Source organism: Coregonus clupeaformis, chromosome 29 (assembly GCF_020615455.1).
Source record: "Coregonus clupeaformis isolate EN_2021a chromosome 29, ASM2061545v1, whole genome shotgun sequence".
Lineage (NCBI taxonomy): Eukaryota > Metazoa > Chordata > Actinopteri > Salmoniformes > Salmonidae > Coregonus > Coregonus clupeaformis.
Window position 1 is genome coordinate 21,915,712 of NC_059220.1, and position 144,179 is coordinate 22,059,890.

The 144,179-nt window shown below is 43.5% G+C and overlaps 6 protein-coding genes across 7 annotated transcripts in view; 3 read left to right on the forward strand and 3 right to left on the reverse strand.

Annotated features, from left to right (window-relative positions):
* LOC121544837 (protein kinase C eta type) overlaps positions 1–963 on the reverse strand; it is a 51,439-nt gene extending 50,476 nt beyond the window's left edge. The window contains exons 1-2 of the mRNA XM_041855030.2: positions 577–963; positions 105–464 (exon numbers count right to left, since the gene is read on the reverse strand). Of these exons, the coding sequence (XP_041710964.2) occupies positions 105–464; positions 577–639 (423 nt within the window). The 5' untranslated portion in view covers positions 640–963. The remainder of the gene's footprint in view (positions 1–104; positions 465–576) is intronic.
* A 13,446-nt stretch (positions 964–14,409) lies between these two features.
* slc38a6 (solute carrier family 38 member 6) lies at positions 14,410–26,972 on the reverse strand. Its single transcript, XM_041855031.2, has 16 exons — positions 26,665–26,972; positions 25,305–25,435; positions 23,941–24,014; positions 23,529–23,581; positions 23,291–23,330; positions 20,679–20,757; positions 18,605–18,690; positions 18,455–18,513; positions 18,306–18,371; positions 17,748–17,804; positions 17,192–17,271; positions 16,530–16,630; positions 16,117–16,241; positions 15,755–15,899; positions 15,391–15,485; positions 14,410–15,160 (listed from the first exon to the last, which is right to left on the reverse strand). Exons 1-16 carry the CDS (start codon positions 26,755–26,757, stop codon positions 15,077–15,079), a joined length of 1,368 nt encoding a protein of 455 aa, XP_041710965.1. The 5' UTR covers positions 26,758–26,972; the 3' UTR covers positions 14,410–15,076.
* Positions 26,973–27,274: 302 nt separating this feature from the next.
* On the forward strand, positions 27,275–29,302 carry LOC121544458 (tRNA (guanine(37)-N1)-methyltransferase-like). Its single transcript, XM_045209057.1, is given in 6 exon segments — positions 27,275–27,287; positions 27,467–27,946; positions 28,235–28,359; positions 28,464–28,786; positions 28,788–29,077; positions 29,183–29,302. Coding segments are annotated over 6 exon segments (1,287 nt in total). The 3' UTR covers positions 29,239–29,302.
* Positions 29,303–29,390: 88 nt separating this feature from the next.
* Positions 29,391–75,434, reverse strand: mnat1 (MNAT1 component of CDK activating kinase). Of its 2 annotated transcripts, none has more exons than XM_041855034.2 (9): positions 75,353–75,434; positions 74,536–74,626; positions 70,024–70,176; positions 69,656–69,729; positions 69,065–69,168; positions 68,696–68,836; positions 67,443–67,571; positions 53,414–53,535; positions 29,391–29,843 (listed from the first exon to the last, which is right to left on the reverse strand). In XM_041855034.2, exons 2-9 carry the CDS (start codon positions 74,622–74,624, stop codon positions 29,723–29,725), a joined length of 933 nt encoding a protein of 310 aa, XP_041710968.1. In that variant the 5' UTR covers positions 74,625–74,626; positions 75,353–75,434; the 3' UTR covers positions 29,391–29,722. The 2 variants fall into 2 exon arrangements, with proteins under 2 accessions (XP_041710968.1, XP_041710967.1); XM_041855033.2 differs by lacking the exon at positions 75,353–75,434 and adding an exon at positions 74,736–74,986.
* A 221-nt stretch (positions 75,435–75,655) lies between these two features.
* On the forward strand, positions 75,656–82,435 carry LOC121544839 (homeobox protein SIX4-like). Its single transcript, XM_041855032.2, has 3 exons — positions 75,656–76,402; positions 78,437–79,116; positions 80,215–82,435. Exons 1-3 carry the CDS (start codon positions 75,675–75,677, stop codon positions 80,841–80,843), a joined length of 2,037 nt encoding a protein of 678 aa, XP_041710966.1. The 5' UTR covers positions 75,656–75,674; the 3' UTR covers positions 80,844–82,435.
* A 6,324-nt stretch (positions 82,436–88,759) lies between these two features.
* Positions 88,760–91,384, forward strand: LOC121544841 (homeobox protein six1b). The gene is made up of 2 exons (XM_041855035.2): positions 88,760–89,995; positions 90,717–91,384. Exons 1-2 carry the CDS (start codon positions 89,436–89,438, stop codon positions 91,009–91,011), a joined length of 855 nt encoding a protein of 284 aa, XP_041710969.1. The 5' UTR covers positions 88,760–89,435; the 3' UTR covers positions 91,012–91,384.
* The last annotated feature ends 52,795 nt before the right edge of the window (positions 91,385–144,179 follow it).

Consider the following 144,179-nt stretch of genomic DNA (forward strand, 5'->3'; position numbering starts at 1 on the left):
AGTTACATTTTTCCAGCCCCATCTCTCAGCTTTTTACAGAAACAGGGCAGGGAGTCAGCTTTATTATTGTTTTAACTAATGATTGTCCCTATAAAGCTACTCACCCATCCTTCAAAAGTATCTTCTGTGTTCGAGGTTTTGATCAGGTCCTCAAATTGAATGATGCAGTTGGCAACAAAGTCGTCATACCCTATGGGTGCATCATGAAATACACCCAACTCTATATGCTTGCCGTCGTTGACATTGAGGCAAAATTCCTCGTTGTAAGTTGGCATGTTGGTTTTCTGCTTTGTATGTGTTTGTCCAATTTTGTACTCGTCCACCTTTATCACAATGTAAGGGTCCAGAGTGGGAACCGTTTTGTTGAACATTACAGAGTGGCGAAGGGAAAAAGTAGTTGGTTTGAGGTCCAACGCCTCACCAATTCTAAGCTTCAGATACCCGTTGAACTTCATGTTGATCCTCTAAAGAAAGAAAAAAACATCTACAACAAATTCAAAGTTACAAAAAAAAAAAGACTTAAAATCAAGTTAAAACTACCCTGTTGCGTTAGGCATGCAAATCATTCCTACTTACTGATCTAATTTCAAACGAATATAAATCAAGTCCAATGTTGACCCTAGAGCAATTCGAAGACATTGCTCTTGTCAATAGGCATTTTCAGGTGACGCGTTCGCACGGTGCTCTTGATCCTCGGTCGTGAGCGGTTCCCTGGACCAGCGCGTGTGACCTTGTCTCCCAAAACACCAGGCTATACAGAAAGCGCGCACATTCTGAGAACGACCTAGGTCTACTTCGAGGAAGCACAAGGCAAGTTCCGTAAAATGGAACTAACAGAAGTACCGACCATGCACGATAATGCTTTCTATAGAGTTTATTCTTTCTCAATGCACTTGTGTTTACATTTTGTTCCAACTAATCGGCATGCTACCTGCAACTGTAAAAGGTCTTGTCAATATGTGTCAAGATTGGTCTCCTCGGTTACTATCAAGGATTGATATAATACTGTGAGAAAGTAGCATTAAGACTATAACTACCGTGGTGCACCGCAGTGCTTAGGGTGCCACAGAGCATGGAGGTAGGCTATCGAAATGACTCACATGTCCTCGGCAGATAAATAAGGAAATAGCACCCCCTTGTGATGTACAGAGAATGTGACTAGAGCTACAAATTATTTTGGCCTATTACCTTGCAGGTTCCATTCTGAGTCTTTTAACCCTCCCGTTGTCCTAGGGTCAAAATGACCCGCCACTGTGTTGAACCAACTTTATTTAATTTTTATATTTTTGGGATCATTTGTGAGAAGGAGGCAGTGAGACTTCAACGGGAGGGTTATTAAACAACCGTTGGCTATTTAGCCTTAGTAGTTCATCCCATATTCCAGAGGTCTCTTGTACAGTTCTTGTGTGAAAAATATCCTACCTCACCTGGCACAGCTGTGAAGATGCAATTAAAGGCACATGGCCATGAGCTGCAAGATATGGGAGAAACAAGTGGGCTTTTAATCTGAGTTGAAAGGATGAGCGCTGTGGAGTTGATTTATGCTGAATGCTAATGACACTTCAGAATCAAAAGGGCAAGAGAGTTTTCTGAAAGAGAGCCTCAGAGGACCTATAAAAGTAACCAGCATGCACAAATGATGACCTTGAAACTCATGGGTTAGTCCTAACTCCCCTCCAGTCTTAACCACTCTTTGGTTAATCTTTCTCTCTCTCTCTCTCACGATCAAAGTCTGGCCGTTATTAGTGTTAGACTTGACCTCTCTGCCTTCTCTGTCAAATGTCGGCGACCCACATCTCTCTCTTCCAGCTGCTTCCAATAAAGAGGCCACATCCCAGGGAACAGAGGTGGTCTTAAAAAACTAAGCTTTTAACACGACTCTTACACATCTCAGGGATAGAGCCTGTCTTATAAACAACAGCTTTTACCTTTATAAAAAGAGGAGAGTGGTGAGATAAAAGTGACAGATAGATAGGATAGTGTGGTTTCATATGTGTTTCACAATTATCACACCAGAATGACTAACCTGAATACTACAGATGTATGTGTATACTGTATGTGTCAGTGTGTTCAGAGTCAGACATGGAGTCATTACTGACAGGGATTTGACCTCATACAATAGCATTCCGAGACAAACATGTGCCAGTAATACATCAAAGTGGTCTAAGACAACCTCCTGAGAAAACTTTCATTACCGGTAAAACACATTCAGTTGATCCTTCATCCATGGTCTGTGAGTAACCATTCCTCACTTTGAATATTCCCAAGGAATACATTGGTTTTCGTTGCCTGGTTTGTGGAGCATTACACCATACTGTCCAGCAGGGGGCAGGCTGAGACTTCTGTTGAACTCAAGGAAGTTAATTTGATAGCCATCTTCCTCTTTCATACCTCATCATCAATCTTTTGTTTTTTTCTGTCTTTACATTTTTTTACTTTTACATGCCCTACTTCCTCATCTTGACAGTGGTCTTTTTTTCTTAGGCTACTGCACACATTTTTATCCACAGCAGTCGTTTCACTGGCTGGCGTTTATACGATCATGGAGTGTGATTTGTTTGGTCTCTGTTTTCCCAACTGTCCCCATCTCTCTATCTCTCCAACTCTCTCCTGTTTTTCATCCCTTTTTATACTCTCCTCTCTACAGCTGTTGCCATGCCCAAATCAAGAGTTATGATCACACACTTACACACATCTGAACTCAAACGCGTGTTCTGGTGTGTACTCCACAAACACACATGACCACACTTTCTCATACATATAATCACACATTTCTTTGCAAGGACACACCTCTGGTGTAAACTCTAAAACAGCATGTTAACGTTCTTGTACACATTAACACAGAAGCAGCTACCTCACCAGGCTGTAACACAGTCCAGGGCATTCATTGGTACGATTAAAGTAACTGCCACCTGTAGTGTTTCCACATTCCCTTCACCGTCCACATTCCGATTTATGCTCCTGTAACCTGGGACTGCTCTATTCTCTGGCTCCCTGCCCAGGTACACTCTATAGCTGCAGCTAATGAACCATAGCATTGGTGCCAAATGGGACAACAGGGAATATGGGTAATATGGGCCAGGTATGGTGAGCTCCATTCCCTGCCCTCTGTGTGTGAGTGTTGACCGGGGTAAGGGAAGGCTGATGGGGCTAGTATACAAACACCATGCCTCCCACATCAACCCCCTCCCCATCACCCCCCTCAGCCCAAACCCAATTACCTCCATCCCTCATAGGGGCAGTACCCCAACACTATCCCCCTTACCTAATGCCACATTGGACCTCTCGTCCCCGTCAGGATGGGTACGACTAGAGACTTCTGCACACTGAATACTGAACTAGGCCAAATTAGCTGATTATGTGTAATCCACCAGTATCTTACTCTCTTTCCTACTCACTGTCCTCACAGGGCTATAAACAGAGATATCAAAGGTACACGTTAGACCAGAGTAAACCCTTCAAAAGAGATCTGTAGGCTATATGTGTCATCATTACCAGTGGCATTATGCCAAACAATTGCAAAATGATAAGCCAAAATGGTTGAATGCAATTTGGGGCAGGTCAATGTTGGACGACAGTAACCACTTATTTTGGGGATCATTTGTTATTGTGAGAACGTACTATTTATTCTTTGCAGAACTAAGTCAATGTATGTTTGCCCTCCAATAGCTTTTGAGCCCCTCAGTTTACCTCTCCCCCAGCAAAATAAAAACAGCAGTCCTTTAGATGAAATGAGGGGAGAACCAGCAGGCCATAAATCACAGTCATAAAAGCTGATTTGGTGCTAAGTGTCCCTTTATTCACACGTCCATATTTCATACCAGCACTCTGCCGCTGGGAAACGTGACACCATAATTGGTACAGGTTGAGGGCAAGGGAGAAAGGCATGGAGAGATGGAGACAGAGAGAAAGAGAACGTTTGTGCCAGTCAGGGTGCATGAGACCTCACTAGCCCAATTTACCACTCCTTCCACCATTTTTGGAGTAGGGACAGAGAGTGAGTTCTGATTTTCCTATTTCAAGTTTAATATGGAGAGACAAGCAGATTGTGTGTGAATGGTACTATAGTAGATGTAAAAAGATAAGTTATGGGGTGAGAGAAGACAGCATATGGAAATATAGACTGGGAGACAGAGAGAGACTTAGAGGAAGGGAAAGAAGGGAAAAAAGAGAGCGAGTGAGAGAATAAGGTTGTGAAAAGCAGAGGAATGTGTGTGTGAGACTGGGCCATCCAGTGTGGGAGGGTGGGGGGCTATGTCACAGCCCCTCCTGAGTAATTGGCTCCAGATGTGGGGCAGCATGGCTTCTGCCAGTGAGGCGCCAATTCTACTGCCAAGGCTTCACAAATATATTCTGTTGACATTTGGTTGGTGTTGAGCAGTGAACTCGACATTGTCTATCTGTTGCAGGGATTGATAAAGCACCTGAGAGGACAACTAGGGGAAGTGGAACTGGAAGGCCCTGCTACAATATTGTCTGTATAATAAGGGTGAAGACCACTACACACAGCCCTTCAGCCACAAAGACAAAGACAATACAATGGTGTGTTTTCAAGATCTTTACACAATCTTTACAAGAAACTGCCTGTTGCAATTTGAAAAAGTAATGTTAGCTTCTTTCAGCTTAACCTTCCACGAATGCTTTTGTGATCAGTGTATGTCACCCACTTGACAAAGAGGCTGTTTTGAAAAGCTCTGTGGTCCTGAATCTTCCGTCAATTACACTGCGGGAGCCTGCTGCCAGCTTTACATATATTTAACTGAGTGTCAACTCTTCAACCCAGAGAGAGAGAGAGAGAGAGTGTGTGTGTACACATTTTACTATACTTGTGAGTACCAGAAGTCCTCACAAGAATAGTAAAACAACACAAATTCAGAGAATTGAGGACATTTTGCAGATCCTCATTTGTAAAAAGGCTATTTTAGGCTTAGGGGTTAGGTTTAGGGTTAGAATTAAGGTTAGTGGTTAGGGTTAGGGGTTAGGTTTAGGGTTAGGGGTTAAGGTTAGGGTTAGGGAAAATAGGATTTTGAATGGGAATTAATTGATGGTCCCCAAAAAGTTCTCACAAGTATAGTAAGACATATTGTTTGTGTGTGTGTGTGTGTGTGTGTGTGTGTGTGTGTGTGTGTGTGTGTGTGTGTGTGTGTGTGTGTGTGTGTGTGTGTGTGTGTGTGTGTGTGTGTGGTGGTTAAAGGGTGATTCCACGGTAACAGAATGATGCTGAGACTCTTTTTCACTTTAAATTGTATACCCAACAAAAATCATTGATTGCTAGGTTAAATAAACCATACAACTATATGCACAAGGACTACTTTTTGCAATTTCCACTGAACATTTTACTAAAACACGTTTGCTTGAAGTACAGTGTACTGTAGATGCGAAGGTTGGTAACCGAATGATGGTAAAATCTTCCTCAGTTTTCCAAAAACTCTGTTAAATTTCTACTCCAAATCAAAGATGTGTGCAGAAAGATAGGTATGACACTGAGTAAAAAATATATATATTTGGGTTATTGAACTATGGTAAGTGAAGTGGATTATAACTCCCAGTAACAAAATGATGGTAACAGAATGACATCATGAGTCCCTGATCTGTACTACACAGAAATGCATAATGAATATGATTATCTTCATGGTGATATATCCTGAACAGTACACAAAAGTAGATACAGTTGAAGTCGGAAGTTTACATACACCTTAGCCAAATACATTTAAACTCAGTTTTAATCCTAGTAAAAATTCCCTGTCTTAGGTCAGTTAGGATCATCACTTTATTTTAAGAATGTGAAATGTCAGAATAATAGTAGAGAGAATGATTTATTTCAGCTTTTATTTCAACCATCACATTCCCAGTGGGTCAGAAGTTTACATACACTCAATTAGTATTTGGTAGCATTGCCTTTAAATGGTTTAACTTGGGTCAAACGTTTCGGGTAGCCTTCTACAAGCTTCCCACAATAAGTTGGGTGAATTTTGGCCCATTCCTCCTGACAGAGCTGGTGTAACTGAGTCAGGTTTGTAGGCCTCCTTGCTCGCACACGCCTTTTCAGTTCTGCCCACACATTTTCTATAGGATTGAGGTCAGGGCTTCGTGATGGCCACTCCAATACCTTGACTTTGTTTTCCACAACTTTAGAAGTATGCTTGGGGTCATTGTCCATTTGGAAGACCCATTTGCAACCAAGCTTTAACTTCCTGACTGATGTCTTGAGATGTTCCTTCAGTATATCCACTTAATTTTCCTTCCTCATGATGGCATCTATTTTGTGAAGTGCACCAGTCCCTCCTGCAGCAAAGAACCCCCACAGCATGATGCTGCCACCCCCGTGATTCACGTTTGGGATGGTGTACTTCGGCTTGCAAGCCTTCCCTTTTTCCTCCAAACATAACGATGGTCATTATGGCCAAACAGTTCTATTTTTGTTTCATCAGACCAGAGGACATTTCTCCAAAAAGTACGATCTTTGTCCCCATGTGCAGTTGCAAACCGTAGTCTGACTTTTTTATGGTGGTTTTGGAGAAGTGGCTTCTTCCTAGCTGAGCGGCTTTTCAGGTTATGTCGATATAGGACTCGTTTTACTGTGGATATAGATGCTTTTGTGCCTGTTTCCTCCAGCATCTTCACAGGGTCCTTTGCTGTTGTTCTGGGATTGATTTGCACTTTTCACAGCAAAGTACGTTCATCTCTAGGAGACAGAACGCGTCTTTTGTAGATTCTTGTCTGATTTCTTTTGATTTTCCCATGATGTCAAGCAAAGAGGCAAGGAGCTTGAAGGTAGGCCTTGAAATACATCCACAGGTACACCTCCAATTGACTCAAAATATGTCAATTAGCCTAACAGAAGCTTCTAAAGCCATGACATCATTTTCTGGAATTTTCCAAGCTGTTTAAAGGCACAGTCAACTTAGTGTATGTAAACTTTTGACCCACTGGAATTGTGATACAGTGAATTATAAGTGAAATAATCTGTCTGTAAACAATTGTTGGAAAAATTACTTGTGTGACGCACAAAGTAGATGTCCTAACCGACTTGCCAAAACTATAGTTTGTTAACAAGACATTTGTGGAGTGGTTGAAAAATGGGTTTTAATGATTCCAACGTAAGTGTATGTAAACTTCAGACTTCAACTGTATATGCAATATCATCCTTTGCATATTTAGGTATCTTTCTACATACTGGCTAATGAGCTTCGCCCCCAAACAAGACCAAATTTGGTTGGTCTACAACCAAAATTCAACGTCCATGGGCGTCCGGTGTCGGTCAGTGCTCAGTGGGTGAGAGGGCTGTTGACAGTATATGAAAAGAGAGGGAGCTCATAGGTAGGTGTCAGTAAGAGCCAGATAGGTGACGTTAACTGGAGAGAGGATAGAGAAAGTGGCAGAGAGAGAGAGAGAGAGGGGTTGTCCAGACTGTTTTCACACTTGCTTTGACCACCAGACAATAGAACGAGAAAGAGAAAAGTTATGAGCTGAACTTAACAGTATGACAATGGAAGGGAGGACAGTAGCAGGTGACCCAACTGTGGTTTGTGACTACTATGAATTGCCATAGCCAATTAAATTGCAGTCATTCTGTTCCAGATTTTTTGGTCATTCTGTTACTGATTTGGTAAAAGAATGATGAGTTTTAATCACTTAAAGGTGCACTATGCAGAAATCCCTCCGCCATTTCCTGGTTGCAAAAATGTGAATAGTTCGCCTAATTTCAGTTTATGTGACAAAACAAGCAAGTATAGTGTAGAGAATAATTGTACCATCTAAACCGCTGTTTGAAGCTGGTGTACAAAACCAAAAGTAAAAGACGCAAAAACAAAACTTAAGACCGGTATGCATAGAAATAGCGCACATAGAACATATCTACCACTTCTTAGACTTGCTTTAACGAGAATGACAGATCTATAACTGACGTTTCTATGTGAATTTGGTCGGTCTCGCAAAAACGTACATATTGTAGCTTTAATAATTAATAAACAAAATTGTAATCAAGGAAAACACTATAACTAATTGGTAGGTCTACCTTCAATTGTTACTTCTGTGAACTTTCATTATCCTACTTAAATGTGGGTTTTTGGTAACAGAATGACGAGACACTAGGCAATTTTCTTAACTTACAAAAGGCAATTCATTTCTTCAAAACAAAATATCGTTCGTAGGGGTTTTTACTTCAATATTATTGTGTTTTGGTGTATTCTTAATACCTTTTAAGACTTTTACTGGTAGATGTTTTCTTAGACCCCTTTTCTATCTGTTTGAAAATAAATCAAAGCCTTTGCTTATTTAAAAAACAAAACGGATGGAAAATGGTTGAAACATTTATACATTGTTGTGTTACACCCTGAATTTAAAATGGATGAAAACAGTTAAATAGTTTAATGAAAACTTGAACTAGACTGACAACCTGTTCTGATTCTCCGCACCTTAGCACACATGCACTCACTCACACACACATGCACAATTGCTGCTACCAGACTTTTATTGTGATTGCTAAATACTGCACAATTTAAACACTTGTCGCCCAATTCCCTATTCCCCAAAACACGTGTAAATATTGGACTATAAGTTGTTCCTTCCTGTATTATACTTATGCTCAAATGTTTATTCTACAGAGCCATTTACTTTATGTCATATTCTTATCTTTTCATATTTATTATTGTTGTTGCATTGTTGAGAAGGAACCTGCAATTAAGCATTTCGGTGTATACCATGTGTATCCCGTACATATGACTAATAAAACTTGAAACTTAATGGCTGTTATAGGATAAAACTGAGGATGGATCAACATATTGTAGTTACTCCACAAAACTAACCTAAATGACAGTGAAAAAAAGGAAGCATGTACAGAATGAAATATTCAAAAACATGCAACCTGTTTGCAATAAGGCACTAAAATAATAATGCAAAAAATGTGGCAAAGAAATGAACTTTTGTCCTGATTAGCCTACAAAGTGTTATGTTTTGTGTAAATCCAACACAACAATACATCACTGAGTACCAGGAGTGTAAATCGGATATGTCAGAGTATGGCAGTCGCCATACCCTAGCTCAACACTAACGATTTAAAATAGGCTACTAAAATCATTCCAATCCCAATTTAAAAGGCAATTGCAGTTTAGTGGGATTAGGCGCTGGTTTTAGGACCATGCGGGTGGCGAAGAGCTGACTGGCAGGCTTCAGTGCATTCGGAAAGTATGCAGACCCCATTACTTTTTCCACATTTTGTTACGTTACAGCCTTATTTTAAAATTGATTAAATAAACAAAAATCCTTATCAACCTACACACAATACCCCATAATGACAAAGCAAAAACAGATTTTTAGAAACTAAGCCATGAGGTCGAAGGAATTGTCCGTAGAACTCCAAGACAGGATTGTGTAGAGGCACAGACCTGGGGAAGGGTACCAAAACATTTCTGCAGCATTGAAGGTCCCCAAGAACACAGTGGCCTCCATCATTCTTAAATGGAAGAAGTTTGGAACCACCAAGACTCTTCCTAGAGCTGAGAGCACCAAGGTATGGCTGACACACACTGGCGTAGCATGCACCCCCGCAGCCCACGCGCTCCCAAAAGTTGTGGTCCCCCTGGAGGTCGGGCCCCCCAGTTAGCATATGAACACCTCATAAACCAATTAATATTTTTTTGAATGACAGGAAATTAGCTTAAAACTGCCAAATGTTCTCTCAGCCTCATGGCAATATATGTAGAATAGCAGGAAATTAGCTCAGGGATTCTTGAAAAGTTGGGACAATCCTCATCCAGCAGGGAAACTTAATTTGTATTATTTGAGCTTAAAATTTAAATTGAGGGGAATTTTATAAGGGAAAATATTGGAATTTTCTAAATACTTTCAAGAATATTTCTCTCAAAACTTTGATTCCTGAAAGATGTGTCAGGAGATTTGGTCAACTCCATCCGATTTTGTCTAAAATCCTAAATTAATCAGGAAAAAGCAGTGTCAGCTATACCATAAGGACCCCTTATTCATGTCCTCATTACATGCAGTGCAACAAGACCAATCATGGTCTGTAAAGTTCTCTACTTTTGATAGATATAAACAAACAATATTGGAATCACCATGGTCACAAGCCTAAACTGTCAACTCAATCTGCCTGATAGATTAAAATATAATATTAATTTTGGTTAAAATATGTTACATTTAATAAGGTTTTAGAGTCATAAAGCAACTGAGGAAAAATGAAATTGCTACTGTGAAGAAAAATGTAATTCAAATTGCTGAAAGATCTGACAGAATGGTTGTTTTTATTGGGGATTTTCAAATGAATCATTCTCCATATTTTACAAATGTTTGTATTGAACTTTGATTTTTGGAGGCAAAAATATGTCTGTTTTGAGTATGTTGTCAACTCCGTCAGTGGCTTGTCAACACCACGTCTGATGGCTAACCCTTAAGAAAAACGTATTGTAATCACTGTTCTGCAACATATGCTTAAACAATTGAAGTATTTGCTGTGCTAGACCTAAGGGATCATGTTTGCTTTATAAATGTTGTTTAATGTTGTAAATCAAAAAAAAAAACATGGCAAAATGTTAGCAAAATTCAACCTGGACCATTTAATAGTGCTATAAAACAAAACAAAAAGAAGTTTGGAGATTTGTATTACATATTTGAATAATCTAATGTTAGAATTAAACAATCAAGACCTTTAAACACTTGATAAACAATAATTGTACAAATGAAATGCCTTTTATGGTGTCTGATGGAGTTGACATAAAACCACTTATTTTTCATAAAATGCAACTGTTGTTCCTTTACATGGTGTGATAGCTGATACTTTGGTCTATCAAAATATATATTTAAAATGTTGTTAATATTAAGACAAATATTTGAGATTGTCCAGTCTTTCAAGAATGCCCTAATATGACTGGAGTGGTGTGAATGAGGGGACATCTGGGGTCTTAAAAGAGTCCTCAGAGTGAGGAATGTTCTTAGTTTGACGTGAAAAGCATGGTTAGTGATAGACCATGTAAATCGATTGGGGTTGAAGGTGGTCTGGGGGATGGAGAGAAGCAAGGAGGAGGGGTTAGAGGGAGCAGGCTGACACAGTGGTTACAAAAACACTTTATCTGTGGTGACACTGTCAAATTACATTATGTAGAGGTCTATTATAGTATTTACACGTAGATTCAGACTGTTCTCATGTCTGCGTGACATTCCACAACCATAATATTAGAATAATTAAAACTCACACCGCCACTAGGAGAAAGTATAATATCAGAAAATATTACAAGGCTTCTTCTCAGTGCTGACTTTGAATAGGTTGCAAAGGTAAACAGTAAGCAGATGTCTTACAGTGCCAGATGGCGCCTGTAGTGAGCCTATAGTGACCGCTACTCATCTGTTGCACTGAGACAGGACCAGGAAGTGTGGCACTCAAGCAGAGGTTCTGCTCTCCCTCATGGCCATGCTCTCAGAGCCAACCACTGATCATCCTGGCTACTACCACACACCCAGTTACACCAGGACCACCTAAGGAAACCTGGACTGTCTGACCATTCATTTGTCTGGCCAGGACCTGTCTCTTTCTACTGGGAGGACTACAGGCCATTATACTGTGTCCCTGTGGGTTTACTCTGTATCGTTACTCAGTTCTGAGAATAGGAATACATTGAACTGGAATTCTTAGACTTTAGAACATATTTTTATAAAATGTGCACGCACACATGCACACACACACGTACACACAAACAGAAGGGTTAGAGTAGGCACATGGAATAAGAACTGGTGGTGGTACCCCGCGTCCTGATCTCCAATAACAGAAAACTATTTTTAAAGAATACAACTGACAGCTTTAAGAATTATGGGGCAAGCTGCGGCTGCCAACAGTGTCCTCTCCTCCCCACTCCATCTCTCCTCCCTGGGAGACGGTGTTGTCATTCTGCTAGACACAGGCCCAGGGAGGGAGCCAGTTAAGCAAAACAAAAACACTCTAAGGACACATGCCCCAACCCTCCATTAAAACATCTCTGGTCTGCATTAACATACAGCTCAAACTCAGGGAAAAGCTTGGAGAAAACTGCTGCATTTGGTTACATCTCTCTACCAAAGTTTACGTAAACGAAGCACGCCATGTCAACAAGTGGTGGTAGAGAGGTAGTGGAGTTGAGGCTGCTGTGAGCTTGGTCAAACACTAGATGGTGCTTTTGTTCAGTGATTGAGAAATATTGGCAATTTACTCTATACGGGTTCCTTTGGGAACATAAGACATGGCCATCAGTGTAGTGATGTTCCTGATTATCACCATTTCAGTGGAAACCTGTGTGCTGACCAACAGACAACAGTGGTGACAGATAGCTATGATCTGTACAACTCATGATATCTGTTACTGTTTAACAAGCCTGTGTTTCTGCTGCAATGCGTTACAGAAAAGCCTCTCTTTGCAACCAAAGTCATCAGAGGGAAATCACACAAAGGATTACTTTTCTGTTTGATCAGTTCACTGTGGAAATATACCTGTGTAGTTATGGGGCAGATTAGAGGAGATGAGAGGGTGTAGCGTCTATGGGAAGATCTCTCCCCTCTGACCTTCTCACCCAATGAGTTTTGAGAAGGAGGCAAGGAAAGAGGATTGAGGAGTATGCAATTGAGATTCTCCCCTTGGGTTCTATAAAGCCAAACTAGGAGATCCTCCCTCTGGGGATTAAAGCCTGTCATAGGAAAGAGCACTGGACTCCTCACTGCTGAGGTAGACGAGAACTAAACCACATACAGTATGTGAGCTAAACTAGCAAATCTCTACCAGAATACTCCAGCAATGACACCACGTCCTCCCTCCCCTGACAATAGCAGATCTCCCATATTATTATTTTTATAGTCAGTAAACTGTCTCCCTGGATTAGGGAGCCTCCTAACCCATGGTTGGGGGTGTGAGGAATGGGCGGTCTCCTGCTAGGCCTGGGGAGGGTAATGGGGACCAGTTTACCTAAATCCTCAGATTAGAAGCAGCAGTACAGCGGCCAGAGGTTCCAGAGGGTGCCGAGAGACAATCTAAAACAGCATCATGATTGGAAACGTACTGGGCATTTGGCCTTCATTATCTACAGACAGGACCCCATACTCTACACTGCAGAGTTTGTCCCAACGTCAATACAATGCATGCACATACAACATGCTAGAGTGATTCCCATTCCACAGTAAAGCAGATCACAGCAGTACTCAATTAAAATCCCAAAGTCAGTTATACAAATCACAATGTTTCCCTTTTATTTAACTTCAAACATTGACAATTTCATATTTTACAGTACAATAAATGTATCATGTAATACAATAGCTCATAAACCATAAGCATTTTAATGTTTTACAACCAGGTCGATGTAAGACACAGTAGGAGAACTTTGGCTATGACTTTTATACGATTGATACCAGAGGTGCAGTCTAGGACTGTATAGTATATTCACTCAATACATCAGAGTAACATTCAGTAACTGAAAACTACATGATTGTCAGAGAGATCATGTAAACTACAAATATATGTATTTTATATAGCACTTTCATTTAGAAACAAGAATCTGTCTCTTTGAATGCAAAAACTAATTTAGGGATCTGGCAGTTCATGGTCTTCCACAGCTTGAAGTGATGCTACTAGTGATTTAGAGTTAAAAAGGGCCAGTGGCGTCATGCACCCATCATTTTAGAGGGGGCACAAAGTACATGAGGATATGCCTATTTTTCTGTATGGGTTATCTAAGTATACCTCTTTAACTGTTCAATTCTCATTTTAATTACTGTCATTCTGACTTTTGTTAATCACACCTCAATATGCTGCACTAACATGCCTAGGATATTACATCCACATTACAACACAGTACATAGGATCATATAGGCACATATCACAGCATCATAATTAATACACAAATATCATGATATTATCATAAGGTGCCAGATTACATTAAACCAAGTATTTTTCTACGTCTTGAGCTGTCTGTATCCTCCTGACTGGTGGTTCTTTTTTTAAAAGAAACTAAATATGCTTCTCTGCATCTTTGCCAAAATCTGGGTAAAAGATTGAAAGGAATGTGAATTATTTAGTACATTTAGTAATTGCTTGCTTTTCTAAAGTCTACCAACCTTGCCAGCAGGTATGCCAGCTAAGATACTTAGATAAGCTACTCTAACTTGATTGATAGCCTGAAATGGCTTTGTAGCTAGTTATGAGGTTGGGAACCTATCTAGCTGGCTAGTTAAAGCTAACTTCATAAAATTGTTAGGTGGCTAGTATTACAGCAGAAACAAAACATTTGTTTTATTTATTCACCAAGGAGTCAATAGGCTACATAGCTTGATTAACTTAATTTACAAACACACCGCCTGCAAGTCCTACCCATCACCCGCTCTATACTTTGCTCCATGGTGCACCTTGGAAGGAACCACTTACTAGGGAGAATTGGGGGGGGCTCTTTGCCTGGTCCAGTCAGTGTGCCCCCTCTGCCAAATACTGCTGACAGATCTTTTTTTTTAAAAATAATTATGATCAAACATGGGCTTAAAAATGAAGTTGTCATTAAATTAACATCTGAATTTTTTTTTTTTAAAACAGGACAAATCTGAGGGGGCACATGCCCTCTGTTGGGGTTTGGTAATTGGTCAGTCTTCAGCATGGTCAGCACCAATAAAAGAGCTTGGCTTTCTAAAGCATTATGAACGATTTCTTAATCATGTCAATAATGAGGGAGTTTAAAAGCAGTTAAAAATAACAGTATGAATAAAAAAAAAATATCTATTCACTGACTCCGATACTAATATGTCATCCACATTCAAGATGTATTGTCATGAGTGTACACATTGTCCATAAGTAAGAAAGGCAACTGAAGATTTAGAAGCACTATAGCTAAAAGGTACAGTTCACATAAAAACACAAGAGCAGCATTGATTGTATGGGGGTATTGGGCAGTCGAATGCTTTCAGAGTCTGTGTGAAGTGATGCAGTGATCTTGTGGTCATACAGTCCTGTTTTGTGGTCATAGAGTTCTGTTGTGCTGCCTAATAGTATTTCTTTGGCATCATTTTCCCTTTAGGCTCTATGGAGCGAGCTGTGGGTGGTCTAGTTCTGTGGTCCTGTTCAGGGGTTCTGTGCCCAGGTGACCACAATGACACACAGACTGAGCAGTCCCACAAACAGGCCGAAGATCAGCAGACATACAGCCTGGGGTGGGGCACAGGGAGATGACATCATCTTAGTATTGAAGTATATACAACCACAGATAGTCATGATCATTACATTGACAGATGATACTGTAGAATAACAATGAAGTGTTGGCTATAGAAATTCAATAGTGGTGTTGTTTTCTTCAGTTTTCAGCCATTACAAATTCATATGAGTTATGAGGCTAAACAACTCCAGTATGAGGATGAATTTGGGAAATGTGCACGTACCCCGACAGACTCCAGAGACTTGAGCGGCTGGTTGCTGAGCCGGAGGTAGAAGATACCCGGGAACACAAACAACAGGCAGGTCGACGTGGTCGAGCCTGGAGGATGCACAGACACAGGCGGTAAAACATCTCAACAGCTCAGAACATACAGTGTATACAGTACACACAATATCCCATGCTATACTTAACACCTAAATCAAACTACAGATGAATGACCCCGTCACCCTAAACATGAGAACATTAACCAACCATTTGAAACCCATTTAGCTGATAAGGTCCTCACGTAGGAATGCAAATGGCACAATAAATAATCCCCCCCTCCCCCGATCAAAGGAACCCCATTAGTTAAATGACTTAACACCTACCCACAACCCCGAACAAATTCCTGATGTCAGGGACGAGGATGGCCAGTAGCATCACCACAGTCAGGATCAGGAGAGTAGAGAAGATGTGATAGACCCAGGAGAAAGGCCTATCTCCACAAAACAGCACTGACATTGCCTTCCGGGCCTTTAGGACAGACAGCACCGGTTTAGAGCAGTCATACAACTGGACTCATTCATATATGGTACTGTGATAGGAGGCAACTCAAATAACTTCCTATGGGACTAACATGTCAATGTTTGGTCATTTAGCAGATAGAAAGCCCCAACTACTCATATGGAAGTATGAGAGTGTGCAGACAAGCAGACACAGAGCAGTAGTCTTAGAGGGGTCCAGTACTTACAGGGAAATGGATGAGGGGTACAGTGAGCAGCACAGCCAGCAGGATGGCCAGACGCACAGCCATCACCAAGACATCATGCGGCAGGTACGTGTCGTAGCCTAGCAAGAGCTGCGAGTCCACGTGGCCTGTCAGAGATATAGCAGAGCTCGTCCTAATATTTATATATTTCTTAATTCCATTATTTTCCTTTTTAGATGTGTGTATTGTTAGATATTACTGCACTGTTGGAGTTAGGAACACAAGCATTTCGCTACACCCGAAATAACATCTGCTAAATAAGTGTATGCGACCAATAACATTTGATTTGAGTGAAGGACTGGTCCAATGTAACATTTTGGAAGGAGGGGGAGACACCATGGATTTAATAGTTTCAACCAGCTCTCTCTCTGAGAGGTGTGTCACTGCCCGCTTACCGTAGAAGGTGAGGTAGCCGAACAGAGCAGAGATCAGGTAGAGCAGGAAGCTCAGAGAGATGCTAACATTGGTCACATTCTGCATCCTCTTCTTACTGGGACTAAACACACGTTAGGAGAGGGATTTATTATTTCAGGATACATACATTTAAAAAGGCCCCACAATATATACATGATAACTGTAGAGGCCATGATAGTTTCCATAGCAATATGCTGTGAAAGTAAACAGGAAATGACTGCCCCCTCAGCCTTGTAGTTTTTCGGAAATGCTCTTCAATAGACAGAAATGTAGCACAATGGTCTTCAAGTGCAAAAACTTCATAAAATGCATCTTGTAGAAATAAATTAATCCACAAACAAATATAATTTCATATATATTTTAAAATGCCTGCATTTTCATGAATATGAATAATCGTAAAGCCTGTTCAAAAAAGCATGAGAGAAGATACGGAAGTAAAGCGGAAGTGGCCGTCACTTTCACATCGTCTTGGTCCAGAAATATATATATTTAGAGAGGGAGGATGAGGATAAATGGCGGCTAAGGTTATTGGTTAACAACTAGACAGAGCGACCCCATGCAGGCCGAGGGTTGAAGTAAGGACGTCGAATACACAGGTATGTACAGTATGATGTGTATGGGCTGTGTCAGGCAGGGTACTGACCGGTCCATCTCACTGTAGATGGGCAACACAGCAGTGTGGCAGAGGAAGGAGAAGGCCAGGGTGGGGATGGCGTAAGCGCTCTGAAACACACATCAATCATTCACCACACTGCCGTCATTTACGCCTTAGCAGTTTATACGGTTACCCAGGGAGGGGGAGCGGCAGTGTGTGTACGGATCTAGTAGTTGGAGTAATAATAGTAATTACCAGCAAAACTGAAATGTGTGGTGATGCGTCTCTCTCTCTCACACACACACACACACACACTCTCTCTCACACACACGTGAGTGTTATTCCATACACCACATAATCCTGCACTCTTAATTATTGGGAAATGTCACCAGTGACCAAGTAAGAACTAGAGACAGACAGTGCCTATTTACTAAAGTGTCAAAAGATCCATAAGACTGCTTCTGCAACTGTAATCACTGTACTGCACTACTTATTGCAGCTTACCAATTATTATAAATCATATATTATTATATAGCTTCTGTCTGTTTTACAGACTACATATCCAGGGTTGATGGAGACAACTTTTGAACCAATGCATACATACCTTACTGGAGATGACAAAGAGTTTGGGTGTACATTCCGATTCCGAGGAATTTGATATCTGGGAAAAATGTATGAACAGAGAAAATGCAGTAAGGTTAAAGCTATTCCATTATTATTCTTAATTTTAAATTTTTCAGAAATGAGACAAGTTGTAAAAGGTGGCTGAAAATGTGAGCGTTGTTGGGGTAGACTGAATTCCAGTCTTGGCTGTGGAGGAACGTAAACAACGGACCCAAAGCTGTGACTGTGTACAAGGAAGCAATAGTGCTGCACTTATATCCAACAAGGTCAAAGGTCACTCCCTTGCACTGGTGAGATCGTAGGTACTTCCTCCCCTCAAGGACTGGCACCAATCACAGTGCAGCGTTCCCTGGTCTTCGTCATACATAACTGGCTCAGTCAGCCACCAAAGCCTCCCATTCAGAAACTCAATCTCCAGGATTCCTGCCTAATCCTATGGCCCTGAACCAGGCCTGAAGTAAAGCTCATAACCTTCAGGTCAATGTGACCAACAGTATTTAGTGTGTGTGACCAGGGCAGTTTGTAATGTGGTTGTTACCTGGTTGATGCTCAGGGTCACATTGCTTGGGAGGGGACAAGGGATGGCCCACTTCTTGACCACAACCTGGGAAAGAGGCAACAGGTCAGGTGGACTATGGAGGAAAAGAAACAAGTCCTTTACAAGCATAAGATTTTAACTGAACTTACCACAACTGTGAAGAAGAGAATGAAGAGGAATGCAAGGCTACTGGTGTAGCCCAGGAAACCTGGAGGGTGGAAGGAGAGAGATGGTGATACAGACATCCATCAAAGATTCAGGGGCAAGAGTGCCAGATGGGACCAAACTGGGCCACTCACCAATCTTGGGCAGCAGAGCCAGAGGTAGAACCACACATACAGTCACCAGAATCAGCAACGTATTTCCATCTTCATACCAGGCCCCCCTACAGAGAGATGGTCAGAGAGGATGAAGGGAGAGAGGGAAAGAGAGAATATTTGCTGTTTTCATAGATGAAAGTTGATATCTTTAGATCCCCTTGACCCTCCCCCCCAGTCTGATGATGATGAAGACAATGATGGGGAATCGCCCTCTCCCCTGGACCCCTCTAAAAAAATTGACTAGCCCTGGAAATGTGTCTCCATTTCGTGCTTAAATACAGCGAGACAGTCTCATCATGTGGAATAAATTAAAGGCTTTAGCTCTCACAAACCATAACAATTATGTAATTCACATGCAAACGTTCTGTCGCTCTGTCAGATGGGGCCAGATTTCAATCGCTGGCTTTTTTCTGAGGGCGAATAATATTTTCCTTTGCTGAGGGATAGCCTTGGCAGTTTATTCGGGGGCTCCGTTGGGGTCGGTCGGGATGGGGGTGAGCGGTGGCGAGTGTGCGCTGGCTGCTGTGTGTTGGGAGGAAAGGGACGCAGTGTTGAGTCATGGGGGTCTGGCTCCAGGGCTGTTTATGGGGCTCCCAGTATCAGCAGCACCTGCTCTGACCACATCAACACCAAGTGACTCGTTTGGCAGTTTCACAGCTCCAGGGTTACTATAGTGGCCCAAAGTCTCGTCTCTGTCTGCACATTCCTTAACAGGATGCCATGTAAACAACCACTCTGACCCAAATGCCTGCCTCAGCTCAAACCTAAACCCTTCCCTTACCTAGGACAATCAGGTTACACTACTGTTCAGTTCAGAACCTTTCCTCTGGTTCTACCCACACTGCTGCTGACAAAGGGACTGGCTATCTCGAGGATATGGATCAACCCTGGTTAGAATACTCAATGGAGAGGGGAAAAGATAAGACACTTGAAATACCCGTGAAATGTGGTATAACAAGCTGCAGGATGGGACTGAGTTTTGACTAGCTCTGCCAATGAGTCGATCTCCACCAAGTGTTGGAGATTAGCATAAATCTGGTCATTGCAGCAGAAACCTATCCCAGCTGTCCATGACCCTGCCCGGCTCTGTCAGTGGCCTTTAACAAGGGCCCATTGACTTACTGTAGGCAGTACATAAATCACTACAGACACGGCTCGAAGGCTACAAAATAGACTACAACTGGCTGCCTTTCACTCTGGGATACCAAGATAAATGAGGCTGCAAAGGGGTAATGCTTTTTAATATAAATCAACTGGATTATTTAGCATTTAATGGGCTTCAATATGAGTGTGTTAACATCCCAAAGCCACTCATCAACAGCACTGTTTTGTTTCCCTCAGCACGGGACGTAATTAGAATGGCAAAACTGATATCCCGTTGTATCGCTCTGATTCCAGGGAACATGTGCGAGAGATTTGGGGCGAGGGAGAGCCTTTAATACAAAGCAGATGTGAGGGGAAGAGTCAGATGTTGACGGATTGGGCCGAGACCAGCCACAGCTATCGCTCAGCTCAGTGTGGCTGGTAATAAAGTGATAGAAGTTACATTCTTGGACTTCTGTGGGCTGTTCTCAGGGGGTAGGGAGGGGAAGGGGTATGTCTACCAGGCAGCCAGGCCCAAATGAAGGACAGGACACTGATGGGGTCTGAGGAATGGTTCTCAGTCAGTCAGAGGTACATTTCCTCCACGTGATACAACACCACTGAGGCTTTCCTCCAAGCCCTGCTAGACAGTGTATTGTGGTTTGGTGACATATGTCCTCCACATTCTTCATGTGATCTTAGCTGAATCTGATGCCTGGCTATGTATGAGGAGTTCATTCCAGGTTTTGCTGCCTTGTGGGTAGAATTCTCTTAGCCTTATGTCAAATCTGCTCTAATGGCGTTTTACCTGTGTCAGTCAGTTCATGTGATTAATGCACCATATAGACAGAAATAACTGTTAGTGATAAGGCAGCTAAACCACAGGAGTAATGTCTTGGTAACTAGGCTCTTGTTTGTTTGAATAAAGGTCAACTCATTTGAATTGTAAATGCAGGAAGTGTATGCATACCCAGAGGTCTCAGGGCTCTGGAAGCTGGCTATAGCTGCAGGAAGCTCTGTTTTCAAGATGAACATGTATGACGACATGGCTGGGGAGGAATATCAACAGAGACTGTCATTAAAGAGAGAGTTGGAACCACATTGTCACACACAAGAGCAAATAGTCAAATATGCTGTTCCAACCAAACACAGACAGGTCAGACACAGGTTTAGAATATTAGTCCCTGTCTCTTCCAAGCTGACAGAGGTGGGGCAGCAGACTCTGGGGATCACCCAGCTAAGCCTACATTGCAGACGCTATGCAGATGTTCCCACTGCAGAAGCCCTGTCAGGGCGGCCAGAATGGAGAGGGAAGAAATGCTAACAATAATGATCCCTGACACTAATCCAGGTATTTCTCCTCCTCCCACCCGCTTCCTAGGAAACAGGAAATCGTATGAGTCTCGTGGGCCCCCCCTCCCACCCAAACTCTTCTGACAGCCAATCAGAGGCCCGGCTTTAGGTCACTTCCTGTGGGTCAGACTGCCCACCCCTAATATGAGAGAGGGGCAAAGGGACAGAGGGAGCAAACGACGTGAGGCGAGAAGTGTTTAGGTCAGGGTAAGTGCAAGAGAGAGTCAGTTGCTATGGTAAAGGGAGGCAGTGTTATGGGGATTAGGTTGGGGAAAGAGGGAGGGCCAGAGCTAGCTGCCTGGACCAGACTGCCCTGGGGCTGGTCTTCCTGTCTCCTTTAAACTAACCTGGACCCTTTTCCCTACTGATCCACTAATTGTTTTCATTAGAAAATTATTCCCTTCTTCCAATACTACTGCCCACACAGACAGACACACACACAGATACTCATTAGGCCCCTATCATGGACTCATACAGATTAAATGAAGAATGTGCCTTTAACAGTGTCTTTTCTCACAGGATGTGAGGGAACCCCAGTTTCACATGCCAACTGTTGTCTCTGGCCTGGCATTGATGAGGTGCAGTTACAGCTTTGGCATGCTTTATTTTGAGCCGTTACTATGGGGGTGCCAGTAATCTCCCTTCCTCAGACATAATAGCCTAGTGGTATGGCTACAGTGTGTGATTTTCCTGGCTCACACATTCTCTCAGAGCTCAGTTCAGTTCACAGACACTATGGTAAATACAGTACATGACAACACCTAGTTTGGAGTTTAGTCTGAAGTCTGTCATGTGGACCACAGAGACCTGACCTTCCTTTTCGACGATGGATAAAATAGATTCACATGTCCATACAGACTTTGACATAGGGCACATGACAGAATCGCTTAGAGTCATGCAGTCATTTACGGTAAGTATACAACGTCTTCCACAAGCCAGACACATTGGTAGTGGGGAAAATACTAACATCTCTAAACATAAGGCCTTGAGCATAAAAATGATATTGTTTAAATCAAAAGCTGTTGAAATATGGTCATTATCAAAAAATAATAAAGGATAATTGGTGTACTGTATATTGTCTGTGTATGTACAGTATGCACCCTGTGGACACAGTGGGAAGGTGTATTTAGCACAAGACAGAGGCACTTTCACTTCATTAAGAGAGTGGGCGGGGGTCTGTGAGAGCCCTAAGCCAGTGGTTCCCAACCCTTTTCAGTTATTGTATCACCAACTGAATTTTGCTCTGCCCGGAGTACCCCTGAAGTACCCCCTCATGTGCATTTTACCAGTAGGCCTATGGTCTCATGAGTCTTCAAGTACTCCCTGTGGATAGGCCAAGTACCCCTGGTTGGGAACCACTGCCCTAGGCCATGCAGTAATTAAGGTTAATTGGCCCATCAGCTTTTGGCAGGGTAGATAAGTATTTACCCAGAGTGGGCTAATTGCACCCCTTATAAAAGGGGAACAGGGGTGTGGACTGACACAGGGGGGCATGGCAGTGCGTAGGCCCTCTCTCACACACTGCCCCATGCTGGGACAACCACAAACATTCCACAGGGCACGGCAATAATAATCCACTCAGCCCTGCTGCTAATGACTGGGCAAGAGAGATCAGTAGGGCTGAGGAAGGGAGGAGGGGGGCTCCCAGTAGGTCTCTCATCACTGTGAGGGTCATCATCTGAGATCAATTAGTGTGTTCCAGCCCCATATGGAAGGGGTCAGAGGGGACAGTCCCTTGAGGTTAAAGGTTATCAGGGACTCTGGCCAATGGCCACACAAAATAATAATAATAATAATATGCCATTTAGCAGACGCTTTTATCCAAAGCGACTTACAGTCATGCGTGCATACATTTTTGTGTATGGGTGGTCCCGGGGATCGAACCCACTACGTTGGCGTTACAAGCGCCGTGCTCTACCAGCTGAGCTACAGAGGGAAGGGTTGTGGTGCAGGGCCCTTTGGTTTCCAGCAGGAGGCCCAGTATATGACTGCAGTAAACACTAGAGTCAAATGAGCAGTTACAGGAAACATATCCAGCTTTACCCCCTCCCCACTCCCGCCCGAGACACATCTGATACTCTGAGGCTGTGACATCATTGAGACTAAACAGAGTCAGGTCCGCCTCATCGTGAGATGTTACTTCTCAATGGTGCTACTTCATTTCAAATGTTACAACAGCAGGATGCAGAATTGAGGAACATACGAGCAAAGAAACAAAGCTGACCTTACCGCCAATGTTTTGGATGAGAATAGTGACTCCAACAAGAACCTACAAAAAATTGAAAAGGGGGTTACTTGTATGATAGATCATTTCCTACGCAGATACAAAATAGTGAAACATCAGGGTTCATAATGTTCCATAACTGTAGTACTGTACTAGGCACACAAGCTTTATGTCTTCCTTCCTCCTTGATGGAAACAGCAAATATGATTTATTCATGACTTATGATTTGTTATTTGGACTCACCTTGCCTGGCTTCTGCAAGGCTCTGCCTCCTAGGTCTTCATATGAGGTGATACCTATGGGAGACAGATAAACACATCAACCCACCATGAACAGACACTGTAAATTCTCTACAGTTCACAACTAATCTGAAACCTTTATCATCAGACAGAGGGCAGGAACTATACGGAGGTGTACTGTAATTCTAATTCCCATTGACATCTTATCTAAACCAACTCTCTGGAGACAATATTGGTAGTAACCTACTCAAGATGATTGAATTAGAGGTGTGCTATCACCTGACTCATCATGTGGGTTTATTTTAGCTTGACTAAGAGATATGTCGGAATGAGCTAGATTGACATTATTACACTGTGTCAACCTAATCATGCTGTGTGATACTGATGTTTGAGATAAGATCTGAAGGCCAGCTCACCTGTTTGATCACACAGCTTCAGTAGGAGGTGTATAGAGTAAGCTGCCAGACTGGACACTAGCAGCAAGAGGATACTGCAGACAGGGTGGACATGGAGCCACATTCACATCACAGTGACATACAGTGGGGGAAAAAAGTATTTAGTCAGCCACCAATTGTGCAAGTTCTCCCACTTAAAAAGATGAGAGAGGCCTGTAATTTTCCAAAAATCCAGAAAATCACATTGTAGGATTTTTAATGAATTTATTTGCAAATTATGGTGGAAAATAAGTATTTGGTCAATAACAAAAGTTTCTCAATACTTTGTTATATACCCTTTGTTGGCAATGACACAGGTCAAACGTTTTCTGTAAGTCTTCACAAGGTTTTCACACACTGTTGCTGGTATTTTGGCCCATTCCTCCATGCAGATCTCCTCTAGAGCAGTGATGTTTTGGGGCTGTCGCTGGGCAACACGGACTTTCAACTCCCTCCAAAGATTTTCTATGGGGTTGAGATCTGGAGACTGGCTAGGCCACTCCTGGACCTTGAAATGCTTCTTACGAAGCCACTCCTTCGTTGCCCGGGCGGTGTGTTTGGGATCATTGTCATGCTGAAAGACCCAGCCACGTTTCATCTTCAATGTCCTTGCTGATGGAAGGAGGCTTTCACTCAAAATCTCAAGATACATGGCCCCATTCATTCTTTCCTTTACACGGATCAATCGTCCTGGTCCCTTTGCAGAAAAACAGCCCCAAAGCATGATGTTTCCACCCCCATGCTTCACAGTAGGTATGGTGTTCTTTGGATGCAACTCAGCATTCTTTGTCCTCCAAACACAACGAGTTGAGTTTTTACCAAAAAGTTCTATTTTGGTTTCATCTGACCATATGACATTCTCCCAATCCTCTTCTGGGTCATCCAAATGCACTCTAGCAAACTTCAGACGGGCCTGGACATGTACTGGCTTAAGCAGGTGCCATTAATACAGGTAACGAGTGGAGGACAGAGGAGCCTCTTAAAGAAGAAGTTACAGGTCTGTGAGAGCCAGAAATCTTGCTTGTTTGTAGGTGACCAAATACTTATTTTCCACCATAATTTGCAAATAAATTCATAAAAAATCCTACAATGTGATTTTCTGGAATTTTTTTTCTCAATTTGTCTGTCATAGTTGACGTGTACCTATGATGAAAATTATAGGCCTCTCATCTTTTTAAGTGGGAGAACTTGCACAATTGGTGGCTGACTAAATACTTTTTTCCCCCACTTTACATATAGAGAGACTGGTATGGAGCTTGTATGGGAAAGCTGAGCACAAAACAAAGGATTTAAGAGGCAGCTCTATATTTTTTTCTTTATAATATGCTTGGATGTGTTCTACTCACCAAAATCCCACTATGCCTGTGTTGGCCATAGCGTAGGCCAGTCCCAGGATGCCACTGCCCATGATGGCATTCATCAGGTTGAAGACAGATGAAGTAAAGGAGGCCCCTTTAGCCCTTGGCTCCTCTGCTCTCTGGAGAGATAGAGGAAGAGCGAGAGGGGGGGGGTTAGGGTTGCATAAGGAGAGCTCAGTCAATCACAAATCAAACAGCTCACTATCCAATACATTTACTTTCACTTGAAAGCACAATTTCATATACAAAACATAATCAAGAAAAGGAAAATCTGTCAATCAAGAAAGGAACACACTTGGACCACTGCAGCAGAATGAAATGTAGGATGTGGGAACGGAATGAGCGATGAGGAGAGTGGATTTGAGCCATAGCCTGCAGGACAGCTGCCTGGGCTGGGTATATTAAGGGTGATGCCTGGCTCGGCTTGGCCTCTCTAATAGGGGATATCCTGGAGTGATCCAGCCATAACCCTGGTGTCAATGTCACAGCAAACAGGAGTATAAGAGTCTGGATTAACCTATGAGTTATTGGATCTGATATAGCCAAGGTTCCAGCAGTGGTGGATAGGAAGTGCACTATAATTACATCAAGAGGGCTACACAAGAGGCGATATGGGAACTTGCAGAGGCTCCCTCTGTGCTGTACTAAAATGTCTGAGGTGCTCCAATTCCCTTGATTGTTTCACTACAATCAATCACCATAATGAGTAACCAGCCCATCAATCATGTTAAAGACTAGTGTTGCAATGCTTGACCTTATTAGGGGCCATTATCTTTCCTTGTCATGACCTCTAAGGTTCACTTTACAGTGGGATGTGTGAAAACAACAAACTTAACAAAAAAAATGCCAAAGAAATATGTAGCCTACCAGTCACTATCTGCTGACTCAAGAATAATAACTTTTTAAAAATAATGATAATGGTTGCGTGCAGTACCTCCCTGGGGACAAATCATTGTGAAATGTGGACTTTGCAATGCCAAACAGCCTGAGATCAGAATGTGCATGATTTGTGCTGAGAGAGACAATGCAAGTGGAACTAAAGTGTCATGTGAGATAGAATTGCACAGATTGAGCATGTGATTCATGTCACTAGCTGGGTCCTGCCTTCTTTTTGACCATTTCACTTTCATCATAATAGCTAGGTGGCAATTACACATTTCTAATATAATAGACTGCCTACTAGAGACCAGTTGTAGTAGGCTAGATTGGAGAGTTGAAATACATAAGGGATTCTAAACCTGTTGCAAAAAGTAACGTTAATGAAACCCAGACTGCCATTCTCTGAGTGAGCACAAAGTTATTCAACTTATGCCTCTTAATTCCGGCCTAGAGATAAGTGCTTACTTACATTTCCCAGGAGACGGGTAGTCTCGCTTCCCATGTCCTCCTCAGCGGCCCAATGGTCAGTGTGGACGGTGGTGCCTTCTCCATTGATACTCATGTCTCCAGGTGATTTACCCACGAGCAAGGCGTTAGTAGTATGTTACTTACAACAACCAATACAATAGATACCTCATCTGTACAGTTTGTGGTGCCTGGTGACGGCAAACGTTTCCTTTAACCAACAAACCTGCTCCACAATGAGAAACTCTACGTTCTAGCTGTGCTTGCAACTTCTCACAGCTGATTTGAGGTGGTCATATGACATGAAAACGCTTCTGCTTGTATTCGTCGCCTTTATACGTCGCACAACATTTCTATCAAATCAGAGATCGACAGTTCCATCTGACGAATCATGTGGCTGCAAACAAGTCCACTAATGATGACATAGAAACGTGTGCGCTCTGCAGAGGCGATGTTGAGGTGAGGAATACGTTTCAATGTTTATGTTTTTACTGAATAAAGTAACGATCTTTCCATGCAATAATAACAAACAGTAATCGTTCAGTGTTGTGTGCCAATAATCCGTTTTATATTTGACATATATTATCTGTTAGTTTTTCATTTTCCTAAGGTTGATGCTTAGGACGGGTAATATTTCAAGGAGACCTCTTCTACGATTAGTCATTGCAGGATTATTCCAAGAATCTTCTCACTACTACAAATTCAAAACTGCTTGCAATCGATACCGGACCCAGTGTTCTGCGGTCCTGCAGCCGGACCGAGCATCAACTTGTCCTGTGAGTGTTCTGAAGCAGATGCCTGAGCAGCAACAATACAGCGCGATGTGCCCAGCCTATACACAGCTCCTCCAGAGGTCCGAGGTATGACTTGTTTGGATAAAGAAGCCTTCGCCCAGACAGTTGTTGTCCCAGCCCTGCGTGTGCCAAAAGAAGTCCTGAATAAATTGGTGAAGAGCCTGAAAAAAGTAGCCCTCCAGCGCCCAGGCATGCGAAGAGTTGTTGGGGTCGAAGGCAGCGATGATGACAGGCTCTTGCTGCTGGACCCTGCCATTGTCTCCTCACCCAACTCATTCAGCGACGCAGAGGCCAAGGCGTTGCGGTCATTTGGAGTACCTCAAGAGCTCCAGCACTACGAGCTGAGGCTGACCTACGACAACCTGAAGAGTGAGGAGGTTCTGCGCGCTGTACTGCCAGAGGGACAGGATGTCACCTCAGGGTTTAGTCGAGTGGGTCACATTGCACATATGAACCTGAGGGAGCACCAGCTGCCATACAGAAACCTCATAGGTGAGAGTGCTACAAACATACTGTACTGTTCTGCATCACAATGTAAGTAGTACTATCTGTCAGAAGACAGACACAGGCATGGGTATCAGTGATGCTGTTGACAGGTCATTGTGTATTTTACATGTGATGCTCTCTTCAATCCCTGACCACTCTCCCAAGATTGTGTTTCCAGAGTGGTCAATTAGCTACAGATGAAATACATTATGTGTGTGTGTGAGGAAAACGATAGTGCCGATTCATTTTGTTTTACTGACATGATGCTGTCTGCTGTTGCGAATCCATTTCCAGGCCAAGTCATAATGGATAAGAACCCTGGGGTGACCTGTGTGGTCAATAAGACCAACACCATCGACTCCACCTACCGCTTCTTCAAGATGGAGGTGATGGCTGGAGAGGAAAATATGGTGGCCAAAGTAAGTACTTAGAAATTGTGATTTTTGATTAAGCATAGTTTGTCATGAAATCAGAGGCATGGGCATTGCATTCATTCCTTATCTTCTCTCTACCTCTGCTGTAGGTGCGTGAGAACGGCGTGACATACGAGTTAGATTTCTCGTGTGTGTATTGGAACCCTCGTCTTAGCACGGAGCATGAGCGTGTGGTGGCTCTTCTGAAACGCGGTGACACTGTGCTGGATGTGTTCGCTGGTGTGGGTCCCTTTGCCATCCCCGCTGCCCGGCGTGGCTGCACTGTGCTGGCCAATGACCTCAACCCTGAGTCCCACCGCTGGCTGCAGCACAACTGCAAGCTGAACAAGGTGGAGCGTAAGGTCACAACCTTTAACCTGGACGGCAGGGCCTTCATCCAGGGGCCACTGAAGCAGAAGCTGCCTGCCCTGCTTCATGAACCTGCCTGCCTTGGCCCTGGAGTTCCTGGATGCCTTCAGAGGCCTCCTGGACCAGGGACTTTCCTGCGATGTGAACCTGCCGCAGGTGCACTGCTATGGGTTCTCTAAGGAGAACGACCCTCAGAGAGACGTGGTGGAAAGGGCCTCAGCCAGCCTGGGGTTATCCCTAGAGGGGTGGTGCTCTGTGCATCTGGTGAGGAATGTGGCCCCAAACAAGGAGATGATGTGTGTGAGTTTCACCATCCCCAAAGAGGTGCTCTTCAGCAGTAAGAGCACAGAGACAGGTGAGCTTTCATTCACAGTACTCAACACACATGCATGATTCATTCATTCACTCTCTGAAAGACTATAGACTGATAAAATACTAATACCCTTTGTCCTCTCCTCAGGAACCATAGAAGAACCAGCCCCAAAGAGACATAAGTGTGGGAAGACAACAGATTGAATATATTTCACAAAGGTCATCATTCTGAGACATTAAATTGTACATTTTATTTTTTATCTCTGAATTGTGTTCATGTTTTTATTTTAAAGTGTCAATGAGGCGGTCATGATCTAAATCATGGTGACGTCTTCACCTAAAAACAACATCCAAACTGGTATGTGTTGTTGACTATTTCAAATACTGGTCCATTATCCAGGTCCAACAATAAGGCATTGTTTCAATAGTTTTATTATCCAACAAACAGGACAAGGGTCAGACCACAACTGGCTTAATGTGTTTTTATATTTATTTTAATAAAAATGAAAAGATAATTTAAAAAAATAGCAACATATACATTCTGGTCTGACTTCAGACTATAGTCCACCATCCATAGCGGTCTATGGCTCCCTCCACAATGTAGAGCAGGGTGGTGATTTGAGTCCTGAGAAAAGAGTTCATATTGACAGCCTCATATTTCTGAGCTCCTCTCTCAGTTTTAGAGGGGTCAGCCCAGTGGAGGGAAGAGCCCACTAAAGGCATCCTGGATGGCTCGATGACACGCCAGTCCTGAGTTGTATCCTCCAGCCATGTCCTGGGGCTGGGCAGTACGCACGTGGTTCAGATACCTGTCAACAGAAAGAGAGAAGAACCATGATGTCAGTTAAAAATATTATTTTGTAACAAAGCAGTTACAGTATCATAATGTCAGCACCTATATTAGTCTACTATCCCCTCTCCATCATCCCTATATTAGCATCACTGCTACTAGCTACTACTGTATATGTGATGTAAAGATCAAATCTACACAGTCTCAGGCTTTAGAGGTGGTGAGGCCTTTAAAAACCATCACCCAGTCTACACATCAAAAGCTTGGATGCAAGGGCATTGATGCAGTTGATGTGAAGCGTTTCTTGAGCATCAGTTGATTTTTCCTCAGACAAGGTTTTTCTAGCCCTCCAGAATTCCCTCAGCCCCATATGAAGGCAGGAGTAAACCGCCCGTCAACCCCACACAGTGCACACTCACAAACACCTTGTGCCTAGGAGCCCCTCCACCCTTAGTATTATAGGTGTCTTTTATTTAAGTGCTTACAGATGTAGCCCTAGCCCACCAGAAGATGGCGAGTCACTGTATATTTTCACTCTGAGCTATAGATGGAAAAAACAGCTGAGCTGTCTACTGCATCTTAGACCCTGGTCTCTGTGGTGATGGGTGCTCTTCCACTAGGGAGGGGATGTAGGGCTGACTACCTCCCCTCTTCTCTAATCCTTCCTCCTCACACATTCAGTCCTGGGCTGTCAGTCAGCTCAGTGGGCACCAGGGGAGTGACCTCCCACCCCCACACTACTGGGCCTCCCTCACTGGGTTCTACAGTCTCTGACTACTAAGCTAACATAGTCCTCAAGCCACTGAGACCAAAAGCAACAGACAGCACACACTCACCCCTCTCCTCTCCCACACTCACAGCCCAAGCACAGAGGGCTAAAGCCCCCCACACGAGTTAGGCTTTATGCCTCCTGTCCCTGAGAGCCAGGAAATCTTCAAAGTGAAATAGGAAGCGAGCACACAGACAGCCCTCTGATTTCTGCTCCGGTTCGGTCTGCTTTACAGAGTAACCCAACACGTGGGGAGGCTCGGAGAGAGAATAGGAGTGGGAGGGAGGAGGAGGTGTGTGTGTGGAATACTTGTGTTGGAGTATGTGTTTATGGAGCATTTCTTTTTGGCAGTTTGCATGTGTACCTGTGTGTCAGTGTGTCTTTAATGTTTGACATGATATACACAGTATATGAAAAAAATACTAATATCTAAAAACCAACTGCTGAGCATAACGTATGCATGGTCATTAATATGGCATTTACTCATGTGTTATGCATTGACATGAACAGAAAATGAATTCTAGCCATCAGTGGTTAAGTTCCAGACGTAAGAAGAGAAGGACGGATCAGGTTTTGTACATAAAGACCACTCTTCACCCACTAGAGAAACAACACACAAGTCCAAAACAGGCGTCCCAGTGATTAATAATAACTTCATTAAGCCTGAGCTCCTGTAGCCTGTCCTTCACGGAGCACTTGAGGCCTTCTCCGATGGCTTCCTGCTCCTCTCCCCACAGCAGATGAGTGCTGACTATTGATTATATTGTACTGGGCCCTTTTAACAGTGAAAAAGTGGTCTATTTCCAGCCCGGCTAAGTCTGTTCTTCCTGCTAATCTAATCCCCAAGCTACTCGTGTGGTCATTCCTTCCAAGAAAGCTGAGAGCTCTGTGTAACTTTATACCAGCCTGCCCCTAAGGAGGGAGAGGAGAGAAAGAGAGAGGGAGGGAGAGAGAATAATGGTGGTAGGAGAGAGAGAGCGGGAGGATGTAGAGTGAAATCACCTTTGGGTATCATCATCACCAGCCAGTCCTCTAGTCTACAGCCGTTAAACTAACCAAGTCGGTCTGCTTTCTGCTCCCCCCTAACGCCACACGTTAGTTCAGTTCTGCTCCATTAACTCTGCTCCTGTAAGTGCATGTCCTCCCAAAGCTCTACTTTATACACACACGTGCATAGACGCTTCCAAACAGACAGACAAATATTTTACACAGACGCTTTATAAAACATTTGCAAACAGACAATGAAGTTTGGTAATTGGTACACACAGCAATAGACAGTGACTACTACACATACTGAATGAGACACTTAACAGTATACAAGGTGCACTGAGCCAGCTTTGCTGCTACTATTTCACTATACTATGTATGTACTGTACCTTCTAAGACAAAGTTAGGCTTACAACTCTCTCCCCCCTCCCTCCCTCACCCCTCATTCTCTTTCTCCCAGAGGACTGGCTGCCTTTTGTTCACAGGCCCCTGAAACCCAAGCCGTTTCGGCCGGTAACATCTTTCACTCTCCGGGCCCCACTGGAGCATTAGCTGCAACTCGATCTGGGCCTTTTCAAAGCCTCCTGTTATTGGGTAAATATGGGTCACTTTGGACTGGTCCATTATGTCGCTTAGGGGGGCGGGAATAGACTAATGCAGGCGAGAGAGATGACTGAATGACATTTGTCAGCGTGATTTTAGTCCATACAAAAACCCATGATAACGTGTAGGCCCTATGGATCCTATAGAATGTCCAGCTCTTCATTATACTACACAAAAAAATATATAAACACAACATGTCAAGTGTTGGTCCCATGTTTCATGAGCTGAAATAAAAGATCCCAGAAATATTCCATATGCACAAAAAGCTTGTCTCTCAAATTTGTTTACATTTACATCATTTAGCAGACGATCTTATCCAGAGCGACTTACAGTTAGTGAGTGTATACATTTTTCATACTGTATACAACCACTGCCAAGATAATCCATCCACCTGACAGGTGTGGCATATCAACAAGCTGATTTAACAGCATGATCATCACACAGGTGCACCTTGTGCTGGGGACAATAAAAGGCCACTAAAATGTGCAGTTTTGTCACACAACACAATGCCACAGATGTCTCAAGTTGAGGGAGCATGCATTTGGCATGCTGACTGCAGGAATGTCCACCAGAGCTGTTGTTAGAGAATCTAATGTTAATTTCTCTACCATAAGCCTTCTCCAACATCGTTTTAGAGAATTTGCCAGTACGTCCAACCGGCCTCACAACCGCAGACCATGTGTATGGCGTCGTGTGAACAGAGTGCCCCATGGTGGCGGTGGGGTTATGGAATGGGCAGGCATAAGCTACGGACAACAAACCCAATTGCCTTTTATCGATGGCAATTTGAATGCACAAAAATACTGTGACGAGATCCTGAGGCCCATTTTCTTTTTATTATCTGTGACCAACAGCATGTATTTCAATTGACTGATTTCCTCATATGAACTGTAACTCAGTAAAATCTATTAAATTGTTGCATGTTACGTTTATATTTTTGCTCAGTATACAGTGGGGAAAAATAGTATTTAGTCAGCCACCAATTGTGCAAGTTCTCCCACTTAAAAAGATGAGAGAGGCCTGTAATTTTCATCATAGGTACATGTCAACTATGACAGACAAAATGAGAAAAGAAATTCCAGAAAATCACATTGTAGGATTTTTTATGAATTTATTTGCAAATTATGGTGGAAAATAAGTATTTGGTCAATAACAAAAGTTTCTCAATACTTTGTTATATACCCCTTGTTGGCAATGACACAGGTCAAATGTTTTCTTTAAGTCTTCACAAGGTTTTCACACACTGTTGCTGGTATTTTGGCCCATTCCTCCATGCAGATCTCCTCTAGAGCAGTGATGTTTTGGGGCTTTCGCTGGGCAACACGGACTTTCAACTCCCTCCAAAGATTTTCTATGGGGTTGAGATCTGGAGACTGGCTAGGCCACTCCAGGACCTTGAAATGCTTCTTACGAAGCCACTCCTTCGTTGCCCGGGAGGTGTGTTTGGGATCATTGTCATGCTAAAAAGACCCAGCCACGTTTCATCTTCAATGCCCTTGCTGATGGAAGGAGGTTTTCACTCAAAATCTCACGATACATGGCCCCATTCATTCTTTCCTTTACACGGATCAGTCGTCCTGGTCCCTTTGCAGAAAAACAGCCCCAAAGCATGAAGTTTCCACCCCCATGCTTCACAGTAGGTATGGTGTTCTTTGGATGCAACTCAGCATTCTTTGTCCTCCAAACACGATGAGTTGAGTTTTTACCAAAAAGTTATATTTTGGTTTCATCTGACCATATTACATTCTCCCAATCCTCTTCTGGATCATCCAAATGCACTCTAGCAAACTTCAGACGGGCCTGGACATGTACTGGCTTAAGCAGGGGGACACGTCTGGCAATGCAGGATTTGAGTCCCTGGCGGAGTAGTGTGTTACTGATGGTAGGCTTTGTTACTTTGGTCCCAGCTCTCTGCAGGTCATTCACTAGGTCCCCCCATGTGGTTCTGCGATTTTTGCTCACCGTTCTTGTGATCATTTTGACCCCACGGGGTGAGATCTTGCGTGGAGCCCCAGATCGAGGGAGATTATCAGTGGTCTTGTATGTCTTCCATTTCCTAATAATTGCTCCCACAGTTGATTTCTTCAAACCAAGCTGCTTACCTATTGCAGATTCAGTCTTCCCAGCCTGGTGCAGGTCTACAATTTTGTTTCTGGTGTCCATTGACAGCTCTTTGGTCTTGACCATAGTGGAGTTTGGAGTGTGACTGTTTGAGGTTGTGGACAGGTGTCTTTTATACTGATAACAAGTTCAAACAGGTGCCATTAATACAGGTAACGAGTGGAGGACAGAGGAGCCTCTTAAAGAAGAAGTTACAGGTCTGTGAGAGCCAGAAATCTTGCTTGTTTGTAGGTGACCAAATACTTATTTTCCACCATAATTTGCAAATAAATAAATTAAAAATCCTACAATGTGATTTTCTGGATTATTTTTTCTCAATTTGTCTGTCATAGTTGACGTGTACCTATGATGATGAAAATGACAGGCCTCTCTCATCTTTTTAGTGGGAGAACTTGCACAATTGGTGGCTGACTAAATACATTTTTTCCCCACTGTACATTGTCCTACACGGCATGGAAATAGCAAACTGTAATGACCCTACTGTTAAATCTAAAAACATGGGCGCCTTGGATCAGTGCATTACCACAATGATGGAGTAATAACAATATTATTCTAGAATCCGTTTCTCAGTATTCATGCTACCATCCACCCCTTTCCGAGAGCCAAATGCCTCCAAACTGTTGGAGCTAACAGCATTTTTCCTCTCTGGCTTGGAACGGTGAATACCTGGGCAATGTCTCCTGCTAACGCTAATAATCATCTTGGATTTCCCGTTGGGACCCCAAAAGTATTCCCTGCTCCCGTTGCCTGGAAAACTACACAGAGGCCCATCTCTAATTCAAAGTGAAAAGAAAAGTGCCGAAATGTTCCGGAAGGTTCTGTGTGGTTTTCATCTGAAAATGTGTGGCTTCTCTTTGTGTTGTGATAGTGTGTGTGTGGAAGGCAGGGAGGGTGTTAGACTTCTTCAGTGAAATAACTGCAGGACTGAGGCAGAGTGAAAACAGCCTGCTTTGGAGCAGCTACATTATGTGAGGGACTGGCAGGCTGGCTGGATCGAGGCCCCAGTCTAGACTCCACGTGCTGGCTGTGGGGAAACCCAGCCATGATGTAAAGAAAAGAGGCCCAGATATAATGCTGCCATGCCCACACTTGCCTATAGATGGCCAACAGTTGGTGGTGCTCTCTTAAACCACATACAGACACGAGAGACAATGTATTAATTCATTTGGACCAGCCTTTTAAACATTGCTGATCGACACTGTGGGATTATGGCAGGTTGCTTTGTTGCATTCCCGTAATAAAACATCCCTGTATGTAGGTCTGAGTGGGTTGTGCTCATATACAATAGCGTATCAGTATAAATTACCTCCACTGTGAGTGAGTGTATAATAGAGGCTCCTTCCTATCAGAAAACCATGAATCACTGAAGCAATGCCGTCTAGTAGCGATAGCCAGCTGCTGTTACAGTACGTCTCCGTCTCCCTCCCTCTGCTACTGCACTTTACTTTCACAACGGTCTGGCCACTGACCCCAGACCAGGCTGCAGCTCAGCACCTGTCTGCTCCCAGACCACACTCTCTGATCCTGGGAATGCAGTTGCTTTTGCAGCATAAAGGATCAAAGAGAAGTGTTACTTCCCATAACTCATGGCCATGGCAGAGACGGAGCATCTTAACTCCTGTCACTACCGCACTACGGGACAAAACTTGGACAATTCTACTCTGTACATGGTGAGAGAAACAATATTTAGCAATGTCAAAACTCAATCAATTAACTTTCACCTATCCGAGACTCCATGGCCTTCTGGTTGAAGGTGGAGCTACTGTAAGATATCAGGGCTGAAGTGTGTGGTGAGAGTAAAGGGTTATTAAGGTCAGTGGTTGGGAGGTCCTGGCTGGAGCTCTCCACAGAGACCTGTTTCATACTTCTGAAAGGCCAGTCATGAGTCTCTTGGACAGCAGGCCTCATGTCCGGAAGTCTTCCTTTAGCGCTCCGATCCAGCAGAGGTTGGGAATCCTGGCCTGGGAATGAGGGGGTGGGGGTGCAGAGCCACACACCTGCCGGATGATTTGTCATTATAGAGGGGTCAGCACTCAGCTGTCACCCCCTAATCACCCTCCCCACCCCAACCGCTCCTCCAAAAACACTCCTGCATTCCTTAGCCAGCTCCAGTTACACACTCACAGCTCCACTACCCCTCCCCATCCCACAACTGCCCTAAAAGCAAGAGCACTGCTGTGTGTGTATGTGTATCTGTGTGTTACAGGGTAGTGACCTGCATATCTTTCCCAAAACCGTCCTAACAATACACTTCCTCTCTGCAGAATTTCCTAGAAGGTATGCCAGCCGTCCAGGAACAAAACCCCCTGCAGTGGAGCCAAACATAGAGCACTCTTACAGGTATACTACATCTGTCAACAGCAGTCTTTCATCATCGGGGGCCAGAGGCCAGTCTCGTTTCCCTGGGATGGAGTTTCCTCCAGGACATGGGAGTGTGAGATTATATCCTGAACCATTTGGATGATACGGCACGGCCCAAAACCCCCCGTTGTACACTGAAGAATTGGTCTCAGTGACATCACACACACACAGGCTAGGCCATTGACTCCTTATCATGTATCTTATCATCACTAGCAGGTCAACTCCACTGACAGAGAGGGTGTCTCTCAGAGAGCCACATGGGGAATCAGTAACACTTAGTGAAGGGGGTACCACTTTTAGGGTGTTAACATAAGCATTGTATGACACTTGACATTAACGCTTATAGAAATCCATACTCATTTGCAGTGATTGACAACCAGCAAGCAAAACTTGTAAGGCCGGTTTACATTAATCACAGCAAGAGTATGAATGACGTTGGCATTTATGTGTGTGACATGAAGGCATTTCAAAGAACAGAGGCTTAAGTAGACGCCTAAAACATAACTATCCTTCCTTCACAAAGCATCACCTGTCACTGCTCCTCCAGGACTGTCTCTATATCACAGACATGTTCTTCCCCTGTCTGGCCTGATGGGGGCGGTAGAGGCTGCCTGACAGCAACAGGACAGTGCCCAATCTCTTTTACAGCCATGGCATGGAAACCCACCACGAACTAGCCACTTGATACAGGAATCCACATTAAGGCAGTGAGATGCCTGGCAGGTACTGAGCATCTATCTATCCCCTGGAGAGCAGGGAGAATGCCATCAGTGTCATCGTTAACCAAATGGGCCCGTAAACAATGGAGGGGCATATGCTCTTCACCGAATGGCTGTTAGCACGGGACACACCCACAAAACACACCACACGGGAGTATTGATTATCACATGTAGCAAATTGTGAATAGAACACTGGTACACTGTGGAAGAAAAGCCTTTTCCCAGGTGGGTTCTGAAACACTGGTATCAGTTTCCACAGACCCTCGAGCTATAGGGAGAGGCAACATCATTTCAATTAGAGGGAGGGAGGGGGGGAGGGAAAGAAAAACAAAGAGAGAGGGTGGGAGGGATATTCATACATCATAATGGAAAGGTACCTACTACAATTAGCTGTGTGAGGCAAGTCCCCACAGCACAGCCCCAGATGACGGGAGTTTGTTTTCTTTCCCCAGCTCTTAAGAGGGGAAAATGAGCCGGCTAATCCCCTTGTACATCACTGAGCCCTGGGCCCTGGGAGGGAAGGAGGAGACACACAGGACTCCACTGTGCCAATATCTGTGTGTGTGTGTGTGTGTGTGTGTGTGTGTGTGTGTGTGTGTGTATGCCTATAGCTAGGGTGAGAGGAGCCTGCCTTACACACCTCTGCATACATTAGTGGAATGTATAAATAGTAAGGAGACGTCGCCCCTCTCTCTCTCTCTCTCTCTCTCTTCTGGGAGTTGACCCTGCAGTCTCCAGCCAGCGCCACAAATAAACAAAGGAGGCAGCAGGCAGGCAGCTAGCTAGCTATCCCTGGCCTGCCCTGGTGGTGTCTCCTTCACTTGGGCTGGCCTGTTGTGTGTGTGTGTGTGTGTGTGTGTGTGTGTGTGTGTGTGTGTGTGTGTGTGTGTGTGTGTGTGTGTGTGTGTGTGTGTGTGTGTGTGTGTGTGTGTGTGTGTGTGTGGGAACACCGCCCGCCTGCCTGGGGAAGGGGCTGGCAAGGGGCCCTCATAAGAAAAACAAAAAACAGCCCTCTCTCCATCCAAACCCACAGACAGATCCCAGGAAAACCCTGTGGAGGACTGGCTGGCGACTCCCTTGCTTTCTGCTGTTTTTATATTCAGACACACCCATAAAGCTAAAGAGCTTTCTACTGTCAGCAGAGAAGCCTCCTCCAATCCACTGGCCTAATGACTCACACTCAATCAATATTTGCACAGATCACATTAAGAGACAACAATAGATCCGGTTTATACAGAGCTATGCTTGTTTTGCTTCCGTTTCCTAGGACAGAGAATATTCTCTGTGAGTGCAGGTCAGGATAAGGAGTGGATTCTGTACTATACAACATTCACACAATACCCTGGTATTAGCACAGCTACTCCAGTAACGGAGAGAACAACCACTGATCCCCTACCCCCCTATTTCCAGGCTTCCCCCATGAGAATACAGCACCTGGCCACGCGAGAGTAGCTATAATAGATTATCAGAGATGAGAGTTGACTGACTGAGCTGAGTGTGATGCTGGGAAATAGCTCATACTGTGGGTTTGCAAGTCAACCCTGCTTTAAAGATCTGTCTCCCACTCTCTCGTATACTTCCTGCAGTATCTTCTGGCTATGCAAATGTCAAATCTGTGAGCTACAGCTTTCATTCATGCTCACTGCTCTGAGGGTGTGAATAGAGCATCCAGAGAAGCAGTATTTTGCAATGGTATACTTCATCCAGCTAGCTGCTAGCACAAGTTCTGAGACTTTCAGCCTGAGCTTTTGAGAAACAGAAAGTGTACCATATTTGTTACACAAAAATATCATAAAGCATCTTTATGATTAATTACTTTTACGTTTTACATTTCAAATCGCCAAAAAAAATCACGAATAAATAAAGACAGGTTATGTAATTGTAGTAAAACCAGATCAAAGAACTTGGGTTCATCTGAGGTCATACTAGACAGCGCCTTTCTCGCCTTCATCCAGCCCCATAACTCAACCATCAAAGCTATATTGTGTGTGTGTGTGTGTGTGTGTGTGTGTGTGTGTAGGCCCAGTATGTGAAAGGCCTTCACTGTGAGGTGCCATCACTCTGCTCCCGTCCGTCACTCTCCTCTGTCCCAGGACAGCCCCCCAGGACCCTGTGAAGACCTCTACCCCTCCCGACCCCCTCTCCATCAAGTGGATTTGATCTCAGCTGGGATCAGAGAGCCGTGGCCGTATGGAAAAGCCATTTCAGGCAGTTTTGTGTAGAAAGAGCAAACAGTCCCTCCTCTGCCAAGCAAACGCCTGCTGCTCTCCACACACTCAGAGAGCAAGACGCACGGGAGCCACAGTGACTGAGATTTACTGACTCCTACTAGTAAGTAAGTAAGTAAGTAAGAAAGAAAGAAAAAAAGATCGAGAAAAATAAAAAATGAGAAAAATAAAAAAAGAAAGATAAAAAGAAAACAAAAAAGAGAAAAAGAAAGAGAAAAAGATAAATAAAATAGGATAAATAGAATGAAAAAGTGAAAGGATAAAAAAGAAAGAAAAATATAAATTAAAAAAGAGGGAAATAAGTATTTGACCCCTTTTAATGAGGGAAATAAGTATTTGACCCCTCTGCAAAACATGACTTAGTACTTGGTGGCAAAACCCTTGTTGACAATCACTGAGGTTAGACGTTTCTTGTAGTTGGCCACCAGGTTTGCACACATCTCAGGAGGGATTTTGTACCACTCCTCTTTGCAAATCTTCATTAAGGTTGAGGCTGACGTTTGGCAACTCGAACCTTCAGCTCCCTCCACAGATTTTCTATGGGATTAAGGTCTGGAGACTGGCTAGGCCACTCCAGGACCTTAATGTGCTTCTTCTTGAGCCACTCCTTTGTTGCCTTGGCCATGTGTTTGGGTCATTGTCATGCTGGAATACCCATCCACGACCCATTTTCAATGCCCTGGCTGAGGGAAGGAGGTTCTCACCCAAGATTTGACGGTACATGGCGCCGTCCATCGTCCCTTTGATGCGGTGAAGTTGTCCTGTCCCCTTAACAGAAAAACACCCCCAAAGCATAATGTTTCCACCTTCATGTTTGACGGTGGGGATGGTGTTCTTGGGGTCATAGGCAGCATTCCTCCTCCTCCAAACACGGCGAGTTGAGTTGATGCCAAAGAGCTCGATTTTGGTCTCATCTGACCACAACACTTTCACCCAGTTATCCTCTGAATCATTCAGATGTTCTTTGGCAAACTTCAGATGGGCCTGTATATGTGCTTTCTTGAGCAGGGGGACCTTGCGGGCGCTGCAGGATTTCAGTCCTTCACGGCGTAGTGTGTTACCAATTGTTTTCTTGGTGACTATGGTCCCAGCTGTCTGGAGATCATTGACAAGATCCTCCTGTGTAGTTCTGGGCTGATTCCTCAATGTTCTCATGATCATTGCAACTCCACGAGGTGAGATCTTGCATGGAGCCCCAGGCCGAGGGAGATTGACAGTACTTTTGTGTTTCTTCCATTTGCGAATAATCACACCAACTGTCGTCACCTTCTCACCAAGCTGCTTGGCGATGGTCTTGTAGCCCATTCCAGCCTTGTGTAGGTCTACAATCTTGTCCCTGATATCCTTGGAGAGCTCTTTGGTCTTGGCCATGGTGGAGAGTTTGGAATCTGATTGATTGATTGCTTCTGTGGACAGGTGTCTTTTATACAGGTAACAAACTGAGATTATGAGCACTCCCTTTCAGGAGTGTGCTCCTAATCTCAGCTCGTTACCTGTATAAAAAGACACCTGGGAGCCAGAAATCTTTCTGATTGAGAGGGGGTCAAATACTTATTTCCCTCATTAAAATGCAAATCAATTTATAACATTTTTGACATGCGTTTTTCTGGATTATTTTGTTGTTATTCTGTCTCTCACTGTTCAAATAAACCTACCATTAAAATTATAGACTGATCATTTCTTTGTCAGTGGGCAAACGTACAAAATCAGCAGGGGATCAAATACTTTTTTCCCCTCACTGTATATGGAGACTGTTTAGTGACAACAATAAGGGGTTATAGGATAGACACTTCAGAACAAACTTCCATTTGATTTGTTTTTGGGGACTATCTGTTGTTCCATGTAGTGAATCTGTTATTCAATGAGCGTTTGTATGAGCTAATAGCAGTAAGGCCAAATATATACATTTTTATACTTCAAAAGGTCAAAAAATTCAAAATGATCCTTGGTATGACCTCCTTAAAACAATTCCATATAGCTTAGTAGTACCGATATTGAGATAAAAACGGCTGCATCGGAACTTTAAGGAGTGAATTGGATGTGACTTAAACCTTGTTTAATGTAGGGGAGCAGTTGGGAAGCCAGAGGTCAGAGGTCATAGTGGGTAGTGAGGCAGGTTTGGTTGACCTTGGAACTCAGGACTAGGATCCCCACAGGCCCAGCTCTGGGAGAGAGATGGAGTCAGACCTGGAGACAGGCCAGCCTGAAACTGACAGCTAGGAGGATGATTGTCACAGCTCCTCAGCCAACACTGCCTCTGACACACATACTTTACTTATGCACACGTTCACAAACACACACACCCATCCGCACATAAACACACACCTGTCTAAGCTAGACGGCTAGGTGGAGAACACAGGCAGGAGTGCATCACTCAAAGACCCATCACTCCCTGGCTCCCAGCCAGACCAGGGAGCAGGCATCAAGTCAGTACACCTTCAACTGAGTGTGTGTGTGTGTGTGTGTGTGTGTGTGTGTGTGTGTGTGTGTGTGTGTGTGTGTGTGTGTGTGTGTGTGTGTGTGTGTGTGCGCAGATACAAGATTATGAAGGAGACAAGAGATTATGAACACAGACTATGGAGGCCACAGTAGGCAGGTTTCCATTGACCCAGGTTTAAAATATAATTGCGACATGTGCAATGGAAATGGCAGATATAGGAGAAATGTTCTAAAGATGGACAACATTTGTATCTTTTAGACGGGTGGAGTTCTCTTTTGTCTAACTTTCTTTATTGCGACAAATGATAGAAACTGTGTTTTTCTAATAAATGATTGCTGAATATAATTTTGAAGGTACGCAGGGAACGTGATGTCAAAACGTAGCCTAACTATGAAGCTCCACTCCACATTTCATTCTAAATGCCTACTGCTTGCTAAATACATTTTTCAACTATAAAAATAATGTTTCTTTGCAGGATCCTTGTCCTGACTTTCAAGAATGGCTGAATTGCTTAGCCTTGCTCTTCTGGTTGGCTGGATGCAAGTTCTACAATTTTTACTGTAATAGAGACTCAACTCCCAAAATAGAAATTAGAACAGAGCAGACCCTACTAAAACAGGAGTATCAATGAACATGATTGTGGAAAATTAATGCTCAGTTTGTCGGGTGCGGAGTACCGCTAGCAGCATTTTAGCCACAGACTTGTGCTAGCTGTCTAGTCTGTGTTTTATAAAATGTGCAATGAGCATTAAAAGATGCATTTGTATAAGGAATTGGCAACTCGTTCTCATTCTGAGAAATAAGCATCTACTTATCCAGGTAGGCCACTTGATTACATTTTTAAATTTTTTTGTCATTTAGCAGACGCTCTTATCCAGAGCGACTTACAGTTAGTGAGTGCATACATTTTTTCATACTGGCCCCCCGTGGGAATCGAACCCACAAACCTGGCGTTGCAAGCGCCATGCTCTACCAACTGAGCTACACGGGGCCCCGTGTACAACATCTAAAAGTGAACAGGCTATGTTGTTCAAACACTTGGAGACAGACAGGAGGGTGTATTCATAACAGTTCAACTGTTCTACCTTGTTCACAAGCAAATAGATTAGCTGGCCTCTCACTAGCACGTGGGCTTGTGCTTGAGAGACTGTTGATGAGACCTGTGTTAATTGTATTTAATGCCTGCTACAAGAAGTTGGTCATTATTAGTGGATGTACATGGTTCTGGTTAAATTTGTAACAAAAAATGGCATTTTCATAGACACACCTAAAAGCCAGATCAGTGATAATTGCAAAAAAGCAGGTTAAAGTATTTTGATAAATGAATTAGTGGGTCTAATGGTTGTGGAAGGCTTATATTTAAGCCTAGGTATAATTTAACAAGCCCTGAATTCATCAAATTATTCCTGACTGTTTGAAATGCAGTGTATTGACCTTTAATTATGCAACAAAGCTTATTTACAAAGAAATAAATGATAATTTTGAGATACATATAATGAATACGTTTGAAAAAATATAGAGATATGATTTTTAGGCCATTTGGCCCAGCCCTAAGTGCAAGTTTCACCATGGCGATACATTGGCACATGAGAATTATTAGAATGTCAAATATTTGTCAATTCTTGCATTCTATCCATGCTTGCTTTTGCGGCTAACTGAGACATGAAACAGATAGTGGGACGGCATACAGGCTGTTGCCAATTTATTAATGAGACATTTTCCTGAATGGGTAATGGAAAACCACTTACATTTTTATTTGACAGTGTAGGTTTTTGCGAAAATGTGTTTTTTAGGTGTGAGGTCATTACGTCCAGCTGTTTTTATCGACACAAAAATGTCAAATGGAAACGCACCATAGCAGGCAATTGTCAAATCTATTTTCTATACTTTCTAAATGTAGAACAAAAACAAAAAAGTGAATGGAAACATAGCTTATGGTAGCTTGACAACAAAGCTTCCTTTTCTCTATATGTACCAATCAATCCCCTCTATCCATCCATCCCTCAGAGAGAGCTTGAACCCTTCAGCCAGACTCCAGTGAGTCTCAGGAGCCACCATGGCTCAGGAGCACTACTTCCTGGTCTGCAGCTCAGCTCTGGGTCCCCTGGATAGGAGCTCCAGACTAAACACCCCGCCCTCCCTCCCTGCCCCCTCGCTCATCTGCTCCCCTTCACCCCGACCAGACGAGGAGAGACGGCCGCATGACAACCAACCACTCCACGACAGAAACCTCACTTTTTCCACCAATTAAGTAGAGCTGGGAGGGAAGAGAGGAAGAGGAGGAGGGTAAACCTTCAAAATATTATCTACATTGGCATTTAGAGTGGCGCGTTGAGCAACGCCTGTCACAGAGATGGACTAATTTCAGGGCAACCTGTGCCAACACAAACAACTGCTCTCTCTAGCTTTCATTGTCAGCACTTGAGGTTTTAGTATAATTTTTGAGTGTGGTGCTGCCAATTCCTCCTTCTCCCTCTTTTACCCCCACACGATTAGTCATTGTCCAAGATTTACTCCCCTTCTCTCTGGAGCGGCAGAGAACTTGGGTCTTTCATCGCCTACACAGTCAGAGCTTAGGAAGTGCACCAGAAAACAGAGAGAGATCAAAGACAAGCACATAAACATGCTCCCTCTTTTCATTTCTCAAAGATACACACACTGAAGACCAAAACAAACCTTCTCTAACAAACACACAAAACGTACATGACTTCCAAAACAGTAACATATGTTCATAATATACAAATGTACCATCATTCAGGTTCTCTTTTCATCCACAGGCAGCAGAAGCACAGATAGTAAAATGGTGTCCCTCTGTAGTGTGTGGCTGCTGTGTGGAGTCAAGTGGTGAAACCTCAGTAATCAGTTCCCAGCCATGTCACTGGGAGTCAAGCTGGGCTGGGCTGAGGTGGCGTGGCGTGCCAGGAGGGGACAGTATTGACCCAGCCACACCTGTCCTGAACACCCCCTCAGACTACAGTAAACCACCTGGTCAAACTACACCTTCAGTGGTCAAGATCACAGTGGAGGAAAAGGCCTCATCCTCTGGCCTATGAGAATTCACATTCTAATCTGTTATGGTAATGCACAGCAACAGGTATTTTCTGTGCGGATTATATTAATGCATTGACATGTGCCAATCAGTGAGACAGAATGCGTGACGCTTCCTTTTCATAAAATGTCTCTAACTATAGGGTGCCTCCTCTCTTCTGTTGTTTCTCGCACACAGAGACACACGCACAAAAACATGCACACAACAGGGGATGTGTGTTTCTGAGATCGTACATGTGTGGAGGGGTGGGTGGGGTGGAAGCTGAATGGACACTTTCGGAGGCCCCTGTTGCCTGAGCATGCAGCCTTCTCTCTCCCCCATTATTGAAGCAGCTGTCTTTAATAAGAGCTCAGCCCATATTTATTCAGGTACAGCAGAGAGAGAGAGACACACAAAGACAGCAAGATACAGAGAGACACAGCAGGAGAGATAGCCGGAGTGAGGGAGAGCGACAGCTAGAGGGGGAGACAGCGAGACAATGAGAGACAGAGAGAGCGAGAGAGATACAGCGTGAGCGAGACAGACAACGAGAGAGAGAGTGAGAGCAAGAGTGCGAGAGCGAGACAGCGAGAGAGAGAGACATTGAGAGAGTGCGAGACAGCGAGAGCGAGACAGACAGCGAGTGAGAGAGAGCGAGAGTGAGACAGCGAGAGAGAGAGAGAGCGAGACAGCGAGAGAGCGAGAGAGAGAGAGCGAGACAGCGAGAGAGAACGAGACAGAGAGAGAGCGAGACAGCGAGAGAGAGAGCGAGACAGAGAGAGAGAGCGAGACAGCGAGAGAGAGAGCGAGACAGCGAGAGAGCAAGACAGCGAGAGAGAGAGAGAGAGTGAGAGAGTGAGAGAGAGCGAGTGAGAGAGAGACAACGAGAGAGAGAGAGCGAGACAGCGAGACAGCGAGAGAGAGAGAGCGAGACAGCAAGAGATAGAGAGCGAGACAGCAAGAGAGAGAGAGCGAGACAGCGAGACAGAGAGAGCGAGAGCGAGACAGCGAGAGAGAGAGAGAGCGAGACAGCGAGAGAGAGAGAGAGCGAGACAGCGAGAGAGCGAGACAGCGAGAGAGAGCAAGACAGCGAGAGAGAGAGAGAGTGAGAGAGGGCGAGTGAGAGAGAGACAACGAGAGAGAGCGAGACAGCGAGAGAGAGAGAGCGAGACAGCGAGAGAGAGAGAGCGAGATAGCGAGAGAGAGAGCGAGATAGCGAGAGAGAGAGCGAGACAGCGAGAGAGAGAGCGAGACAGCGAGAGAGAGAGAGCGAGACAGCGAGAGAGAGACAGCGAGAGAGAGAGAGAGCGAGAGAGAGCGCAAGACAGCGAGAGAGAGAGCGAGACAGCGAGAGAGAGAGAGCGAGACAGCGAGACAGCGAGACAGCGAGAGAGAGCGAGACAGCGAGAGAGAGCAAGACAGCGAGAGAGAGAGAGCGAGAGAGAGCGAGCAAGAGAGCGACAGCAAGAGAGAGAGAGAGTGAGCGACAGAGTGAGCAAGAGAGCGAGAGAGACAGCGAGAGAGCGAGAGACAGCGAGCGAGACATCTAGCGAGAGAGAGCGAGACAGCGAGAGAGAGAGCGAGAGACAGCGAGCGAGAGAGCGAGTGAGCGAGCGAGTGAGAGAGCGAGACAGCGAGAGAGGAGCGAGACAGCGAGCGAGACAGCAAGCGAGTGAGAGAGAGCGAGACAGCGAGCGAGACAGCGAGCGAGACAGCGAGAGAGGGCGAGAGAGCGAGACATCGACAGCGAGAGAGAGACAGCGAGAGAGAGAGAGAGAGACAGCGAGAGAGAGAGACAGCGAGAGAGAGACAGCGAGAGAGAGAGCGAGACAGCGAGAAAGAGAGAGAGCGAGACAGAGCGAGAGACAGCGAGCGAGAGAGCGAGTGAGAGAGCGAGACAGCGAGAGAGGAGCGAGACAGCGAGCGAGACAGCAAGCGAGTGAGAGAGCGAGACAGCGAGCGAGACAGCGAGAGAGGGCGAGAGAGCGAGACAGCGACAGCGACAGCGAGAGAGACAGCGAGAGAGAGAGAGAGAGAAAGAGAGACAGCGAGAGAGAGAGAGAGACAGCGAGAGAGAGAGAGAGACAGCGAGAGAGAGAGAGACAGCGAAAGAGAGACAGTGAGAGAGAGAGCGAGACTGCGAGAGAGAGAGCGAGACTGCGAGAGAGAGAGAGCGAGACTGCGAGAGAGAGAGAGCGAGACTGCGAAAGAGAGAGAGAGCGAGACAGCGAGAGAGAGAGCGAGACAGCGAGCGAGAGAGAGCGAGAGAGCGAGACTGCGAGAGAGAGCGAGACTGCGAGAGAGAGAGCGAGACTGTGAGACAGCGAGAGAGCGAGACAGCGAGACCGAGACAGCGAGAGAGAGCGAGACAGCGAGAGAGAGCGAGACAGCGAGAGAGAGCGAGACAGCGAGAGAGACAGAGCGAGACAGCGAGACCGAGACAGCGAGAGAGAGCGAGACAGCGAGAGAGAGCGAGACAGCGAGAGAGAGCGAGACAGCGAGAGAGACAGAGCGAGACAGCGAGCGAGAGAGAGCGAGACAGCGAGCGAGAGAGAGCGAGAGAGAACAAGACAGAGAGAGAGAGAGCGCAAGCAAGAGCGTGACAGCGAGCGAGAGAGCGTGAGACAGCGAAACAGCGAGAGAGAGAGTGAGAGCGAGTGAGAAAGCGAGCGAGAGCAAGACAGGGAGAGAGAGACAGAGAGACAGCGAGAGAGAGAGAGCAAGCAAGAGCGTGACAGCGAGCGAGAGAGCGAGAGAGCGTGAGACAGCGAGAGAGAGAGAGACAGCGAGAGAGAGAGAGCAAGCAAGAGCGTGACAGCGAGCGAGAGAGCGTGAGACAGCGAGAGAGAGAGTGAGAGAGCGAGTGAGAGAGCGAGAGAGAGAGACAGCGAGAGAGAGACAGCGAGAGAGAGACAGCGAGAGAGACAGCGAGAGAGACAGCGAGAGAGACAGCGAGAGAGAGCGAGACAGCGAGAGAGAGACAGCGAGCGAGAGAGCGTGAGACAGCGAGAGCGAGAGACAGCGAGAGAGAGAGAGCGAGACAGCGAGAGAGAGAGAGTGAGAAAGCGAGCGAGAGCAAGACAGGGAGAGAGAGCGAGAGAGAGAGCGAGAAAGAGGGAGACAGCAAGCAAGAGATTCAGAGACAGCGAAGAGAGAGAGACGTGGCCCTTCTTTTTCCTGGCAGCATCGCAGCGCTCCTGCGGTTTTTTGGGGGGCAAAGGGACAAGGCGAAAGAGACAGAGAGACACAGACACACACACACACAGTGAGAGGGAGTACCTTGCATAAAAACCAAGGCACCACTCAGTCCTCCAGTGGGTGCAGAACATCCTGTTCAGAGCCGGGTGAGTGTGGCTGTTCGCCCAACTCTCTCGTCCCCCCTAGATTCCCCTTTCCAAGACAAATTAGCAGCAGTGCTGCTGTTACCATGGGCCCTGACCAAGAGGAACAGCCCTGTTTAAAATAAGACCTAGTCCACCGACAGCCCCTCCTTCCTTATCATATCCCCTTCATACCGTAGGTCAGAAGACTGGCGCTCTGGCCCAACGCTGCACTGGAGAACTCCCTTCCAACCTCTTCACAACCTCCCTCTGTTCTCCACACGCCTTTCAACTCTCACCACATCACAGCACTTCTGTTGTGGCCAGAAATGCAGACTAGGACGTGTGTGTGTGTGTGTGTGACACTATGCAAGTTTTTGGTGTGTGTCTTTCTGAGACTTTGCGTGTGTGCGTGTGCTTGCGTGTGCACACACTAGCACGTATGCATAAACTCTGAACTTAGCTGAATCACAAAACTGCCAACAACGCAGAAGTGTCAGCAGTATTTCAGCTCGCGCTAACAGAGCCCACTGCATCATGGGAGTTGTGGTTTATTTGTCAAACTGGGCTACAGTAGTCTGTGTTGCTGCCTGCGCCAGAGGGACTGGTGTTCCTCATTGAGAGGAGCCTCATTTATCTCAGTGGCAGAGCCCTTCCCCTCCAGCCCTGGTCCTGCAGGACCCCTGAACTGCTGACACCAGACCTCCCCTCCACTTCCTCCTCCGTCCCCCTCCCATCGGTCAGTTCCAGCATGCGGCAAAACATTTTGAGATGTGTTTCATCTGCATATTGATCAGCCTGGCCAAAAGAACCAAAACCTCAGCATTACACTGCATACATAATGTAAAAGAAGTCCCAGTTATTCTACTAAAGCTTCCTGCAATCCTTTAATGAAGGTTTCACTTCAATTAGGTGGCTCAGGAGTTCATTAGGGAAATGTGTTTGAGGAACCTAAAATCAATAGGGCATTCTTTATTACATATAAAAAAAATTAACTCAATGGAAACTGCAAAATCATCATCATCAAGGGTCTGAAATTCTTCCTTGCAAGATTATCATCCGGACGCCACACGAAATGTAATCTCTGCTGAATTATGGTAATATGAGGTAGATACACTTGGCTATGTATTTATTTGGACAGTGAAGCTAAAGCTTTTAATTTGGCTCTATACTCCAGCATTTTGAATTTGAGATCAAATGTTAAATATGAGGCGACAGTACAACATGTCACCTTTTATTTGAGGGTATTTTCATACATATCTGTTTTACCATTTATAAATTAAAGCACTTTATGTATCTAGTCCACCCATATGAAGGTGTCATAAGTATTTGGACAAATTCACTTACTCTGAGTATACAAAACATTAAGAACAACTGCTCTTTCCATGACAGACTGACCAGGTGAATCCATGTGAAAGCTATGATACCTTATTGATGTCGCTTGTTAAATCCACTTCAATCAGTGTATATGAAGGGGAGGAGACAGGTTAAATAAGGATTTTTAAGTCTTGAGGTAATTGAGACATGGATTGTGTATGTGTGCCATTCAGAGGGTGAATGGGAAATGCTAAAAATGTAAGTACCTTTGAACGGGGTATGGTAGTAGGTGCCAGGCACACCGGTTTGTGTCAAGAACTGCAACGCTGTTGGGTTTTTCAGTTTCCCGTGTGTATCAAGAATGGTCCACCACCCAAAGGACATCCAGCCAACTTAACACAACTGTGGGAAGCATTGGAGTCAACAAGGGCCAGCATCCCTGTGGAACGCTTTCGACACCTGACGAATTGAGACTGTTCTAAGGGCAAAAGGGGGTGCAACTCAATATTAGGAAGGTGTACTTAATGTTTTCTACACTCAGTGTATATGTGTATTCAAGTAGTCAAATGTTTAGTATTTGGTCCCATATTCCTAGCACGCAATGACTACATCAAGCTTGTGACTCTACAAACTTGTTGGATGCATTTACAGTTTTTTTGGTTGCATTTCAGATTATGTTGTGCCCAATAAAAATGTAACGGTAAATAATATAATTTGCAGTTGTGTCACACAACACAATGTCACAGATGTCTGAAGTTTTGAGGAAGCTTGCAATTGGCATGCTGACTGCATTAATGTTCACCAGACTTTTTGCCAGATCATTTAATGTTCATTTCTCTACCATAAGCCGCCTCCAACGTTGTTTTAGAGAATTTGGCAGTATGTCCAACCGGCTTCACAACCGCAGACCACGTGTATCCACGCCAGCCCAGGACCTCCACATCCGGCTTCTTCACCTGCGGGATCATCTGAGACCAGCCCCCCGGACAGCTGATGAAACTGAGGAGTATTTCTGTATGTAATAAAGCCATTCTGATCGTCTGGACCTGGCTCCCAAGTGGATGGGGCTATGCCCTCCCAGGCCCACCCATGGCTGCGCCCCAAACCAGTCATGTGAAATCCATAGATTAGGGTCTAATGAATCTATTTAAATTGACTGATTTCCTTATATGAACTGTAACTCAGTAAAACCATTGAAATTGTTGCATTTATGTTTTTGTTATTTATGTAAAATATGTTTCTTAACACTTCTACATTAAATGTGGATGCTACCATGATTACAGATAATAATGAATTAATTGTGAATAATGATGAGCGAAAAAGTTAAGAGGCACAAAATCCTACCCCCGAGACATGCTAACCTCTCACCATTACCAATTACAGGGGAGGTATCTGCCAAACCAAGATTCGTCCGTCGGACTGCCAGATGGTGAAGCATTATTCATCACTCCAGAGAACGCGGTGATTGACATTTTTATGTTTGTGCTTTTCTAATAACCAGTTTCTGTGTTCATGCAAGTGACTGATTGAACGCCTGCGAGAAGTCCTCACTGTAGTATCTGCAATTTGGCAGTATGCCCAGACCCTGGTTTTGAGAACAATAGCTCAGTTTCAAGGTCTCAGCTTGGAGAGAAGGAGCCTCCTCGTGAGGTACTGGTCTGTCACATGCATGAAGCAAATGTTAATTATAAATTAATTATGAATGAATAAGCTAAATCATGCAAATATATAACTTGTCTGTATATTATAAAGTGATCTAACGGGACTGCCCCGAAAGAGCTCCTGATCGACATGTGTACGTGGTGCATTGAGTTGGTTGGAAACTCTCCAGCATGCTGAAAATAAATGATTCATTTAATATTGACTTCGAGTGTCCCTGTGTAGTATTTCCACGACAACATGTTTCCACTGCTCCAGAGTCCAATGGTGGCGAGCTTTACACCACTCCAGCCGACGCTTGGCATTGCGCATGGTGATCTTAGGCTTGTGTGCAGCTGCTCGGTCATGGAAACCCATTTCATGAAGCTCACGACGAACAGTTATTGTGCTGACGTTGCTTCCAGAGGCAGTTTGGAAGTCGGTAGTGAGTGTTGCAACCGAGGACAGACGATTTTTACACACTACGCGCTTCAGCACTCAGCGGTCACGTTCTGTAAGCTTGTGTGGCCTACCACCTTGCGGCTGACTCGTTGTTGCTCCTAGACGTTTCCACTTCACAATAACAGCACTTCCAGTTGACCGGTGCAGCTCTAGAAGGGCAGAAATCTGAAGAACTGACTTGTTGGGAAGGTAGCCTATGACGGTGCCACGTTGAATGTCACTGAGCTCTTCAGTAAGGCCATTCTACTGCCAATGTTTGTCTATGGAGATTGCATGGCTGTGTGCTCAATTTTATACACCTGACAGCAACGAGTGTGGCTGAAATAGCCAAATCCACTAATTTGAAGTAATGTCCACATCATTTACAGAACATTACAGTGGCGCTGCTGCTAAATGCATATGGGGAAACACTGTTCATGATTATCTGTAATCATGGTAGCATCCAAATTAATGTAGAAGACGTGTTCAGAAACATATTCTATTCTTACTTACAATAAAAAAAGTGACTGGAAAATGACAACACATTATTTACCATTCTTGTCTATTGGACACAACATAATCTGAAACACAACCAAAACAAACAGCATATGAATCCAAAAGTTTGTAGTCACTGCGTGCTAGGAATATGGGACCAAATATGAAACTTTTGACTACTTTAAGACACGTGAATTTGTCCAAATACTTATGACAATGAAATGGGGGGACTAGACACAACGTGCTTTCATTTCTAAAATATATGTACGAAAGTACCATCAAAAAAAGGTGACATTCTGTACTGTCGCCTCATATGACAAATATGATCGCAAATACAAAATGTTGGAGTAGAGCCAAATTAAGTTTCATCTTTATCTTAGTCCAAATAAATACGTAGGGGAGTGTATGATGATGACAGTCAGATCAGGGCTCTTGGCTGATGGGAGGGCCTTTGTCAACTCAAATCAAATTGTTTTTGTCACATGCTTCGTAAACAACAGGTGTAGAATAACAGTGAAATGCTTACTAGTGCCAGCCTGTCCCCGTGGAGACAGACAGCTGGGCTGGGCACTGTCTGATGGATGGGCTGTGTTGGGTGATGAGAGGAGAGGGCCAATGGCGTCGAGGAGTGTTTGGCCCAGTGGGCCTGGTGTTGAGATAGCACTTCCTGTGTGTGCTGACGGACAGCGAGGTCCAGGAGAGGCAGTGAGAGGGCTGGGGCAGGGGAACTGGTTGACTGTTCCCCTTTAAAAACACTGCCGTCCCCCCCACTCTACCCACTTCTCCTCTCACAGCTAATCAAGGGCAACTCAAGAGAAAAAAAAACAGACTTCCAAAGCAGCCCGTACCATCCCTTCACTCCCAGTCTCCTACCTGTTATATACCTCACTGTACCCCATCAGATATGCTGTGCCAACTAGGCCAGGCCTTATACTAGGCTGGTCAACCTTTGGAGGTGCTGATTACACTACTGTTCACTGAACAATATAAGCTATGCCTTATAGTGTGGTGCTTTCCCCTGTACTTATTTATCAAACCACTGGCATCTCCAGATTCTATTGTGCAGCAGCTAGCCTTGCCAGTTGTGCAGAGCTGTGTGTGTGTTACAGGATGGGTTCTTACCCGAGTCGTCCCAGCTGCTCCAGCTCAGGCACGGGGGGTCCGTAGGTGTGGATGTGGATGGGCTGGTAGAGGTACAGATCCTCCTCTAACCGGGCCACCGACAGCAGCGACACAGTCTGACCCTGCAGCACAGGAGAAGGGACACATTACAGTCTTTACAGTCAAACATGTTTGCTGGTGTGAACATCACTAATAATCACCACTAAGAGATTTAGCAGTTGTAGAACAAATATGCTACTCAAATCCTTGAGGAAACAACCTGTCGTCGTCAACCTGTGTCGTCGTAAGAAGGAATGCTAGATCGAACAGCATTGACCAAGTCCAAAACTGCCCCCAAAGTGGACATTTTATGCAGACAGCAAGAGCTAAGCAGTGAACAAAGCTATTTTTCTCAATACTGAAAGTAGCCTACCCTAAGTTATACCCTCTGGAGGCGATTGGGATAGGCAAACCCTGCGCTTTTGCAAGAGCTCAAAATGTACAAAGCAAGAGAGAGCTACTCAAAAATTGTTCTGAACCAAAGTAAATACTATAAATACCCAGTATAAATCATGTGGAGGACAAGGTAAGTAATGATGCAAAATACAGAACAGACTGCCCAGAAGGCCCCAATGATTCATGATATAGATTCACTTTACAGGAGGGAGGCAAAGCCATGGAGAGCAGTGAGTGTCCGTGCGTGTGTGTCCGTCCGTGTGTGTGACTCCAATCAGTTTCCAATCAACGGGCGCTTTAAGTGGATTTATCCAGAAACACCAGCATGGCATAGTGGGTGGCCAACCAAATTACCTGAATGACATCACTGCCATTTGGTAAGCTCTCCAGCACGCCAAACGACCCACATTAATCTGCAGAGTATCCTCCAATCAGAAAATATGCTGTGAAACAGATTTGATATCTGCATATTCTCTTCCAATCCATGAAGGTTGAAAGGGGTTTCAAATTTGTCTGCCTTGCCTCGCAGTCAAAAGACCGACTTCAGTTTCTCATGCCCTTGACCGTGGCCATTGAGCAAGAAACACGATCCTTCTTCAGGACGTTGCAGCATTGTTCGATCTCAGCCTGTGCCATTAGCTGTCAGAGGGACTTTCCGGTCGGCCATGTTCTCTACTGAGTCTCAGTCTGGCTTTAAAGCAGTTAGACTGGAAGAAGGGTAATGGTTGAGTTTGGATGACAATGAATCAAAGAGAATTAAAAGGAACAGAGATCAGGTTTAAACAAAAACAAAAACAGGGGGGACAGAGAGAGAGAAACAGAGAGACAAAGAGTATAAACATTACAGTGAGAGGGGAGCTGATGAAAACCAACTAAACTAGTAACCTGAGGCCCCTGGCCTCCGACTGCTGCTCTAACGCATGCTGCTGGCCAGGCAAACACACACAATTAAATAGAATGAACAAAGCTGGGTCTGAAACAAGCAACATACAGTCGAGGGTGACACATAGCTCAAAACAATGATTCAGTGGTGTGGGGCCATCTAAAATATCTGAATATTATGTGATAATAAAATCAAGATATTGCCACTAACAAACAAACAAACAAACAAGGTTTCCATCAAATTGGCAACAGATTTTCATGAGAATATTCTCAAATCTGCATAAAAACAATATGCGCATTTTCCCGACCAGGTGTGTTTCCATCAAACAGACTTGTTTTGCGGATAAACGGCCTGTGCGTGATGACGTAGTGTACATTTAAAAAAAAGCAATTTTGCGGTCAAGTTCCCATGTACCGACAAAAAAAAACCTAAATGGGTTTTCATTGCATTTCCAATTCTACCGATGGTTTGTCACAAAACTAGTTAGCTGATAAAGTGCACAGGGGGTTATATGATGAGATACGGAAAAGAGCAAGGTAATTTTATTTTATAAATTGGCAGCCAAGCACCGATCATCATGTCACCAGCATTCAAATAATAGCATACCCTCCATATTTAGCTTATTGGAAATGTGCATGATCACCGTGCACTTAACCACCATGTGAAGTTCAGAACTTATTTAAATCTGCCTAATAACGTAATGCGTTTCCTCGTCATGGTGGTATGCCTACAACGTAAGATATGATCGCGCAACTCCACGTTTACTTCGATGTGATTCTATCAATATTGGCGCATAAAGGCGTTTTCACCTCATAATACATTTTTCTGACACGAAGTTCCCACCATGTCGAACGAACAAATTGTCTATCGACATTTATGAAATTGTACCATCATTTCCTGTTTCCATCAGCCGGGTCATGACTTTATGCGTCAGGTTATTCATCCACATGAAATGGTTGGATGGAAACCTGGTTATTGACAGTCAAACATTCACTACACAAAAAAACGAAACAAAAACTCTCCTTCTCCCACGCACACACACGTTTCTCTGCTGCTGCCACTCAACCTTTAACCCTGTGGTACCAGTGTCCCAGGCAGCCTCTTCCCTCCCATTCATCCCTACAACACTTCAGCCCCACCACAAGCTAATCAAACCCAGACCAGCCACTCTGTTTCCCCTCTCTCCATCAATCTTCTTTCAGTATTTCTTTCAGCACTGTATTACTCCTACTCTCCACTGCACCAATCACCCAGACAGACTAGAGTGATGGCGGGTGAGAGAGATCGAGAGCGAGAGGAGAGAGTGAGTTACAGACGGTGAAAAGGCAGTAAATCTCATTTAACAGACAGACAAACTAGAGCCAACCCCCAGTCCAGAGAAGTTTCTGTTGCATTCCTGTCCAAGGGCACCTTGAAAACTGGCAGGGACACACACACACACACACATACTGCATCTCACACCCCTACACCACACACAGAGCTCCCCTGTGCATCACTGTAACATACCAACAATGTTAGTCTGAGTCTTGGTTGTCATCTGGGCCAAAAGCAACTATACAGTATGACTAATGAGTCAGACACAGTCCCCTTTGAGACAGGACCAGGAAGTTGAGTTATCCCCATAAAAAGGAGCCTGGACAAGACAGGAGCAGGTCCAGCTGAAACTCAACTTATGGAAGCATACCATCCCCCCTATGCATGTAGACACCCAAAGCACCACTCATCTCTAGTCTAGTTTAGAGCAGTGTATCAGTACTGTCCGCATCCAGTTCATTCACTAGCTGCCTGCAGCAGCCTGCAGACCGTACAATGGGATTGAAAAACAATACCTAACAACGGAGAGTGTTGACTGGTTTACAACTGCCAGACATTGGAGAATGATTACCACATACATGACATGTAGCATCATATCTGCATTCAAATATTCAAATGAGTAAACAAAGAAACATCAACAGTTAAGTCTCAATGATTGTGTCTCTCCCGCACGTGTGAAAGGAACTCATCACGTTCTATTAAAAGCTGTGTGGATCAGTGGATACGGTTGTTTTCAGAGCGCTCACTGTCAGCACAGCAGAACAACCCGGAGATCTAGGCTCCTGTGGCCCACGTGACTGTCCGAGAGCGAGAGAGACAGCGAGTGAGAGAGAGACAGCGAGCCAGAGAGAGAGAGACAGCGAGCCAGAGAGAGAGAGACAGCGAGCGAGAGAGAGACAGCGAGCCAGAGAGAGAGAGACAGCGAGCCAGAGAGAGAGAGACAGCGAGCCAGAGAGAGAGAGACAGCGAGCGAGGACCACTACCACAGGGCCAAGACAAACATCTGCTTACAACATTAAAATCTTAAAACCCAAGGAAAAAGTATGTAGATGTGTGTGTGTGGGTGTAATTGCGTGTGTGTTTAAGATTCCCAAAAAGACCCCTGTGACACTAAAGTAAAACTCTTGGGACCATCCATCTTAATAAAACCGCAGGGGAGGATAACTTGAGGAAAGCATTGTGTACCTCACTACTCCCTTCTAGTTCTCCCTACTTCAGTATAATCCACATCAGGCCTACATCAGGTTTAAGATCACAACATTTTATTCAACTCTCAAAATATAGAAATAACTATCCACTGTAGCCGGCATATGGTTGTAAAAAAGCAGACCAAATTCAAACATGGAAGCTACTTAGTCAGTGTTCAAGGCCAAGCCTAATTAACAGCCGGGCATGAGATCTGATCACACACACTCTACCCCCAGGGAGCAACTACCTACCACACACACAGTCCACTTGCTCCCATTAGCAGCCCCTCTCCATCTCCCCAACTCTGGAGCTCTGCAGGACGTCCCAAGATCGCTGGAGACAACCCCCCACCCCCATGGGTAGCCTAACTTCAGCTGAGCTCTATGTAACCCAGGCAGAGCCACAGGGGGCTCCATTCACTAATGGCCCAGTGATAATTGCTACAATCACAACAGAGTGAGGCAGCGGGAGGAAGACAGCCACTGTGTGGAATTGTATTGGGGATAAGTCTAATGACCAGAGTTAGGACCACCTGCACCAGCGAGCAAGAGGGTCAAATCCTCCCTTGTGTGATCTTCCTGCCTCCCTCATCCTCTCTGCCACCCCTACCCGGTTACGGATGGTGCTTCTGTGTGGATAAAAAGCTTTGTGGCCCCCTCTGGCCCACTGAGCACAAGTAGCAAGTGTAAACGCTCGTGCCCTCGCAGTTCCTCCCCTTCCCTTCCCTCTGAGGGTTAAATATAACTGTCCTGCAGGCAGCAGCTGCCCCAGCGCAAAGCCCTTAAAGCTGACAACTCCTTTTTCCGCTGGGCTGGGCCGGCCTGCCCGTGGGGTGTTGGGGCCAAGCACAACAAGGCCAAACCAGAGGCAGGGGCACAAGTGTGAATGAATGCCCACAGATGGTGCCAATCAGGGACTGGGGGGGACAGGGACTCTCCTTTACCCCCAGAGTCATCTCCCCAACCCCCCCAGCCCACATATCCCCGCCCCGCAGCCATGGGTCTGCGTGCCAACAATGGAATATAAGAGCAAAGGTGAAGGGTCGAGCCCTCTCCCACATAAAACAGGCCGGGCTTTGAGCTGTGAATGACACACCAGTCAAAATGAATGTCAATCACGTTGGTGGGGTATAAATGGAAACCTACTACTAACATATACAACCACACTTTTAGAGACCTGTGTTGCTGCACATACTTGGAAGCAAAGAAATAGACAAGTGTTTAAAAGCTAAATAAGATATCTGAACAACGGCTAAGTGGAGCAGCAAGAGGAAGAAAAGATCACAGCAATGAGAGAAGAAATGGAGTGAGTGAGTGATTAAGACTCAAGAGTGAGGGGAAAGTAGCTGTGTGGTGTAGCTGTAGTCTACTGCCTCCACAGTAGAACAGGTTGAGCCAGTCTGCCAGACAGAGCTTGGCCTTGAATTAGGAGCATGACTACCTAACAAAGGTCACTGCAGAGGACAGCACACTACCAAGGAAAACAGGCCAGCGCAAACACACACCGAATGTGTGTTCACGTGGACACTAAGGCCCTTAGAATCTATTCTATGGAGTCAAGCCAAAGAGGACCCTGGGTATTTCAGCAAGGTACACATCTGTGTTTAGGCATAAACTTTATAAATGCATTTGACTGAGTGTATGTATTCATTTGCTCTCGCGCTCTCATTAAGAGCACACGTCAGCCTCGTCAGGTATGTCAGCTGCTCTGCTGGCCATGAGGGGTATATCTCACCCCTGTGGCGGTGGGACCTTTTATTTAAGATGGCGCTGAAAGCTGGACCAAGGTGGAGAGATTCTCTACAGGTCAACAGCAAGCAGGCATGGAAGACTGTGGAAGTAATTCAACTTAACCAATGTTCAGTTTTGCAAAGAAGCTTTGCTATGATATAATGCTGTGTTAGACTATAGCTATCAGTTAGCTCTCTTCCTCTTTTTGTTGTAGTCTATCACCAATAGCTAGTTTCAGCATGGAAGGGTTACCTCCCACACATCCAATTTCTTTTGATTTCAGCAGATGTCTACATTAAAAAGAGAACACGCTTCACTTTGGTCTTCAAAGGATGTTTGCCCAGGCTGGGTAATGTGTGTGTGTGTGTGTGTGTGTGTGTGTGTGTGTGTGTGTGTGTGTGTGTGTGTGCGCGCAGTGTACACGGATGTGTGTTTGAGACATATCAAAGCAGGGAGGGAGAGTGTCTCTTTGTTCAGTGGAGTGCTACAAAGTCAGGGATTACCCAGACTGACTTTGGACCATTCAAGTTCACGTGCACAAGAACAGTGAAATGATTTTCTTGCAAGCTCTTACCCCAACAATGCAGTGAGAAATAGCCATATAGTACTAAAAATAACATATGGTAGATCAAAAACCCAAGAGAAATAAAAATATATGAGGAAGTAAGCTATATACAGGGTCAGTTCCAATACCATGTTTACAATGTGCAAGGATACTGGAGTGATAGAGGTAGATATGTATAGGGGTAAGGTGACTAGGCATCAGGATATACAGTGCATTCGGAAAGTATTTAGAACGCTTGAATTTTTCCACATTTTGTTACGTTACAACCTTAGTTCAGATATTTTAGCAAATTTAAAAAAAATAAAAAACAGAAATACCTTATTTACATAAGTATTCAGACCCTTTGCTATGAGATTTGAAAATGATCTCAGATGCATCCTGTTTCCATTGTCCATCCTTGAGATGTTTCTACAACTTGATTGGAGTCCACCTCTGATAAATTCAATTGATTGGACATGATTTGGAAAGGCACACGCCTGTCTACAGTTGAAGTCGGAAGTTTACATACACTTAGGTTGGAGTCATTAAAACTCGTTTTTTTCAAACACTCCACACATTTCTTGTTAACAAACTATAGTTTTGGCAAGTCGATTAGGACATCTACTTTGTGCATGACACAAGTAATTTTTCCAACAATTGTTTACAGACAGATTATTTCACTTATAATTCACTGCATCACAATTCCAGTAGGTCAGAAGTTTACATACACTAAGTTGACTGTGCCTTTAAACAGCTTGGACATTTCCAGAAAATGATGTCATGGCATTAGAAGCTTCTGATAGGCTAATTGACGTCATTTGAGTCAATTGGAGGTGTACCTGTGGATGTATTTCAAGGCCTAACTTCAAACTCAGTGCCTCTTTGCTTCACATCATGGGAAAATCAAAAGAAATCAGCCAAGACCTCAGAAAAAAATGTGTAGACCTCCACAAGTCTGGTTCATCCTTGGGAGCAATTTCCAAACGCCTGAAGGTACCACGTTCATCTGTACAAACAATAGTACGCAAGTATAAACACCATGGGACCACGCAGACGTCATACTGCTCAGGAAGGAGACGCGTTCTGTCTCCTAGAGATGAACGTGCTTTGGTGCGAAAATTGCAAATCAATCCCAAAACAACAGCAAAGGACCTTGTGAAGATGCTGGAGGAAACAGGTACAAAAATATCTATATCCACAGTAAAACGAGTCCTATATCGACATAACCTGAAAGGCCGCTCAGCAAGGAAGAAGCCACTGCTCCAAAACCGCCATGAAAAAGCCAGACTATGGTTTGCAACTGCACATGGGGACAAAGATCGTACTTTTTGGAGAAATGTCCTCTGGTCTGATTAAACGAAAATAGAACTGTTTGGCCATAATGACCATCGTTATGTTTGGAGGAAAAAGGGGGTTGCTTGCAAGCCGAAGAACACCATCCCAACCGTGAAGCACGGGGTGGAAGCATCATGCTGTGGGGTGCTTTGCTGCAGGAGGGACTGGTGCACTTAACAAAATAGATGGCATCATGAGGAAGGAAAATTATGTGGATATATTGAAGCAACATCTCAAGACATCAGTCAGGAAGTTAACGCTTGGTCGCAAATAGTCAATGACCCAAAGCATACTTCCAAAGTTGTGGCAAAATGGCTTAAGGACAACAAAGTCAAGGTATTGGAGTTGCCATCACAAAGCCCTGACCTCAAGCCTATAGAAAATGTGTGGGCAGAACTGAAAAGGCGTGTGCGAGCAAGGAGGCCTACAATCCTGACTCAGTTACACCAGCTCTGTCAGGAGGAATGGGCCAAAATTCACCCAACTTATTGTGGGAAGCTTGTAGAAGGCTACCCGAAACGTTTGACCCAAGTTAAACAATTTAAAGGCAATGCTACCAAATACTAATTGAGTGTATGTAAACTTCTGACCCACTGGGAATGTGATGAAAGAAATAAAAGCTGAAATAAATCATTCTCTCTACTATTATTCTGACATTTCACATTCTTAAAATAAAGTGGTGATCCTAACTGACCTAAGACAGGGAATTTTACTAGGATTAAATGTCAGGAATTGTGAAAAACTGAGTTTAAATGTATTTGGCTAAGGTGTATGTAAACTTTCGACTTCAACTGTATATAAGGTCCCACAGTTGACAGTGCATGTCAGAGCAAAAAGCAAGCCATGAGGTCGAAGGAATTGTGTCGAGGAACAGATCTGGGGAAGGGTACCAAAACAATTCTGCAGCATTAAAAGCGTCCCCAAGAACACAGTGGCCTCCATCATTCTTAAATGGAAGAAGTTTGGAACCACCAAGACTCTTCCTAGAGCTGGCTGCCCGGCCAAACTGAGTAATCGGGGGAGAAGGGCCTTGATCAGGGAGGTGACCAAGAACCCGATGGTCACTCTGACAGAGCTCCAGAGTTCCTCTGTGGAGAGGGGAGAACCTTCCAGAAGGACAACCATCTCTGTAGCACTCCACCAATTAGGCCTTTATGGTACAGTGGCCAGACAGAAGCCACTCCTCAGTAAAAAGGCACATGACAGCCCGCTTGGAGTTTGCCAAAAGGCACCTAAAGGACTCTCAGACCATGAGAAACAAGATTCTCTGGTCTGATGAAACCAAGATTGAACTCTTTGGCCTGAATGCCAAGCGTCACGTCTGAATGAAACCTGGCACTATCCCTACGGTGAAGCATGGTGGTGACAGCATCATGCTGTGGGGATGTTTTTCAGCGGCAGGGACTGGGAGACTAGTCAGGATCAAGGGAAAGATGAACGGAGCAAAGTACAGAGAGATCATTGATGAAAACCTGCTCCAGAGCTCTCAGGACCTCAGACTGGGGCAAAGGTTAATCTTCCAACAGGACAACGACCCTAAGCACACAGCCAAAATAATGCAGGAGTGGCTTCGGGACAAATCTCTGAATGTCCTTGAGTGGCCCTGCCAGAGCCCGGACTTGAACCCAATCGAACATCTCTGGAGAGACCTGAAAATAGCTGTGCAGCGATGCTCCCCATCCAAACTAACAGAGCTTCAGAAGATCTGCAGTGAAGAATGGGAGAAACTCCCCAAATACAGGTGTGCCAAGTTTGTAGCTTTATACCCAACAAGTAAATGGTCTGAATACTTATGTAAATGTGATATTTCAGTTCAGTATTGTTAATAAATTAGCACAAATGTTTTTGCTTTGTCATTATGGGGTATAGTGTATAGATTGATGATAAAATATTTTTTTAATCAATTTTAGAATAAGGCTTTAACGTAACAAAATGTGGGAAAAGTCAAGGGGTCTGAACACTTTCCAAATGCACTGTATGATAAACAGAGTAGCAGCAGCATATTTGATGATTATGTGTGTGCGCGTGTGTAGAGCAGGGTTTCCGTAAGCTGACAAAAAAATGTTTTTAACTTTTGCCCGCCAAAATGACCAGGATAAGCTTTTGGGTTTGTTGCAAAAATAATGCATTTTATTAATTGATGGAAATACATTTGACCGTCATGACTATTGGTCTATAGGTTCATTTGCATAATTTTGTGGAATTAAATTGGCCTTATCTATCACACATGCACAGCAGATACACACATACAGAGCCTATTTTGTGCAAGATTTCTCCTGCAGCTCCTCAGCTGGTTGCTGCTGGAGAAAAACAGGTTATTTTATAAGCCCATTCATTGCGCAAATATTTTAAATGCAATCGCTTGTTAAAAACAGTTTTAGTGCACGATTTCTCAACTGGTAATTGAAGCGCGCCTCCCATTCACCATTCAAGTGCACGCAACAGGCTATCAGCACTTTACAACGTGAACTGGAGGCAGTATGCATTTTGAAAACATACTTCATTGTTTGAAACCTTAATGTTTTATTTTATATTATGAGGCGTGTCTTAACTTGCTTCAAAGTAGACTATAGGCTAAATCTAAAAGTTAAAAGTAAACTATGCGAGATCACCAGCCTCTGCCATTTGGACACATTGATACACCGTGATCCATTGGCAGCTAAAGAAATTAGCGCATGGAACTCATAGCCTATAGGCCAATGCAGAAGTAGGCCTATAACTACCATTGCTCTTTCACGCCGAGGATTGGTGATTAAATAGCTTACTCTGAGGAACTACACTCACCGGACAGTTTGTTAGGTACACCACCCCATTCACGAAAATATATCGCTCCTACAGAGTGAGTCACGTGGCCGTGGCATTCAGTTACTGTTTGATTGAACGTTAGAATGGGCAAAACGAGTGACCTAAGCGACTTTGAGCGTGGTATGATCGTCGGTGCCAGGCGCGCCAGATCCAGTATCTCAGAAATGGCCGCCCTCCTGGGCTTTTCACGTACGACAGTGTCTAGGGTTTACCGAGAATGGTGCAATAAACAAAAAACATCCAGTCAGCAGCAGTCATGTGCGCGAAAACAGCTCTTTGATGAGAGAGGTCGAAGGAGAATGTCAAGAATCGTGCAAGCTAACAGGCGGGCCACAGACAGACAAATAACGGCGCTGTACAACAGTGGTGTGCAGAACGGCATCTCGGAACGCACAACTTGTCGATCCTTGTCACGGATGGGCTATTGCAAGAGAAGACCACACTGGTTCCTCTCCTATCTAAATAAAGACAAAATGCCAGGAGGTGGAGGTGGCATCCCCCACTGACAGCTCACATTGGCCTGCCTGCCTGGGGAGACTCTTCTATGTGGGGCCAAACCCCCTGCTTCCACACCCACAAAGGAGACAAGACCTGACCATGGAGGCGCTGCAGTCGTTTCACCTTTCACCTCCTTCATTCTCTCCTCTCGCTCTGTCTGCTTCCATCTCCAGGATATGATAGTTAAGAGGAGAGAGAAGCACCCTTCATACAACCATGTGGTGCCTATAATTGATTAATGGCAATAAAAATATTTGGTCTTCAGTTAATAATTTCTCTCCCTCCCTCCCCCCCTCCCTCTGAAATGACAGCAACACGACTCTGCATCTTCTCTCATTTGAATCCTACTTCAACAAACTAAGAGATAAATAAATAAATAAATAAATAAGCTGACGTTCTCCAGGAATCAACCGCGCCATCTTGAAAGGCCACCAAGTCAAACAGCAGTTTGAGGTGAGGGGAAACCAAAATCAAACTGAAGCCCAGCTGAAGCCTCGCGGCGTCCAGACGTGCCTGCTCTACCACTCCCCGAGCCAGAGGGAGGAAGAGAAAAGAGGGAGAAAGAGGGGTAATAGTGACAGGAAAAAGCCAGAGTCCGAGCCAAGAGCAACAGCATACTACAACCCTCTCTCCATCAGTAAGTAGCACTTAATGCTGCATATCCAGTCAGTTAGAGAGAACCACATCCTCCTGAAGCCAGCCATACTGGAGCAGCACTTTTTCCAATGGTGTAGGAAGAATGGGCGGTGGTCATGTATTTGAGTTTAAATGGATATCAGATACACTCATGGTACAACTATATTGCCCAGAGGATCACCCATGCTAGCTGGGCTGATGAGACAGAATAAAAGGTTTCTAGATTTTGCAAGCAAATATAGTGTATAGGTAGTGAGGGAAAAAGGTATTTGATCCCCTGCTGATTTTGTACGTTTGCCCACTGACAAAGAAATTATCAGTCTATAATTTTATTGGTAGGTTTATTTGAACAGTGAGAGACAGAATAACAACAAAAATATCCAGAAAAACACATGTCAAAAATGTTATAAATTGATTAGCATTTTAATGAGGGAAATAAGTATTTGACCCCCTCTCAATCAGTAAGATTTCAGGCTCCCAGGTGTCTTTTATACAGGTAACGAGCTGAGATTAGGAGCACACTCTTAAAGGGAGTGCTCCTAATCTCAGTTTGTTACCTGTATTTAAGACACCTGTCCACAGAAGCAATCAATCAATCAGATTCCAAACTCTCCACCATGACCAAGACCAAAGAGCTCTCCAAGGATGTCAGGGACAAGATTGTAGACCTACACAAGGCTGGAATGGGCTACAAGACCATCGCCAAGCAGCTTGGTGAGAAGGTGACAACAGTTGGTGCGATTATTCGCAATTGGAAGAAACACAAAATAACTGTCAATCTCCCTCGGCCTGGGGCTCCATGCAAGATCGCACCTCGTGGAGTTGCAATGATCATGAGAACGGTGAGGAATCAGCCCAGAACTACACGGTAGGATCTTGTCAATGATCTCAAGGCAGCTGGGACCATAGTCACCAAGAAAACAATTGGTAACACACTACGCCGTGAAGAACTGAAATCCTGCAGTGCCCGCAAGGTCCCCCTGCTCAAGAAAGCACACATATACAGGTCCGTCTGAAGTTTGCCAATGAACATCTGAATGATTCAGAGGAGAACTGGGTGAAAGTGTTGTGGTCAGATGAGACCAAAATCGAGCTCTTTGGCATCAACTCAACTCGCCGTGTTTGGAGGTGGAGGAATGCTGCCTATGACCCCAAGAACACCACCCCCACCGTCAAACATGGAGGTGGAAACATTATGCTTTGGGGGTGTTTTTCTGCAAAGGGGACAGGACAACTTCACCACATCAAAGGGACGATGGACGGGGCCATGTACCGTCAAATCTTGGTGAGAACCTCCTTCCCTCAGCCAGGGCATTGAAAATGGGTCGTGGATGGGTATTCCAGCATGACAATGACCCAAAACACACGGCCAAGGCAACAAAGGAGTGGCTCAAGAAGAAGCACATTAAGGTCCTGGAGTGGCCTAGCCAGTCTCCAGACCTTAATCCCATAGAAAATCTGTGGAGGGAGCTGAAGGTTTGAGTTGCCAAACGTCAGCCTCGAAACCTTAATGACTTGGAGAAGATCTGCAAAGAGGAGTGGGACAAAATCCCTCCTGAGATGTGTGCAAACCTGGTGGCCAACTACAAGAAACATCTGACCTCTGATTGCCAACAAGGGTTTTGCCACCAAGTACTAAGTCATGTTTTGCAGGGGTCAAATACTTATTTCCCTCATTAAAATGCAAATCAATTTATAACATTTTTGACATGCGTTTATCTGGATTTCTTTGTTGTTATTCTGTCTCTCACTGTTCAAATAAACCTACCATTAAAATGATAGACTGATCATGTCTTTGTCAGTGGGCAAACGTACAAAATCAGCAGGGGATCAAATACTTTTTTCACTCACTGTATGTGAGTGTGTGTGGAGAAAGACAGTAGGACAGAGAGAGACTTCTCCATTCTGTCACTGAGTTGGGACTAGGTGAGCACTAAGACAAGATTTCTCCCACGCACCATTGCACCCTGGGAAGTCAACCACACCTCCCATAGGGGCTTGTGGAGAGGGAGGTGGGGGGGGGTGGGGGGAATGGGGTGATATCGCTTTCTCTCATCACAGTATAATGAAAATAAACTAGTGTGGAGGAAAACATAGCCGTTGCCAAATGGAAGAAGGCCTTAACAGCCACCCTGAACAACACAAAGCTGACAGCTCAACAAAACGCCTAGCCAGAGCCTTCATTCTGTCTCTGAGGGCTGCAGGTAGGAATGTGATGACACTATGGAGGAGATGAGGTCTTGTTCCCACACCAGGCAGAGAACCACGCTAAGGGTTTGGACACAGTACACTGAAGCAACACTCTCCTTCAGGGACTCCCCAACCATTAGCATGAAGCTAAATCTAAACTGAACACCACTGTAATATGCTAACAATTAATTAGCATTGACCTAAATGGCAGTGTGTGCCCCATTAAGCCAGCCTGCATTGGGCTCTGTTTACTATTGAGTGAAATCATGCAGGCCGAGTGTTCGTATGAGCTCATCGTGCTTTAAAACTAGCTAGACTAGGCCGACCCAAGGTGCATGCTGGACAATCACTAGCATTGCTGTGTGAGCTAGCCTGTGTGGGTGCTGTTTGTATGCTTACTATGCGGTAGGCTTAAGGCATCCTGCACAGTCAGGACAGTCAGCGTGTTTACATGTGGCGTGCGGTACTCACCATAGGGATGCCGGTGGAGAAGATGGTGGTTTTGACCACCTGTTTCTGCTTCTCAATCTGGGTCTCCAGCTGGGCGGCCCGGTCCTTGTGTTGGGCCAGCAGGATAGTGGCGGGGACATGAGAGCGCTCCTGGAGGGGAACATACAAATACAGGTATGAGGTATGTCATCATATTTATGTGTGTGTATGCATTTTCAAAAACCACTGAATCATGATCTAGCCTCAAGCAAAACCCGTATTTAATCCAAGTAAATGATGGGAGGAGCTTCAAAGACTGGCACCTGTAAATGAGATGTGTAACTTGTGAACCTCAGAGTTCACAACATCAATCACACACACCTCCCTATAACTGCACAACTAACAAACTAAGGTGCTCTGAGGCTAGTCATTAGATTATTGATGCAGGCCAGGTTAAAAACCGTGGTGGTATTATGTTGCCTTTTCAAGTACTCTGCTCCTTCTTCATCTCCATTAAGCGAAGGTCGGACATTGTAATTTCACAGGTGGAGTGTTGCCAAGCGTAGAGGTCTAAGAACAAAAAGGCAAGGCATGGCGTTCACAGAGGGAGCAGGACATTATTGTCGAGGTAGACAGGCGGTGGGGACAGAACTGTGAGTGTTTTCATCACTAGGCAGGAAGGAAAGTGTGGAGCAGAATAATGATCAACTGATGGCTCCTTATCAGGATCTATTGCAAACACTATCAGTCTATAATGATCGCTCGTGTTCGTGTTCGTGTGTGTGTGTGTGTGTGTGTGTGTGTGTGTGTGTGTGTGTGTGTGTATGACCCCGGGCCTCAGAGATTTCTACTGTAAATGCTGGCACACAGGAGCGTGTCCCCGGGGGCTGAATGCTCATCTCCCAACAGACAACAGAGGCCCAGGGTTTAAACAAACAGCTCAAACTGCTATCTGTGATAACTCTTTACCAGGCAGCTCTACAGGGCCAATCACTTCCAAAGCCTGCCGCTAAACAAAATGGAGCCAGGAGGCTTTGGCAACACAGAATGCTAACAATGCTGAGGGGAAAGCAAAGCTTCAGCAGCCCCACCGCAGAAGGAGTGTGTGTGTGTGTGTGTGTATGTGTCATTGTCTAATTATCTATATCCTGGTTGTTCTTCCTCTTGGATTGTGACAGTATGTATGTCACCTGATTGTTTTAGAACTCTCTGTTTGCTGCAGTTTGCCTGTGTGGTGCTATGTGGCAATCTGTGTTTATTAGTGTGACTGTATGTGGTGTGTGTATGTGTCTCACCAGTTCGTCCAGTAGAGCCTGCTTGCTCTTCCTCTTGGCCTGTAACTGTCTCTGTTCCTCCTGCAGAGTCTCCAGCCTGCGCTGCTCGTTCCCCTGCTGCTCCAACAACAGCAGCTCTTCCAACTCCTCCTGCTCTCGAGTCTGACGGAGGAGAGAGAGAGGGTGGGGTGAGGGAAAAATGAGAGATAAAGAGAGAGAAAAGAAGAGAGGGAGAGGAGTCGGAGAGAAAATAATCAATATCATAGTAGACAGAGTATTGCAGAGGAGGAGACAGAGGGTGCAGACCATTTAGTACAACAGAATAATGCATAAGCGATGCGCTTCATCAGGCAAAGCAGAGTGAGTCAGTGTGGGGTTACAGGTACCCACCAGCTTGGCCTTGTTCTTCTGGATGATGTCTCTATTCTCTCTCTGGTAAGCCTCCATGATCTGTTTAGTCCCCTCCACCTCTAGGTTGTTGGTCAGGTTATAGACTGGAAAGGAGAGAGCAGGGCAGCCCTCCATCAACACACTAGCATGCACTTCACTTCAAATGATCTAGGACTGATACTGGAAATCGGATTCGGCACAAGCTAAAGTATGATGTTGCAAAGCATCTGACTCGATAATTCAATGCATTTTAATTGTATAAGTAAGGTTGAATGTTTAAATTGTATCTATCCCTATTCAAATAAACAATTGAAACATATAGGGTTTGCCAGTGCATTTCTATATAAGTATTGAGCCATGTTTCTGACGATGTAAGCATAGGAGGCCGTAGGAGAGGTCTAACACATTGTCACAGTGCAAACACCATCTGACAGGGATCTCGGAGAATTGGCACAGAGAGACTAGTGGGTCTCTGACCCTGGCTGGCACTGATGCCTGTAAAACATCAACAACCAGAGCCAAGGCCAGATCAATGCACTAAGACCAGGCTGAACCCCCCCTATCACCACTGGGTCCACAGCCTCCTCTCACCGATCTCCTCCACTCGCTCCAAGTAGTCATTGTATTCTCTCAAGCTGGAGAAGTCAAAGTCTCTCTTGTTGTAACTGTGAGGGAGAAAAAAGCTAAGAGTTTATATATGTATTAAGCCTAATGCTTGTTTGAAGACATTACATTGAAACAGCAGAGCTAAATAAAGAAAGATGAGGGATGGATAGAATAGGAGGGGCTGAGAGGCAAAAGTATGGCAGGGAAAGAGCTTTCCTATTTGAGCAAACCCTGGGGGGCCCATTGTCTACAAAACAAACAGCATCATGACAAAGACAAAGGCAGCTTAAGGAGAGGGAGGAGTGGTCTGAACACACAGAGACACACCCTTCTCCCCCGTACCCCTCACTCACATCTTGAGCACCTTCTTGCGGATCTCCACCTCCTTGTCGATAGCGGGGTCTTCAAAGAGCTGCACGCGGAAGTTACTCTTCCTCAGGGGCGTGTCGCACTGCACACAGTTCCCCGAGCCGCGCACAAACAGCATGTCCACACAGCTCTCACATCTGAGAAGAGGAGACAGTAACACAGATATGGTAAACCAGTGTTTCACCAAACTTGGTCCTCGGGACACCAAGTGGTGCATGTTTTGTTTTTTGCCCTAACACTACACAGCTGATTAAAATGATAAAAGCTTAATGATTCATTGATTATTTGAATCACTTGTGTAGTGCTAGGTCAAAAAACAAACGTGCACCCCTTGTGGTCCCGAGTTTGGGAAACCCTGTGGTAAACATATACACACAGCTGTAGAGGAAACTATATTATATGGAGCAGGCATGTCAAAATCTCTTACCTACTGTATGTGCATGTCTAATGCACTTTTCCTTAGCAATGGCCTGGTGGTATATTTCCATTTGATATAATATGTCTGTGAGTTATCAGCCTCACAGCAGGTGATAATAGCCATCTTATATTTTTACAGTATGAATCATGAATGGAATGTTGATTCCCCCCCTTCTCTCTCACAGAAATTAATCTGACACCCCTGCCATTGAGTGTGTCTGCACTGGAAAAACTGTTTTAAAAAAAATATCATTTCAAAGGAACTCATAGTCAGTGTGCCACGTTGCATAGAAAACAAAATGTAGTTCAGCAATGCACCCACAGCTTCTCTCATCACTAAACTATTTCAAATTCCACTGATCCTGAAGTTCCCTGAAAGGCTCTAGGTTCTTTCAACATTATCAGGATCATAATCATTTTTAAATGACCTTGAAAGTGCTCTAGCAATTGGCCTAATATTAATTACATGTTTACATTTTAGCAGAGATGAGATCAAAACAATGACAAAACAGTTACAGTAGATTTAGGCTAGAGATTAATACGTCATAAGGCATTATAAACTGCATTGATAAAGTAAGTCTAACCACAGGACTACTATTGTTGCATGACACACAAATCCCATCTCATCGTAAGTCAATGTCCACCAATAGGAAAGCATTCCAATGCAGGGGCTTCTTTCCTCCACAACCAATCAGGACAACACGGCCGTAGCAACGACCTGAGCCAACTTTGGGCCGAGCAACATTTACTCATCAATCACATCTTTAAGCAGGTAGGCGTTTACCCATCAATCACACTCAAGTGAGGGGTGGACCCTGAAGACAATGGAGAAGGCCTTAAGTCTTCCCTAAGTAGGCGGCTGGAGGGGCGAGCAGGGGGGCTGGATAAACGTTTTCACAGTCCACTCTTAAGTCTCTGAGAAGCTTTATTCCACTGGAATTCACCTTCTGTAGGCTTCCTGCTCCTAGCTGCCCACCTTCAGAAGCAAGCCCCAACATCTGGTTTCCAAATGGCCTCATCTGGGGTGACTACTGCCGTTTTAACCCCAAATTGTTGTTGCTTTTTCAATGTGATGAAATTCTGGGGGAAATCATCTTGGGCCTCCATTTTTTTTTTTTAAGTGTTTGTTTCCAAAGTCGCATTGCTTTCAAAACTTCTTTAGAATGTGGGTCCTTTAGGCCTAGATGCAGTAAAGCCTTTTCACCTCATCAGCAGGATTCTCAATGAAAAAGCAGTTATGGGAGAAACTGCAGCACTATGGGCTTTACCTGTTTACATATCAGATATGGGTCAATCAAAGCAAACTTGCCAAAAGATAATTAACACCAAAACACCCTCTAGTATAGAACAGAGCTCACAAAACATTGCAAATAGGCCTAGTGTTCAACAACTGCTGGATTTACCACAAAAACATAGATGAAACAAAAGTTATCCTATACGTGGTTGGTCCCCAGGACCATGAGAGAGCCCCCTGATCAAGTGCAGCCCAGAAGGGGCAGATGTTCACTGTGGCCCCAGGCTACAGGAGATGTATAGGCCTGGCCATATGGAGGTAGAAGGGGGGTTTCTGCTTGTTTCCACGGGCCCACAAAGAGCCCATTCATCAAGCAGGGACAGGAGTGGGGCGTAGCTTGCCCCCTGCCCCGTAAATGGACCACACAACGGACCCTCCACAGGGGAAATCCTGTGTAATTCTAGAGCGAAGAGGTGAAGCTATGAGAAGATTGGAGGGAGGAGACTTTCAAAGTGAACTTGCCATCTTTAGGCTAGGTCCTCTCAAGCGAGCCATCTGTATAGGACCCTCTCTCTGATTGTGCCTTTCTCCTGCTGCTGGGCATAAGGGCTTGGGAGAGACCATATGTCTAGCATCATACACACAGTTTCTCCAGCATACGCTCGCTCTCCCTCTTTCTGTCTCTGTTTCCTTCTCTCCCAAGGCTGCTCTCACTGCAGCAGAGTGGTGAGTGAGCCCTGCACCCCCCAGCCCTCGCTCTCTCTCACCTGTCCTGTTCAGAGCTCCTGGCTCATATCTCTCCCATCTGCAGCTGTCAGCAGGTCAGGGGGAGGTAAACAGGGGCCTGGCACAGCAAAGACACACCCACCCCTCCACCACAACCCAAGGGCCAGTGACATTGCCTGCCTGCCTGCCTCCCTCCTCTACGGTAGAGAAGGTAGGAACAACACAGCCACATAGGGGCTGGTTCACCCGTTTCTCCCATGAAGCCCTCTCTATGCTCTGGACTGGGCCTAGGCCCAGACAGGAGATCCCTTTGTGTAGCAATCAACTGTAGTAATCATCAAACACTGCTAACCTGCTGTGACGCCCTTTTCCTGCCTGTGACACCCAACACATTTACGTCATTTAGCAGACGCTCTTATCCAGAGCGACTTACAAATTGGTGCATTCACCTTATAGCCAGTGGGATAACCACTTTACAATATGTTTATTCTTTTTTTGTTTTTATGTTGTTGTTGTTTTGTTTGTTTTTTTTTGGGGGGTAAGGGGGGGTAGAAGGATTACTTTATCATATCCCAGGTATTCCTTAAAGAGGTGGGGTTTCAAGTGTCTCCGGAAGGTGGTGAGTGACTCCGCTGTCCTGGCGTCGTGAGGGAGCTTGTTCCACCATTGGGGTGCCAGAGCAGCGAACAGTTTTGACTGGGCTGAGTGGGAACTGTACTTCCGCAGAGGTAGGGGGGCCAGCAGGCCAGAGGTGGATGAACGCAATGCCCTCGTTTGGGTGTAGGGACTGATCAGAGCCTGACGGTACGGAGGTGCCGTTCCCCTCACAGCTCCGTAGGCAAGCACCTGCAGAGCCACAGCCAAAAAACACTGGGACACTTGATTGGCTCTTAAAACTAATGGGAAGAGGAATGTTATAAATTACACTGTACATTATCAAGCATAAAACAGGATATTTTTGTTTCTTCAATTTCATTCAAACATAGTAAATCATAATCAACACATTGTCTATGAAAAAATCTAATTTTTGTGACAGATGAGATTTGGTTCTGGGTTCTGAGTGTAAATATTGTGCATCAACAATAGCACACCAAACCTTGAAATCATGAGTTATCAAATGACCAGCAGCCGGGACAGTCAAAAACAATTACCAATGTGTGTGGTTGCAGTTTCCTAGCAGCACCCAAATAATCTGGTAAACAGTTCTTAAGAGCACCATCAAGGTGACTGGAGCTAGGAAGGGCGATCCTCTAAATTGCTTTATTGCAAAGTTATTTAAATATTCTCCAAGGGTGACCCTGCGTCCAGATAGAACAGAAGTTATGAGTGTGCTGACCTGATGACGAAGCACGGCCACTTCCTGATGGTACGGATAATAAACATACAGGGTCTTACATATGCTCCAGCAGACACCAGCATTTTCCTCACGCTCCACTGTCACTGCATAACAACACCCATAAAATCGTGGAGACTGGGAGGACGTCTGGGCTTACAAACAGGGGAAGTAATTGGGGACAGCTTTCTTGCAATCTTTTTCTGTTACTTCCAAAGAGACTGAGGCACTACATCAACCAGAGTTGATATCTATATGGTTACAGTTCAGTATCACATGTTCTTATAATAAAAATAAACAACAAGCCAACGTTGTCTATTTAAGTGATAATGCCCGAGAAGCCGGTGTTTGGAGGATATATTTGGCACGGGTGTTGTTAAGCCCGCGACGAAAAATAAACCTGTGCATACTGTACAGCTTGTAAACAAGACACACTGAGACACACTGTGACAAGCAGAAGTGTTTATGTTGCAGATAGAAAGGGAAGATGAAAAACGGCAAACATGTTGACATCATGCACCTACATAGTTCTTCACTTTCAGCTTTGATAGCTACATAGCAGATTAAACTCAACTCCACGAGTTGAGTTTAGTCGGCTAGCTCCATAGCAGAAGTACCACTAGCTAACATTACAGTTTATTTTCTATTCCTTGTTGTAGTTGTCTGGCTAAATAACATATATAACGGGTTGAAACCCTGCAGCTATATCTATGAAGCTAGCTAGGTAGGCTAGCTCGTTTGGTCACTGCTGGGCTTGCTAGCTAGTTAACATGAATGGATACTCACAGCGTGTGGCCACAAACGTTCACCATCAGTTTCAGGGACGGATTCCTGTATTTTGTTGTCTTGCATCTCGGACACCCTTGGTCGTCCATCTCTACAAAGCACAGATATGAGAGAAAACAGATGTCAACAACGAACTAGCCAGCAAGCTAGTAAGTTAGCAATCTTTCTTGACAGTTCACTCAAGCGGTCAAATGTGTCACCTTAAAATAGTCCCGATGAGAACGTCGCTGGTAAGAACTGTTCCTAGTTAATGCTTCCTCAAAGCGCACCTCACAAAGAGGACAAATGCACTATAGTGATAAATATTGTTATTGTCCAATGATTACAAGAATAAACTCACACACGACCATTTCAGAATTCCACAATGCTTAGTCCTACCGGTATTTCAAAAATGTAAACTGAAATGATGCATATTCATTTGAAAACATGAGACACTCACTAGAATAATCAGCAAAAAACATTGTTAATAATAATAATAATAGGCTAAAAATAATACCTAATGATAATAGGTTTATGCATCATCTATATATTATTTTTGCATTATGATAATCAAATAGCCTATCATTTCATTTCCATTAGCCAAGCTAACTCATTAGCCTAACTTTCATCAGTTTGCTTTTTTACATTAATCGAAGTTGGAATTGAAGGCATAATGGCAAGGGTAGGCTTTCATCTCACCGAGTATTTATTTATTTCTCTAAAAGGGGCAGTCCATTGTCACATAGCTCAGTTGGTGCAGTAAAAAAATAATATGCCATAATGCAGACTTTATGGATAGTATTTTCCGCTCCCATAACAAAATCCCAAACACATTTACCTTGTACAGGTAAGCCTCTGAAATACGTTACGTCATGTTTGAGTGACAGCTGCAAACCAAACACTCGTCTCTGGATCGCGGTCGCTCCTCCCTGGCGTAGTCCGTCGTAACCAATTGGGTGGCTCTCCTGCAGACAGACCCCAATGCCCCCTTCTTGCTACAGTTCCCGCAGAGTAAAAGTCACGTTGGAACTAAAGGGGAGAGCTATCCATTTACAGCTGCTGCCAGATATTCGATCGCGTTCGCATGGCGAGGGGGTAACCTGATCGGCTGAAGGCTTGCCGAAACCAGGGAGGAGTGACTTACCAGGAAGGCTTGAAAAATGTATTCTTCTTCAGGAGAAGTCACAATTTCAAATAACATCAAGAAGGAAAATGTAAAGACGGACAAGCGAGAGTGCATCAAGCTTCTAGCGCTGGATACGGCGGAGTTGTCTATGGAGCGCGCAACTTCGAACACTGATGCGGTCCACAGTGAACTTCTGGTGAGCGCGGCTTCCTCGCTGGCATTCTCCCCCGAGCAAGTGGCGTGCGTCTGCGAGGCTCTGCAGCAGGGAGGCAATGTGGACCGGCTGGCCAGGTTTTTATGGTCCTTACCACAGAGTGACCTGCTACGTGGCAACGAAAGCATCCTGAAAGCCCAAGCTCTTGTCGCTTTTCATCAGGCTCGGTACCAGGAGCTCTACAGTGTTTTGGAGAACCACAACTTCAGTCCATTCAATCACTCTTCGCTGCAAGAGCTATGGTATAAGGCACGGTACACCGAGGCAGAGAAAGCGCGGGGGAGACCCCTGGGCGCCGTGGATAAATATCGCCTGCGGAGAAAGTACCCACTACCCCGGACTATCTGGGACGGGGAAGAGACAGTATACTGCTTCAAAGAGCGGTCCCGCAACGCGCTGAAAGATCTATACAAGCAGAATAGATACCCCTCTCCAGCCGAGAAAAGAAACCTCGCTAAAATCACGGGACTGTCCTTGACGCAGGTCAGCAACTGGTTCAAAAACAGGAGACAGAGGGACAGAAACCCGTCCGAAGCACAATCAAAAAGGTGAGAAAATAATCCGTTGATTGCTTGATTTTACGCAAATGGCACAGTGTGCGTAATGGCGTACTAAATTCAATAAACTCATAAATGCATTACCAGGAGTCATTTTGAGAGATTATTGCTGGCAAGGTCGAGCAGGCTTGCCTTGTATCATACATGCACACCTGACTGTAGCCTCTAACTATTGCGTTGTAATCGCTCATAGAGCTTGGTGTGTGAATTGACATCGTAAATCATTCACATTATAATATTGGCACAAAAAATAGTGTGCCAGGTAGCATACACGCCGCTAATGTTTTGAAATATGAGGCTGTTGCCATCCAGATCAGGTTTCATTTGCGTGTTCGGGCACTAAGAGCATGGACACTAGTCCAACATAAGCCTACTCTATTCCAAATATAACTTTCATAGTCTAAATTGTGTTATAATGGTGTTATAAATAAGTTGTTTTTATAGATGTAGCCTATACATATGAATAGTCTCCGTTCTTGTGTGTGTTTGTGTGTGTGTGTTCAAAACCAACTGAATCCAATTCTCACCACATAAATCACTTTGGCAATTTACTTTTCCTCTTAAGCCGGGGGGAATCGGAACACCTCCCCCTCATTAGAAAATCCCCCACCCCCAGACAGATAGATATTATTCCCTTCTTTTTATGTTTTCTTCTCTGTGAGCAAAGCTCGCGCGCACCTGGTGGAGGTGACCTCTTACCCACCCGGCACACGCTGGTTGAATCAACGTTGTTTTCCACGTCATTTCAACGAAATTACGTCGAACCAGCGTGGAATAGACTTTGAATTGACGTCTGTGCCCAGTGGGTACTCTCTCTCTCTCTCTCTCTCTCTCTCTCTCTCTCTCTCTCTCTCTCTCTCTCTCTCTCTCTCTCTCTCTCTCTCTCTCTCTCTCTCTCTCTCTCTCTCTCTCTCTCTCTCTCTCTCTCTCTCTCTCTCTCTCTCTCTCTCTCTCTCTCTCTCTCTCTCTTCTTCCTCTCTCTGTCTCGCTCGCTCTCACCACAAACTTCCCAAAATATGATGTCATAAATTGCTCAAAGGCATTTCCACTTCATTCCAGTTTGTGTGGGCCAATAATTATATTGGCAATGACTAAACATTATTGTGCTTTGAGTGACAAAATAAGTGATTATAAGCCGGAGTTATTGAGTTAATTTATGGAGAAGAGGAATAGGATTTACGCTTCTTCAATAATTGGCATACAGGCCTCAGGACGATGAAGAAGAAGTTTCTCAGAGTCAATAAGGCTCTTTATTTTAGGGAAATGCAGGTGTTTCAGTCACTCACTCATGGTGAAAAATACGATTCAGATGGCATTGTTCGATTTCCTAATATTTTACTAACATTATTAACATAAAAAGTGAAGCTACGCCAACAGAAAAATAAAAAAACGTTATATGCCAATGACCACTTAAGAAATTACAAATAAAGGTATTTGACCATTTGTGTTGTCATGCTGCGACCACTTGCATTTGTGACCCCGTAATTTATTGCGCCAAATGGTAGGCCTGAAGGAGTATAACTAAAGGAGGGCTATAATACAATTTACTCTCCATGTGGTAAAACGTTTGGTAGTAGACTTTCCTCATTAAAGCCATGTTTGTGAGATCTCCATGGATCACCTCTGTTGTTGTGCCCACAAATATCCTATAAAATTATATAGCCTATGTAATGTGGTTGTATCACTATTTCAATAGGCTAAGAGAGTTGAGGTATGGATAAAGTTGCTTTGACATATCAGCCATATTTCTTTGTATGCAAATAATGTATTTCTATGATTATTTCAGTTTCAAAATCTGTCTGTCTTACTAACTCTGTTGGTAGTAAGACTCCACCTCTGCACTCATCAGTGACAGGAACATAAGTCAAACCAGTAGGACAACTTACTTTGCTGAGCTCAATTCTTCCTCATACAATTCCATCAATAAAGTCTACCATGAGTTAAGAAGAGGACATATTTTCTTCAGAGTCCCTGAGCTGCTTTCAATATCTCACTCTCTTCTCCCCCCGGCATTTTTTCCCACAGTGAATCTGATGGCAACCACAGCACAGAGGATGAGTCTAGTAAAGGGCAGGAGGAGCTCTCTCCACGCCCCCTCTCCAATTCATCTGACGGGACGATGACCCATGGGGTCCTCCCCCTGCAGACAGGGTCTCTGGACTGTGGGGTAATCATCCAACAGATTGGGGACATCAAGATGCCCCCTGGATCCAGCAGCGGGGTGCTCTTCAATGGAAACCTAGTGACAAGTAACCCCTCCACTGTCTTCCATAACGGTGGCTCGTCTTACCTCCAGGCCCCCAGCAACATCCTGTTCAATGGGCTCAACCTGGGTGTCCAGCCCCTGGCCTTCAACCCCCTGCGGCCCTCTGGGGGGGTCCTGATGGGGGGCTCTGGCGTGGACATGCAGATGCAGGCAGGCCAGGAGAAGGGGCTGGGCGGCTCCAGTGTGGACTACGCCTCCTACTCCGGCTGTGTAAACGGGGCAGAGGTGAAGCTGGAGGGGGTTCACAGCATGGCAGCTCAAAATGGCGACTCGTCCATCCTCACGTTCAGCTCGTCCTCAGGGGCGCTCCAGCTGGGCGGTTACAGTCTGGTCCACGTGCCCAGCGGCGTATCCGACGGCGAAGGGACGTCACTGCTCAACAGCAACTTGGGTCTTCCTCCTCTGCAGCTCCCCTCTGGCTCCTCATCACTCTCACAAGGTGGGTTGACTTTACCTCATCTACGTGGTTGTGTGTGTGTGTATCTGGGGATGTTGGGCAAGGCAGAAGATACATTTCCATTCTAACCAATGAACAATAATGTTGTATTCTATTCTATTCTACATTGAAAACAAAAAATCCACATTTAAGTTGTGCTGATAGCAGTTTCCGAGGTATTGGTGACAACTAGACTGTTCTATATATAGTATTATAGCATTTTAGGTGCTCTTCCAACTGCTAATAGAGAAAGAGAAGTGTGCATTACATTAAAATGGTGGTGGATGACCCTAACCTTTCAAACATCTAAAATATTAGAGCAACTAAACCCCTCTCCCCTTCAATAAAATGTATGAGTCCTAGGTTGAAATGGAAATGGGTGTAGTCACCAGCTCTGTTATGCATTCAATATGACTGAGCTGCCTTAGCATTTGGCCTTCTTGACTTTGGGTCTGAGCCCAGAGGCTTTTTACTACACTGCAATGAGTTGGGGCTGGACGCAAAGGCCACACACAGACACACACAGACACACACACACACACACATCCATATTTTCTTGTGTGGTGATATAAGGTGGTCCTGGAAAATTATAGAGATGAATGGAACACAGGTTCTGAAGTCATCATCAGTCATCATCACTGCACACTCCTGACCTCAGGGGGAGAGAGGAGGAGAATCTGTTTAAGACAATCACAGGACTGAAAAAAACATACTAACGAGGAGAGAGTCATTACAGCACTTAATTTGACACAAAGCAGAGAACCCATACCAGGACAACAGCAAAGTAAAATGGAAAGAAGAAAGCCTTCTTGCTGGCCCATAGCAGGCTTTTACATCAATACAACTATCCTGGGTCCCACAGGGCCATCTTAAAAAAACATGGAGTTGTGAGAGAGACACAGCAGAGATTTCAGATGGAATTCTGCTGCAAGTTAGAGTAGGAGTGAGTAACAGTAAGAGTGAAGCCAAAGATTTACAGAACTATGTTATAGTCAAGAAAGAGAGGAGGTTATAGTGGTTCAGAGATAAGAGTATAAAGTACTGTTAGACGAATGAAGTATGAAGTGTTTAGGCTAATGATCTGTCATTTGAATATCTCAGGTACAATCCAAATGAACAATGTAGCAGTCAGTTCTTCCAGTGAGGACTCCTACCACCACCAGCACCATCAGGACAAGCTGGGCATGGCCCCCATGCACCCCAGCACGGTGCTCTACAACATGGGCGATGCTGGACAGACCTCCATCAAAAAGGAGCCCCTGGAGGGAGGTGGGGGCGGTGGGGTGTACTCCTATCACCATGGCCTTCACATGGACCCCAGTGGGCAGCTCAGCTACTCCTCAGCCCCCCTAACCTCAGAGGAGGTCCCCTCCAGCCAGGGCTCCTCCTCTGACGTGACAACGGTCAGCTCCTCCAGTCCAGAGCCTGAGGTCTACACCACCCTCACCGTCAGCACCCCTCTGATGGTCCAAACAGACCCTAACGGCCACCAACTCCAGCCTGGGGAGTACCTCAGGGGCCACAACCCACAGCCTGTCCCCTCCTCACACCTGCTGGGCCCTGGCATGAACAACAACTACATGTCTGTTTCGGAGAACAAGGTGGACGCTAGTGGTGGTGGGGTGAATGAGATGGTGCGGGTCATGTGTGGGGAAATGGAGCCGGGGGAGGAGAAGGAGCTGGCCAAATTACAGACAGTGCAGATGGAGGAGGACATGGCTGACCTTTAACCTGTAACCTATGACCTTTCATAAGCACTCATATCTGCCCAAGCAGATATGGTGAATCTTTTTACTATGTGTTTTTTTTTACCATTCATTTCCTCTAACTGTTAAATTATTTGCTAATGTTGTGTTCATTTTACATTACAATAAACTCTATTCAGATACAAACCCCTTGGACTGGCACCATGAAGTCGTCCTAACTAAATATTTTAAAAGCCCCCGATCTTTCCTCTATGCCTCGCAGAAAGTCATAACTAGCTGTCCCTTGCATTCATTTGAACCACATTTTAAGTGTGCATTTTTTAAAGAACACACCTGCTACTTCCGGTTGAGTGGACTTGATCTGCAGAACAGGTGTTGGAATGGCCCTCGTCATGTGACCAGGATGTTCCTTCAAACTAAGTGTGTCATCTGGGTGAAACCAAAAAGGTCATTTAGTAGGGGCAGGGGAGCGTCTCTGTGAAAATGTTAATTAAAACCACTACTACTGCTGCACTGAAAACCACACATAAAAGCACATAGGAATAACAGGAAAACCCATTGTGCACAGCAGTTGATGATTTACGCAATTTAGTCCTTCAATAAGAAATTCATGTACATTCTGCCTCGTAAAATGTCAGACTTAAAATGGGTGCAGGTAGCCTCAAGGTTAGAGTGTTGGGCTAGTAACTGAAAGGTTGCTGGTTCAAATCCTGGGGCTGACAAGGTGAAAAATCTGTTGCTATGCGTTTGAGCAAGGCACTTAACCCCAATTGCTCCAGGGTCACTGGACAATGGTGAGTCCACTCCCTGTGGGTGTCTCAGGGGGAGTTGGGATATGTAATGGACAAATATAAGCATCCCCCAAATTATTATTATTCACTGACCTCTCCCAATTTGCACTATTGCATCAAAACATACGATTGTAGCTTCAAAGAACATACCTTTCCCTCTGGGGGAAACCTTAGCAAATCAATACTGTGATATTTGTTATAATGTGTAAAACATATTTCAAGCTTCATATATTTCAAGCTTCAACCATTATTGGAGACAGGGTGAGGTCATAAAGGGGCTGTTACACAGTCTGTGTCTAAATGAACATAGTAAGACCTCTATATGCTGTTTGTTACGTTTGGCAACAGTATGTCCCATCATTCATTTCTAAATGTCTCACAAACTGTCTTTGTGAAAAAATACATCAATGATATTTTTCTACAAAGATGCACGCACATTGACTGGTGTGCCTGTTTGTGTGTTTGTATGAGAAACTGGGAGGGGAGCATTGTGTTTGATGGAGGAGAACCACACAATTTCTATTGTGTCCCTTTGCATGGCAAACTGAGTTAACAATATTAGAATGTCTTGTTACTAGTGCCTTTTACTTTTAATTGTTAATTGTAAATAAGATTGAGTGTGGCTAACAAGTTCTCTACACTAAATGATTGATGTGTAGGTGCAGAGTGTGACACATGCAATGCATTCATGGGTTTCTGATAAAGTTTAGCTATTTCACTTTGGGTCATTTCCTGGTTTTGTCAGATAGGGGCATAAGGCCTGTTATGTTAATGTTGAGAGTAAGTGGACCTCATCAGTCAACAAATGTATCTGGAGCACACAGACACACAACACAAAACCATTATACGCCATCTCAACCGCATGACCAGCAGATGTCATTTACACATAACAGTAAGACAGACAGTAAGACATAGAGTGGCCAGTACATTTTTCTTTGTCAGGTTCCATGACCTAAACCCCCATTCAGAGTAGTGCTATGAACAGACTGAAAACGGACATAAAGAAGACATTATAGAACAACTTTGTCTACTTGCTCTGATGTCATATACCAAAAATTAGCCATAGGCATATGGTAAAACAGATTGTTTTTTTATTTGATCTTGAACTGTATGTTTGTAATCTGAAATGATGTGAATGTATTTTTCTAAATCTCCATACTTCATTAAAAGTTTATATTTATAAAAATATAAAACTGTTACACTTTTTTGTCATTAACAAAGTTGTACCTTGGCTCCTTTACCAATAATTTCTAGATTAATTTTTTATTAAACATTTGAGTTGGGTTTGTGTTTAATGTTATGTCTACAGGGGACCTACATTCTCGAGACAGGAAGCATATATCTTCTATATATTTAAAATACTTAAAAAGCCAAACTCTGTGATGATGGGGGTATAACAGCCGTGCCCTAATCCAACAAGCCTAGAACTGTGCTCTGCAAACCTGCAGTGATCATTTGCACATGCCTGGCAACCTGGAGTTCATTAGCCCTCCTTTTCTCATCTCAGCCCCCGTAATTCAAATAAACAGCAATGAGATTTCCAGAGGTACTGCTCTTAGGGGTGGGGGGTCTACAGCTCCAAAACACCCTGTCCAAGGGCCCTCTCCCTGGGCTAACCCAGAGCAAGCCCTGCCTGGCTCACTCAGCCAACCCACAAGTGGACGAATGAGTCTGAAGTGCTGTCACTCACAGGCACTGTGTGTCTGTACAGAGAAAGCCTGAACTGCTCACATGGCTTTGGGGGATTTTACATGATCTTCCACCCAATTCTGATTCACTCCGCTGGATCCCAAATAAGGCTAAGTAAGATGGGGGGGTCGTGGATAGGTAGATGGAGAAATTGTAGTGGTTTTGAGACTGGACTATAGGCCTTATCCTCTTTGTAGATCATTTTTATGGGTTCTATGCAGATGACCCAAATAAACAGAAGGTGTTTGTCTCCGCTCACTGAATGGTGATGAGGCCCGGACAGAGACGGGGGAGAGAGGGGGAGAGAGGAGGGAGAAAAGGAGCTGGAGAGCCAGGTTACACTGGTGTATGGTTACCTGTGCACAGGTGACCTTGCCACAGGCATTGGATTAGCTGATTGTTAGGTATCAGGTAAGGCCTCCTGTAATATTGAAGAGGGTGAAAAAGGCTTTGTTGAAGCCCTGAACAATGTCCCATTGGCAACTGGAGCCCATGTTCTGTTGGTCTCACGGGGTGGGGCCCCAGAAAGCTCCAAATTCCACATTTTTATTGTGCCTGTAGAATGGAAAGAAATGAACAGCACATTCAGTCCTTTTTTACGGAAGACTAAACATTATTTTGAAGAACATTTCTACATATGTTTGTAATATTGCTATTTTATTTTAATTACAGTAGCCTACAAGGCAACCTTGATAGACGTATTGCATATTTTATTTTTCCAAAAAGTAACGAATACATACATCACTTTAAAAATTACACACTTGTTTATATAAGATGCTTCCTGCAGCTATCGTTTATGATCAAGTACACTCCAATCCAACGTCATAATAATGTTACCAAAAAGTGGAAGAAGAAAGTAGGCCTATTATTTTTTCCGCAATTTAAAACGTACACTGTAAAACATGCACGGGCGAGCAGTAAAAGAAGGGAAAACCCCCCAGAACCGAGGCCTTATTAAAAACGGTGACCTCTGATCTCTTGAATAGTTTCAAAGATGACATTTAATGCGGCGCAGCAGACTGCAAGCCATATGTAACATGACCTGGGGTGCGAGGTACTGCGCTGATCCACGTCCCACTCACTAATGAGAGGCCAGGGGTCGCTGGGTGCTGCACCGCTCCAACAGACCCACCACCAATACTTTACCCACTGAGATTAATTTGTTGGGTTCCGAAAGAGAGAAGTAAATAAATGAAAGTAAATTTAGTAAATGTAAGTAAAATGATGCATTGTTGTTGAAAACGGGCACTCTGCGGCGTTTACGATGTGAGATGTGTCTGTGCGTAAAATCCATTGGGAATGACAGAGGTTATGAAAAAATGTATGCACTCACTAACTGTAAGTCGCTTTGGATAAGAGCGTCTGCTACATGACTAAAATTTTAAATGTTAGGCTAGTTGTTTTCACCATCAAAACCACAACGCAGTTTTTGACTTTGACTTCAGATAATTGAGTTATCAGGCGTGAGAAAATATCTGCACATGTTCAGTCCATCATCCACAATGAAAGGGAAAAGGAAAGGTGCGACCTGGGGCGATTTAATGGTCGGTTCTGCACTATAAGGGCAACGAATAACATATGCGTAAAAACGGTCCAAACGTGCACTAGTAAACGTCCCCTGATTACACGTGCCGTTGTGTTTCCATCCATCTCTATATCTCTCTTTTTCTCCCCCTCACTCACACACTCACACACACACGTTGTTCGCCACTGAAATGTAATACGTTGAGAGAGAGGCAACAGCTGGGAGGCCGCATCATCTCCACACCACACTGGTCAGATGGTATTTCCCAGAGAAACACACCACTTTGTAACAGGAGCGACGCAGATAAGACTCATATGACTATTGAAGAGTTAGACTTCGTCTAAAAGCCATTAAAGCATGACAGCTCCTTTCGCCATGCCGAATGTCACCTGCCCAATATATGTTTTATTAGTTGTGTTCCCAACACTCATAGACATTTTAAATTCATTTAAAATATAATTTAGCACATTAACACTGATTATAGGCTACTCTCCAAGTAGCCTAATTCATCGGAGGCTCCGTTTTAGTCATTGTGAATATATCACATCTCGATCTGTGCGTAAGGCAATTGGGTTGTCGTTTATAAGCTGGCGCCCCCTCCCTGCCAATAACCTTACACGTTGTCTGAAACCAATGGTTTCAAATGGTTAAGAAAATGAGGACAATACGACAAAACATTGTGGTTATTTTATTACATAGAACGCGTATAGGCCTACGGCAAAGCCTCTTAATCGAATTATATTTTAACAACATCAGGACCAAAGCGTGTTTACTGACCTGCTGTATAATAACCGTTCGTAGCCTATGAGCTGGCCCTGCGAGGAAAGTGAGCCGTAATGATTTTGATGGGGGGTGACCGCAGTGCTCTTATAAAATGCCTAATTTTCTAACATGACAGGATACTATGTTAAGCTGATAATTGCGGCTGCAATTTGATTTAACTCATTCATGTCAACAGTTGTGTTTTGAGAAAGCAGTAACTAATTCGGAGTATTGCACTTAAAGTGATGAATAGGCTTGTATTTTTACTATATAGGCCCTATGTAGGGCTGGGTCTATAGGCCATTACAAACTAACAGAATATAAATAAAATCCAAGTCGTGGTAATTCATTAATCAAATAATTTCGTCACAAGTGAGTGAGTTAAATTATCAATTATATTTTATAATAATAATAATAATAATAATAATAATAATAATAAAAGATTGTCATTATACAGACACAACATAGGCCTAAGCCTATATTGGGTTATAAAAAATATAGACAATCTAAATGTTATGTAACCTAACAAAATACATACATTTTTGTTTAAGAATGCTTGCTGAATACTTTGCATAGTTTGAATATATATAGGCCCATGCAACGAATTAATGCGGGGTGGCAAATATTACAGGCCCAACTTTTTATTGAAAAAAGGCTATAGGCCTATGTACCGAATTATTTTGATTTATCCAAGTAGGCTAGATATCCTAAGGAAAGCCACTGGACTACATACATTCCATATTTTTCAGGCAATTTGAACAGTATCAGCATTGTTCCAGTAAACAGCTGAAATAGCAGTTTTGATTTAGCGAAACCCATCTGCTAGGGTATTGCTTGTGTTAACCCGGCCTTGCTGGACTTTCATAATTTTACTCTCTCCCCCTTTTTACGAAGAAAAAGCTTCACTCACAAAACGCCACATATAGACGGTTTGATATGAAATATGGTGACGTTTTTATGAAGTGCTTTATGTTTTTGTGGCTCGGTTTCTTTCTCCCTCTGGTTGTGTGCAGGGACGTGGCCAGTCGTCATCGTTTCTCGTGGGCAGTGGAGGGGTGTCCACATCTTGAAATAATCACGACCTGAGATCGGGCACGTCCCCCTGGCTTCTCCGGTTAAAGGAGGAGGCGCGGCGCAATGTGGTAGAGATATTAGAGAAACCTGAGAGTGGCTCATTTGCTGGTGCATGGGGTTAGAGAACTGAGCGGAGCGAACCCCATAGGTAGGCCTAATGTTGAGGACCGGCATGCCAACCGCACAATATACACCTTTTATTCACTGCAAAATGATGGGGCCTTTGCTTTCGATTGTAGCCTACCCCAACTTAATTCATAACTTATTGTACTGTCTGATTTGCATGACAGAATGCACATCTCTTAGCCAACGTTACGCTGCTTGGGATGCTCGTTAGATTTTGTTTTCATTTATAATCAGTACAACTGGGAAGGTCGAGCAATTATACATGGCTATAAGTTCATCAGGAGGCAGTTATGTTGAGATCATAATATGATCTCAGCAAAGCTTTGAGTCTTAAACTTCATTTATTGCATACCCTCGTTAATAAGATTTTATGATGGAAGGTTCATTTACAAAAAGTGCACCTAAGTCAATATTATAATCTTTATGGTAAGAGGCCATTATTTCCCGACTGATGAAGCTGGATATACTAGATCCGCCTCTTGTCCAAGCACGAGGTAGCCAACAGTTTGTTTTTGCAGGTGTCTGAGACCACAAAAACAATTGATAAAACCAACGCTCGATTAAACCCTATTAACTGGTAGTGGTGTATAGAATACCAATATGTTAACAGTTAATTAGACTATATTTCATTAGTAATATCACATATTGGTTAAAGATGTAGCCTAACGGACAGCAGAAATAATATTGCCTGCCCTAGAAATGCTCCTTTCGGGTGTCTAGTTCTCAACGTGTTGCCCGAGAGTCAAGTTGCGAAACCTGGGAAAGATAAAGAAATTTGATCTATCCTTCAAAATAACGACTCAACGACCAAGAGCCTGTGACTCACATCACTAATGTACTAATGGATAGGTGTTATGTTTCACGCCACAACATTGAGGACAGCAGGGGAAAGACTATTTCCAAGAAAATAACCTTGGGAGAGCCCGGAATATAAATGTACATAATTTCCAAGAAATATAAGGTTTTCACACCATAATAAATTAACAATTAGTGCATTATAGTAGCCTAGGCTAAAATTGACTAACGCGAATTGAAACGAAACAACATAAAAAAAACCCAGATACAACAGAATATCTAAATGATTAAATATAAGCCTAATGGTGTAAACCATCTGCAAAAAAAAACTACAATAAACACATTATCAATGGACATTTCCATCAATGTGCTAACATCTCTTTTGGTTCAGCCAGTCAGGTAGGCCTATGCATTGGTGCACATGCGTAAAGAGGAGTCGAGTCACACCAATAAAATATAATGCAATAGCCCACGTTAATACTGATGTGCAAACTGAATATCATAACTTTTGGTTTATTAGGGCTATTATTTTTACATTAAATAAAATGAGAGGAAATCTATTCCATCATCTATACCACACGATGCTTTTTGAACATGTCCGTTGTAAACTCAGTGAAGTTGCTACATTTGAGGCATGTTTAACCTGTAAGAAGGCTACTGTTCTACAATATAAGGTCTAGGCCTATAGCTTTCTTTAATCAATAGAACATCATGCAATATTTACATCTAGAGGCCTTACAAATAACTAACCTAAGTTATTTTTTGAATAAGATGCATTGGTGCTTTAAACCCATGCCAGTTTATTTACAATCTCAATACCTGCACCCCACTGGGTACAGATCGCAGTTCAACGTCTAGTTTTGATTTACATTTGGTTGTTTTCAACTAACGTGAATTCAACTTGAAATCTACAAAAAATGTCACCATGTCATTGGATCTAGGTTAAAAGTTGAGTGAAAAAAAGATTAAATGCCCTTAAGTTGATGACTTTTTGCAAATCCAATCAGTGTTCCACGTTGATTCAATGTCATCACACAGATTTTTTTGGTTGAAATGACATGGGAAAAACGTTGATTCAACCAGTTTTTGCCCAGTGGGATGTTTCTTTACCTTTCTTTCCTGTCTGAAAGCCTTTTTGGCAGGCACTCATGGCATGTATAACTATCATAGGAAGTTATACAATTATATCACCTCATAAAATAAACTACTTGATAATTAATAGACTATGAAAAATAGGAGGGAAATACACAATCTGCGTGCTATTAACGCGAATGCAAGATGAGAGGGGATGACAGTGACAATAATGAATAATGCATATGATGCAATACATTACCTCAGCTATATTCATCGAACTCTTACTTAACTTCAAGCCCTGTTAGAAACTCTCAAAAAAAAGCATGGGAGGTTCTGCATGGAGAGAACATGATAAAAATGCACTTTAAGCGGTCTGTAATAATTGATTAGCATTTAGGTACCTCTGCTCCCTCCGCTAACGCTGGAGAGGAGTATGGGGTGGGGGGCTCCAATTTCAGCCCCTGACGTACTCCCTCCAGGGAGGAAACGGAGCTGCAAACTCAATACTGCTCCGCTGCCAGGGTATAGGGCAGTGGGAGAACCAATCAACGAATCGCGCAGCGCTCTCTTTAAGCCTGACATATCTCCAACAGGAACAAATTGTCCCAACAATCAACATCCGAATCTCCCGTGCGCATCAGGGGTTGAGTGGATATTACCCGGGCGGATTGCACTGGGTTCTGGAACACAATAACAAACCAGTGAAGAATATATAGACAGAAAAACAATAGACTCTCGGCATCCTTCTGGATATCACCGTTGGGCTGGGGACCCGACATCATGTCAATACTACCTTCGTTTGGGTTTACCCAGGAACAAGTCGCCTGCGTCTGCGAGGTCCTGCAACAAGGAGGGAACCTGGAGAGGCTCGGTCGTTTTCTCTGGTCTCTCCCAGCGTGTGACCACCTCCACAAGAATGAAAGTGTACTGAAAGCAAAGGCAGTGGTCGCCTTCCACCGAGGGAACTTCAGAGAGCTCTATAAGATCCTGGAGAGCCACCAGTTTTCCCCGCACAACCATCCCAAGCTGCAGCAGCTGTGGCTGAAAGCGCACTACGTGGAGGCGGAAAAATTGCGCGGCCGACCGCTTGGAGCCGTGGGGAAGTATAGGGTCCGCAGGAAATTCCCTCTGCCCCGCACGATCTGGGACGGCGAGGAGACCAGCTATTGCTTTAAGGAGAAGTCAAGGGGTGTTCTGAGAGAGTGGTACACGCATAACCCCTATCCCTCCCCGCGAGAGAAAAGGGAGCTGGCCGAGGCCACGGGACTGACCACTACGCAGGTCAGCAATTGGTTCAAAAACAGACGCCAGAGAGACAGAGCCGCAGAAGCTAAAGAAAGGTACGTTTTGGCCAAAAAGTAAAATGTTGCCATATATGCCTATTAGTCCATAGTAGAATAGAATACACTAAACATCATCACATGCGTAATCTCCCAGTTGGAATTTCGTTTAATAAATCCCCAACTAATTTATTTTAAGTGACCTGCCCTTATGCTGATTTTTAGATGGCCCAAAATAATATTAGTGTAGATTTATACTGAATGTTTTGTCGATTGTAAGTTACAATTTATCCACAGTAAATTACATTTCCAACATTTAGTGTGATACCCATAAACAAAGCCTGTGGCCTGCAAACATTTGAAATGGAACCAATGACAGCCTATTGACTATCCTTATTTTTTCGATAGTGTTCTAAACATTTCTGGCATCTGAAGAAGTTATAGCTATTTAGACAATGTTACATCTACAATTGGAGCTACAGGTCACGGGTTTCAGTCGTCAAGATATAGAATCAGTATGATAAGATATATTATTCTAATGCAATAATTAATAGTATGTGACTAAAAGTTTCCATTTTGCAATTGAAATGTCAAAATAATAAAAACTGATTTAATATTTTCTAAATTGCATTCTCTTAAAGTTTAAACCAATATTGTATTGGCTTGTTCTTGTCTTATTATTTAAATGTATGGCTTGTTTTTGACCTATAAGCCTATAGATTCTGTAAACCTGTGTCCATAAGGTCTTCGTCACTAATTTTGACATATCTTCCCTTCTCAGAGAGAACAGCGAAAACAATAACTCCGGCAACAACAAACAGAACCAGCTGTCTCCCCTCGACGGCGGCAAGTCGCTCATGTCCAGCTCGGAAGATGAGTTCTCTCCACCACAAAGCCCTGATCAGAACTCTTTGCTTTTGCTCCAGGGAAATATGAGTCACCCCGGCGTCTCCTCTTACCCTATGACGGGCCTCGGTGGCGCACAGGCGCTGCACGGAATGCACGGACACCCGCACCAACTCCAAGACTCGTTGCTGGGACCTCTAACATCGAGCCTTGTGGATCTAGGTTCCTAAAGGCAAACTGATACTATCTTTGAAAAGACTGATAACTCTACCAGATTGAGTAGGCCTACATATATGAAATTACACTATGGTAACTTATAACTAGACTGACTTTTGTCTGTCGTTACATTTGGTTAGAACTATAACGCAGTTCCTTTATGCGCTTATCCGATTTAGGAGGTACCCTCCTGGCCGTTAAAATACAATCAAGCCCCCTTTTACGAACTTATGTCAACGAGACACTTAAACTGGACTGCCCTTTTGCTTAATTTATGATATTTTTGTTCAGATTAAATGTATAGCAACTTCCTGCTATGGAAACTAAGAAACAACGTTTTCATTAGAATCATAATAATGAGTTTCCAATAAAACAAAAAAGACGTCACATTTGTTTCATGTGTGTTATTTGTATATCCACTCAATAAAATAAATAGCTTTATATATTCATAGACTATATTCATTCATCCCTCAAATATATTTAGGGCATGCAAAAAATATGGGCTATAATAAACCAAAACATATTGGTCAGGTTTTCCTCCTTTTTGTAGCCTTGAGGCCTCTACAGTTTACGCACAGTCATGGCAGCAAACAATAAAAAGTTATATACGTAAAACTTTTGTAGAGGGAGTTATTCAAAAAGCAAATTTTGTTACTTAAGCCTCAATGTCACTTGTCACTGCTCACTAATAAAATGAGTGAGATAGTGAGGAATTGGGGTGTGTCACTCTGGATGAACAACTGTCAAAGTTCTCTGTTCAACTCTCCGGACAAAAGCTACATATTTCATCTTTCGTTGAAATTGTTGCTTTAATTTTCACTCAACGTCGTGGGATTTCAGAGATGCTAAAGGCGTTGAAACCAAACACACGAGAAATCCAGAATAACTAACGTTCGAAAACATCCGGATTGGGAACGTCTAAAATGTGGGCCTAAAATCTAATCAGTAAAAAGGCACAACAGAGCCGTTTTTTAAAGGATATTTAAAGCCATGTTTTGCCTAAGGCGAAGCCTGGTTCTCGCCCGTGGTCCATGAGCGCTGCGGATCATTACGTCTGTGTTGCAGTGTTTACTTTCCTCTCTCCAAGTGTTTGTTCTGTCGGTTCTGGGCCACGGAAAAGCGACACCATCTGCGAAAGGCGCGCTCACGCGATGATCCTACATTAATCTGTAGCCTATTAAGAATAACAAATAGATGTATATTTTTAAAAATATGTCATCCTTACACAGATATGTTCGATATCATGCACACATTTTAGAATTACAATACAATTACTATTAACCTTGGTATAACCCCGGTATCACTCCTGTTATAGGCTAAATATCAAAAATGTAATTGTGGAAATTGAATGGTCAATTATAACACCACCATCACCAACAAGAATAATAACAGTAGCTAAATCTGAGTTTTGTTGTTGTTATTAGTTATTAGCATATGACTATAATTGTCTAATAATAATACAAATAATATACTCATAATAACACTACTATAATAATAATATTAATAATTATTGCTGCAAGGCTGATTTGTATAGGGCATTACTAGGGCCCAAAGCAGCATGAGTTAGGCTATAAGGCAATCGTCAATGGACAATAACATTTATAGCCTACTGCATGGACCAAATATCTGCTCATATTTTGAAACTTATTTTCTCACTTGCACTACAAAAGATTCTGGTAACCTCCTCTGTCCCCCACCCCCTACCCCTTCGGCTTATGTCAGGGTGAATTGTTTTGAACATAGAGCACCAAGGATTTCCTGAGCCTAATCTGAACCAGTTGTTGCTAGCTTTAGAGCCTGATTTTGATGATTGCAGGGCTATGCCCCTCTATAGCATGAGGAACCCTGGCCCGGGGCAGTCTGCGGTTGTCATTTGGTACTGTTTCTCAATTATGACTAACAAATGCATTCTACAGTGGAGTGAATATTTACCATTTACAGCTATGCATTTCATATTGTGGTTGTTACATTTGGAATAGTTTTCCAATAATATGTTGAGAATGCCACTTCGATATGGAAGGGACTTTTTCGTAGCAGGTTAGGAGAACTTATGTAGCAGGTTAGGATAATTCATGTAGCAGGGTAGGAGACTGAGGTTAAGGTTAGGAAAAGGCTTAGGGTTAGCAAAAATGCTCTCCTAACCTGCTACGAAAATCCCATTTTATTGAAGTGGCATGAAAAGAGTGTGTCCCATAATATGTTATACTAGCCCTAGGGCTACCCTACTACTAAAGGCAACTTGACACTATGCCTTGGGATTCCCTGTATATAAATGTATCCTTTAAATCTAATAAGAAGGAACATTTGGACCTCATTTGAACTCCAAATAAAGCAGGAACCTGCTATTTACATAAACCCCAGTGTCTTTGATTCACAGGAGACACATAAACAAGTGACTCAAAAATAAGTTAGGAATATTCTGTACTCTACCTCCCACCCACAAGCAATGTGCAGCAAATCTTTGATTAACAAAATAGATACTTTAAACCAAATTACAAGAAATCTCCCATGTGGTTGCAGGCAGAGAAAAACTATGGTCGAATTGGCTAACAGGCAATAACAAAGGCACCAAAGCAGACGTGCCAGTTAATCTAAGGACAATATGTCTGGTAAAGGATGGACACACAGGAGATTACTATGTGCCATACAGGAATGCAGCCATCAATGTCACCTCTACAGGGGTTGTAAATAGAATATCAATTCAATCCCTTGCGGAAACTCGGACAAGGCCTTTAATCATGCCTGAATCCCACACTTCCGATCCCAACTGAATACACTGTGCATTCACACTGGACAGTTAACACGGACACACATATAAAATGTGAGTCTACTGTATCTGGCTCACAGAGAATTCCTCCTATCAGTTCCACAAGTGCAGCAGTGCAGCATGTGTAGCAGGAGTAGCCTAGGCCTCAGCCGTAGCCTCTGGGCTCCTTCTGCACTAGACCTGGATGGGATATGGCATCAGGTCTACTGTGAGCTGACTGGTGTCAGTAACAACAGCTGCTAATGGACAGTAGAGCTGTCAGAAGGGCATTTTGTTTTTCATGGATATGACTTGCAGTCCCATTAAATCGATGTCAGGAAAGGACTTTTCGGGTGTAAATAAACATCAAGAAGAGTAAATTAAAGTACACAGTCTGTTATAAAGCGTGGGAGAGGGCTTTACTATGTCGTTTTTGGTAAGCACTCAAAGTGAGTAAAACAATCATATACAATGAGTGCAAAAGCCAAAGGTAAGGAACTTGGTCTCGGCTGGCTTTCTCAGGTCTAGTGCCTGCAGGTATAGCCTTACCCCCACATGGGAGCATCATGTGAGACAATCCCAGGTATCCATAACCACAGGCTGTATGAGGGGTGTGGGCTTGGGGAGATGGGGGTAGAAGGGGGGTGATGAGGGACAAAAGGATCTTTTCAGGTCTGCCGCAGGGAGGGTGGGGGGGAGGGAGGTTGGCGGGCTTGTGGGGAGATTTCCTTACCAATGATGCATGGATCTGACAACGCTCCAGCCTGGCCTGCCCCAGAGGCAGACTAAGACTGTGTGTGTGTGTGTTTTTGGTTTTACAATCCTTGTGGGGACCAGACATCCCCACAAGGACAGTAAAACAAGGACAAAATGGGGACATTTCGCCGGTCCCCACAAAGAAAAAGGCTATTTTAGGCTTAAGAGTTAGGGTTAGGTTTAGGGGTTTGGGGTTAAGGTCAGGGTTAAGGTTAAGGTTAGGGTTAGGGGTTATGGAAAATAGGTATTTTGAATGGGAGTCAATTGTTTGGTCCCCACAAGGATAGTAAAACAAACGTGTGTGTGTGTGTGTAAGAGAGAGAGAGAGTGTGTACTAGAATACAGTGCTATAACCTTTGAACAGCTGTTCTCCGTAGTGTGTCTAGGTAAATATTGTGTGTGTGTTGTTCAATGCAAACAGTGAGCGCCATAGAAAGTCTCCTCTCAGAGTGGTCCAGCAGGAAGCCTCTGGTACAACAGGAAGCTCCTAGTAGCGTTGGCGAAATAAATATTTATCTCTGTCTCTCACTATAATGAGTGATGCATGACCCAGAGTTCAAAGACAAGGAGGAGCACTGACTCCTGATGATCCCAAGCTATTAGTGTGTAAGATAACATGTGTGTCAAATGAAATGCGTGAAGTAGAGCAGACAATGAATGGGAATTTTAATATCTTTACAAATAGAAAAGGTGGAGGACAAGATTAAACACAATTCTGATGCCTTTGAAAAAAGCTTGTAAAGAGAAATATAACTGGAAGGCTCGGGCTCATGTAACCGACCCTCACAGAGACAAAGCTTAGTTTCACAGAATCAGATATCGGTATTTTGGGAGCTTAGTAGGAAAAGCGATATGTAGATATATATTTTTTCTAATATTGAATTTTGAACACAGGAAAGTGACTTCAGTCTGGGATGTTGGAACTGAATATTTCCACAGGTTGTCAGCTCTTGTTATCCTGTGCCAATTCTAGTTTGAGCACACTACTGTGATATGCCTCAGAGCAGGTATACGCACACACCTATACATACATGTACAGTACCAGTCTAAAGTTTGGACACACCTACTCATTCAAGGGTTTTTCTTTATTTTTTACTATTTTCTACCTTGTATAATAATAGTGAAGACATCAAAACTATGAAATAACACATATGGAATCATGTAGGAACCAAAAAAGTGTTAAACAAATCAAATTATATTTTAGATTTTAGATTCTTCCAAGTAGCCACCCTTTGCCATGATGACAGCTTTACACACTCTTGGCATTCTCTCAACCAGCTTCATGAAGAATGCTTTTCCAACAGTCTTGAAGGAGTTCCCACATATGCTGAGCACTTGTTGGCTGCTTTTCCTTCACTCTGCGGTCCAACTCATCCCAAACCATCTCAATTGGGTTGAGGTCAGGGGATTGTGGAGGCCAGGTCATCTGATGCAGCACTCCATCACTCTCCTTGGTCAAATAGCCCTTACACAGCCTCAAGGTGTGTTGGGTCATTGTCCTGTTGAAAAACAAATGATAGCCCCACTAAGCGCAAACTAGATGGGATGGCATATCGCTGCAGAATGCTGTGGTAGCCATGCTGGTTAAGTGTGCCTTGAATTCTAAATAAATCACAGACAGTGTCACCAGCAAAGCACCCCCACAACCTCAAACCTCCTCCTCCATGCTTCACGGTAGGAACCACACATGCGGAGATCATCCGCTCACCTACTCTGCGTCTCACAAAGACACGGCGGTTGCAACCAAAAATCTCAAATTTGGACTCATCAGACCAAAGGACAGATTTCCACCGGTCTAATGTCCATTGCTTGTGTTTCTTGGCCCAAGCAAGTCTCTTCTTCTTAATGGTGTCCTTTAGTAGTGGTTTCTTTGCAGCAATTCGACCATGAAGGCCTGATTCACGCAGTCTTCTCTGAACGGTTGACGTTGAGATGTGTCTGTCACTTGAACTCTGTGAAGAATTTATTTGGGCTGCAATCTGAGGCTGTTAACTCTAATGAACTTATCCTCTGCAGCAGAGTTAACTCTGGGTCTTCCTTTCCTGTGGCAGTCCTCATGAGAGCCAGTTTCATCATAGCGCTTGATGGTTTTTGCGACTGCACTTGAAGAAAAGTTCTTGAAATGTTCCGTATTGACTGACCATCATGTCTTAAAGTAATGATGGACTGTCGTTTCTCTTTGCTTATTTGAGCTGTTCTTGCCATAACATGGTCTTGGTCTTTCACCAAATAGGGCTATCTTCTGTAAATCACCCCTACCTTGTCACAACACAACTAATTGGCTCAAATGCAATAAGAAGGAAAGAAATTCCACAAATGAACCTTAACAAGGCACACCTGTTAATTGAAATGCATTCCAGGTGACCACCTCATGAAGGTGGTTGAGAGAATGCCAAGAGTGTGCAAAGCTGTCATCAAGGCAAAGGGTGGCTACTTTGAAGAACCTCAAATATAAAATATATTTTGATTTGTTTAACACTTTTTTGGTTACTACATGATTCCATATGTGTTATTTCATAGTTTTGATGTCTTCACTATTATTCCCCGGAATGAGTAGGTGTGTCCAAACTTTTGACTGGTACTGAACATATACACATGCACCACACATCATTCTAAACTAAACTAAAGAAAAGCATGAAACTAAAAAGCAATGACATTATTCCACAATAGAAAATACTACCAATATTACTATCCTTAGTAAACCCACCCTAAGGCCTGATGAAGCTAATGTTACCTGGCTGCATGCAATGGCCCCGGGGCATTGGGGCACAGGCAGACACAACAGGAGGAAGTGGTATGGGATATGGGATAATGAAATCTACCCCGCTGTCCCATGGGCCATCACCTCACCTGCCCCAGGGGTTCCCCCCAGATTCCGGTGCTAAATGTAGTTTGTGTTTGTTTGGTGACATGAGAGTGACAAGTCCCAGAAATCTAGATTCCATCCAGCTCCCTGCTCCCCTCACCCCTCATTCCCATATGCCAGCACAGGATAAAATACCCTTGTTGGGTCCTCCAAAAAATATTTCAGGAAATGAAAGTTGGAACACGATCGTCTGTGTGCCAAATGTCTCCCTGAGCAGGGACAAAAGGAAAAAATAAATCTGCTCCGGCTATTTTAGCTTGCAGATGATAGAGGGAGAGAGGGAGTGGGAGGGAGGGAGGGAGAGACAGAGAGGAGGGACAGAGAGAGGGAGGGAGAGAGGGGGAGAGAGGGGGAGAGAGGGGGAGGGAGGGAGCAAGAGAGAATGAGGGACAGAAACAGAGTGCAAAAAACAGAGGAAAAGGTGAAGTGCAAGAGAGAGAAAATATTCAGAGAAAGGGGTGGTGAGAAGAGGTAAGAAATAATACAAATAAGGAGAGACAGGAGAGAAAATAATATTGTGTGGGAGAGGAAAGGAAAAGGATAGAGAGGGGGATGGAAACCGCAACCAGTACTTTGGACACAGGACCCCTATGCCGCAGATATGCGTGCACTAAGGAAAATAAACTTCCCATTCCTGTCCTATATCTCCAGTAAGCCTCTCTTGTGGGAATGCCTTTGTGGCTCGTCATTCAAAAGAGGTTCACTGGTTATGCTCTAGTTAAGTGAGTCCAGAAGAGAGAGAGAGAGAAAATATTATGTTAACCTACTGTGTGTGTGTGTGTGTGTGTGTGTGTGTGTGTGTGTGTGATTGTGTGCACGCATGAGAGAGAAAGACCTCTTTCAAGAACAGAGATAAATGTATGCATTCCCCTCTTACCTCTGACCACTCCCATCTCATCTGTCCTGCTACTCTCCTAATATCTGTGGCAAGCTCCTCTGCACCCTTCCCTTCCCTCACAGATGGAACATGGACCTCTCAACCTGTAACAGAAGATGGCATCCTTATGAGCATCTTTAAAGGCAGACAACATTGCTAGATTGCTATTGACAGCATGCAACCTTAGGTAGAGAGATACATATATGATAAGGCATGGCTAGGTATACGGTCAGGAGCATAATACACTTCACCAATGTAACCAACAGCCCAGCCTCCTTGATAGGGACTTAAAGGCAGAGGGATGAGAAGGGGTTAAAAATGTCCTGGTTTTGATGTCCCAGCGGAGCTGTGCATTCACTGCATTGTGACAGTGGCCCTGGGTAATTACCGCGCTCTCCCTGGGTTACCCCCCTTAGTGGCACAGTGTGTGGAATGCCAGCTAAGCTTTGTTATATTGGACAACACTGCCACTGGATGGACAGGCCACTACTCCTCTGGCCTCCACACCACTTACAGCAGCCAGAGGGACTGACAACCACCCTTATAGAGCATTGGTTTATAGGTCTACCACTAGATGCAGATATTTGTTATGTGCTCAAAGGCTCAAAAGCAGACAATGTCACTCCTTTGGGTATGCACTGCAGCATATCTGTGAACATGCATTGGCACAGTGGAGAACAGCAGAAAATAACTGTTGCTGTCATCATGGCCTAGCCAACCCTAACCATAAAACCAACTGAATGAAAATGTAATTGACCTAGTGTGGTCTAATTTTACTATCCTTTTGGGTTCCAAAATTCCTCACAAGGATAGTAAAACAAGGAACATTTGACAAGTGGGGACATTTCACCGGTCCCCAAAAGGAAAAATGCTATTTTAGGATTAGGGGTTAGGTTTAGGGTTAGGGTTACAATTAGGGTTAGGGTTAGGGGTAGGATTAGGTTTCGTTTTAGGGTTAGGGTTTGGGGTTAAGGTTAGGGTCAAGGTTAGGGTTAAGATTAGGGTTAGTGTTAGGGTTAGGTTAAGGGTTAGGTTTAGGGTTAGGGACAATAGGATTTTGAATGGGGGAAAAAATTGTCCCCAATTGGATAGTATAATCAACATGTGTGGTCTAACTTTTGTGTGTGTGTGTGCCAATGGAGAAACAATGAGGGGTAAACAGACACGGTATTACATCCTACACCACATCCCTGATGGGTAGATAATGAGGAAACATACCTGCACACCTACAGTGTTGTTAGTATGACTCCTAGGCAAGCACGGGCATTGGGTCAACATTTCTAATGGCTGTGATAATAATACTGATGAGCAAACAACAGGTACGGTGTTTACATTTGTTTTACCAATGCCTCAGACAGTAAAGCCCCTGCCAAGTTTGAGAAGGCTACTGCTAGATCTATTAGATTAGCCTTAAATGAAAAAGAAACATCTCAATATAAATAAAAGAGATTACAAATTAAAACACGTTGTGTGCGTAGGATTATGTTGTGTTCACCCGAAGACAGTCTCATTCACATTCCAAAGAAACAGAAGTCCAATAAAATGTGAATGCTCTGCAAACACCCGCGCCACTTTACCTCATCCTCGTCCGGGCGCATTATTCTACCCTTCACTGAAAGGTGACTATAGTGATCAGGTAAGAAAGAGTTGTATGTGAATGTGTTTGACACCGCTCTTACTAGAATATCTAGATTTTGTCCCTGGTCAAATGATTTACTTACAATAACCAGTTCCAATATGTAGTTGAGAGTCAGAGAATTGAGTAGGCCTACATGCATGTTCTGCAGACAGATACATTAATTAATTGATCACACTGCATGTAACTAAGTGGTATCAATGCAACTTTATTCAATGACCAAAAGCTGGGTACAACTAGCTGACAGAACTGGTGGTTCGCAGTAGCAGCTGTGTGTGATGGGAGTCACTTGTGCACAGGGGGATGACATGTTCAACAGGGATGTTCTGCTGATGAACCAGTAAGCACATTCTGCAGTGCTCAGGGGGCACCGCCACCACCTCAAGGGTAAGAGAGAGTCCCTCACTGTCACTGTCTCTTAAAGGTTTGGCAGGTGTATAACTTTGACTCAAGAGCAGTCTGAGAAAAGCTCAAGGTGCTGAGCTTAAACTTGGTGACAGCTGCAGAAACTAGAGACCAAGGAGTTTAAATATAGAACCCCAACTGGAGCACTTGCACATCTCAACACACGTTCTTACACATTGATATTCACACCCACTACCATGATATAGTGCACACAGTGAGATAGGCTAAACAGTCATACATTAAAACTCAATAATTCACTCAATAATAATCATAATCTACTGTAGTGCACCACCATATTTATTGACATAGAGTACTATCATGCGGTGATGCATGAATTCATACTTCTACACAATGGCATATGCAAACACACCTGCTTTACCCTATACATACATGCAGACAGTAATCCACACAAAAGACAAAGACACACAGATGAGGTAGCCCTGACTCTCTCCTTTGTGTTATGTACTTCTCAGGACAATCTGGTAGTCTTGAAACAGTTCCATCTTTCAACATCATGATTTGTGAAGCTAGGTGTTGCTACGAAATCTAATATCATGACATGATGATCATATAAGTCACAAGCCCTTAGTGAAGTAAATGGGTTGCAGCCAGGCTTGATGCAGTTTTCTTGGCAAGGGATTTGCAACCAAATACTAACCTTTGTAGTACATACATTTATTTTAAACTGATGTGTCCAAATACTTATGAAAGCTCAATTAAGAAAACATGAATAAATATATGTCCAGCTAAAGGTGACATTCTGTACTTTTGCCTCATATTCATTACTTGATTTTAAATTCGAATTGCAGGGCCCATATTCATAAAGTGTCTCAGAGTAGGAGTGCTGATCTCTTAGTCCATCAATAAGATTACATGGATTAGTCCACCAGATAGGTGAAATAGTCATGCGTTTTATAATACAATTATCAATCTTGGTACACTAATACTAGATACCGTAAGGAATATTTTAAAGATTGGCAGCAGTCTGGAAGCCTGTCAGTCAACCAGGGTGGCCATTTTAATAAAGTGGCTGCCATTCAGATTTCCTGTGAGAAGAAAATAGGGTAAAATCATTCTAAACAATATCAAAATGACTTTGTAATGTTAACTACCCATGAAATAAACCCAACAGATAATATAGAATAATCCTGATCATAAAGTACTCTTAAGACCTTCATGGGGGTTATCTTGAGATAATTTTGACCATAGTCGAGCAGCCAAGTAAAACAAATTGTGGACTTTGTGATAGAGCCACCAAATTTCACACACAGCTAGGCCATGTCTAAAGAAGTACTGTATTTTTACCTATAGTGCCCTCACAGATTTTGTCCATTACCCCCCTGGTGGCCATTTACAATATGGCCGCCAACCAGCTGCATATGGCCATATTGGACACGATTCACATGGCCACATTTCCATAGATAATTGGTACATAAAACCCAATGATGGCTTAACATATTGTAGGGGGTCTGGAAAACACAATAAAATTGCCATAATATGCCATATATATGTATCCTTTAAAATATTAGTAGAAAAGTGGTGAAAACGAGTGCCAAATTATTGTTTTCCGTAAATGTTTTCATGGCTAGTTCCAATAGTTTACATGTAAACACTCTAAGAAATGATATGGGTGTTCCCTCAAGTCTACTGATTGCAATGATATATAACATGATATTCTGTTTTGTGTCAACTTTAAGAAATGTGACAGGAAATCTGCCCAGTACACGTCACGTCTGTAAAATCACATAGGAATACATTATGTCCAGCAGAGAGACAGGTAACCCATTTTAACAACATTTTATGATGAGACCTTTCAGGCGACACAAAGTTACTAACAATCTAAATAAAGATGTCTAGCTATAGTGCCATTGCAGATTTCACCTATTATACTCTAAAGGACCAGTTTTCCAAAATGACCATCAACCGGCTACATTGGTTCTAATTGGACAGGATTCGTATGGCCATACAGTTGAAGTCAGGTTGGAGTCATTAAAACTTGTTTTTCAACCACTCCACAAATTTCTTGTTAACAAACTATCGTTTTGGCAAGTCGGTTAGGACATCTACTTTGTGCATGACACAAGTAATTTTTCCAACAATTGTTTACAGACAGATTATTTCACTTATAATTCACTGTATCACAATTCCAGTGAGTCAGAAGTTTACATACACTAAGTTGACTGTGCCTTTAAACAGCTTGGAAAATTCCAGAAAATGATGTCATGGCTTTAGAAGCTTCTGATAGGCTAATTGACATCATTTGAGTCAATTGGAGGTGTACCTGTGGATGTATTTTAAGGCCTACCTTCAAACTCAGTGCCTCTTTGCTTGACATCATAGGAAAATCAAAAGAAATCAGCCAAGACCTCAGACATTTTTTTGTAGACCTCCACAAGTCTGGTTCATCCTTGGGAGCAATTTCCAAACGCCTGAAGGTACCACGTTCATCTGTACAAACAATAGTATGCAAGTATAAACATCATAGGACCACGCAGCCGTCATACCGCTCAGGAAGGAGATGCGTTCTGTCTCCTAGAGATGAACGTACTTTGGTGCGAAAAGTTTAAATCAATCCCAGAACAACAGCAAAGGACCTTGTGTAGATGCTGGTGGAAACAGGTACAAAAGTATCTATATCCACAGTAAAACGAGTGCTATATCGACATAACCTGAAAGGCCGCTCAGCAAGGAAGAAGCCACTGCTCCAAAACTGTCATAAAAAAGCCAGACTATGGTTTGCAACTGCACATTGGGACAAAGATCATACTTTTTGGAGAACTGTCCTCTGGTCTGATGAAACAAAAATAGAACTGTTTGGCCATAATGACCATCGTTATATTTGGAGGAAAAAGGGGGACCTTGCAAGCCGAAGAACACCATCCCAACCGTGAAGCACGGGGTGGAAGCATCATGCTGTGGGGGTGCTTTGCTGCAGGAGGGACTGGTGCACTTCACAAAAGAGATGGCATCATGAGGAAGGAAAATTATGTGGATATATTGAAGCAACATCTCAAGACATCAATCAGGAAGTTAAAGCTTGGTCGCATATGGGTCTTCTAAATAGACAATGACCCCAAGCATACTTCCAAAGTTGTGGCAAAATGGCTTAAGGACAACAAAGTCAAGGTATTGGAGTGGCCATCACAAAGCCCTGACCTCAATCCTATAGAAAATGTATGGGCAGAACTGAAAAAGCGTGTGCGAGCAAGGAGGCTGTCACGATCGTCTAACAGAGATGAGGACCAAGGCGCAGCGTTGCAGGCAAACATACTCTTTATTAGAGACACGATCAAAAAACAACAAAACGAAAACGTGACAGTTCACGGTCTAACACAACAGACTAGAAACAAGATCCCACAAACTCTGTGGGGAAACAGGCTGCTAAAGTATGGTTCTCAATCAGAGACAATAAGCAACAGCTGAATCACGTTGCCTCTGATTGAGAACCACACTGGCCAACATAGACAAACAATAATAGAATGTGAAACCTAGAACAAAACACATATACTTTACACACCCTGGCTCAACATATTAGAGTCCCCAGAGCCAGGGCGTGACAGTACCCCCCCCCTAAAGGCGCGGACTCCGACCGCGCCCACCAAATACCACAGGGGAGGGACCGGGTGGGCACTCCACTTAGGCGGCGGATCCGGCTCCAGGCCTGATCCCCGCTCCCTCTCCAACCCCCCAAAGTACCCCTGGTCCGGTTTGGCCCCGCTGGCCGGAGCTGGACTGCACACTGGTGGAGCGGATTGCTCTAGCTCCGGCGTGAAGCATCTGACCGGTGCCGGACCAGCCACCAGTGGAACAGGCACGGGCCGTGCCGGACTGACGACGCACACCACTGGCTTGGTGTTGGTAGCAGGAGCGGGCCGAGCCGGCCTGACGAAACGCACCACTGACTTGGTGCGGGGAGCAGGAGCGGGCCGGACCGGGCTGACGAAGCGCACCACTGACTTGGTGCGGGGAGCAGGAGCGGGCCGGACCGGGCTGACGAAGCGCACCACAGGCTTGGTGCGGGGAGCAGGAACAGGCCGGGCCGAGCTGACGACGCGCACCGTAGACTTGGTGCGAGTGGCAGGAACAGGCCGGACCGTACTGGGAACACACACCACTGGCCCTACGTGGGGATCAGGAACAGGCCGGACCGGACTGGCAACACACCCCAGTACCTCTCGCCGTGCCTCTACACATTCCATCCCCTCTTCGACCAGTGGCCCCCGTAACCTGGCGGCCTCCTCTGCCAACCCGCTGGGCCGCTCTATCGTGGCCTCCTGCTGCCCCGACGTCGTGAGCCCCCCCCTAAAAATTTTCTGGGAGTCTCTCTTCCCCGTGGGCCAGGCCTCTATAGTTCTCGCCCAACTCTCGCTCTTCTGCTTCCAATTCCCGCCATTCAGCTCCTCATTCGGCTTGACCCAGTCGAAGCTCTTCCTCCACTGTTCCCAAGTCCACCCTCTCTGCTCCTCACTAGGCTGCTTGGTCCAGTTCTGGTGGGATCTTCTGTCACGATCGTCTAACAGAGATGAGGACCAAGGCGCAGCGTTGCAGGCAAACATACTCTTTATTAGAGACACGATCAAAAAACAACAAAACGAAAACGTGACAGTTCACGGTCTAACACAACAGACTAGAAACAAGATCCCACAAACTCTGTGGGGAAACAGGCTACTAAAGTATGGTTCTCAATCAGAGACAATAAGCAACAGCTGAATCACGTTGCCTCTGATTGAGAACCACACTGGCCAACATAGACAAACAATACTAGAATGTGAAACCTAGAACAAAACACATATACTTTACACACCCTGGCTCAACATATTAGAGTCCCCAGAGCCAGGGCGTGACAGAGGCCTACAAACCTGACTCAGTTACACCAGCTCTGTCAGGAGGAATTGGCCAAAATTCACTCAACTTATTGTGGGAAGCTTGTTGAAGGCTACCCAAAATGTTTGACCCAAGTTAAACAATTTAAAGGCAATGCTACCAAATACTAATTGAGTGTATGTAAACTTCTGACCCACTGGGAATGTGATGAAAGAAATAAAAGCTGAAATAAATCATTCTCTCTACTATTATTCTGACATTTCACATTCTTAAAATAAAGTGGTGATCCTAACTGACCTAAGACAGGGAATTTTTACTAGGATTAAATGTCAGGAATTGTGAAAAATGGAGTTTAAATGTATTTGGAAAAGGTGTATGTAAACTTCCGACTTCAACTGTATATCCATAAATAATTGGTACATACAGCCCAATGATTAAGCAATCAATGGAATGGCTTTATGTCCATGGTTCCATTGTCAACATTTTAAGTACATGGAAGTAAGTACAGGGAGGGTTTCTTGTCATAATTCTAGAAATTGACCAAATGCAGAATATAATATAATATATCATTGTAATTAGTAGACTTTAGGGAACACCCATTTGACAGTTTTAAGTGTTGAATGTAAAATACTGAAAATGAGGATGAAAGTATGTTCAATAATCAGTAATTTAGGTAGATTTCTGGGCACCTTTTCACCACTTTTCTACAAAATCTTTAAGGATACATAACTATGGCATACTAGGGCCATTTTATTGTGTTCTCCAGATCTCCCTCAAACATTTTAAGCCATCATTGGGCTGTATGTACCAATTATTTATGGAGATATGGCCATGTGGATCCTTTCTAATATGGCCCTATGGAGCTGGTTGGCAATCATTTTGGGAAACTAGTCCTTTAGAGTATAATAGGTTACATCTACAATGGCATTAAAGCTAGACATCTTTATTTAGAATTGTAAAGGCTGAACGGTCTCATCATAAAACTATTTTGTTAAAATGGGTTACCTGTCTCTCTGCTGGACATAATGCATTCCTATGAGATTTTACAGAAAGTGAGGTGTACAGGGCAGGTTTTCTGTCACATTTCTATAACCTTTTAGAGTGTTTACATGTAAACTATTGGAACTAGCCATGAAAACATTTACGGAAAACAATAATTTGGCACTTGTTTTCTGTGTTTTCCAGACCCCCTCAAACATTTTAAGCCATCATTGGGCTGTATGTACCAATTATTTATGGAGATATGGCCATGTGTATCGTGTCCAATATGGCCCCATGCAGCTGGTTGGCGGACATATTTGAAATGGCAGCCAGGAGAGTAATGGACTAAATCTGCGATGGCACTATAGCCATCATAAAATGCAAAATCTTGGGTATATCTGGTTCTTATCCGGGACTAGATAGGGGGGAACTGATCCTAGATCAGCTCTCCTACTCTGAGACGCTTTATGAATACAGGCCCAGGAGTACCAATCCCCAAAAACTACTTTTTACTTCACTGTCCAAATACTTTTGGAGGGCACTGTAGGCTTATATGGAACTAACCCAACAGAAATCTGTGATTTAACCATGTTGAGTGCTAATAGTTACATGACAAAAATATAATTATTTGTGTGTCAGTGAAAGTGACCTAAGAGGTTGGTCTTTGGTGTTTAATTGAGTTCAGATTGTTTCAAACTGTGTGATGTTGGGCAACTCTAATCCTCGGGGGCCACAGAGTCTGCTGGTTTTGGTTATTTCCTTCAAATCAATGACTGACCTGGAAAGCCATGTGTGTGCACTTTCCGAACAATAAGTGACATGAATGGATCAATAAAGTGTAAGGGGGAAGAGAGAACCAGCAGACACTGTAGCCTTCGAGCGAAGCTGGAGTTGCCCATCCCTGACTTAGATATTAAATATAACACTGGTCTTTCTCGCCACCATGTGGCAATGTTGAATTACTGCAAGATAATATGTTTTTACTGTACAATGTGAGATGAGGTGTACTACCTAAAACCTGAGGAGCTCATGTGGCCTGTCCCTTACTTAACATACACATACATAGTGTTTAATCCCAGATGTGTGGAGTTGTGAACTAATGAAGATGTGTGCAGGTGTGAGCTCAGTGACACACCCTGATGACACAGTGACTGACACACCCTTTTTTTCAGAAATCCACGGTCATGACTTTATTGACAGAAAAATTGTGCTAAAAGACACAACCCACTGGGCACACACTGGTTGAATCAACGTTGTCTCCACGTCATTTCAATGAAATGACATGAACCAAAGTAGAATAGACGTTGACTTGACATCTGTGCCCAGTGGGAACACATAATAAGTAATACAGACAATACCGGAGATTAGTTAAGGGCACCTTAATAAAACAGACAGGCATCGCACATCAGTGAAGTCACTGTTAGGCTATATATTGTAACAAAGACAAAGCATGTTCTCTTTGATGCATTTGTATGGTCACTGTCTCCATCTAGTGGGTGATAATATTTCTCACCAGCCTTTGTTGTTCTGCTCTCTCCTTTCAAAGGATAAATTAATCTATTCTTTAATGAATCAAGAAATTTAAGCTGCCATTTTGTAGTTTATATACAGTATGCCCTTAATTATAACCTTGATGTCACATACTCAAGTTATATCATCAAACTCATTCATGTCTATCATGCCTTGTGTGTCTGGTAATGTTTGTGGGTGTGGAGAGAAAGAGAGAAAAAACTGACTTTGGAGCAATTTATATATTGTCAAAGCTACAATACCACCTCTGCAGGATTAACAATTCAACTCCCCCCATGCCTACCCAATGGCAGGTTAGTTATCAATTTGTATTTGTATTTGTATTTATTATGGATCCCCATTAGCTGCTGCCAAGGCAGCAGCTACTCTTCCTGCGGTCCGGCAAACATTTAAAAACATTACAATACATTCATTACAGAATTCACAACACAGTAAGTGTGTGCCCTCAGGTCCATACTCCACTACCACATATCTACAACACAAAATCCATGTGTCTGTGCCTATGTTTGTGATGCTTCACAGTCCTCGCTGTTCCATAAGGTGTATTTTTATCTGTTTTTTAAATCTGATTCTACTGCTTGCATCAGTTACCTGATGTGGAATAGAGTTCCATGTAGTCATGGCTCTATGTAGTACTGTGTGCCTCCCATAGTCTGTTCTGGACTTGGGGACTGTGAAGAGACCTCAGGTGGCATGTCTTGTGGGGTATGCATGGGTGTCCGAGCTGTGTGCTTTCAACATGTCAATACCTCTCACAAATACAAGTAGTGATGAAGTCAATCTCTCCTCTACTTTGAACAAGGAGAGATTGACATGCATGTTATTAATGTTAGCGCTCTGTGTAGCTCAGTTGGTAGAGCATGACGCTTGCAACGCCAGGGTTGTGGGTTCGTTTCCCACGGGGGGCCTGAATGAAAATGTATGCACTCACTAACTGTAAGTCGTTCTGGATAAGAGCGTCTGCTAAATGACTAAAATGTAAATGTACATCCAAGGGCCAGCCGTGATGCCCTGTTCTAAGCCAATTGCAATTTTCTGAAGTCCCTCTTTGTGGCACCTGAACAGTAGTCCAGGTGTGAGTTGTGCGACAAAACTTGAGCTTGTAGGACCTGCCTTGTTGATAGTGCTGTTAAGAAGGTAGAGCAGTGCTTTATTATGGACAGACTTATCCCCATCTTAGCTATACTGTTGTATCAATATCTTTTGACCATGACAGTTTACAATCCAGGGTTACTCCAAGCAGTTTAGTCACCTCAACTTGCTCAATTTCCACATTATTTATTCCAATATTTAGTTGAGGTTTAGGGTTTAGTGAATGATTTGTCCCAAATACAACACTTTTAGTTTTTGAAATATTTAGGACTAACTTATTCCTTGCCACCTATTCTGAAACTAACTGCAGCTCTTTGTTAAGTGTTGTAGTCATTTCAGTTGCTGTAGTAGCTGACGTGTATAGTGTTGAGTCATCTGCATACATAGATAGGCATGTTGTTAGTAAAGATAGAAAAAAGTAAGGGCCGTAGACAGCTGCCCTGGGGAATTCCTGATTCTACCTGGATTATGTTTAAGAGGCTTCCATTAAAGAACACCCTCTTTCTGTTAGACAGGTAACTCTTTATCCACAATATAGCAGGGGGTGTGAAGCCATAACACATACGTTTTTCCAGCAGCAGACTATGATCGATAATGTCAAAAGCCACATTGAAGTCTAACAAAATAGCCCCCACAATCTTTTTATCATCAATTTCTCTCAGCCAATCATCAGTCATTTGTATAAGTGCTGTGCTTGTTGAATGTCCTTCCCTATAAATGTGCTGAAAATCTGTTGTCAATTTGTTTACTGAAAAATAGCATTGTATCAAACACAATTTTTTCCAAAACTTTACTAAGGTTTGGTAACAGGCTGATTGGTCGGCTATTTGAGCCAGTAAAGGGGGCTTTAGTGTTCTTAGGTAGCGGAATTACTTTTGCTTCCCTCCAGGCCTGAGGGCACACACTTTCTAGTTGGCTTAAATTGAAGATATGGCAAATAGGAGTGGCAATATCGTCCGCTATTATCCTCAGTAATTTTCAATCGAAGTTGTCAGACCCCGTTGGCTTGTCATTTTTGATCAACAACAATACTGTTTTCACCTCTTCCGCACTCACTTTACGGAATTCAAAATAACAATTATTGTCTTTCATAATTTGGTCAGATATACTTGGATGTGTAGTGTCAGCGTTTGATGCTGGCATGTCATGCCTAAATTTGCTAATCTTGCCAATGAAAAAATCTGTAAAGTAGTTGGCAATATCAGTCGGTTTTGTAATTGTCACGACTTCCTCCGAAGCTGCCTCCCCTCCTTGTTCGGGCAGGCTTCGGCGTTCGTCGTCACCGGCCTTCTAGCCACTGCCGCTCCATATCTCATAATTCCATTTGTCTTGTCTTGTCATTACACACACCTGGTTCATATTCCCCTCATTAGTACGTGTTTAAGTGTTCCCTCTGCTCCCTTGTCCTTGTGGGTGATTGTTTATTGTGAGGATTAGTAGCGCGGTTGAGCTCAGTATTTTGTATTGCCGGGGATATTTTCCCTGTGTGCATGTTTGTTCCAGTGCGCCTGTTTTGCGCACTGGACTGGTTACACTGGATTACGGAATAAACTCTGTATACTGTGATTTACCCTCCTGCGCCTGACTCCTTCAAATCACGCATCACAGTAATGAACGAGCCATCTGATTCAATGAATGATGGAGCTGAGTTTGCTTTTTCCCAAAAATGTCATTGAAGGTGCTCCAACGCTTTTTACTATCATTCTTTATGTAATTTATCTTTGTTTCATAGTGTAGTTTCTTCTTCTTTTTATTCAGTTTAGTGACATGATTTCTCAATTTGCAGTACGTTTTCCAATCGGTTGTGCAGCCAGACTTATTTGCCATTCCTTTTGCCTCATCCATCTCAACCATACCATTTTTCAATTCCTTATCAATCCACGGGGATTTAACCATTTTTACAGTCATTTTCTTAATGGGTGCATGCTTATTAGTAACTGGGATAAGCAATGTCATACATGTGTCAAGTGAAACGTCTGTTTGCTCCTCATTACACACCACGGACCAACAAATATTATTTCCATCAACAACCTAGGAATCACTACAATACGTATTGTATGACCTCTTATACACTATATTAGGCCCAGCCTTTGGAACTTTGGTTTTCCTAGATCTGGCTATTATATTGTGATCACTACATCCGATGGATCTGGATACTGCTTTCAAGCACATTTCTGCAGCATTAGTAAAGATGTGATCAATACATGTTGATGATTTCATTCCTCTGCTGTTTGTAACTACCCTGGTAGGTTGACTGATAACCTGAACCAGGTTGCAGGCACTGGTTACAGTTTGAACCTTTTTCTTGAGTGGGCAGCTTGATGAAAGCCAGTCAATATTTAAATCACCCAGAAAATATTGATATTACATACATTATCAGGCATTTCACACATGTTATCCAGATACTGACTGTTAGCACTTGGTAGTTTATAGCAACTTCCCACAAGAATGGGCTTTAGGTGAGGCAGATGAACCTGTAGCCATATTACTTCAACAGTATTTAACATGAGATCCTCTCTAGTCTTTACAGGAATGTGGTTCTGAATATAAACAGCAACAGCTCCACCACTGGCATTTCTGTATTTTCTGTAAATGTTATAACCTTGTATTGCTACCACTGTATCATCAAAGGTATTGTCCAAGTGAGTTTCAGAGATAGTCAGAATATGAATGTCATCTGTTACTAGCAAGTTATTAATTTAATGAACCTTGTTTCTTAAGCTACATATGTTAACGTGGGCTATTTTGAGCACTTTTCTGGGATGCTTGCTTGTTTTCATTGCTTTACTGGGAAGTTTAGCAGAAGTAGATATTCTCATGTTATTTATGTTAGTGCAGGGTGAGCTGCACACAGTGGACTTCCTACAAGGGCACACCGCCTCAGTGCTAACAGCATAAATCTGGTTCATAGACACATGATTACTGCATAAAATGGCTGTAGGATCAGCAGAGGCATTCAGGGCAGTTAGAGGGACATAAATTAGGTTACTTACATTGTGTCTACCAATGCCCCTCGTATAATGTACATTTGCTAAAGCATTATGATGACTCAGCGACACAATGGTAAGGATTAACTGAGCTGGGCTCGGGTCATTGATAAGTAATTGTCTCAACGCAGCCTTATAATGCAATGAAAGGATCCAGGAACCCAAATTATTTGGGTGGATCCCATCCTCCTTATAAAACGTGTTTTGTTTCCAAAAGGTATAGAAATTGTCAACAAAGGTTACACCCATTGAGCTGCAATAATCACGTAGCCAGTTGTGAAGAGAAAGAATCCTGCTAAAGCGTTCAATGCCACAATTCAGAGAGGGCACAGGGCCAGATATGATGGGTCTTTTATTAATGTCTAGCAGAGAGTCAATCAGCTCTTTGAAATCTAGTTTCAACTATTCAGAGCTGCCCTTCATTATGTCATTAAAACTCACATGGACTACGATAGAATCGATGTCCATGTCCTGGCGTAGTACATTTGGGAGCAGCTTAGTAATGTCATTTACTCGGGCGCCGGGATAGGACATTGTTTTTGCACCAGAGACAGTCACATTTCTTACCATGGAGCTGCCCAAAATCACGGCTGAAGAAGGACGAGGAAATCCGTCCACTCCCACGCTTCACAGGATGGTGCAGGCCTCCGACAGATGGAGAAGCCCCGCTCGATCCAGAGCAGGGATGGAAGGTTGCCGAAGACGACTTCGAAATCGTAGGGGAAGGAGTAGGAGTCGGCACAGCGGCTGCAGGCACAGGTACTCCCAGTGGTGAAGGTGCAGGAAAATCAGGCTCCAGAGTGGCGAAACTATTTGTTGTTTGTATCCGCTCCGGGCCTCTCGTTGGGAGTGTAGGCTGCTTTGCGGCAGCCTACAGATCTGATAGATGCCCCTCTGCCTTACCACTGAGCTAGTCTACAGCTAGGGACTGTTCCTCAAACTCAACAGTAAGGGCCTTACAGTAAAGTGGGCTATCACTGAAGTCGAATGCCTACGCTCAATCACCCTGAACCTTATAAACCCAGCGCCTTCTCAGGATCGTCCGGGCCAGAGTTTCAACCTCAGCACACTATGAGCAGGTCGCCCTCCTCTGGGTTGGCTTTATCCCAGAGACACCCCTCCCTACAACACCTACCAATGCACTCAGTCTCTATAGTTGGGTCTCAGGTTAGGTTCCTTTATACCAGCCACTCGGGTCCCCGATAGACTAACTAACCAGATGCTGAAAAAATCCTCAATTAATCAAGTCTGTTTCGGAAACCGAAAGTAAAATGACACGCACTTTTATGACTCTATGATGACACAGGGTTTCTGAACAATAAAGCAAGTTTATTCAAAATCCCAGATCAATCAATCAATCACAAATCAATATCACCGATCAATGATAGGAAAAATCAACAGTAAATTAAATTGATAGACCTCTTCAGCGCCCTTAACTAAACCCTTATTGGGGTGTGCCAATAATATTTTTTTTGTCTATTACAATTTTATGAGAAGCACAGTATTTAACAACAAGCAAAACGGTTTCTTACCTTCTACAACTTTATAAGCAGTTTTTTGTCTCCCCCTCAGGATGATCAGTCCCTCAAATGGCGTCTAAAAACTCTAACAGCTACTTTACCACACCTCTATCAATGAGGTAACATTAAAGATTCCTCCTAGAATTTTACTTTAACTAAGTATACTAAAAATCAAAATCAAAACATAATCAAAATCAAAATATATATCTTAAGCTTAAAAGCTACGGCAAAAATCTTCTTCCAGCAGGCGACGGGTTCTTCTAGCAAGCTCAAAGACAGTTTCCCCTCCCTTGCATTGGCTTGTGCATCTTTGCTCTTTCATAGTCACCGATATGTACTTCTTCACACAGACCTGGGGAGTAGAGGTCACTGGATCGGCAGCTCCAACCCGTGGTTCTGGTCTGGTCTGGGATACACAGTGGTATTTTACCACTGAAGAAGCCCTGGTGCTCTCTGGTCTGGAAACCTCTCGGGGCCTCGGCTGGGCAGAACTGCAGGGCTACAAGCGGGGGCTGAGACAGCAGGATGTTATCCCTATACTCCCCATCCCTATATATCAACAAGTTTGGGTGCTTTCGAGTCTTATAGCTAACCCTCACCTCCACCTTATACTTCGTAGCCCTAACCAGCCTCCTCATCCAGTGCTTCCCATTCTCATCATCCATCCCATATCCTATCACTGAGGTGTCAGAACTTCCATCATTAAACGGATACGCCTTCTCTTGCCCTCCTATAGTGAGAAATGAAAAGTAACTCAGCATCAGCATTCCTTCTATCATTTCCTCCCTATCAAAATCATCCCATATTGGGACCCACTGATTAACTGGATCCTCCAACCTATTCCCCTTCTCTGAGACAACCTGGTCTAGCTGTGCTCTCTGACCTGGGTCCTCTCCTCTACACTGCGAGAGGTCTCTTGCCCTCCTCTTCCTCCATACCTTCCTCACACTCAAATAATTTCCCTTAGTACTGTACAACACATTAGCTTATCAAGCTAGCAGTAGTCTTTTGCCCAGTAAGTGGACAAACTATGGTCAAAATTGCAAACGGGCATTCGGCCAAGCATTCCGCATGGATAAAGCACACACAGCCAAGTGACAACACTGACTCCTGCTTTTCAGGCACTCTAAAGCAGTAAATGCATCGCGCTCTATGTAAGTCTGGGGTGACCTTTTTCCCTCCTTCCAAATGCTGGACCTCCACTATCTGAAAGGCATTCATCCGATAGAGTCCCCGTGATTTGGGGTCAACCCCAGGCGTCACCACCTGTTATAAATAATAACATACCGGTTTGCTATCAGTTCCATCCCCCTCACTTTCTGTCTGATTTGTCCTATACACCCTATAATATTGGTTAATCCTCTTAAACCCATTCTCTAGGCCACCTTGAATTTGTTCCTTCAATATCCAAATGTGCCCCATTCCTTCCTTTGGCATGCCATGCATTCTCTGCATCCTTATTCTAAGTGCTGGCCCAGCCAGGGTTGTTTCATTATACTGATCAAATTCAACTGGGGTAAGCAGTCCCTCTGGTTCAACAACTCTTACCACTAACTCATCTAATCGGACCTTCACTTCCCTAATGCCCTCATTCTTCCACTGTCCGGACATATCCTGCCAGTGTACTATCACTAACTCCTCACGGTGTTTAGCATAACAACTTGCACATACAGTTGAAGTCGGAAGTTTACATACACCTTAGCCAAATACATTTAAAGTCAGTTTTTCACAATTCCTGACATTTAATCGTAGTAAAAATTCCCTGTCTTAGGTCAGTTAGGATCACCACTTTATTTTAAGAATGTGAAATGTCAGAATAATAGTAGAGAGAATGATTTATTTCAGCTTTTATTTATTTCATCACATTCCCAGTGGGTCAGAAGTTTACATACACTCAATTAATATTTGGTAGCATTGCCTTTAAATTGTTTAACTTGGGTCAAACGTTTCGGGTAGCCTTCCACAAGCTTCCCACAATAAATTGGGTGAATTTTGGCCCATTCCTCCTGACAGAGCTGGTGTAACTGAGTCAGGTTTGTAGGCCTCCTTGCTCACACACGCTGTATCAGTTCTGCACACAACTTTTCTATAGGATTGAGGTCAGGGCTTTGTGATGGCCACTCCAATACCTTGACTTTGTTGTTCTTAAGCCATTTTGCCACAATTTTGGAAGTATGCTTGGGGTCATTGTCCATTTGGAAGACCCATTTGCAACCAAGCTTTAACTTCCTGACTGATGTCTTGAGATGTTACTTCAATATATTCACATAATTTTCCTTCTTCATGATGCCATCTATTTTGTGAAGTGCACCAGTCCCTCCTGCAGCAAAGAACCCCCACAGCATGATGCTGCCCCCCTTCACTGTTGGGATGGTGTTCTTCGGCTTGCAAGCTGTCCCCCTTTTTCCTCCAAACATAATGATGGTCATTATGGCCAAACAGTTCTATTTTTGTTTCATCAGACCAGAGGACATATCTCCAAAAAGTACGATCTTTATCCCCATGTACAGTTGCAAACCGTAGTCTGGCTTTTCTATGGCGGTTCTGGAGCAGTGGCTTCTTCCTTGTTGAGCGGCCTTTCAGGTTATGTCGATATAGGACTCGTTTTACTGTGGATATAGATACTTTTATACCTGTTTCCTCCAGCATCTTCACAAGGTCCTTTGCTGTTGTTCTGGGATTGATTTGCACTTTTTGCACCAAAGTACGTTAATCTCTAGGAGACAGAACGCGTCTCCTTCCTGAGCGGTATGACGGCTGCATGGTCCCATGGTGTTTATACTTGCGTACTATTGTTTGTACAGATGAACGTGGTACCTTCAGGCGTTTGGAAATTGCTCCCAAGGATGAACCAGACTTGTGGAGGTCAATTATTTTCTTCTTCTGAGGTCTTTCATGATTTCTTTTGATTTTCCCATGATGTCAAGCAAAGAAGCACTGAGTTTGAAGGTAGGCTTTGAAATACATCCACAGGTACACCTCCAATTGACTCAAATGATGTCAATTAGCCTATCAGAAGCTTCTAAAGCCATGACATAATTTTCTGGAATTTTCCAAGCTGTTTAAAGGCACAGTCAACTTAGTGTATGTAAACTTCTGACCCACTGGAATTGTGATACAGTGAATTACAAGTGAAATAATCTGTCTGTAAACAATTGTTGGAAAAATTACTTGTGTCATGCACAAAGTAGATGTCCTAACCGACTTGCCAAAACTATAGTTTGTTAACAAGAAATTTGTGGAGTGGTTGAAAAACGAGTTTTAATGACTCCAACCTAAGTGTATGTAAACTTCCGACTTCAACTGTATATTGTGTTCTTACATATTGGTACTTTATTTATTTTTCCAATCCCATCGTATTCTAGCTTCCACCTGGAACATCTGTCATCTAACCTTTCCACTATTATCCTATCTTTCCCCATGTAATTGTTCCAGTTATAGATCTTCCGCAGTCGTGTTTAGTACTACAATCGCTGGTATAGGACTGACACAAATGCACAGGTTTTACAAGCCTCACTGTCGGTTTCTTAGCTGCCCGCCTCCTTCTCCTACTAACCCTTTCAGGTTTTTGGGCAACCTTTAACTCTTCTTTTATTTATTTCCCTTGCTTAATTACTGGCAATTTTATTGCTAATTCTAATGTCTTTCCCTCACATGGATTGGCCTTTGGCCCCCAGCTTATTGGCCATAATACTGGTTTCTTCTGTTTTACTTTTTTCTCTTCTCCTTTTTCACTAAACCTTCTGCAACCTCTATGACCTTTCCTCCACCCGTGTAGTAGGCCCTACTTGTCACATGAACCTCTTGTTCTTCATATACTTCCCAGTACAGCTCCGCTATCTCATTTCCATTTTCTGTCTGTTCCCATAAAAACCCTGTTGCTACACTCTTATTCACTACCACATTAATTTCCTCCCTAAGCTGCAGCAATGCATCTGCCGACCCTGTCTTATTAGGACATGTATGGTCAAACAAATAACTACAATTTTCTAATTCCATTTATTACCTGTCCCCCTAAACCTGAGCACTCAACTTCTATTTCTATTTTAGTCATGCGCTCCTCCTTTAGTCTATGTAAAGTAATCGTTTCTACTGTTTCGTTTAGCATACACATATCATTTCCTTGAGCAATATTTTTATATTTTATCCCTGTTTCAACGCCCACGCACAACAAACAAGACCCTACAGCAAGAGCAAGCAACAAACAAAACTTTTAACTACTCATCCACCCCGCCTCTGCTCTCCTCATTCAAGATGTTTCTTTTCTAAGGATTCTAGGGATCCCTCGGCTCCATATCCCCAACCACTTCTTCTTTGAGACAGGATGGTCATCCTTGGGCTCCTCTGGGTCTGCTACTTTCCTGGGGATTTCTGCTAACACAGGGTTATTACATTTACATTTACATCATTTAGCAGACGCTCTTATCCAGAGCGACTTACAAATCGGAGGATTGCTCAACCCTACACTCCAACCCACTATTCCTATTACTCTATCAGTACTATTCCTCTCCACCTTCAAAGTTACTTCTACTCTAATTTTCTTTGAACCCACACCCTGATCCCAAGGAGTGTAATCCCCTTTCCAATTCATAATATCTACAGTGCATTCAGAAAGTATTCAGACCCCTTTTTCCACATTTTGTTACGTTACAGCCTTATTCTAAAATTGATTAAATTATTTTTTTCCCTCATCAATCTACACACAATACCCCATAATGACAAAGTAAAAACATGTTTTTAGAAAATGTTGCTAATTTATAAAAAACAATAACACTTAAGTTTTCAGACCCTTTACTATGAGACTCGAAATTGAGCTCAGGTGTATCCTGTTTCCATTGATCATCCTTGAGATGTTTCTACAACTGGATTGGAGTCCACCTGTGGTAAATTCAATTGATTGGACATGATTTGGAAAGGCACACACCTGTCTATATAAGTCCCACAGTTGACAGTGCACGTCAGAGCAAAAACCAATCCATGAGATTGTCTGTAGAACTCAGAGACAGGATTGTGTCGAGACACAGGTCTGGGGAAGGGTACAAAAACATTTCAGCAGCATTGAAGGTACCCAAGAACACAGTGGCCTCCATCATTCTTAAATGGAAGAAGTTTGGAACCACCAAGACTCTTCCTAGAGCTGGCCGCTCGACCAAACGGAGCAATTGGGGGAGAAGGGCCTTGGTCAGGGTGGTGACCAAGAACCATGATGGTCACTCTTACAGAGCTCCAGAGTTCCTCTGTGGAGATGTGAGAACCTTCCAGAAGGATAAACATCTCTGCATCACTCCACCAATCAGGCCTTTATGGTAGAGTGGCCAGAAGGAAGCCAGTCCTCAGTAAAAGGCACATGACAGCCCACTTGGAGTTTGCCAAAAGGCACCTAAAGGACTCTCAGACCATGAGAAACAAGATTCTCTGGAAGAACCAAGATTGAACTTTTTGGCCTGAATGCCAAGTGTCACGTCTGGAGGAAACCTGGCACCATTCCTACGGTGAAGCATGGTGGTGGCAGCATCATGCTGTGAGGATGTTTTTCAGCAGCAGGGACTGGGAGACTAGTCAGGATCGAGGGAAAGATGAACGGAGTAAAGTACAGAGAGATCCTTGATGAAATCCTGCTCCAGAGCGCTCAGGACCTCAGACTGGGGGCAAAGGTTCACCTTCCAACAGGACAATGACCCTAAGCACACAGCCAAGACAACGTAGGAGTGGCTTCGGGACAGGTCTCTGAATGTCCTTGAGTGGCCCAGTCAGAGCCCGGACTTGAACTCGATCAAACATCTCTGGAGAGACCTGAAAATAGCTGTGCAGCGACACTCCCCATCCCACCTGACAGAGCTTGAGAGGATCTGTAGAGAAGAATGGGAGAAACTCCACAAATACAGGTGTGCTAAGCTTGTAGCGTCATACCCAAGAAGACTCAAGGCTGTAATCGCTGCCAAAGGTGCTTCAACAAACTACTGAGTAAAGGGTCTGAATCCTTATGTAAATGTGATATTTCAGATATTATTATTTTTTTATAAATGTGCAAACATTTCTAAAAACCTGTTTTTGATTTGGCATTATGGGATAGTGTGTGTAGATTGATGAGGGGAAAAAACAATTTAATCCATTTTAGAATAAGCCTGTAACATAACAAAATGTGGAAAAAGTCAAATGGTCTGAATACTTTCCGAATGGACTATATATTATCTGTATATTCTATTACCTTGACCCACACCAAAATCTTCGGGTTGGCCATTTTATATCTATGTTGGTAATACATGTCTACCCACACTTCCTCTTTCTCTTCTCTAGGCCTCATTTCATCCATCCGTCCTTTAGCATCTTTCTCCTCATTTATTATTCCTCCCAATTCTTTATCCATCAACTCTTCCTCCTTCGTCTCTTTCCCTATCCTATTCTCTATTGCCATTGTTACCAAATCACTCATTGTATAATGTCTCCCCATATCTTTCTCTTAATGCTCTACTTTAACACGGAACCCAAAAGGCGCTTTTTCTTCATTCTGCTCTTTCTCATTTTCTTAACCCCCTTTCTCTCTGCACAGGTGGTTACTATACTCTCAAACAACACATTTTTCACTCCCTGATCTCTACCCATACTAAATGGTAACAAAGACATTTGCATTTACTCTTTTATCAACCCATCCATATCATGCTTCTCCTCTATATCTTCTTCTCTAAAGTCTACTAAATATATCTCTGCATGAGACATTAGCCTCAAAGCGTCCCATCTACTCCATTCCCTAATGCTACATACTCTACACCATGTCATATCCCCTTTAAACATATAACAAACACATTCAGGCAGCGCCTGACACAGACCCTCTTTCCTAATCTGTATAATTGTCTTTCCTAATTTTTCCACATACACTTAGTGCCCCTCCCAGGAGACACGCCCGGTCCTCATTATGGTTTTCACCAATACCTGGAAACCTCCTCATTCCCGGCACTCTAAGCCTACCTACTTGCTTAGGATACATACTATTTGGCACTCTATATCCTGGGATAAAGGCCCCGCCGCTGCAGAGAATACACTGGGATCTCTCAATTTTCTCAAATTTCCCTTCATCATGAATAATCGGAACTAAGCCCCTCCTGCGGGCTTCCAACTCAGCCTCAAACCTTTTTACATAGAAACCATCCCTAGCCTTCTGCACTTTCACGAAGATGCCTCTATCAATTACGTTATTTTCTTCAACTGACCAACACTGGCTATCTGACTATTCAACACAACTGTGTTCTTATCTAGATCCTTACTTACTATTCCCGTATCCTTATACTTCCTCTTAATAGGCTTCTCTTCAGGCTGGTTGTTTCTCTTGACTTTATCTCCGACCTGTAGAGGACAGTGATCACATGTCTCTCCCTGCACTCGTCTGTGAAAGTCTGCCCTGTAAGGTCTCCCGTGTAGCTTCTGAAAAGCTGAGTCGTCCCCATCATTATCATAGGAATTTAAATCTTCCATAATTTCATTCCAGTCCTTATCCCAATTCTTTATTATTAGATCTTTTACCAATTAACCTTTTCAAAATTCCAATTAGTCTCTCTGCAATTCCATTAACCTGTGGCCAATATGGAGGAGAGTATATTCCATCTACTAGTAATTTTGACAGGTAATCATCCAATTTTCTGTTCTTAAAAGTCTTCTCATTGTCCGTTCGAATTTCTCTTGGCACCCCGAGGTCGCTGAAGGTGTCTACCAGGATTATTTTAACCCCGTCACTGGTGGCCTGGCGCATTGGCCTGGCCACAGTAAAGCCCATGCATGCGTCGACAATCACAAAAAAATACTTATTACCCTTGGTTGACCTAAGCATAGGACCGGTCATGTTCATGCACAGACTTCCCCATGGGACGCATTCTTTATTGAAAGTCCTGGAGACCACATTTTCCTACAACTATTGTACTCCCTACAAACCTCACACACTCTCACTACATCTTTACTTCTCTTCATTATATTGGGTACGTAGTAATTCCCTAGCGCATGATTCATCACACTGGCTCCCATGTGGCCTGTTTATGTACCTCTCCAATACATTTCTCTATACGCTCTTTAGGTACCATTCTCCTTCCCAGGGGGTCCTTTTCCCAGTATTCACCCCCTACCACCATCAAACAAACCTCCCCCTTTGCCAACCTATCCACCTGGTTGTTCATCTCCTGGTCCTCTGTCAATTGGCCCGATTGGTGAGCTTTAACATGCTATATTATACACTGCTCAAAAAAATTATGGGAACACTTAAACAACACATCCTAGATCTGAATGAATGAAATAATCTTATTAAATACTTTGTTCTTTACATAGTTGAATGTGCTGACAACAAAATCACACAAGAATTATCAATGGAAATCAAATGTATCAACCCATGGAGGTCTGGATTTGGAGTCACCCTCAAAATTAAAGTGGAAAACCACACTACAGGCTGATCCAACTTTGATGTAATGTCCTTAAAACAAGTCAAAATGAGGCTCAGTAGTGTGTGTGGCCTCCACGTGCCTGTATGACCTCCCTACAACGCCTGGGCATGCTCCTGATGAGGTGGCACATGGTCTCCTGAGGGATCTCCTCCCAGACCTGGACTAAAGCATCCGCCAACTCCTGGACAGTCTGTGGTGCAACGTGGCGTTGGTGGATGGAGCGAGACATGATGTCCCAGATGTGCTCAATTGGATTCAGGTCTGGGGAACGGGCAGGCCAGTCCATAGCATCAATGCCTTCCTCTTGCAGGAACTGCTGACACACTCCAGCCACATGAGGTCTAGCATTGTCTTGCATTAGGAGGAACCCAGGGCCAACCGCACCAGCATATGGTCTCACAAGGGGTCTGAGGATCTCATCTCGGTACCTAATGGCAGTCAGGCTACCTCTGGCGAGCACATGGGCGGCAGGTAGCTTAGTGGTTAAGAGCGTTGTGCCAGTAACCGAAAGGTCGCTGGTTCTAATCCCCGAGCCGACTAGGTGAAAAATCTGTCGATGTGCCCTTGAGCAAGGCACTTAACCCTAATTGCTCCTGTAAGTCGCTCTGGATAAGAGCGTCTGCTAAATGACCAATTATTTATTATTATTTTATTACATGGAGGGCTGTGCGGCCCCCCAAAGAAATGCCACCCCACACCATGACTGACCCACTGCCAAACCGGTCATGCTGGAGGATGTTGCAGGTAGCAGAACGTTCTCCACGGCGTCTCCAGACTCTGTCACATGTGCTCAGTGTGAACCTGCTTTCATCTGTGAAGAGCACAGGGCGCCAGTGGCGAATTTGCCAATCTTGGTGTTCTCTGGCAAATGCCAAACGTCCTGCACGGTGTTGGGCTGTAAGCACAACCCCCACCTGTGGACGTCGGGCCCTCATACCACCCTCATGGAGTCTGTTTCTGACCGTTTGAGCAGACACATGCACATTTGTGGCCTGCTGGAGGTCATTTTGCAGGGCTCTGGCAGTGCTCCTCCTGCTCCTCCTTGCACAAAGGCGGAGGTAGCGGTCCTGCTGCTGGGTTGTTGCCCTCCTACGGCCTCCTCCACGTCTCCTGATGTACTGGCCTGCCTCCTGGTAGCGCCTCCATGCTCTGGACACTACGTTGACAGACACAGCAAACCTTCTTGCCACAGCTCGCATTGATGTGCCATCCTGGATGAGCTGCACTACCTGAGCCACTTGTGTGGGTTGTAGACTCCGTCTCATGCTACCACTAGAGTGAAAGCACCGTCAGCATTCAAAAGTGACCAAAACATCAGCCAGGAAGCATAGGAACTGAGAAGTGGTCTGTGGTCACCACCTGCAGAACCACTTCTTTATTGGGGGTGTCTCGCTAATTGCCTATAATTTCCACCTGTTGTCTATTCCATTTGCACAACAGCATGTGAAATTCATTGTCAATCAGTGTTGCTTCCTAATCAGAAGTGTGATTGACTTGGAGTTACATTGTGTTGTTTAAGTGTTCCCTTTATTTTTTTGAGCAGTGTATAATCCATTGGTTTTAATATATCCGCAATTTTATTCCATGTGGTCGTATGTTTTAACTCCTTTCATCTCAAATTCGTCCATCCATTAATCTCCCAAAATGTTAGATCTTCGGCTACTCCTTTCTGTACATATTTAGAATCAGTCACTATTCAAATGTTCTCTATCCCTCTCTTTTGCACATCTTGTAGTGCTTCTAACAGGGCCTCAACCTCTCCCGTTTGTGCCGAGCCCGGCACTTCACCTCTGGCTCTGCTTATTTCTCAATTTTGTCCTGTAACTATATAACTCCATCCAGCATTTCTATACTTTTGCTTGCTTCCATCGGTATATGCAGTACCAGTCAAAAGTTTGGACACACCTACTCATTCAAGGGATTTTCTTTATTTTTACTATTTTCTACATTGTAGAATAATAGTGAAGACATCAAAACTATGAAATAACACATATGGAATCATGTAGTAACCAAAAAAGTATTAAACAAATCAAAATATATGTTACATGTGAGATTCTTCAAATAGCCACCCTTTGCCTTGATGACAGCTTTACGCACTCTTGGCATTCTCTCAAGCAGCTTCACCTGGAATGCTTTTCCAACAGTCTTGAAGGAGTTCCCACATATGCTGAGCACTTGTTGGCTGCTTTTCCTTCACTCTGCAGTCCAACTCATCCCAAACCATCTCAATTGGGTTGAGGTCGGGTGATTGTGGAGGCCAGGTCATCTGATGCAGCACTCCATCACTCTCCTTCTTGGTCAAATAGCCCTTACACAGAATGGAGGTGTGTTGGATCATTGTCCTGTTGAAAATCAAATGATAGTCCCACCAGATGGGATGCCGTATCGCTGCAGAATGCTGCGGTAGCCATGCTGGTTAAGTGTGCCTTGAATTCTAAATAAATCACAGACAGTCACCAGCAAAGCACCCCCACACCATAACACCACCTCCTCCATGCTTTACGGTGGGAAATACACATGTGGAGATCATCCGTTCACCCACACCGCGTCTCACAAAGACACTGCAGTTGGAACCAAAAATCTCCAATTTGGACTACAGACAAATTTCAACCGGTCTAATGTCCATTGCTCGTGGTAACTCTGGGTCTTCCATTCCTGTGGCGGTCCTCATGAGAGCCAATTTCATCATAGCGCTTAATGGTTTTTGCGCTGCACATGAAGAAACTTTCAAAGTTCTTGAAATGTTCCGTATTGACTGACCTTCATGTCTTAAAGTAATGATGGACTGTCGTTTCTCTTTGCTTATTTGAACTGTTCTTGCCATAATATGGGCTTGGACTTTTACCAAATAGGGCTACCCCCCTACCTTGTCACAACAACATTGGCTCAAACGCATTAAGAAGGAAAGAAATTCCACAAATTAACTTTTAAGAAGGCACACCTGTTAATTGAAATGCATTCCAGGTGACTACCTCATGAAGCTGGTTGAGAGAATGCCAAGAGTGTGCAAAGCTGTCATCAAGGCAAAGTGTGGCTATTTGAAGAATCTCAAATAAAAAAAATATTTTGGTTACTATATGATTCCATATGTGTTAATTCATAGTTTTGATGTCTTCACTATTATTCTACAATGTAGAAAATAGTAAAAATGAAGAAAAACCATTGAATGAGTAGGTGTGTCCAAACTTTTGACTGGTAGTCAAATTAAGGATCTGACAATTAAAAAAATAATAATCCTAACTGCCTGTAGCTCAGGACCTGAAGCAAGGATATGCATATTCTTGATATCATTTGAAAGGAAACACTTCAAAGTTTGTGGAAATGTGAAATTAATGTAGGAGAATATAACACATTAGATCTAGTAAAAGATAATACAAACCACAAAACATGAAAGAAATTATTAAATATTAAAGCATTAGACCAATCACTAAAAGCTTCAGTCATACAAAAGTTATACTTAAATCCGAACTGGTTCTCTAGCAAATTAGTAAGATTGTCTCACCCAATGTTCAAGACTCCAAGTGGGGAAAGGGTGGCGGGGTTGGAAAGTAATAAAGGGGAATATATATATATATTTTTTAAGGATATGTATGTGTATGTATGTATGTATGTGTATGTATATATACATATATATATATATATATATATATATATATATAAACATGGAGGATTGGAAGTGATGCAGACAATTACATTGATGGAAGTTACAATCTATCTGCAATATTAAGCTGATCTACCCCCCCCCTTGAAATGCAAGATAAAGGCCAGACAGTGATGTAGGATTCTAGATGTAATGTAGATGTTGTCCACCAGATGGCAGCAACGTTTCAGACTGATCCAGTGAAGAATTACATCACTACACAATATTTTGTACCAAGTCTGCCAGGAGTTTTCCCAAATGTGCTGAATTGGTTTTCAAGTACATAACTATAGAGAACGTACAGAAATGCTATGGCAATACAAACTTTAAGTTTGCACACTCCCAGGAATGTCATAAATGATGGATCATTAGCTTCCCTACAGAAAAGACACTAACCTTCACACATCTAGATGGCCGGGGTGGGTGTGGAGTCAGAGGTCAAACTGTAGAACCCAGTTCCTACATTTGAATATAAAAATATATTTTTTTCAACAAAACTACACTACATTTTATCTCTGGGACCCTCAGGATGACAAATCAGAGCAAGATTACTGAATGTAAGTATATTATTTACCTTCAGAGGTGAATGTCCCAAACCAGTTTCCATGATAAAAGTGTTTTGTTGTTGTGCACTATCCTCAAACAATAGCATAGTAAAAAAAAATGTAATAGAAAGTTAGCAAAAATAGATAAGATCTTGCTACCATGGAAAGGTAAATACCTGTCAATTTGTGGAAAAATCACCCTGATTAACTCTTTAGTATTATCCCAGTTTACCTATTTGCTTATGGTCTTGCCTACGCCTAGCGAACAGTGTTTGAAATTATATGTGAAAAAAATATTCCATTTTATTTGGAACGGCAAGCCAGACAAAATTAAACGGGCCTATTTATATAATGAATATGAATTAGGAGGACAGAAATTATGAAATATTAAAGCATTAGACCTATCACTAAAAGCTTCAGTCATACAAAAATTATACTTATATTCCGAACTGGTTCTCTAGCAAACTAGTAAGATTGTCTCTATACTCCTGAGTGGCGCAGTGGTCTAAGGCACTGCATCGCAGTGCTAACTGTGCCACTAGAGATCCTGGTTCAAATCCAGGCTCTGTCGCAGCCGGCCGCGACCGGGAGACTCATGGGCGGCGCACAATTGGTCCAGGGTAGGGGAGGGAATGGCCGGCAGGGATGTAGCTCAGTTGATAGAGCATGGCGTTTGCAATGCCAGGGTTGTGGGTTTGATTCCCACGGGGGGCCAGTATAAAAAAATAATGTTATTCACTAACTGTAAGTCGCTCTGGATAAGAGCGTCTGCTAAATGACTAAAATGCAAATGTCTCACCCAATGTTCAAGAAGGGACTTTTTCCCTTTATTCAGATTACAACCCCTCACTTTCAGGTATTTGAAAAGGAAATAATCTCCCAAATATCACTTTTTCTAAAACAAGCCATAGAAAGTTGGTTGCAATTTCAATTTAATCCCCCAGAAATTACAGAACAAATATTGCAACAAATATTGTGGTTAAACTCAAATATACTAATTGATAAAAAAAAACATTCTTTTTTGAGAAAAAAAGAAAAAAGAAAAGGTATATTCTTCGTAAATGATATTATCGGTAGGACTGGTGGAGTTATGTCGCACATGCAGCTAACAAAAACATATGGAAATGTCTGCTCTACCCAAAATTACAACCAAATAATTGCAGCCTTACCGCAAAAGTGGAAGAGGAAAGTGGAAGGGGGAGAAAGTAAGGAACTTGTCTGTCGGCCTTGCATTAAATAACATAATTGGTTAAGGAAAACTGTGATAAATAAAAAAGTATATCAGTTTCACTTAAGGACCAAAGGATTGACAGCCGTCCCATATAGATTGCAAAATAGTTGGGAAGAGATCTTTGACGTACCGATCCCATGGCATAGTGTTTATGAACTGACACGCAAAACGACACCGGATTCAAAAATTAGAATCTTTCAATTTAAATTATTATATAAAATTCTTGCTACCAATAGAATGTTATTTATATGGGGGATACAATCTTCCCGGCTCTGCAGATTTTGCTGTGAAGAGACAGAATCATTAGATCATTTGTTTTGGTTCTGTCCATTTGTAGCTTGTTTTTGGACACAGGTCCAGGAATGGCTAAAGGATTGCAATATATACCTGGAACTAACCCTGCAGATAGCATTACTGGGTGATCTGAAAAGTCATAGTCAATCAATCAATAATATAATAATACTTTTAGCAAAAATGTTTATTTTTAATTCACAATCTGTAGAAGCAATGAGAATAGAAAGGTTCAGAACTTTTGTAAAACATCACAGTACAGTTGAAATATATATGGCAAATAGAAATCCTATATGGATGGTGTTAAGAGATAGATGGGAGGTATTGAATAGAGTTGAAGGATGGGACTAATAACAAATAACAACAAATAATAACAAAGATATCTAATAATGTAAGCATACTGTGTCCATAATAAGTATATAGGTTGTATGTTGGGAGCTTTTGGGAAAGAGCACAGTTAGAAAGATATGGCATATGGAAGCAAATCGGATGGACATCATGAAAATGATCGGAGAGGTTGAGAGTAGAAGCAGTTCAGGAGCAAAAAAAATGTTTATATATATATATATATATATATATATATATAATAGAATTATTGTAAAATTAACTCTGTCCATAAGGTGTAGATAGTAATTATAGACCGGAAGTAGAGGCCTGGACATTGTTGTTCACTAATTTACTCCAAGTAGGGAAAGGATGGTGGGGTTGAAAAGTAATAAAGGGGAGTATATATAATCAATTCCAGAACAACAGCAAAGGACCTTGTGAAGATGCTGGAGGAAACAGGTACAGGTACAAAAGTATCTATATCCACAGTAATTTGAGTCCTATATCGACATAACCTGAAAGGCCGCTCAGCAAGGAAGAAGCCACTTGTCACGACTTCCGCCGAGGCTGCCTCCCCTCCTTGTTCGGGCAGGCTTCGGCGTTCGTCGTCACCAGAGTACTAACCACTGCCGCCCCAATCCTCATCACAATTGTCTTGTCAATAACACACACCTGGTTCTATTCCCCTAATTAGTCCGTGTAGAAGTGTTCCCTCTGCCCCCTTGTCCTTGTGGGTGATTGTTTATTGTGGAGGTTAGTGAAGCTCGGTGGAGCTCGTGTATTTTGTATCGACGGGAGTATTTTACCACCTGTTTTGTGCCCTGGAGTGTGTTTGACGCATTTCTGCGTAAACCTGTATTTTGCGGATTAAAGCCTGTTATTCTGTGATTTACCTTCCTGCGCCTTACTCCTTCAACACCACCTTATCACACCACTGCTCCAAAACCGCCATAAAAAAGCCAGACTACTGTTTGCAACTGCACATGGGGACAAAGATCGTACTTTTTGGAGAAATGTCCTCTGGTCTGATTAAACAAAAATAGAACTGTTTGGCCATAATGACCATCGTTATGTTTGGAGGAAAAAGGTGGTCGCTTGCAAGCTGAAGAACACCATCCCAACCGTGAAGCACGGGGGTGGCAGCATCATGCTGTGGGGGTGCTTTGCTGCAGGCGGTACTGGTGCATGTCACAAAATAGATGGCATCATGAGGAAGGAATATTATGTGGATATATTGAAGCAACATCTCAAGACATCAGTCAGGAAGTTAAAGCTTGGTCGCAAATGGGTCTTCCAAATGGACAATGACCCCAAACATACTTCCAAAGTTGTGGCAAAATGGCTTAAGGACAACAAAGTCAAGGTATTGGAGTGGTCATCACAAAGCCGTGACCTCAATCCTATAGAAAATTAGTTGGCAGAACTGAAAAAGCGTGTGCGAGCAAGAAGGCCTACAAACCTGACTCAGTTACACAAGCTCTGTCAGGAGGAATGGGCCAAAATTCACCCAACTTATTGTAGGAAGCTTGTGGAAGGATACCCGAAACGTTTGACCCAAGTTAAACAATTTAAAGGCAATGCTACCAAATACTAATTGAGTGTATGTAAACTTCTGACCCACTGGGAATGTGATGAAAAAAATAAAAGCCTTCAACGACTTCAACTGTACCATTCGAAACGTAACATATGTGTGTCTCGGATTTACATAAAGAAGAAATTCTCTGAGACTAGGTTGTATTTCTTTATACAGTATACATACAGTGGGGGAAAAAAGTATTTAGTCAGCCACCAATTGTGCAAGTTCTCCCACTTAAAAAGATGAGAGAGGCCTGTAATTTTCATCATAGGTACAGTAATTTTCATCATAGGTACACGTCAACTATGACAGACAAAATGAGATTTTTTTTTCTCAGAAAATCACATTGTAGGATTTTTAATGAATTTATTTGCAAATTATGGTGGAAAATAAGTATTTGGTCAATAACAAAAGTTTCTCAATACTTTGTTATATACCCTTTGTTGGCAATGACACAGGTCAAACGTTTTCTGTAAGTCTTCACAAGGTTTTCACACACTGTTGCTGGTATTTTGGCCCATTCCTCCATGCAGAGCTCCTCTATAGCAGTGATGTTTTGGGGCTGTCGCTGGGCAACACGGACTTTCAACTCCCTCCAAAGATTTTCTATGGGGTTGAGATCTGGAGACTGGCTAGGCCACTCCAGGACCTTGAAATGCTTCTTACGAAGCCACTCCTTCGTTGCCCGGGCGGTGTGTTTGGGATCATTGTCATGCTGAAAGACCCAGCCATGTTTAATCTTCAATGCCCTTGCTGATGGAAGGAGGTTTTCACTCAAAATCTCACGATACATGGCCCCATTCTTTCCTTTACACGGATCAGTCGTCCTGGTCCCTTTGCAGAAAAACATTCCCAAAGCATGATGTTTCCACCCCCATGCTTCACAGTAGGTATGGTGTTCTTTGGATGCAACTCAGCATTCTTTGTCCTCCAAACACGACGAGTTGAGTTTTTACCAAAAAGTTCTATTTTGGTTTCATCTGACCATATGACATTCTCCCAATCCTCTTCTGGATCATCCAAATGCACTCTAGCAAACTTCAGATGGGCCTGGACATGTACTGGCTTAAGCAGGGGGACACGTCTGGCACTGCAGGATTTGAGTCCCCTGGCGGCGTAGTGTGTTACTGATGGTAGGCTTTGTTACTTTGGTCCCAGCTCTCTGCAGGTCATTCACTAGGTCCCCCCGTGTGGTTCTGGGATTTTTGCTCACCGTTCTTGTGATCATTTTGACCCCACGGGGTGAGATCTTGCATGGAGCCCCAGATCGAGGGAGATTATCAGTGGTCTTGTATGTCTTCCATTTCCTAATAATTGCTCCCACAGTTGATTTCTTCAAACCAAGCTGCTTACCTATTGCAGATTCAGTCTTCCCAGCCTGGTGCAGGTCTACAATTTTGTTTCTGGTGTCCTTTGACAGCTCTTTGGTCTTGGCCATAGTGGAGTTTGGAGTGTGACTGTTTGAGGTTGTGGACAGGTGTCTTTTATACTGATAACAAGTTCAAACAGGTGCCATTAATACAGGTAACAAGTGGAGGACAGAGGAGCCTCTTAAAGAAGAAGTTACAGGTCTGTGAGAGCCAGAAATCTTGCTTGTTTGTAGGTGACCAAATTCTTATTTTCCACCATAATTTGCAAATAAATTCATTAAAAATCCTACAATGTGATTTTCTGGATATTTTTTTCTCAATTTGTCTGTCATAGTTGACGTGTACCTATGATGAAAATTACAGGCCTCTCTCATATTTTTAAGTGGGAGAACTTGCACAATTGGTGGCTGACTAAATACTTTTTTTCCCCACTGTAGTATGTATAAGCATGAAGTAGATGCCGAAGCATTGTTGTTCACCAGTTTACTCCAATTAGGGAAGAGATGGTGGGGTTGGAAAGTATTAAAGATAAATATATTTTTAAAGGATATGTATATTGTCACGCCCTGACTCAGGGGACGCTTAAATGTTGAGTCAGGGTGTTTATGTTCTATGTTGTGTATTTCTATGTTGGTTTTCTAGTATGTCTAGATCTATGTTGGCCGGTGTGGTTCCCAATCAGAGGCAGCTGTCGCTCGTTGTCTCTGATTGGGGACCATACTTAGGCAGCCTATTGGCACTAGTGGGTTTTGGGATCTTGTTCCGTGTGAGGTATGTTGTTTGTCTACCTTGGACTTCACGTTTCGTTTCATTTGTTGTTTTGTCGTGGTGTTTATTCAGTATAAATAAACATGTATGCATATCACGCTGCGCCTTGGTCCGTCCCGTCGATGAACGATCGTGACATATATGTATATATATATATGTGTATATGTATATGTGTGTGTATATATATATATATATATATGCGAGAAAAAAAATAAGAAAAAAACATATGGGGGATTGGAAGTGATGCAGACAATTACATTGATGGAAGTTATAATCTATCTATAATATTAAAGCTGATCTACCCCCTAGAAAAAAAAGAAGAAAAAAAAGAAAAGAAAAACTATAGTATTTTTTAGCTGTAATAGCTAGTGTAAATTGGACACTGTAGTTAGATTAACAAGAATTTAAGCTTTCTGCCCATATAAGACATGTCTCTGTCCCGGTAGGTTGGCTGTTGTTTACAACACCATTCTAGTCACATATCGCATGTTGAGCAACAATCGTCCCGTATAAGGGACACCGATCCCGTAGAGGTTAACTGTTTCTCCTGTCTTTTTCACTACTTCTATTTCTTTTTCCAGGAATCCTGGAATCTCATCTAAATTTAAATCCTCCCTTGTCTCAAATTTAAACATTGGGTCAGATATGCACAACAACCATTATTCTAATCGGGTGTTATAGGCCCTACTGTTTAACACCATTGTTTTAGTAATTCCTTTAAGTGCTGGGCAACTGGTTATTATTGTCACTGGGCTGCCTTGGGATAAATTCAATATCTCCAGATAGTACTTGTTCAACGAACAGAGCAATTTCTCTTCCTTCATCTTTGCTCCATTTCTGATAGTTGATAGCTACAGTAGGCTATGGATTTGTCATCACCTTCATTTCTAATAATGGCTATTCCCATCATAGATCCTACCATTATCTCCACTTCAAGGGGCTCCGCAAACCTCCTAGTGGAGAGCTCCTCACTCTTATCTACTTGCTCTAATAACATCCAAAAATGTATTTCATCTTGCATGTCCACTCAAAAGGGTCTCTAGTCATTGCCTTGTACAAATGCTTCGCATATCCTTGGTAGGCTAACACATGGCCTTTCACATAGTTAAGCAAACCCATAATTGACTGCAATTGTACTAGGTTTTTTGGACTGCAGGTTCCTTAGTTTCTTTTTTATACTGATGACTAAAGCTCTGGTTTTTCCCTCTTTTAAATCCCAAGTACTCAACTTCCTCTCTACAAATGTGACAATTTTTTATGTTAATCAGTAGCCCTGCCGCTGTAATTCTCGTAATCACTTCTTGTAACAAATCCAAGTGCTCTTTTTCCGTGTCTGAGGCCAAGTATACGTCATCTACTGTATATAGCAAATTACCGGCAATCTGTCCAGGACTCTCATCATTTCTGACTGAAATCCGTTAGGACTTCCGGAAAATCACATGGTAAGTTTGCACCACTGAAAGTCACACCCACCTACGGAAAAGGCTGTCTTCAGCCTACTTTCCTTGTCCAAATCATCACTCCAAAACCCGTTGGCTAAGTCTAAACAGGTTTTATAACATCCCATGTTTAAGGTTTTCATACAGGCGGTTGGATTCATCATTTGTCTATGATCTGGCTTACTTACTCTATTCAAGGCTTTATAATTAATCACCACTCTCCAAGTATTGTCATTTTTTCTTACAGCTTGGACCGCACTGTTCGTAATGGCATGCTTCACTTCTTCCAAAACGTTCTGTTTTTCTAACTCATCCACAATAATTTATACTTATTTTATTGCCTCTGGATTTATCCTATACTGTGGCTGCCACTTACACATTCCTTGTTCTATTTTATAGGGTTCACCCTTCAAATTCCCACAATGGTTTTTAAATTTAGCGTAACTCCCTATATTCAATATTTTCCTTAACCGCTCTTTATCCTTAATGTTAGCCTTCCCAATTCATCCTAAGCATATCCCTTTCTAATATATATTTTAACCCTAATATATTCCTACTTCCCTCTACTACTCTAATCCCTTTCCACATTCCTGTGTTCAACACTTTTTTTCCCCATGCACTGATTCAATGGGTACTACCCCATCTGGCGTAAAGGCCTCTGTCGTCATAGAAACTGAGGCTCCAGTGTCCACAAAATGTTTTATCCCCGCTATTTCAGCTGTTAATGGTTCTACTGTATTTATTTCTTTATACACGAGGAGAGGCCTCGTCTAGATCCTATGCTGTTTGATTGTTTTTCTGCTTCTCAAACTATTTCCTTCTCTCCTCTCTTTCACTTGGGGTGAGTTTCAACCACTCCTCATGGGGAACCCACCCTGTTCCTTTCTCTTTTCTTATGTTTTCCGTTTTCCTCTCTTGGCTTATTTTCGCCTTTATATTTTACATATTTTAAATTATAATATTCCTCTATTTTCTCATAATTTTTCAACACTTCCATAATCTGGTCAAGAGTGGCATCCTTATCTATTGAAAAAATCCTCTCATATCCGGGTCTTCCCTGCAGTACCTCCTGTACTAATTCTACCCACATTTCTGCCTTTTGGGTTTTAAGACTCCCGAGTGGCGCAGTGGTCTAAGGCACTGCATCACAGTGCTAGCTGTGCCACTAGAGATCCTGGTTCGAGTCCAGGCTCTGTCGCAGCCGGCCGCGACCGGGAGACCCATGGGTGGCACCCTCTAACACATTTGGTCCAGCGTCGTCCAAGGTAGGGGAGGGTTTGGCCGGCAGGGATGTGGGTTCGTTTCCCACGGGGGGCCAGTATATATATATATATTTTTTTAAATAAAACATGTATGCATTCACTAACTGTAAGTCGCTCTGGATAAGAACATCTGCTAAATGATAAAAAACTATAACTAAAAAAGACAACAAAAAATGTAAAAAAAGATTCGGGTCCAGTACTTTAACTGGGCTATCACCTCCATTATGTATTCGCTCTTTAGTATATCTAATTTGGCTGAGCATACTTTTCACTTTATGTTTCTTATTTAGGTGTTTCATCTGTTCTTCATAATTTTCAAAATCTACTAAATTAGTTTTAATCAGAAATGTGGCCTCATCTCCTGCATCAATTTTCATTAGGGGAGAGTGCAACCACATCCAATAGGCTGCATCTGTCTCCACTACATTTCTACTCGGCAACGAATGTTTCAACAGTTTTATCTCTGTCATTTGATTACTTGCAGAGCTCATATTAAAATACCCAGATGAGGCATTCGTAGACGACCTCTGGGGGCGAATTACCCTGCGGCGGCCTTTCGGGTGAATATCTAGATGACCTCCGAGGAGAATAACTCCGCGGCTGCGATTCGGGTGAATAAGGGGTGGCCGCTCGATAAATATCTGCATTAACCCTGTCCCTCAACTCTGTTGTATACCAGCTCTCGTCTAGATTTTCATCCTGTGGGAGATCCAATCCTCTAGCTGCTTTCCCTCTCATGTTATCATACCCATGCCTAATTACTTGTTCTTTAAAAGTGTTAGTTAAGAGGGCCTTATTTAGGCTCTCAATGATGGGTTCTGCTGTCTGCAGAAACCTACTTGCCGGCAAAGGAACTGGTAAACTGGGTATAAGGCACTCCCGTAAATTCCTGCCAGGGGATAATGATGAGGGCATACTGCCATTTCCCTGGACGCTTGATGTAGGTCTCGTACTAAGACCGTTTAGGCGCTTTCTTCCGCCTAGGGTTTAACTGGCGAATGGGTGGGTCAACCATGGATACTTGAACCTGTGGTCTCAATGGCCCGGTCAACTGGGTACAGGCGTAACTATGGTCATCCACTCGGCTGTTTACAACCTGTGGCCAAGTAGCATTATCTTGAAGGGGCGCTTCTAATCTCACTCTACCCGGCCTTTTGGGCCTGGACTCCACGGGCCGCACAGGTTTTTTAGGCATTTACTAACATATTATTCTGGAGGGACCGAATACTCGGGCTCTTCCAGTTCACTAGAAGACGACCCTGACTCATTCCCTGGGTCAGATTCTGATTCACTTTCCATGTCACTTTCATTACTATCAAATTCATTTAATGGCCTTATTGTAGCCACTAAATTAATATTACCTCCCTGGCTCTGGCTACTGTCAAGGCTACTTGTTCTCACCGGGGCTCTGGGAGTGGAGGTGCCCCGCGGGCTAAACTGGCCCTCTAACACCTGGCTACTCTGCTCTTTCTTTTCTAACTCAGCCACTTGTGTCCTCACCCGTCAGGACGTTTGCATATATGGCTGGAGGCTCAGAACTGCTAGCCACCCCTGGACTCATGAGAAGGTGGTATTGAGAGTCCGCAGGCCCCCTATTAGGTGGGGCAACATGGGGCTCCCATATATTTCCTTTATCATCATACTCTGTATCACTTTCCTGTTCTAAGAGCGGAGGAGCTGAGGGGCCTGCAGATAATAACCTGCTGAGGCTTGTTTTCTCCTCTCCTTCAGAGCTTTCTCCATCAGTCATGGAGTGCCTTCTATTTCTCATACTTGTCCCTATCTCATCATTCAATTCCCTCACATAAGGTGGGGATTGGGCTCCCTTATCGGGGCTGACACCTTTACCATTTTCACCATTTCCCTCAGGCAGTTTTACGCCACTAACTATTGAGGATATTCTCAAAATCTTCCCTCGTTTATCTTGTGCATGCGCTATCTTTTGTATCTATCACCACTTGATTTCTTCTATAGTTAAGCCCAGGGGCGCAACTTTGGTTTTAGAAGTGGGAGGGATATAATATTTTTTTTTAAAGGGGGGGTGGATCAGCTTTAATATTGAAGATAGATTGTGGCTTCCATCAATGTAATTGTCTGTTATCTTTTGTTTGTTTTTAGTCCCATCCTTCAGCTCCACTCAACCCCTCCCATCTATCTCTTAACACCATCCAGTTTTGATTTCTATTTGCCATGTATTTTTCAACAGTGCTGTGATGTTTCACAAAAGTTATTAACCTTTCTATTCTCATAGATTCTACATATTGTAAATTAAAAATAAACATTTTTGCTAAGAATATTATTATATTATTAATCGATTGAATATGACTTTTTAAATCACCCAGCAGTGCTATTTGCAGAGGGGGACATAACTTGGGGGCATCTAAAGCACATTTCCTGCATTTCTACACAATCTAATATGTCCCATGGCCCTTCTAGCCTTCTCTATTTAGACCAACAAAAAGTAAGCTAAAATGCTCACAGTCATCAAGCTAGGTAAGGGATTATTAAATATATTTAAGTGATTGATAAGACTGAACTAGATCCATGATTATTCAATAATCAATAGTGTTGCACCTTTAACCAATAGCCTAACAAATGAAAAACTCTTACAAATAAAGTACAAAGACAACTTTTGATTGTCTTTAAGACATCCTCTATATCAAATTTCAGCCAGACCGCCCAGCCAACCCGAGCCGCCAACACGCCCGAACCCCACCAGTCTAGTCAATAACTCAACTCTCGCCCCAACACAACTTCCTTCCCATCTTTTTTTTATGTCTCAAGGGAAAGGTGTGGAAAACAAAGGTTGAATGAAAACACACATACACCTACACATTAACACACAGAAACAGTACACCCTCCATATAATTCATATCATAGGCCTAATAGTTTTGTAGAGCTCTTTTTACTTGCACACTATAGCTGGGTCACCCCGTCCTGCCCCTAGGGGTCCATGGCCCTGTAGCGCCCCAACCCAACACACCCCACTCAGCTTTAGGATCTTAGTGAAACATTGATTATTGGTTTCAAGTATGTTAGGCCAAGGTCAGAGTGACAACAGTACAGCAGACCCCCAGGGCCAGGACTGAGCAGCCCAGCAGCTAGGGATTGCTTAAATCTACCCTGACATGGGCATGTTTTCAATACAGACTCCTTTTGTCGTACAGTATTCCATATAAGGCATCCAGACCTTATGAAAGTTGCACAGTATACCCTTAATCTTAAAACAAATCAAGTGATACTGTACATAACTTGACATTTCTTTCATACATTGTGGGAGGATAACCAACCTTCCAATTAATGGCAACGCATTTATTAGCCACTATAAATGCTAGGTTACACAGTTTCTTCTGATAACAGTCTCCAGTATCAACATTTCCAAGCAAACAAAAACAGGGAGAAGGGAGAATCTGTAGACATGCTGAGATAAAAGAACATACTCTTTGCCAGAATTCAGCCAGCGTTCACAAGACCATAACATATGCAAATATGTCACTTTTTGTGCTTTACACCTCCAGCAGAATCATACAATTTCTGAGTGCATGATATTCAGTTTCACTGGCATATAGTACGTTCTATCGATGGTCTTAACCTACAGTAATTTATGTCTATGATTATATGAACATGACTGGGCATTCTAACATATCTGTATCCATTCATCATCATCAATAGCGTCTCCCAGGTCTTCTTCACATTTCTTTTTTTTACATGTTTTGTGTCATCGGGAAAAGCCTCTATCAACCCTTGATACAGTTTGGAAATCAACTTTGGAGGTTTGTCAGACTGCCTTAAAATTGCATCTGGCTTCTCCAGTGTTTGCTGCACAGAGAGAATAAAGTATTGTATCTGTAAAGTATCTGCAAAAATTCACCTCACCTCTGTTACAAACTGGTCTTCCCTGGCTGCCTGACTCTGCTGAGACCCCTGTCACCATCTGATCCTCCTAAAATTATGCATGACAAACAATTACCTTGGTGTACATTTATACATTATATTATCCAAGAATAGAATCAATAATTGAAATGACCATTATTTTCAGATCCCAGACTGTAGCTTTAAGCTTAAGCTGCTGTCCTGTAACTACTGTAGGTCTACCCATCAATTCAAGATGGAACTTTGTATCATTCACTGAATATACTGCAAAATTAGGCCTTACATGGGCGGAAAATCATGGGGCAGTTAACTTGAATATGAAATTAACTTAAACATGATTAGACTGTAGTTTACTACAGTGTCTGTAAATAAATATTGATAATGAAAAGAAGTGGAGGGCGTTGAACCAACGTGAGTCGAAGTGCAATCAAAAAATGTAATCATGATTGAAAAGAAAAAGGCACAATGTGCACATAGATTAGGCTACTATGGTGAGCAAGTGTTGCGCGTTTTCATTTTTAATAAGTATGGATTACCCATTTTTTTGTCTCTGCTTACAAATTGTCCTCCTAAAAGGCAGGCTATATCCTATAGGACTATGCAAAGCGTAGCAAGTGTCGCTGTCATCATTCTTGCTGCCTCCAGTTCAGTAGCCATACCTGCGAGATCAGGTGCGCGTGTGGTCTCAATTGAATAGAGTAGGTTATAGCCTATGTATACATGGGCGGAGAAACACGGGACAGTTATCTTTCCAAGTAAACATACTTCCTAAATAGGCCTATGATTAGGCTATAGTTTACTACATTGCCTAGAAATAGGCCTTGATCACCCATATTTCTCCATCTGAAAATCTTCCCACTCCTAAAAGGTAGACTATAAATATAGCTCAAGAGAAAGTGCAAGTTTCTCCAACTCTGCTCTCTTCAAACTACATATAGCATATTGCCTGATAAAGCCCAGTAATACAATGTAAGGGCCATGTGAGAATCTCTGGTAATTTAACCTTTTTCTTAAGTTATTTTTGCGCATTTGATATTGCCTATAGGGCGCAAAATTGCTGGGACCATGGCTGGCCAGTGAGTTGCGTCACATATGCTTAAAATAACATTGCGGGACTGCGGTTGGGTTTGGGACCAGTTCTTGCCGTAGCTGGTGGGAGTCAGCAGGTGCAGGCGGGAGCAGAATGAAGAAATCAGTCCCGTGCAGAGTCAGACCTCTACTGTGCACCATGACAGTGAAGCCTGTAACGTTAGAGCTGTTTATTACTGTGTCCGTGTGAAAAGTAGGGAATTAGCTAGGGCGATCAATAACGTTACATTGACATACTGACTAATACAACTCACGATGCACTGAAAAAACATCAGAATATCAATCTTTAATCGTTCGGCCAATGATTTCATCGTTTGGTTCGGGTCTAGTTTGATTGAGGCTAAAATAATAGCTAATGTAAGCCAACTTTTGGCCAGATCTCTCTAACAGTACATTAACTGGTGAAAGCTTGCTAAGTTCATTTACTTCTGAAACGTGACAAAACAAAGGCTACTAAACATGTCCATACAAACAACTGCTGTTAGTAATAATAGCCACATCATATGGCTATCTGACAGATAACTAGAGGCTAGAGCTGACCTGGCTGTGGTAGCTACTCACTAACATGGCTTATTCATTCACCTCAGTCGAGAGGGGATGAGACATTAGCTAACGTTACATGTCAGTTACAATACTAGCTCAGCGCTGCAAATAAACACTAGTTTAGTTTTTTTTTCGGTTAAACAGCAGTTACCTTGCCAGCTACATCAGTCAACTAAAGAGTAGCCAGTTTCTGTTCCTTTTACAACTCGGTGAAAGAGTGCAATGCGTACACTGAACTATGCTCAACTCTCCCATGCTGGTCCAGCCATTCTTCCAGAAGCTTTGCCTTCACACAGCCTGTCAGCCTGCTCTGTGGTGTCTGCGTGGTCCTAAACCCAGCTGGTAAACACTCAAAACTGCCTACCCGACCGCTCAGAGACATCCTCATGGTCCTAAAGCACACTGTTGCCTTGTTTTGTATCACATTCTAATAATAAAACTGGGGGGGACAAAAATGCAATTTCAGAATGTGGGGGGAACATGACTCAATCACCAGGATAGAACACGGGAGCCTCACTGTGGTGGCGGTCCGCCTGATTCTTCTGACTGCCGAAACCACTCGTCCACTGCAGGGGCCTCGGTCTGGCTTGGAGTCCACGGAGCCAGGGCCGGCTGATATCCCAGGACGCACTGGAAGGGAGTCAACCTGGTGGAGGAGTGACAAAGTGAGTTCTGGGCGTATTCCACCCAGGGAAGGAACCAGGGCCACTCCCCCTGCCAGTCCTGGCAGTGACTCCTTAGGAACCTCCCCAGCTCCTGGTTGGTCCTCTCCACCTGCCAGTTGGACTGAGGCTGGTACCCGGATGTGAGGCTGACCGTGGCCCCCAGCTTCTTCATAAAGGCTTTCCAGACCCACGACGTGAATTGGGGACCACGGTTGGAAACAATGTCCTCTGGAAGACTATAGTGCCAGAAGACCTGCTGGAATAGTGCCTCAGCAACCTGGAGAGCGGTAGGTAGACCAGAGAGAGGGATAAAACGGCTGGATTTAGAGAATCTGTCAACAACAACCATAATAGTGCTAAAACCATCAGAAAGAGGGAGATCAGTTACAAAGTCTATGGACAGATGTGACCAAGGCCGCTGAGGCACGGGAAGGGGAAGTAGTTTCCCTGCTGGAGTGTGACGGGGAGATTTTGATTGGGAACATACAGAGCATGAGTTGAAATAATGAGCAACGTCCTGCACCAAGGTGGGCCACCAGTATTTATCGGAGAGGGATTGGATGGTGCGGGTGATACCTGGGTGTCCAGCAGCGAGGGATGTGTGTGCCCAGGTCAACAGCCGATCTCTCACCTCTGTGGGGACGTAGATGCGCTCTGGAGGGCAGGTAGCAGGAGCGGGTTCCCTTTCCAGTGCCTGGCAGATATCCACATCTACGTCCCAAAACACGGGGCCAACGATACGGGAGGAGAGATTGATGGGCTGGAGGACATTCACAGGACCCTCCACTAATGTAGAACCACAGGGTGTGGGAAAGCAGATCCTCCGGCATCTTCGACCAGGAGATGGTGGGGTTATGAAGTTGAAGCCACGGTAGGCCGAGGATGAGTTTGTCTACGGGTGCGGTGATGATGAGGAAGGGAAGGCTTTCCTGGTGCATGGGTCCCACGGTGAGGGTGAGTGGTGCTGTGATGTGCGTAATTGTGTCGGATCCTAATGGTTGCTTATCCAGGGCTTAGACAGGAAAAGGAGAGGAGAGCGGGTATGAAGTTATGTTCAGGGAGGAGGCGAGGGCCTGGTCGATGAAATTCCCTGCGGCACCGGAGTCCACTAGAGCTGTAGAGACAACACCTGAGGACAGCCAGCCAGTGAAATGGGAAACAGAAAGGGTTTGGCGGAAAACGATGATGATGGAATAATCACGCCTACCCTGGGAGACAGAAGATCATGGGGACACCCCTCTGCTCTAGTGAACCCCGGGTTAGGACGCACCGGACAACGCTGAAGCTGCTGCCCCTCCTGGCCACAATAGGGACAGAGCACCAGCTGTCTCCGGTGATGTCGCTCTGCCGCGGAGAGGTATGTGGCCCCTACCTCCATGGGTTCAGGCTCTGCCTCAGGACAGCCAAAGGAGGGAGGCGAGTGGCGAGGTGGGCACTGGCACTCCCGAAGAAGGTTATCCAGACGGATGGCCATCGCGATGAGTGTGTCCAAGGATAGGTTGTCATCCCGACATGCCAACTCCGTCTGGACCTCTTCGCATAGTCATCTCCGGAATAGAGTGTGGAGCACTGGCTCAATCCATCCGCTGGAGGCTGCCACAATCTGAAAGGTGATGGCGTACTCCGCAGCGGTCTGGGCACCCTGCTGGAGTTGGAGAAGTCGCTCACCTCCCTCTCTGCCCTCTGGACAATGGTCGAAGACCGCCCTGAACAGAGCCATGAACCTCTCATAGGATCCCAGCTCCTCCTCTCCAACGCCCTCCCGGTCAGCAGGGAAATGACCGTGGCAACCTTGGACCTCTCTGTGGTGGGGGCTCCCATTTGATAGGCGAAATAGAGGGAGCACTGGAGTATGATGCCACGGCATTTCGAAGTACCGTCATACTTCTCTGGAAGGGACAGTTGGGCATCGCTGACCTGGGTGGACAGCTGGGTAGGCTGGGGGACTGGTTCACTGTGACGACCCATGGTAGGAGGACCTCTGTTAGGGGTATGGAGAGCCTTGCCGGTGGTGTTGAGGCGTTGGAGAACACGGAGGACCTCCTCCATGGCCGTACCCAGTTGCGCCAGCTAGTCGTGGTGTTTGTGGAGTAGATAACCCTGTTCCTTGACCGTCTGGAAAATTGTGTTATCCTCTGCTGCTTCCATTTTTCAGAGGTAGTATTCTGTAACATATATGCTGGGAGTTAGGAAGCAGGTGCAGAAGGTGAGTTTAATAAAGAAATGATACTACCTAATGACTGATGTCAACTGAGAGCTAAATAAAGGGGGAGTAATCATGGAGTAAATGATGACCAGGTGTGCGTAATGATGGGGAACAGGTGTGTGTAATAATAGTTGCCAGGACCGTTGGTTAGTAGACCGGTGAACGCCAGAGGGAGGGAGCAGGAGTAGGCGTGACATTGTGCCAATAAAATATTTTTTGTTTATTACAATTTTATGAGAAGCACAGTATTTATTAACAAGAAAAACGGTTTCTTACCTTCTACAACTTTATAAGCAGTTTTTTGTCTCCCCCTCAGGATGATCAGTCCCTCAGATGGCGTCTAAAAACTCTAACAGCTACTTTACCACACCTCCATCAATGAGGTAACCTTAAAGTTTCCTCCTAGAATTTTGCTTTAATTAAGTATAGTAAAAATCTAAATCTAATAAAAATCTAAATATATATCTTAAGCTAAAAAGCTACAGCAAAAATCTTCTTCCAGCAGGCGACGGGTTCTTCTAGCAAACTCAAATCGAGTTTCCCCTCTTCCCAAAAATCATGGCTCTTTTATACCTTCCATTTTCTTTCTGCTAACTTATTGTAGCTAACACCTACCCCAATGACACATCCAGTGGTTAACACCTAATGCGGCCATCTTTCAAAAAGGTGCTTTTTCAGCCCCCTTAACTCCCACCTTTTTCTCACCTAAGCAGGACATCCGCTTCAACCCCTTAACCGCTCTAACCTAGGGATTTTCCAAATCAATTTAACATCCTTAACATACTTAATTAACTTTGACTTTTACAACAATAATTGTTTTAACATTAACCCTCCTTACTCCACTCAATTGCAATCTTCCTCCAACCCAACTTATTATTCCCATTACATCTTAAACCTCCACCAACTTAAACATTTAATCATTACAACATTTCAACATTATAACCTTTCATTATCTATCTCCTACAGACCCTAAGGCCTTGTTCCTCTAAGCTTAACAAACATAGTCTATATGCATCATACCTTAAAGCAAACAACATTATAACATTGTTAACCATTTTACTGCATTACTTCAATCACCCTTTAATATCCACACACTATATGTTTCCCCATGCTTTCAACCTTTAACATTGAATATATTTAACCTTCAATCATTATTTTAATAAATTCCAGTCCCAATTCATTCCTTTTTCTTATTTTCTTTAATCAATGTCAATTCCCCTCTATGTTCATTCTTCTTTGTGCCCCGTGTGTGTGAAAGTGAAACTTCTAAATGAGTGTGTGCGTGGGCGTATGCAGATGTGTCTCTAAAATATCACAGAGAACTGGGCCTTAGCCTACTACTCTTGACAATATATTTTTTTTAATGGTTTATTGTAAAATTAAGTATAGTCAGGGAGACGCCTGATCTTGAACTTTGAACCTTAGCTGATGTAATAAGTCAATGTAACTGTATGTTTGATCTAAATAACATAATTTTTGCAACTAGGATAACCTGATTGGACGTCAGACCAGCCTTAGGTTATGGATGAGGTCATGTCTGTTATATGTAAGTAAAAACTTTAATACCAATTATTTACTTAACACAATAAATACACTTCATATTTGATAATAATGTGCAGCATACTTGGTTTGGAATAAACAGTCATGCATCAACATTGAAAGATTTTTTACAGACTAAAGTCTTTGACTTTGCTGGAGGCAAACTGACTTCAAT

Bases quoted from the DNA above. Each gene is read 5' to 3' on its own strand.
- LOC121544839 (XM_041855032.2), top strand. From the start codon at position 75,675: ATGTATTCTTCTTCAGGAGAAGTCACAATTTCAAATAACATCAAGAAG. The intron at 76,403-78,436 runs GTGAGAAAATAA...TTTTTCCCACAG, and splicing joins TCCGAAGCACAATCAAAAAG to TGAATCTGATGGCAACCACA. The intron at 79,117-80,214 runs GTGGGTTGACTT...TGAATATCTCAG, and splicing joins CTCCTCATCACTCTCACAAG to GTACAATCCAAATGAACAAT.
- LOC121544841 (XM_041855035.2), top strand. From the start codon at position 89,436: ATGTCAATACTACCTTCGTTTGGGTTTACCCAGGAACAAGTCGCCTGC. The intron at 89,996-90,716 runs GTACGTTTTGGC...TTCCCTTCTCAG, and splicing joins GCCGCAGAAGCTAAAGAAAG to AGAGAACAGCGAAAACAATA.
- slc38a6 (XM_041855031.2), bottom strand. From the start codon at position 26,757: ATGAGTATCAATGGAGAAGGCACCACCGTCCACACTGACCATTGGGCC. The intron at 24,015-25,304 runs GTGAGTAGAACA...CCCTGTCTGCAG, and splicing joins ACAGGCATAGTGGGATTTTG to TATCCTCTTGCTGCTAGTGT. The intron at 16,631-17,191 runs GTCAGTACCCTG...ACGTGTGTTTAG, and splicing joins ATCTACAGTGAGATGGACCG to TCCCAGTAAGAAGAGGATGC.
- mnat1 (XM_041855034.2), bottom strand. From the start codon at position 74,624: ATGGACGACCAAGGGTGTCCGAGATGCAAGACAACAAAATACAGGAAT. The intron at 68,837-69,064 runs GTGGGTACCTGT...CTCCTCCGTCAG, and splicing joins AGAAGAACAAGGCCAAGCTG to ACTCGAGAGCAGGAGGAGTT. The intron at 29,844-53,413 runs GTAAGAACCCAT...TTCTGTTGACAG, and splicing joins GAGCAGCTGGGACGACTCGG to GTATCTGAACCACGTGCGTA.